Below are 144,179 nucleotides of genomic sequence, written 5' to 3' on the forward strand. Positions count from 1 at the left end.
CTAGGATCCTTCCTTGTGAGCATTTCTAGTTAAGAGGACAGAACTGACCAAAGGCAATTTAGAATATCAGTGACCATTAAGAAAAACTTTTGAAATCCTCAAACTTAATTTTTTAAAAACTGAATTGGATTACAATAACTCAAACATTCCCAGAACTGAATGAGATGCCTATTTCAATTGTTATTTTGAGGTTTCTTCAAGTTATCAGGAGTCTAAATTTGCCTCTCTGCAAAATAAGATTTTAAGATTACCTGAGGAAAACAAACTATTAAAGAAAGATAAAATGGCTCCTAAAGCCTCACACTATTATTCCTTGCCTTCTTTGTCTCAGGATCTGCCTCCAACATCATCTTGTGTCTCTCCCTTGGCTCCTTGGGGTCAGACTCTGCCTCCAGGACCACCTTCCTCCTCCCCTTCTTTACTATTTACACCTCTTCAATACCCTCAATTCCTCTATACTAATTCTCTCCAGGGACTTCCCACTTCCTTTTCCTCTAAATTTTTCACAACTTGACCCTTTAAAATTAAGCCTTCTGAGGATCCAGATGCTAAAGTGATAATTTATTATATTCCTGGACTAATGTTGAACTGCAAGTCATAGACAAAGATTTTCTCAAACTAACCAAAGATCCTCACATATTTGCTAAGGAATTTAATATAGTCATCAAAATATATCAGCCTGGTGTCTCTGACTTATATCAGCTAGTCCAAATGCACAGCCCCACTACTATAAAGCAGTCCCTCCCTCGGAATACTAAAAGAATTCAAATAGTGGGGATCTCTAATTAATCTCAAAAAGCTTCTGTCTCTGAACCTGCTCCCTTTTGCTTAGGTCCTTTAAGAGATACAAACCCAATTATCCTTAATTCCTCCACCCCTATCCATTTATTAGCTTGAGACTTCTTAGAGAAGTGTCATGCTGGAATTGCTTTTTCCATAAGGGGGAAATAACTCTAGAATTTGACAGTAGTCATCAAAGTAACCAACAAGATGAATTAAATGACCCTTTGATGTCTTTTACTTGTTTTATCTCTGAGGGTACTAAGAGTCGATTCTGGAAACACTGATAATTTGTCCCTAGTGAATCAGCTTTCACCTTTCTTATGGGAAAATCTCCAACTGACATTGGCAAAGTTCACAGCACATCTCCCATCAACATTCAGATAGATCCCTCAGAACTTCTTCCCATAATTAATCAATACCCTATAGGTAAAGAAGCCCTTCAAGGCATAAAGCTCATAAAAAGATTATAAAGGCTCAAGGTCTCATTATCCCTTATGCTAGTCTGTTAATACTTTTATTTTACTGGTGAGGAAATCTAAAGGTAGAGGGTAGAAGTTTGTCCAGCACATCTGAGCAATAAACATTGTTGTTATCCCTTGACATCTTGTTGTTCCTAACCCTCACATGCTACTAACATCAACCCCCACCAGAAGTAAATTCTTTACTGTAATTGATTTATGCAGTGTATTATGTAGATTTCCCATAGATAAAGCTAGCCAATACTCTTTTGCTTTCACTTGGTGAGAAAAACATTTCACCTGGAGAGTAATGTCTCAGAATTTTACTGAGTCCTTCTTCCATGCAAATCCTGAAAGCTGATCTGCATGATATAAAGTTTGCTAAAGGTTCTACCTTGTTGTAATATGCCGATGGTTTACTTCTTTGCTCTCCTTCTCAAGTCTCCACATAAGAAGACAGCATCAACTTGCTAAAACTTGTAGCTTTAAAGGGACATGAGGTCACCAAAGGAAAATTGCAGTTTGCCCAAACCCAAGTTCAATATTTAAGGCATCCAATAACAGAACAAGGTCTACAACTAAATTCAGATAAACTTCACAGTGTCTTAAGTTTCCCAGAACAAAAACTAAGTGCCAATTGCAGGTTTTTCTCAAGCTAGTTGGTTATTGTCAAAATTGAATTCCAACTTTCTCTCTTATGCCTAAATCTCTGTATGTTTTACTAAACAACAACAACAACCTCCATGCAATTTTATAGGAAGAACCATATGTCATGGTTTTTAAGGACTTAGAAGAGAACTTGATGAACTTACTTGCTCTTGGATATCCCAGTTTTCAAATTCCCTTTTTCTCTTTTTGTATATGAAAAAGAAGGGAAGCCCTCTGGGTTCCTACTCAAAAACATGGGGACCTCAATTGACCAAAACGGTATTACAGCTAGCAACTGGACCCAGTGGCATGGGGAAACACCCACTGCCTTAAAGCCATTACAGTCACTGCTCTTTTGGTTAAGACCACTCATAAAATTATTATGGGATAAACTTTAACCATTTTTGTAGAAGTCCTCTTGACTTCTCAACACACTCAACATTTTTATCATCAGCATCACCTCCTATGAAGTCTTTTTGTTAATGGCTCCTCCCATAATTCTTTTATACTGTAATAAACTTAACTCATCTATTTTCCCTGCCATTACCAATGAAGTTCCTCAAGATTGCTTAATGCTGACAGACTACTCCTCGTGATGATTTGCAAGAGACACTTCTATGTAATTGTAGACATCTCATGGTTCACTGATAGTTATTTAAAAGGTGACAATGGCAAATATTATGATTGGTATGCTATTACAACTCCTTTTGATGTTGTTGAGGCAGCCTTTTTAACTATGGCTATTTCAGCCCAACAGGATGAAATATATTATTTTACAAGGGTTTGCACTTTAGCCAAGGACAAAAGTGTCAATATTTATACTGATAGTAAATATACCTTTGGAGTAGCTCATAATTTTGAAATGTTGTGGTAACAAAGTGTATTCCTTACTTCCAGTGTAAATAAAATTAAAAATGGCCTCTATAGTCAGGAGTCATTGGATGCAATACTTTTACTTGTTGCTCTAACTATTGTTAAGATGCTGGGGTATTTCAAACTCGACTCTCTGGAATCTCAGGGAAATCACATTGTTGACATTTCCTCAATAAATGCTGCCCTTAAAGGGACCAATAGCAGACAAATTTGTCATGGTCCAAGGGGATATTTCCCCAAATGATAATTTAGAATCACTGGCTAGAGAAGCCCAACAATTGGCCTCGGAAAAGGAAAAACAAGATAGGAAATTCAACAAGTATTGTTTCAATAAAAAGAGAAAGCTCTGGTTTGGATAAAATAACAACCCAATTCTACCAGAGACTCTAAAATTCTCACTCCCCCTCACTGTACATGTCTACTGACAGAATGATACTGACCATTGGTTTACTGACAAAAAGGTAGCATTCATAAAACAATATTTGTGGAGAAACATTAACCAAGCCACAGAAAGTACCTACCTCACTTGTTCCACTTGTCTGAAGTGTAACCCACAGAAGCCAGTTTGTACTGCTCCTTGACATATTAAACTGTCTAATGAACAATTCAAGGTCTAGCAAATATATTTCATACAACTCCTCCCTCTAATGGATGTAAATATGTTTTAGTCATGGGGTGTGTTTTCACACTGGACTGAAACCTTCCCTTGGAGACTGTCTACTGCCTCTTCTATGGCTAAAGTCTTTTTGGGAAAGATTATCCATACCTGGGGAAATTCTCTCAAACTTCATAGTGATAAAGAAACCCATTCTACTGACCAAATGCTTCAACAAGTCTATGCTGTTTGGCCAATTTTAATTTCACTGTTTTTACCACCCTCAATCTTCTGGTTTAGTTGAACACACTAATGATATTATGAACATTCAACTGGCAAGATTTGTAGGTGCCTTCCAAATACCTTGGCCAAAAACATTGCTTTTGGTCCTTCTAGATCTCAGATGTACCCCTTTTAGAACTCACATATTCTCACCCTTTGAGACAGTCACAGGATACTCAATGTACTTGGCTCCTGCCGTTTTTGACCCACACCTAACAAAAGGAAAGCTATTCCATTATTTCAAAGACCTAATGGCTTCTATTAAAATAACCATGTTTTGACAGAGCAATATTTTAACAGTGCGCTCTCAGGAAATGAAAAACTTAAGCATCACACCTGGCGACTTGAAGATTTCATCTATTGGAAGAGACACCTCCAGAAGAACTCTTCGCCCTCACTGAAGAGGCCCCTATTAATCAGGTACAGCTAACCAACCATTATACTGCCAGACTCCAAGGAACAGACTCTTAGATTCATATGACACATCTAAAGAAAGTATGAAACTCTGACTAGACATGTGCGTCATTTGGTGACTTGAAAGTAAAGATTTCCTGTAATTGAATCAGACAACATCTGTTAAGACAGCTTTCCTAAGATATCTGGACTAGGTGTTGGAAGTTTGTCACCAAACCTTTGATGATTACATAACACTTCAGATAATCTCCAATGTCTATGATCTTGGTAATATACAGATGCTAGATAAAAAATGTCTGAGAGTTCTCCTTTCTATCCCTCCTTGTTACTCAAATGTGACCTCAATAGGTTTCTAATTTTTGCACTTTCCTTCAGATGTGAGACACCACACCCAGGGAAGGTTTTTTCCTGATATTAAGGGACAAAGAGTCACTGAAACTGGAAAACCTGACTCTTGCTCAGCAATGCTTTCAGAGAAAGCTCTTGATCAAAAAGGTAAAATATTAAAAACAAAACTAATAAACAGAAGCCTCAATTAAAGAGTTGGGAGACCAGAACAGGGAGCTCTCACGCCCTGCAATGACAGCAGAGCTCAATAAGAACATAAAAGACTCCTATACTTTCCTGGAAGACAGTGAAAACCATGGACATTTTGTTTACTGTAGCCCTGCCCCCCAACTTCCTCTTCCTTCTATTGAAGTATTCTCCTTTCCTTGCTGTGCAGAGACTTGCATATAGCTTGTTATGGTTGCAGACCCCAAATTTCAATTCCCTGCTCATTCCAAATAAACCTCCATGTTTACCAGAGAAATATCTGGCAGTCTATTTGTTTTAGGTCAGCATTTCAAGTCAGTCTTTTTTCTATACTAGAAATGATGATGAAAAAACATATAATGCAAGGGAGGTGGTTTCTGATCTCAATTGTAATTGGAGGAACCCTTAGCTACATAATTTTAGAAGTGAAGTGTGTGCGGTCACTGTGTTAGTCCTCAGCACAGTAATCAGGGGTCAAGGAATGGTATGGTATTCAGAATTCTCTGATAGTCAACAGATTCCTAATAATTAAAATGGAAACAACTAAACTAATTGACTTGTAAAACCAAAACAGTTCAGAATTGACAAAGTCTCATTTTTCATTTAATTCACAGTCAAAAAAAGTCAAAACCTCTATAAAAGTCACATAATTGACTTCATTTATCAGTGCTATAGTCCACCTACTGTCTACTTTGATTATAAGGGACACAGGATCCTTTTCAGGGAAGCCATATCTATGAAATGACATGTGCCTATTATTAATTCTCACATTTCCCACAGTATGCTAAAAATATATAAATATTTTGAGAGAATTAGCTTAATTCCAAGGTAACTAATTACTAGGAACCTGAAATATTATTGTGAGGTGCCAATTAGAGTTCGAATTTGTGAGAGGAGGACCCTTTGATCCTTTGACAGTAATCTTTGATCGCTTTTCCAGTTCCTGAAAATATGACACAAATAGATATTCCAACATTGGCTCCTTAGCCCATAAGTGATATTATAGTGTGAAGAAACAACTGGAAGTCAATGGACACACAGCCAAGTCATCATTATCATTATTGTCATCATTGTCATCATCATTCTTTAGGAAATACTAAAGATTATTTTAATCATCGAAAGTTTGAAAGTCACAGGTATAAAAACAATCTTCATTATTACTATCCAGTTCTCCAGATTGGGTAGTAACAAATTTGTACATTCCTAGACAATAATATAAGATGGTGACTAAAATATTACTTTTGTTACAAATATAACTAATTATCTGGTGTGGTAGACAATATAATGCTCCTTTAAGATATTCCCTGTGAATTTCAGAATCTATGAGTATATTATATTACAAGGTTGGCAGAACTTTGCAGATATAATTAAGTTTAACAATCTGGTTTGGATTTTCCCTATAACATTATGGAGGTTTCCTGGATTATCCAGGTCGGCCCAATCAGACCACCTGAATCCTTAAAAGTGGAGAATTTTCCCAACTTTGGTAAGAAAAGAGCTGAAAAAGTGGAAGCAAGGTCAGAGAGACACTATGTTGCTGGATTTGTAAGCATGGAAGAAAACACTGAGCTGAAGCATGTAAGTGGTCTCTAGGAGGTGAAAAAGGTAAGAAAGTGGATTCTCCTCTCAGACCTTCAGAAAGAAACATAACCATGCTGACACATTGATTTTTGCCCATGAGACTCATTTTGTAGGTTGACAAATGTAACTGGAGTATTATAAATTTATGTTGTTTTAAGTCATATATATATATATTTGTAATTTGTTACAGCAAAAAGTAGAAAATTATATTTGCTTAAATTAATATAGCATCTGATATTTGGAGTGTTATTATTAATGAGGATAACACATTACATATGGGGGAAAAAAACCCACAAAGCTATTGGAACCCATTTACTTTTCTTGCAGAAAAGGAAAAGCAGGTTTTACTCTATTGCCTCAATAATACATCAATTCTTATACTTTATGCCACAGTGTGGTTCAGTGTCCAAAACTCCTCACCATCTCAAAGAACATCATCCTGGTCCACCACCCTGATGCTATCATGCTCATAGGACCTAGAGAGCAATAAGGAGCAAGCAACTGATAATTTTTTCACTACCTATGTGTTAGAAGATAAGAAAGACATCTTATTTAAAAAGTTCTGTTATTTCAGTAAAGTTATTGGTGAATCAGTGACAATGTGACATAGGGTATATATGTTATACACATTGCTGCTTATTAATCCTCCCTACTTCTAAAGAAGAGGGTCAATGTTGAGGACTTTGGAAGCAGGCTATAAGATATTTCCTTATGGAACCCATTTTCTTAATAATTCAAATATCCAGCTTTTAAATACAGTCCAAAATAAGAGAAAGATTTGTACCATTCCATATTTCTGAGTGAAAGTATATGAAATTGTGGCCTTATGATCTGGTAGATCCTACAAAGTGAAAACAGTGGCATATTATAGAGTTAGAAAGTATCAAATAGGAGAATTATAAAAGAGAAACCAATGACTTTTTACCAAGATCATGTATAATTCAGCAAGAATATCTTCTACTATTGAAAATATCTCTGGAATTGCTTTGGGATTTTAGTAGACACTAAATATCTAAAAAAAATAGACTTAGATAATAATCTGAATTAATAATAATTACATTAATAATAAATGATTTAAATTTTATTTAGACATTAAATAATCATTCAGAAATCATGTGACCATATTACTTATGGGTCCCATCACAAAGTAATGCTAATTAATCTAATCAACATTGTCATAATGTCAGGTAAGTCCTATAACACTGGATCAAAAGTTATTAAAAGGATAAGCCTTGTACAAGGCTTGAAGATAGTAATAAGTTTCATGCATACAAATGTACTATCTGATATGTATACTCCCACAAAATTGTTGTTTCATGATAAACTTACATTGATGGCTTAAATCCACAATGAAGGATAAAATTGACAGGTCTTTTTTATTATGGCTGTATGAGCACACTGAACACTTATTCTAGATTTGATTTGCTTGCCTTCACAGGCATGATCTCACAGACTGATTGGATGTCACTCTAGGATGTGGTATCTGTCCTGTATTTTGTACTTTCTCTCCCATGGTAAGTGCATGTGTTGGTAGTTAGCACCCTTAGTGTCAGACAATAGAACACTGCAGCTATTTTAAGGATGAAAAGATTATTGCAGGTTTCAAAGTGTAGAAATAGTAAAATTAAAATTACCAAGTCAATAATTAGTATTTTGCATATAAAAATAGTTCAAGAACTGGGACCTTCCCAATTCAAAGACTGATATGAAGCTTAGGGGCATGAACTTAAGATAACTTATAAAGTGAAAATGAGGAAATGATTAACTTTTACAATGGTCAATTATTACAATGGCAATTGAATTGGTGATTTTTAAAAAAATCTGCAGTGAGTACCATTTTTAGAAAGATGACTTAAAGTCTTCTTTATGATTTTTAGAGGCATTTACAAGAAATTACCTGTTAAGTTTTAGTTATGTTCATGAATTAGGTCAGACTTAGTTCTGCTTACATGACTTACATAGTTTTGTCTGTTCAACACATTCTCCAGTCCAGTCTCCATTTTGTATTTAATTTTAACACAGGTTAACTAACAGGCAGTTTACAAAGTCATTTAAGAGCTGTAGAAGCCATATCCTTCCAGGAACAAGTACTAGAAACAATGCATAGTCAACTACCATTGTTACCACCAGACCCACATAGCCCTGCTATCACCCTCAGCAACAAAATTGATTTTTTGTCTCCTGAATGTTCTTCATGTAATTAACTTCCATGTGATGGTATTCTAGAGGTGAGATAGGCTTTGAAATGTAATTTTATTATTATTTTTATTATATGTTTGAAGAGCAGAATTTACACTGTGGTGAGCTATCAAAATATAAGAACCTGGTGTTCAGACTTAGTTTCCTAAATATCATTCTCCAATAAAAGGATTCAGGGTTTCTTGAAGAAATAGTTGATTCTAGGGCCAGAGTAAGGAAAATACAAGAGAGTCTGGAACATCTTGCAGTGCAAAACTTAAGGAAGTACAGAGCCAAAGGGAGGAAGAGGAAGAACCCGGGCACACAGAGATTACCTGAAAGAACTCTCAATGCCGAGGGCTGGAAATATTTGAACAACAGTTTAAATAATGTAGTATTGAATTATAACTCAAAAGATGTAATAAATATACATGAATCCAGCATGATACTGATTGAATAAATAAATGGATAAAAGGGAAAAATCTTTCTTAGAGAAAAATTACAAATATTATAAACAATTACTTTGTTCTTTCAAGGAGTGGAGCTTAATTCTCCTCCTCTTGGGTATAGGTTGAATTTAATGACTTCTTTCCAAATGATAGGGCATAGAAAAGGAAAAATAGGAAAGTGAAGAAAGCTGGCAAACACTACCTTAATCAAGTGATCGAGGTTAGCATCACCAGTAATGAGTCATATTGACAACTTGAGATTTCATGAGAAAAGCATCAGATAAACCCAATTCAGAAACATTTTACAAAATACCTGACCAGTATTCTTAAAAATTCTCAAGGTCATAAGAAACAAGTAAAGACTGAAAAATTGTTAAGTGCAAGATGGTATCCTGGATTGGATTATGAAACAGTAAAAAGATATGTAGAAATCTGGTGAAATCATGGTAAAGTATATAGCTTAGTTGGCAGTAATGTGATAATGTCTTAGTTTTGGAAGATGGTTATGATTATATAATATGCAACATTAGGGGAATCTGGTTGCAGGAAATCTCTACATCGTTCAACTTTTCTGTAAAACAAAAAAGCCTGTCAAAACAAATGATTTATTTAAAAACGTAGAGAAAGTCTTCCAAAGACTTTGTGCTGCCAGCATAGATCTTTAATATGAAAGATACAAAAGATAAGGAATACAGTTTGAAAGGAAAAGAAAAGTTCCCAGACACCCAAAAAAGCATACCAATGGTGAGACATACTAATGTTCAGCACTAGAAACGATCTACAAAATTTTGCTGTTGGGGTCTACACCTACCTATAATTCAAATCAAACCTCTATTTTTAGATTATATGAGGTGGGGTCTACAGTATGTTCTGTTGTATATTTCTATGATATCAAATTTCATTATTATCACATGTAGTCTAATAACCAAAACATTTACCATTAAATAAGCTATATATATCCATCAGTCAGAGACTAACAAGAACATACAGTCAACAGAGTTGGGTTTAGTACATGCTACAGCAAAAAGATCTCACAATATGGGGCACTCTGAGCATCTCAAAAAATAGCTTTAGGGAAGGAGTATTAATAAAATTTGAAGGATATAACTTGATCATGAAATGCTCTTATCAGAGATTGTAAGAATGTATAAACTAGAGAGTTTTGAGAGCAGTCAATGATCTAGTCTTTAGAGTACACGAGTCCACGAGAAGTCACTGTAACGTTTTCTTGAGATACATGTATCTAAGGAACTGGAAAGAATTTAAGCTTAGTCTGTGATGAACATCGTGTTTTGGTATGAAACAGTTCATCTGTTTTATAAATTATAATGAAATCCATTTTGAAAAGTTGTGGTTTCTGTTACATGTCTCAATTCCCCCTGACAGTCTAGCTGTCAGAAGGACCATTTTGCACTTTACCAAAGCCAACCAACAAAGCAGAAGATTAAATAATGAAGCAAAATGCAATTTTAAATGCTTTGAAACCAATCTGTTATGTATACCAGGTATTGTTCTATTCAGTAGTAATGTGGTTTTTAATCCGTGAAAATCCTTGTAATTGTATATTGCCATGATTTAGTATAGAATTAGCCCATAGCTGTGTTTATGGCAATAAAAGTTTATTTTGCTAAAATGCTTGCCTATTCCACAAGCCATACAAAATTGCCTTTTTTTAAGAGCCCTAGGAATTCTTCAAATATTTTTCCTCTAATAATGGAAAAATATGACTATACCATTTTCAATATGACTAAATAAATAATGTATAATCTATAGCAATCCTTTATTTACTTTAGTTTATGTTTTATGTCATCTTCACATGTCTTTTTACTAGAGCATTCACATTAGTAACTTTTATTTATATGTTTAGCATATTAAGGTTAACAACTTTCATTTTGCATTTTTATGATTACAAGCTGAAGGTCAGGATGTTTTATATTCATTCTGAAGCAGTGATTGACATCTACTTGATGATCAGTAAATATTGTTAAACGTGTGATTGTGTGATGAGTGAATGGAAGGGGTCAGGTGGAGAGAAATTTGAGGTGTACTCTCAAATGGTAAAGCATAGGGAGCAAAAGATAGAAATAATAAATGAATTTACTTAATGCTAACTGTTATGTTCTTACCCATTTTATTTTAAAAAAATTGGAAGTGAATATTGAAATAATTGTAGTCATAGACCATATGGCTATGGTCCATATGGACCATAACAAGTTACAAAAAAAAGAAAATAATGCCTTGTATTCAATTAATTTTTCTTTGGACCAAGGGGAAAATTATAACTAAGCCTTAGAACTATTGCTAAAACGTGTGTGAATAAATATTTGAATAATTAATCCTTTTTTCTATTGATTTTATTATACCTGTAGGAAAAATTAATTTAGAGCTCATAGTAGAAATAATAAGAATCCAATATTTCTTTAGAGGAAAATATGAGTTTTCAATGGGTTTTTGATTCCCTAAATTCCAGAAAATATGTAATGTACAATTTTTCCTGTTTTAATACTTTGCTTTACCCATGTTAATTGGTTCTCTGGAGAAGTCATAATTGACTCATATGTCTTTTTCTCAATTTTAAAATAATTATCTTATATCAATACTTGAATAACTATTAGCATGCAAGCAAATATCATCCTTAAATTGTATTAGAACACAGTAATCAAGCTCCATGTTTACTATTAAAAATTAGAATTTTCCATTATTTATCTTTTTGAAGTCACAAAAACTTGATAATTTTACATTTACCTTACAGATCATTGTAACATTCTCTTGTCAATAATGTCAACATGATTGTAACACATCTTAGAAACTTTGTTCCATCTGGAGTATAACCTATTTTCCACCCACACAGTGCAAAACTCATTAAGCAAAACTCTTGAACATTGCAATACTTTAACTTCTTGATTGTTTTCTCAAGCTCACCACCAAATCCAGATATATTTAGTAGCAGCTTATTTTCTTAGTTCAAATTAATTTTTTTTTTTTTTTTTTTTACGGTACGCAGGCCTCTCACTGCTGTGGCCTCTCCCGTTGTGCAGCACAGGCTCCAGACGCGCAGGCTCAGCGGCCATGGCTCACGGGCCCAGCCGCTCAGCGGCATGTGGGATCTTCCCAGACTGGGGCACGGACCCGTGTCCCCTCCATCAGCAGGCGGACTCTCAACCACTGCACCACCAGGGAAGCCCAGTTCAAATAAATTTAAAAATAATATGTTAAAATGTTATATTTTCAGTCCTTTTTCTTTCTTTGACCACTGAGAGGAAGTCTGTGGTTCTGACCCTGATGCCACTGGTCAACCTCCAGTGTTACTGAGTTTAATTCCCTGAGATATTATAATCTTCCTTCTTTATGATTTTCACCCACTACATGTTAATTTAGCTTGTGGAGTTATATGTTCCCCACCTTTGTAATACAATGCATGTAAGTGAGGTTTTATTGCTTAGATGCTAGACATAAGATCCAGAAAGATTATTGACTCCCTATCAGAAAACTAGATTAAGTCCTCCAGCCCTCGTTGTAGTAGTGAGACTTAGAGGGGACTCAAGCACTTTTTTTTTTTGAACTTTAAACCACAGAACTTTTATTCTATGTCATTTCACATCTCACAATTAATGAAAAAGATTCACATAAATTTTACTTATCACTATAGAATACACTGCATATTATTATAACTGTCATATTTCATAAACCCCTGAAAACATCATCATAGATTTTATCATATTATACAGAGTAAAATAATAACATTAATCTAGCACTCTTTATGTGTTAGACATTTATCTTTATTATCTTTTTTGTTGTTGTTGCCAACAACCGTATTTGGAAGTTATTCTCATTATCTTTATTTATATGCAAGGAAAATGATCTTTAGAGAGGTTAGCTAAGTTGTCCAGAATTAAATAGCCAATAAAAGGTAGAATCAGTATGTGGCTGTTAGCATTCTAGCCCTGGAATGTATGAATTAAACACTAACATTATGCACGGTGTCCACAGCTGAAAGGCATGTGGAACCTGTTGTTTGCCCTATTTTCTACTCACCAAGCCAGGGACTCTTGTGCAGGAAATGCATCAGCCTGGAAGATGGTAGCCATGAGCATTACACAAAGGTTAACAAATATGTTTCAAGAAGTCCCTTATTAATACAGTGTACAGCTTTCATGTTTTTCCTCTCAATGGTCAGCATCTAACACACTTTGAACTCCTCCTTAGCAGGAGTCCCATATTTAAATTTTTTTTAAAGAAAACGTGTTCTGTGTTCCCAGCACAGTGTCTCATGTTTGATATTTCTTAACTCATTCTACCAACTTTATTTTAACAAACCCACAAATGAGTCACAGGTAAAATGACTTACTGTTCTGGCCACATAACTAGCTCTGGGTGCCCTGACTTACCCATTTTGTGGCTTTTGCATCAGAGTAAGACAAACATCTGAGTTCCTAATCATTTATTAAAATATGAAGCAACAACATTAAAACTTCCTCTATTCCAAAATAGTAGTTATATTTTTTAAAAGATGGCTTTACAAACAATATGCAGGAAATGCAAAAATAATTTTTTTCTTCATTGAATATGAAGAAGTATTAAGCTAAACATTTTGAGTGTATAGTACTCAAGAAAACATTGATGATCTAATAATTAATTTGAATTAAAGAAAAACTATTTGAACAGCACTGCTATGAACTGAATTGCTCCCACCATTTGAATATTTATTTTACAACCCTTCCTGGGCCAAAACTGTTTCTAAAAAATGTAAAAAGATAATATAAAGTAAAAGCATGTGTCTATTATGAAACAGATATTTGTGAACTTAGATTGACTCTGTATTTTAAAAATATTTACTTGTTTACCCTATTTTCATAAGAAATAATTAATTGGTTTTTTATTTCAATAAAAATAAATCAGAAGGTATTAATACAGGTAAAAGAAAGTAATGTCATGCTTAAATTTTCTTTCTTTTTTTTTTTTTTTTCCCAGTATGCGGGTCTCTCACTGTTGTGGCCTCTCCCGTTGTGGAGCACAGGCTCCGGACGCGCAGGCTCAGCGGCCATGGCTCACAGGCCCAGCCGCTCCGCGGCATGTGGGATCTTCCCGGACCGGGGCACAAACCCGTGTCCCCTGCATCGGCAGGTGGACTCTCAACCACTGCGCCACCAGGGAAGCTAAATTTTCTTTTGAAATTTTAGGAAAAAATATCTTTGCTTATGTACTATGTTATATTAATTAGCACCCATTACTGCAAATTATTGTCTAATTATGCATATTACATAGTAGACACAAATTTCTCTATATAAATACATTTTTAAAGTGTTGAACCGGGTTTCCCTGGTGGCACAGTGGTTGCGAGTCTGTCTGTCGATGCAGGGGACACGGGTTCGTGCCCCAGTCCGGGAAGATCCCACATGCCGCGGAGCGGCTGGGCCTGTGAGCCATGGCCCCTGAGCCTGCGCACCCGGAGCCTGTGTTCCGCAACAGGAGAGGCCACAACAGTGAGAGGCCCACGTACCGAATAAAAGTGTGGAACCAATTTGTATGGTTTTAAATCAGTATTAACCACGGATCATCAGTTCAGAGAATTGGTACAAATTATTGAGCATGTACCATGGAACTGGCCGTATACTAGGTACTTTATATATGTATATGTGTGTGTATATATATACATATATATACAAAAAATCTTTCCTTCTTTGAATGTCAGTATCTTAATATGGCAACTTATTCTCTATTTATTTCATGTTTTTATAAATTATTTTTGAAGGTTTAAAAATTTTTGTCCCTGCAATATAAGTCTAGTTATCAAGAACATATAGCCCTTTCCTGATTTTTTAAAAAATAATTGTGTGTCTTGTATGCTCATACTGTGTTTCTTTGCAAACAGAAACAGAGGTAGTGGCAAATGTTTTGTTTCAAGGAATAAAATTTAATTATTTTGGAGAGAAACATCCTATGATAATTGAAATGCTTACATTCCCTTGACATAAATGAAATTCAATGTATAGCTCTTCATTTCATTAAACTATTGTAGACACAGCCAGGCTTGGGTGAAGAATTGGAAATAATACATTTTGGGAAATATTTTAAACAGGCACAACTTAATAAGTTGGCCTTATTCCAAGGTGCTGAAATATTTATGTGTTGTTTCTTTCTGCTGACAAGTAGCTTGTTACATGTGAATGTTATTTAGACATATAATCATTGACGTTAGGTTACTAAGTTGTCGTGCAAGTAAGGAAAGTTGAAATCTTTTACTTTATAATCAGTTGAAGTTGATGCACTTTGACTTTAAGATAATATTCCTACTGTGCTCCAATAAAAATAAGCTTTAACTGAGACTCTAGGGATCCACATAAATGTGATACACAAAAGGAACAGGGATGCTTGAGATGTCCTTTGCAGAGGATACTTTAGTTGCAGGCAGACTCAAAAGAGCTTATTGATATTATCCCATTTAAAAATGGGCAGTGAGAAAGAAAAGGAGAGAATTATTGTGGGAACAAGGGTCAAAGAAAAAGGCAAAAAATATAGGAGAAGGAATTTTACATTCACAGCATCTTTACTACTTCACTCAGCTTAAGAGATGAATTCAGTACAAAATTATAAAATAACAGTTTGAAGCAAGATCATTGCAATTATAATCATGATTATTATGATAAATTGCTTACCAGACAATGAGAAATGCTTGAATTTTAAAAGGTATGCAGTACTACAAGAACATCTATGTTGCCATTTATTCTTCTCAGACAAAAGTAGGCACATACTACAAAAAGTTAGATCTCTCCAGTTTAAGCTATTTCTAGAGAATATTACATACTCTAAATTTTAAAGTTAAGATTCTTAAATTTTTATTTTTCAGGAATAAAATAAATCATATTTTGATATTGTCTCTTTTGAGGAAAATAAAATCATCAGTTGTTCTTCCTTTTGTTTTTATTTTTTTGTTTTATTTAACAATGAATGTTAGTGATAAGTCCACAGCCTAACTATACATGGACAAAAACTCCACCTGGATTCAGTCATATTATTAGAGGAGAGATTTTTTTAAAATTTATGTATAATTTAACCTATGTGTCTAGGACATTATATCATTGTGGAGGACTATACATCAAAAAAAATAATGAATTAGTCATTTCATTCACAAAAGAACAAAACTCTGTTTCTATTTAACAACATTAAATGAATCACTGTATAATATATCAGGTTTATATTTAAATGTTCTAAGTATTATTTTTCTCATGTAAAAAGTTAAATTTTATTTTATTTTATTTAGATCAAGTTTGAATGTGTTTTATTTTAATATAAAGTTTCAGTGGTCAACATAATAACATAAAAGCTTTGTCCTAATTATCTAAAATAGTTTTGAACATATTAACATTTCAATTTCACACATTTTAGCTTTAAAAATTAACAGAGTAGTCTCTGTATGAGATTAATCATAGAACCTACATCATGAATATTTTGAAGTAGGGTCTCTTCGTTTTTTAACTTTCCTTTACAAATAAAAATACATTATCAATTGTTTTAAGGTATGTAAAAGTACCTTTCACATGATCATGATAACACAATGCAAAAGCAGAAGTTCTCTATTTCCTAAAATCTCTATTTTCCTGACTCATGTTTTTTTAAAAAATAAAAAGAAATTGTTGAAAAGCAGTTGATATACAATATTATGTTAATTTTAGGTGTTTTACATAGTGATTTGACATTTAGATACATTATGAAATGATCATCACAATAAGTCTAGAAACCATCTGTCCACATACAAAGATGTTAAAATATTATTGACCATTTTCAAATGAGTGTTTTTGGTTTTCTTGGCATAAACACCCAGAAATGAAACTGCTGGATCATATGGCAGTTCAATTTTTAATTCTTTTAGGAAACTGCATAATGTTTTTCATAGTGGCTGCACCACTTGACAGTCCCACAAACAGTGCATGATGGTTTCCTTTTCTTCACATTCCAGTCAACACTTGTTATTGCTTATCTTTTTGATGATAAGCATTCTGACAAGTGTGAGGTAGTAGTATTTCATTTTGATTTGCATTTCTCTGATGATTAGTGATGCTGAGTGTTTCTACATGTATCTGTTGATTATTTGTATGTCTTCATTGGAGAAATGTCTATTGTAGACATTTGCCCATTTTTTAATTGAGTTGTTTGATCTTTTTGATGTTGAGTTGTATGAGTTCTTTGTATATTTTAGATAGTAACCCCTTATTGGATATACTGTTTTCACATATCTTCTTCCATTTGGTAGGCTGCTTTTCCTTTTGGTTGATAGTTTCTTTGGCTGTGCAAAAGATTTTTAGTTTGATGTAGTCCCATTTGTTTATTTTTGCTTTGTTTCCCTTACCTGAGGAGACATATCCATATATATATATATATATAGCTAAGACCAATTTAAAAAAGCATACAAGCCAAAGTTTCTGTAAACAAAACAGCATGCATGTTATTAGCACAAATACAGACATATAGATCAATGGAAGAGAATGGAGATCCCAGAAATAAACCCATGCACCTATGGTCCTTTAATCTATACCAAAGAGGAAAGAATAGGCAATGGAGAAAAGAAAGTCTCCTCAATATGAGGTGTTGGGAAAGCTAGACAGCTACATATAAATCAATGAAATTAGAATATCTCCTCACACCATGTACAAAAATAAATGCAAAATGGTTTCAAGACCTAAATGTAAGACCTGACACCATAAAACTCTTAGAAGAGAACATAGGCAAAAGATTCTTTGACAAATTATAGGAATATTTTCTTAGGTAAGTCTCCCAAGGCAAAAGAAAAGCAAAAGTAAACAAATGTGATCTAATCAAACGTAAAAGCTTTTGCACAACAAAAGAATTATCAAGAAAACTTACAAAATGGGAGAAAGTATTTGGAAAAAATGCAACTGACAAGGGGTTAATAGCCAAATGTATAAACAACTCATACAACTCAATGTTGAAAAAACAAACAACTGAATTAAAAAATAGACAGAAGACCTAAATAGACATTTATCCAAAGAAGACATACAGATAGCCAAGAGGCACAAGAAAAAATGATCAACATCACTCATTACTAGAGAAATGTAAATCAAAACCACAGTGAGGTATCACCTCACACTGGTCAGAATGGCCACCGTCAAAAAGTCTACAAATAATAAATGCTGGAGTAGTGTGGAGAAAACAGAACCCACGTATGCTGTTGGGGAGAATGTAAATTGGTGCAGCCACTATGGAAAACAATATGAAGGTTCCTTAAAAAACTAAAAATAGAGCTACCATATGATTCAGCAATCCCACTTCTGGGTACATAACCAGAAAAAGCAAAAACTTTAATTCAAAAAGATACATTCACCCCAATATTCATAGCAGCATTTTTTACAATAGCCAAGACACAGAAGCAACCCAAGTGCCCATCAACACATGACTGGCTTAGAAAGATGTGAGATAGATATATATATATATTCCTCAATGATAAAGAAGAATGAAATATTGCCATTTGCAGCAACATGGATGGACCTAGAAAATATAATGCTTAGTGAAATAAATCAGATAGAGTAAGACAAACACTAAATGATATAATTTATATGTGGAATCTAAAATAACAATACTAATGAATCTACATACAAAACAGAAACAGAGTCACAGATGTAGAAAACAAACTTAGGGGAAGGGACAAATTAGTACTATGGGTTTAACAGATATAAACCATTATATATCGAATAGATAAGCAACAAGGGTTTACTGTATAGCATGGCATATTATACACAATATCTTGTAGTAACTTATAATGGAATATAATCTGCAAAAAAAATGAAAAATATGTGTACTGGCTATGTTTTCTTCTAGAAGTTTTATAGTCTTAGGTATTACATTTAAGTGTTTAATCCATTTTGAGTTTATTTTTGTATATGGTGTGAGAAAGTAGTCCACATTGGTTCTTTTGCATGTAGCTGTCCAGTATTCCCAACACCATTTATTAAAGAGGCTGTGTTTTCTCCATTGTATATTCTTGCCTCCTTTGTGGTAGATTAATGGACTATGTAAGTGTGGGTTTAATTCTGGGCTCTCTATACTGTTCCATTGAGCTATGTGTCCATTTTTGTTTCAGTGCCTAACTGTTTTGATTACTATAGCTTTGGACTATAGTTTGCAAACCCAGAGTGTGATATCTTCAGCTTGTTCTTCTTCTCAAGATTGTTTTGGCTATTCAGGGTTTTATGTGTTTCCATACAAATTTTAGGATTATTTATTATAGTTCTGTGAAAAATTCCATTGGTATTTTGAAAGGGATTGTATTGGATCTGTATCTTGCCTTGTGTAGTATGGTCATTTCAACAATATCAGCCCCTTCAATCCATGAACACAGTATATCTTTCTATTTGTTAGTGTGGTCTTCAGTTTCTTTCATCAATGTCTTATAGTTTTCTTAGCACGACTATCTTACCTCCTTGGTTGTATTTATTTTTAGGTATTTTATTCTTTAAAGTACAATTGTAAATTGGATTTCTTTCTCAAATTCTCTTTATCATAGTTTGTTGTTTGTATACAGAAATACAACAGATTTTTGTATATTAATTTTGTATCCAGCAACTTTATTGAATTCATGTATTAGTTCAAATAGTTTTTGGTGGTGTTCTTAAATTTTCCTCTGTATAGTATCATGTAATCTACAAACAGAGACAGTTTTACATTCTCCTCTCCAGTTTAGATTCCTTTTATCTCTTTTTGTCTTGTCTGATTTCTGTGACTCAGACTTCTATACTCTGTTAAATGAAAGTGATAAGAAAGGGCATCCTTATTGTGTTTCTGATCTTAGAGGAAATGCTTTCAGCTTTTCATCATTAAGTATGATGTGGTGTAGATTTGTCATACATAGCCTTTATTATGCTGAGATATGTTTCTTCTATAACAACATTTTTTATTGTTTTTATCAAGAATGGATGTTGAATTTTGTCCAAAGCTTTTCTGAATCTATTGAGATAGTCATAAAATATTTATTATTCAATTAGATAATGTGGTGCATCACAGTGATTGATTTGCAGATATTAAAACATCCATCCTTGCATCCCTGGGATAAATTCCAATTGATCATGGTGTATGATATTTTCAATGTATTGTTGAATTTGGTTTGCTCATATTTTGTTGAGGACTTTTTCATCTTTGTTCATCGGTGATATTGGCCTGTAATTTTCTTTTTTTTTAATTTTATCTTCATCTGGTTTTTTTATGAGGATGATGCTGGTCTTATAGAATGACTTTTGAAGCATTCCTTTCTCTGCAGTTATTTGGAAGAGTTTGAGAAGAAAGTGTGTTATCCCTTCTTTAAATGTTTAGTAATATTCACCTATGAAGCCATCTGGTCCTGGACTTTTGTTTGTTGGGAGTGTTTTTTAATACTAATTCCTAATTCAATTTTATTACTAGTATTGGAGTGTTCATGTTCTCTATTCCTTCTGGTTCAGTCTTGGGAAATTGTATGTTTCTAAAAATTTGTTCTTTTTTTTTTTCTAGGTTGTTCATTTTAGTGCTGTATAATTGTTTTAAGTAATTTCTTACAGTATTTTGTATTTCTGTGGTGTATGTTGTAACTTTTCCTTCAATTTTGATTTTATTTATTTGGGTTATCTCTCTTTTTTCTTGATGACTCTCACTAAAGTTTTTTTCAATTTTGTTTATGTTTTCAAGTAACCACCTCTTAGTTTCATTGATCTTTTCTATTGTTTTTTGGTATCAATTTATTTCTGCTCTGGTCTTAATAATTTCTTTCCTTCTATTAACTTTTGGTTTTGCTTGTTCTTTTTTGCTACTTGCTTTGGTATAAGATTAGATTGTTTTTCTGATATTTTTCTTATTTCCTGAAGGAAGCTTGTATTACTAAAAACTTCCCTCTTAGAGCTTAGAGCTGCTTTTGCTGTTTCCCATAGATTTTGTACGATTGTGTTTTCATTTTTATGTATTTCCATGTGTTTTAAAATTTTCCTCTCTACTTTATTCTGTAAATTATTGGTTGTTTAGTAGCATTTTGTTTACTCTCCACATGTTTGTGTTTTTTGCAGTTATTTTCTTATAGTTGATTTATAGTCTCATAGTGTTGTGGTTGGAAAAGATCCTTGATAAGATTTCAATATTCTCAAATTTGAGACTTATTGTATAGCATAGAATGTGATCTACCCTGGAGAATGTTTCATGTGCAATTGAAAATAATATGTATTCTGCTGCTTTTGGATAAAATGTTCTATATATAACTAATAAATCCATATAGTCTAATGTGTCATTTGAGGTCTTTGTTTTCTTATTAATTTTCTGTCTAGATGATCTGACCATTGATGACAGAGAACTGTTAAAGTCCTCTACTATTATTGTGTTACTGTCAGTTGCTCCCTTTATGTTTCTTAATATTTGCTTTATGCATTTATTTGCCTCATTGTAGGGTGCATATTTATTTCCAATTTTTTTATTTTCTTCTTTGAGTTTTCCCTTGTCATTATATAATGTCCTTCTTTGTCTCTTGTTACAATCTTTGTTTCATAGTGTATTTTGTCTGAAATAAGTATTGCTACCCCAACTTTCTTTTTGTTCTACTTATATGGAATACATATTTCCCTGCCCTCATTTTCAGACTGTGTGTGTCTTTAGATCTGAATTGAGTCTCTTGTAGTGTGCTTATAGAAGGGTCATGTTTTTTAGTCATTTAGCCACCCTGGGTCTCTAGATTGGAATATTTAGTTCATGTACAGTTAAAGTAATTATTTATTGGTATATACTTGTTTCCATTTTGTTATTTGTTTTCAGTTGTTTTTATAGTTCTTTTTTGTTTCCTTCTTCTTCTTTGCTCTCTCACCTTGTGAGTTAATATTTATCTTTATTTTTATGTTGGATTCCTTTCTCTTCTGTGTGTGTGTATTTGTTATAGATTTTTGGTTTCTGGTTACTATAAGTCATATATATATATATATATATATATATATATATATATAATGGTGATCTCAATTTCTAATGCACTAACCCATACACTAACACGTACACTAACTCTAAACTGTTGTGTTTTTTTTTTTTTTTACCTGTATCACATCTTCATTTCCTAAAGTACAAGCCCATTCATTTGTGCCTGTTGGGATAATATGAATTATTCCTTCATAGGAACACAGGACATTCTAATAAGAAGATAGCACTTTATTGGGTACATAAATAGAACTCTGATTAGATCCGTCCTCTTCCTTTTAACATCTGCATGACTCTGAGCAAGGAACTTGACTTCTCTAGTCCTTAATTTCTAAATGTGTAAATGGAGATAATAACACCTAGCCCAAAGGGGTTTTTCCAAGGTAAATGATGTGTCATAATTAAAGCATCAGACAGAGAGCACATCGATAGTGAGCATTTCATAAATATGAGTTCACTACCTCCTGCCTCCTACTACTGTATAGGAAGTTCTCCTGAGATAAAGCAGGAGCTCTGATTGTGAAAAACAAAACAAAAGCAAAACAACATAGTGATAATTTGGGAACATATTATTCTTTCATTTTATATTCAACATTGTGCATATAAAGATTTTTTGACAAGCCTTAGAAGTCAAACTAGTAAAATCATATATTTAAATTCAATAAGTGTATTTGTTCCCCTAGGAAATTTTGATATTATTTGACTCAGTACACTGGAATGAAACTACAAATTTAAGTATGATAATTTTCCATGAAGTCTTTGGAATGTGACCTCATAAGATACAGAATTCTAAAGTCTGCTTGTTATTTGACAGAATATTAGATATGTAGCCCTTTAAACAACAATTTCAAACTATTATTTAATTGACAAAGTATGTGGACTTTAATAAGTAAGCCAAATGGCCAAGAACACACAATTATTCATCTATGGTAAAGTAGGCTCTATTTGTATTAAACAGTATATTTATTATTAGTTAGTGTCTATTAGTAAATACTACACTAAATGGTTTGGAAACTCTCAAAATAATTCAGTGAGATAGACATTTTGAATTTTGTCAAATTAAATCAAATCCAGTCTTAAAGACTTTAATTAGAAAAACAAAATATGGCAATAAGGAGGCTGCTCCAAACACAGAAATCTGGGAGCATCTCAAATTCATATAGAATAAAGTTTTTTTGTTTTATTTTTTTATAGTAGTCCCCATTTATCCATGGTTGATACATTCCAACCACCCCCCCCCAGTGGATGCCTGAAACCATGGATAGTACTGAACCCTATATTTACCATGTTTTTCCCTATACATATATAACTATGATAAAGTTTAATTTATAAATTAGAAACAGTAGGAGATTAACAATTACCAATAATGATATTGGATGATTATAGCTACATGCTGTAATAAAAGTTATGTGATTGTATTCTCTCTCACTCTCTCTTAAAATATCTTATTGTACAAATTTAATGCCTTTTCCATCTTAACAAAGCACTATCACACACTGTGGTCCCAACTGTTCCAATTTGAGGTACAACAGCAAACGTAGCACAAATTTCTTTTTTCTTCCTCACAATTTCATGGATAGAAGATTCATTCTTTCCATAGATCTTAGCAACCTCAGCATAAAATTTTTCCCTTCCTTACTAAGATGAGAACTTTACTTTTGCATTTAAAAGAAGTATTTTACAGCTTCTCTTTGGCATATAAAAATTGTCAGCTGTAGTCTTGCACTTTGGGGTCATGATTAAGTAAAATAAACACTTGAACACAAGACTGCAATACTGGGACAATTGATCTGATAACCAAGATGGCTACTAAATAATTAATGGGAGGAATATGCTGGACAGAAGGGTGATTCATGTCCAGGTGGGATGAAGTGGTACAGTGTGAGATTTCATCATGCTATTTAGAACAGTGTACAGTTCAAATTACTTACTTCTTGATTTTTCCATTTAATATTTTCAGACCATGGTTGACCATGGGTAACTGAAACTGTGGACAATGATACTAAGGATAAGGGTGGACTACTGTATAGGGTGAGGCAGTGACCAGCAGAGATAAGCAAAATATTTGGCATGAAAACTGGAAATAACCACTGGGGTCTGATAAAAGGGTCTCCCTGTGGTCAGCTGATTCCCAAGAGGATCTGATAAGGGAGGCATTTCCACTTCTGTTGTGCTTGCTCAGGCTTAGGGGTAAACAGAGTCCAATGCAAGAGAGAAGCCTGATTAATGTTTGTCCAGGATAAAGCAGAGGGTAAGCAATGGCAATTGAGAACGTGTGTTTACTTTCTTTTATTTCTTTTAAGATATTGTTAGGACTGAATAGTATTCTCCTAAATTCATGATTTGAGGTCCTAACCCTCAATGTTAATATATTTTGAGATACAGCTATAAGACTGTGACTAAGGTTAAATGAGGTCAAAAGGATGGAGCCCTATTCTGATAGAATTTCTCTTCTTATAAGAACAGGGTCCAGTGTTGTTTTCCATGTATCACAGAGGAAAGACCACATGAGGACACAGCAAGAAGGCTGCCATCTGCAATCCAGAGGGTTCTTACATGGAACCGAACAAACTGACACCTTGATCATGAACTTTAAGCCTTCAGAACTGTGAGAAAATAAATTTCTGTTGTTTAAACTACTTAATCTGTGGTATTTTATGATAGTTATAGTGGACTAAAGCAGACATAGAAAATTGAAGCTCCAAAAATTTTAAAATTTCATTTCATTTTAGAATCTAACATGTGGGGAAAAAGAGATATCATGCTTAGACCTATCTGTTATTAATATCCACGACATACCACTTTGTCACATAACCTTAGCAGTTAGTGAATTACTAACTCATTTAAAACATTTTTTGTTTCTTAGTCCAGACCTTAAATTATTATATCACAGCTACTTTGAAATGATATAACAGTAAAGTTCCCTCCACCACAGTACTCTGCTCAAAATATTAAGTTGGCAGTCCTTGGAAAGAAGAGTATTGTCACCACCGGGATCTTACTCCATTCAGTGGAGGTTCCATACCTTTTATATAAGGGAGGTTGAAGGCTTCTTTCTCACTGGTAGGGCAGCAATAAGGATTGTAACAAGGCTGCTTATGCAGAACAAGTATCTGCTTTTATGTGATCTATTATTTTTTATGATAGGTTTAGGGACATTATTGGGAAAGACTAAAAACTTCCCTTTTTCATGCAATACATTGGTGCCTCCATAGATTCTCTTTATGTAATTTTTGTTAATATTTTGACTAAGAAGTAAAACTTTTTTTAAAAATTATATTAATATCTCAATATTATTCTTACTTTCCATTTTTCTTTTATCTTATGATTAATAGGATCTCCTTTTTTCCTTGCAGGTATAAGATGTTGCTTTATACAATTTCAATTGAATAATATTAACAGAGGATTAAAGAGTTTGTTTCTATTTTCCTGAGGATTTTTTACATATATTTGTTACTTTAAATTAGAAACATTTTTTTGTGAAAATGTGATTGAACAACACAAAAGATCATAATTTACAAAATTTGTTTTGATCAGCATTAGCCTAAGATCTTTGGTTCAGAATCTTACATACTTTGCCTCCCTTACTCCATGTGCATTTTAATATGTAGGTTTTCTTAAACAGGGAAATAAGTCATCAATAACTTCAATAGAAGTTTATTTTGCATAACAGAAACTGTATATCTAGACAGCATGACACTTACCAGGTCAAAGTAAGAAAAAAACAGCATAGAATAGAAACTTTCCACCTAGGACAAAAATTTTTAGTAGTTTTGAGATTCCTTTGCCAACTCAATAAAGCTATTTACCTTTCCCTAAAAAGTGCACATTGATGCATAATTCAACAGCATTATTATAATTGCAGTGAATTCATAGATCATAAAAGCCCTAAATCTGTAAGAAGTTACATGACTATTTCTTAATTCTGTGATTTAACGTCCTCCATGTTGGAAGGAATATGAGAGAAATTGGACAAAAAGTAAGTGTAAGATAATACTTATTACACATTATTTTGTCTGAGTGACAGTAAAATACAATCTCATTTGAAAATTAGTAATAAAAAATTAAGCCACCCCAGAAAGTAAAAAAATCAAAATAGCATTCAAAAAGTATTTTTTCATCAGTGGAACATGCTCTATAAAATAAAATAAATAATAATTAAAAAAAACATTAGAATAATTTACCTAACATTGTATGTATATATATATATATAATTATATATATAAAAACATTAAATATAACATTATTATATATTATATAAAATTATATATAATTCTATATATTACTACATTATATGTATCATTTTATATATATATATATATATATATATATATATATATATAGTTAGGTAATATAATATATATATTGGTCTCTGACCCTGGTTCATGTCACAGAGCTCTTAAAACTCTTGTAATTTCCAAAGTGATAAGAGCACTAAGAGTATTGAGTTTATTTTTCAACATCTTTATTGGAGTATAATTGCTCTACAACTGTGCATTAGCTTCTGCTATATAACAAAGTGAATCAGCCATATGTATACATATATCCCCATATCCTCTCCCTCTTCATCTTCCACCCACCCTCCCTATCCCACCCCTCTAGGTGTTCACAAGGCACAGACCTGATCTCCCTGTGCTATGCAGCTGCTTCCCACCAGCCATCCATTTTACATTTGGTAGTGTATATATGTCCATGCCACTCTCTCACCTCATCCCAGCCCACCCCTCCCCCTCACTGTGTCCTCAAGTCTACTCTCCACGTCTGCATCTTTATTCCTGTCGTGCCCTTAGGTTCTTCAGGACCATTTTTTTTTTTTTTTTTTAGATTCCATATATATGTGTTAGCATATGGTATTTGTTTTACTCTTTCTGACTTACTTTACTCTGTATGACAGACTCTATGCCCATCCACCTCACTACAAATAACTCAATTTCATTTCTTTTTATGGCTGACTAATATTCCATTGTATATATGTGTCACACCTGCCTTATCCATTCATCTGTCGATGGACACATAGGTTGCTTCCACGTCCTGGCTATTGTAAATAGAGCTGCAATGAACATTGTGATACATGACTCTTTTTGAATTATGGTTTTCTCAGAGTATATGCCTGGTAGTGGGATTGCTGGGTCATATGGTAGTTATATTTTTAGTTTTTAAAGGAACCTCCCTATGGTTCTCCATAGTGACTGTTCTCACCAACAGTGCAAGAGGGTTCCCTTTTCTCCACACGCTCTCCAGCATTTGTTGTTTGTAGATATTTTGATGATGGCCATTCTGACCAGTTTGAGGTGACACCTCATTGTAGTTTTGATTTGCATTTCTCTAATGATTAGTGATGTTGAGTTTGTGTTTGTTGGCAATCCGTACAACTTCTTTGGAGAAATTTCTATTTAGGTCTTCTGCCCATTTTTGGATTTGGTTGTTTGTTTTTTTGATATTGAGCTGCATGAGCTGCTTGTATATTTTGGAGATTAATCCTTTGTCAGTTGCTTCATTTGCAAACATTTTCTCCCATTCTGAAGGTTATCTTTTCATCTTGTTTATAGTTTCCTTTGAGGTGCAGAAACTTTCAAATTTCATTAGGTCCCATTTGTTTATTTTTGTTTTTATTTCCATTTCTCTTGGAGGTGGGTCAGAAAGGATCTTGCTGTGGTTTATGTCATATAGGTTGTTGTGCCAATGTTTTGCTCTAAGAGTTTTATAGTGTCTGGCCCTACATTTATGTATGTAATCCATTTTGAGTTTATTTTTGTGTATGGTGTTAGGAAGTGTTCTAATTTCATTCTTTTACATGTAGGTGTCCAGTTTTCCCACCACCACTTATCAAAGATGCTGTCTTTTCTCCATTGTATATTCTTGCCTCCTTTATCAAAGATAAGGTGACCATATGTGTGTGGGTTTATCTCTAGCCTTTCTATCCTGTTCCATTGATCTATATTTCTGTGTTTGTGCCATTACCATACTGTCTTGATTACTGTAGTTTTGTAGTATAGTCTGAAGTCATGGAGCCTGATTCCTCTAGCTTCATTTTTCTTTCTCAAGATTGCTTTGGCCATTGTGGATCTTTTTTGTTTCCATACAAATTGTGAATTTTTTTGTTCTAGTTCTGTGAAAAATGTCATTGGTAGTTTTGTAGGTATTGCATTGAATCTGTGGACTGTTTTGTATAGCATAGTCATTTTCACAATGTTGATTCTTCCAATCCAAGAACATGGTATATCTCTCCATCTGTTTGTACCATCTTTGATTTTTCTCACCAGTGTCTTATAGTTTTCTGCGTACAGGTCTTTTGTCTCCTTAGGTAAGTTTATTCCTAGGTATTTTATTGTTTTTGTTACAATGGTAAATGGGAGTGTGTCCCTCATTTCTCATTCAGATTTTTCATCATTAGTGTATAGGAATGCAAGAGATTTCTGTGCATTAATTTTATATCCTACTACTTTACCAAATTCATTGTTTAGCTCTTGTAGTTTTCTGGTAGCATCTTAGGATTCTTTATGTATAATATCATGTCATCTACAAACAGTGACAGGTTTAATTCTTCTTTTCTGATTTGGATTCCTTTTATTTCTTTTCTTCTCTGTTTGCTATGGCTAAGACTTCCAAAACTCTGTTGAATAATAGTGGTGAGAGTGGGCAGCCTTGTCTTGTTCTGATCTTAGTGGAAGTGCTTTCAGGTTATCACCATTGAGAACAATGTTGGCTGTGGGTTTTTCATATATGGCCTTTATTATGTTGAGGCAAGTTCCCTCTATGCCTACTTTCTGGAGGGTTTTTATCATAAATAAGTGTTGAATTTTGGCCAAAGTTTTTTCTGCATCTATTGAGATGATCACACAGTTTATGTCTTTCAGTTTGTTAATATGGTTTATCACACTGATTGATTTGGAGTATTGTTTTTATAATATTTGGTTTTGACCCTGGTTCCTTACACAGTGTTTCTAAATCCCTTGGGATTTCCTGGTGATGGCAGTGTCTTTTATTCTAATGAGATGACTTTCATTGGGCTCCTGAATGGGAGCTAGTTACTAGAGAGACCAAGCCATAATTAGAAGCTTAGAATTGTCAGCCCCATCTTTCATTCTCCAGAGAGGAGAGAGGGACTGAAAATGGAGTTAATGATCAAGCATGCCTATGCAATGAAGCTCCATAAAAATTTCAAAAGTATGGGGTTTAGAAAGCTTTCATGTTGGTGAATGCATGTTGGTGTTGGGGGACTGGCAGACCAGGAAATAACATGGAAGCTTCACACCCCTTCCCACGTAAACTGTCCTCTTCCATCTGGATGTTCATCTGTATCTTTATCATGTCCTTTGACAGTAAACTGGTAAATGGTAAGTAAACTCTTTTTCTGAGTTCTATAAGTCACTCTAGCAAATTAATTGAACCCAAGGAAGTGTTCATGGGAACCTCCAACTTATAGCTGATTGGTTAGAACAGGTGGCAACCTGGACTTGCAATTAGTGTCTGAAGTTGGGAAGAAGGAGTAGTCTTGTTGAACTGAGCCCTTAACCTGTGAGATTATGCTCTTCACACTCTCAGCATTAGCATCACTTGAGAACTTGCTGTATTACTAAGATGATAAATTATCAAGTAAGGCAACAGATGAGAAAAGCAAACTTTTAGAAATTAAGAGTTACATTTTAAATGAGTCAGCAACAATCTCTGAAGTTCAGATGTCTTAAAACACTTGTTTGGTAATAAACCAGAAGTATACATCTTTACAAATGTTTCCAGACTGAATAGCAGAATAAGCTTGTGGTTCTTTCACAGAATTAGCTTCTTAATCCAGAATAATATCTGCTTTTCTGAAGCTTTAGGAGCAAAGAAACATGATTTTTCACAAGTATCCAGAATAAGCACTGGAATTCACTTGGTTAGCACTGACCAAAAAAGAGTAGACTGGAGAAGCTTAAAACTTAAAATATGAGAAAAGGAAACAGTGAAAAAGGTGTTTTAACAAGTAGAATATGGGAGAAAGGATGTTCTGCCTCAGCAGGGCATGCATGCCATTCAAATTAACCTGGGAAGAAAAGTGAAGTTCAGGGCTAAGGGTGTGGCCTTGGAGTCAGCCCGGTTTGGGACAAAGCCCCACTCAGCCACTTGCTAGCTGTGACTTTAAGGAAGCCATTTAACCCTTTCAACTTGTTTGCTAATGTGTCAGATAGGAGGAGGATATCTATTCCTCAGAGTGTTTATAACGTGTGTAGCGTGGCATTCGACATGTGAGCCCTCAGTACCAGTCGGTTCTGTTGTTTACTGTGTTTACGCTGATTCCCTGGAGCTTCAGGCTGTGTATCTACTGCACTTCTCTTCCCTTCCCTTCACCCTGCATCATCCCCACCAGACTCAATTTACTCTGGTGGAACTTTGACTCTAATGGGTAAAAACTCAAAATTTCCCCATTTCCTCTCTCTTCTATCACAACTTTTCTGAGCAGCTTTTAATAAGCAACTCAAATCTGGCCCTCACTTTTCTATATGATTTTATTTTCCACCACTCCTCAGAGTGTTCTTTCCATGTCAGAAAGTATAATGATCTTACTGTGACTTCCAACACTTCATTCTCACTTACTTCCTGCTGTGCAAACCTTGCCCATCCTTAAGGATCAGCGCCAGTTTCAGCCTCTTCAGACTATCTCGGTTACTGCCATCCTTAGCCACTTGACATTTCTTAGGCACCTCCATGTGCCTGACTATGTGTAAGGTACCAGGGAAGCTAAAATGGGACATGGTCCCCACCTGCTGGTGATTCACACAGCCTCATGTGGGAGACAGGCAGGTAAGTGAGAAAGAGCTTCAGGTGCTCTGAGGGTTACCCTTCCCCTGGTTTCTTATTTGGCATTCTCCCAAGGATTGAATTATACTTTGTTTTCTTTGAACTTTAGTGGCTGAGTCTCATATCCCCAATAAGCTGTAGGCATAGGACTGAGTACACAACGAGCACTTTTGAACATATGCTGGCTTGACCTTTAACCTTGAGGTGCACAGGTAAAAGGAAGCATGGTTGTTTGGCCTGTTGTAATAGGCCTTGTAAACTTCAAAAGATAAATTTTTTAAAAAAATGATGATAATGTTAAGCTCCTGGACATCACCATAACCTCTTGTTGACTCACATGGTTTCTAGGCTTGTAGAATTTATGGAATGGTGCATTTTTTAGTTGGGAAGTTCTAAAATGAAAATAAAGACTTGTCCTTTGAATTGAATAAGTTAACTTTACGGAAAAGAAAAGAAACATAGAATTTTCAGGTCCACTCAATATCTATAGAATCAGAATCTGGGGTGGGGCCCAGAAATCTGTGTTTAACAATCTCTCCAGATGATTTTTGTACATGTTGGAACCTGAGAAGCCCTACCTTAGGTAAGAGCATCTAGACATATTGTTCTAAACAATTTATAGGCTGGCGACTCCAACATTTCATATCTTCAGCCCCATCTGCTCACTTGATGTCTTCAGTTTAGAACCTTTAACTTCCTAGTTAAAATTATAATTAGGATGACCTACAGGCTCCTCAAAATTATCCTGTCCAAAATTAGTTTCTGGACTCTTCCCTCAGCCTCCCAATCAGCTACTCTCAAAATGCTCCCAAATCAAATTTGTTGGTCTTCTTCCCCCTCAGGCCAAACCTTTTGGATTGATTATTGATTCATTCTTTTTCTGATACCATACAGCAAATCTATCAGCCAGTCTTCTGAGAAATACTTTCAAAATATATCTTGCCATTTAAACCATTACCATACTCTCCAATCTATGAAGGAATAAAAACACTGGACAATTAAGGAGATGATTAATTAAGGCCAACAAAATAAGGGGAATGTTCATTAGTGAGGAATATATCAAAGAAAAGAAAGGAGCTTGGGATTGTACAGAGGTGGTTAACAAGGGAGCTTTTGTTCAGTGCTTTGGGAGTTATGAGAAAGGCTTATGTGGGGCAGGGTAATCCTTTGCGGTTATCTATTTCCAAAAACAAAAACAAATAGGACTTCTTAACTGTTAGTACCTTTTAGGAGCACAAGTCTCAGATAAATTTTAAAATTTTCAAATCCATCATCATCTCTCTTTCAGGTTATTGCAGTAGTACAGATATTAACTCCATAATTTATTCTTTCTCCTCACTTTATTTATTATATATATATACACAGAAGCCAGAGTGATTGTTTGAAAACATAAGGAAACCATATTATTCTTCTCTTTACAATCCTCTAATGGCTTTCAAACTTCTCACCTACCCTAAAAGATTGCCTATTGCCAACCAGCCTTGACCTGACCTCCTAGTACTTTCTCCCTCAGTGATTATGCTTAACCATACAGAATTCTTCAGTTTTCTTTAAGGTCTCAAACACCTTACAATGAAGAATCTTTTCAAACACTTTACAATGAAGAATATTTTCCTTTTGTGTTTTATTTCCGGGAAAGTTTTAATCTACATAGCTGACCCACTTATTTTCTTAAGGTCTCTGCTCACATATCATCTTATTATATAGGTTGTCCTTAACCACCCTATAAATGAGCACCACTATATCCTCTACTCCCTGTACTGTCTATTTTCATATTCTCCTTTATACACCTTGTAGTACTTACATATATTATATAATAATATATTATATATAAATATATAATTGTATATTATATACAATATATAATAATATATATACTATACTATATTTATATTATATTTATATATTATATATACAATATACATAATATATTATGTATAATTTTAATATATTAATATATACTTATATATAATATATTTCATATTAATATACATACATTTTATATATTAAAATGTACTAATATATTAATATGCAATATATGTTCATTAATATATTAATATATATCATATAACATATTACATATGTTATATATAATGCATTAATATGTAATATTTAATACATATAATACAAATTATATATAATTTAATATAATGTATATTATATGTTATATGTACATTATATATAATGTATATATAATAAACATTATATACATTAAAATAAAAATTAAAATAAAATATATATTTAATATTATATAAATAATTTTTATATATTCTACCTTAGTATTTGATATATAATGATAAATAAATATATATGAATATATAAAACACAAATAGGACTTCTTAACTGGTACTCTTTTTTTTTTTGGCAGTACGTGGGCCTCTCACTGCTGTGGCCTCTCCCGTTGCGGAGCACAGGCTCAGGACACACAGGCTCAGTGGCCATGGCTCACAGGCCCAGCTGCTCCACAGCATGTGGGATCCTCCCGGACTGGGGCACGAACCCACATCCCTGCATCGGCAGGCGGACTCTCAACCACTGCACCACCAGGGAAGCCCTTAACTGCTACTTTTTAGGAGCACAGGTCACAGATAAAAGTCAACATTTTCAAATCCATCATCATCTCTCTATCAGGTTATAACTCTAGCATAGATATTGATATAATAAATATTATATAATATTATTTAATTATAAGTATATTAATAATAATAGTGTAATATATTGTATAATGTTAATATTCTTATATTAACATTATATTATATATAATATGAAATAATATGTGTTATATATTTTAATATTTAATATTTACATAATATATATAAAGATATAATATAAAACATATCAAGGTATTTAACAATATTATTTTATATAATATAATATATAAATATATAATATATAGAACATATTCTATATATACTTTATATATTATATATGTAATATACATTATATAAAATTAAATATATAATATATATTAGAACATATAAGTTATACTGTATATACTATATATTATATTAATATTATTATATTATATTATATATATTATACAATATCTAATGTAACATAAAATATATATATATGTATATATTATATTTGGGAGGAGGAGTTATCTATTTCTTGATCCCCTTCCTAATTTAACATCATTTCCTGAAGGCAGGAACCTTTGTTTTTTCATTACTTATCTCTAGAACATTGAATAATGCTTATCATATAGAAAAAGCTCAATAGTTATTTATTAAATAAATTAAATGAAGGAAGAATAGCTTATGTGAATTGACCAGTAAATTAGGTTAAGGCAGAAAAAAATCTATGATAATGTTAATCTTAGGAAAAAAGAAGTAGAAGTGGCAGGAAAAACTGAAAAGCAATTCTATGCTCACAACTATTTATATACAAATATATGGATTATATATGATAAAAAACATAATTGAAAACTAGAGTAGAAATAAAAGTATAATTTAACTTTAATCTAAACCTTTACTGTTAGCATTCCATATTCTGTGATTATTGATTTATATACAGCAAACATGAAAAGAGAAAATAGCTGAAGAGCAATAATGAGAAGAGTATAAAAAAATACACACAGACACACATGAAGAAGTTAAACATATTTCAGTGTCAATAATGGAACATATGTACATCTACTATATGCCAGTTTTTCCTTCAGAGAAATAAAAGTCTACTGGAAATGAGAATAAAAAGAATAATCAGAAAGTATGGAAATAGAAACAAAGAAAACAATAGCAATAATCAATAAAACTAAATGCTGGTTCTTTGAGAAGATAAACAAAATAGATAAACCTTTAGCCAGACTCATCAAGAAAAAGACAGGGAGGACTCAAATCAATAAAATTAGAAATGAAAAAGGAAAAGTTACAATCGACACCACAGAAATACAAAGCATCAGAAGAGACCCCTACAAACAACTCTCTGCCAATAAAATGGACAATCTGGAAGAAATGAATAAATTCTTAGAAACGTATAACCTTCCAAGACTGAACCAGGAAGAAATAGAAAATATGAACAGACTAGTCACAAGTAATGAAATTGAAACAGTGATTAAAAGTTTTCCAACAAATAAAAGTCCAAGAACAGATGGCTTAATTGGTGAATTCATCAAAAATTTAGAGAAGAGCTAACACCCATCCTTCTCAAACTCTTCCAAGAAATTGTGGAGGAAGGAACACTCCCAAACTCCTTCTATGAGGCCACCATCACCCTGATACCAAAACCAGACAAAGATACTACAAAAAAAGAAAATTACAGACCAATATCACTGATGAATATAGATGCAAAAATCCTCAACAAAATACTAGCAAACAGAATCCAACAACACATTAAAAGGATCATACACCATAATCAAGAGGGATTTATCCCAGGGATGCAAGGATTCTTCAATATATGCAAATCAGTCAATGTGATGCACCATGTTAAAAACCTGAAGAATAAAAACCATATGATCATCTCAATAGATGCAGAAAAAACTTTTGACAAAATTCAACACCCATTTATGATAAAACTCTCCAGAATGTGGTCACAGAGGGAACCTACCTCAGCATAATAAGGCCATATATGACAAACCCACAGAAAATATTCTCAATTGTGAAAAACTGAAAGCATTTCCTCTAAGATCAGGAATAAGACAAGGATGTCCACTCTTGCCACTATTGTTCAACATAGTTGTGGAAGTCCTAACTGCAACAATCAGAGAAGAAAAATAAATAAAAGGAATCCAAATTGGAAAAGAAGAACCAAAACTGTCACTGTTTGTAGATGACATGATACTATACATAGAAAATCCTAAAGATACCACCAGAAAACTACTAGAGCTAATCAATGAATTTGATAAAGTTGCAGGATACAAAATTAATACACAGAAATCTCTTGCATACCAACACTAACAACAAAAGATCAGAAAGAGAAATTAAGGAAATAATTCCATTCACCATTGTAACAAAAAGAATAAAATGCCTAGGAATAAACCTACCTAAGGAGGTAAAAGATCTGTACTCTGAAAATTATAAGAGACTGATGAAAGAAATCAAAGATGACACAAACAGATGGAGAGATATACCATGTTCTTGGATTGGAAGAATCAATATTGTGAAAATGACTATATTACCTAAAGCAATCTACAGATTCAATGCAATCCTTATCAAATTACCAGTGACATTTTTTTACAGAAATTGAATAAAAAATCTTAAAATTTGTATAGAGACACAAAAGACCCTAAATAGCAAAAGCAGTCTTGAGAGAAAAAAACAGAACTGTAGGAATCAAATTAACTGACTTCAGACTATACTACAAAGCTACAGTAATCAAGACAACATGGTACTGGCACAAAAACAGAAATATAGATCAATGGAACAGGATAGAAAGCCCAGAGATAAACCCACACACATATGGTCAACTAACCTATGGCAAAGGAGGCAAGGATATACAATGGAGAAAAGACAGTCTCTTCAATAAGTGGTGCTGGGAAAACTGGAAAGCTACATGTAGAAGTATGAAATTAGAACACTCATTAACACCATACACAAAAATAAACCCAAAATGGATTACAGACCTAAATGTAAGACTGGACACTACAAAACTCTTAGAGGAAAATATAGAAAGAACACTCTTTGACATAAATCACAGCAAGATGTTCTTTGACCCACCTCCTAGAGAAGTGGAAATAAGAACAAAAATAAACAAATGGGACCTAATGAAACTTAAAACTTTTACACAGCAAAGGAAACCATAAACAAGATGAAAAGATGATGGGAGAAAATGAAAACAAAGCAACTGACAAGGGACTAATCTCCAAAATATACAAGCAGCTCATGCAGCTCAATATCAAAAAAACAAATACCCCAATCTAAAAACGGGCAGAAGACCTAAACAGCCGTTTCTCCAAAGAAGACACACAGATGGCCAAAAACACACAAAAAGCTGCTCAACATCACTAATTATTAGAAAAATGCAAATCTAACCTACACACCAGTTAGAATGGGCATCATGAGAAAATCTGCAAACAACAAATGCTGGACAGGGTGTGGAGAAAAGTTAACCCTCTTGCACTGTTGGTGGGAATGTAAATTAATACAGCCACTATGGAGAACCGTATGGAGGTTCCTTAAAAATCTGCAAATAGAATTACCATATGACCCAGCAATCCCACTACTGGACATATACCCAGAGAAAACCATAATTCAAGAAGTCGCATGCACCCCAATGTTCATTGCAGCACAATTTACAATAGCCAGGTCATGGAAGCCACCTAAATGCCCATCAACAGATGAATGGATAAAGAAGATGTGGTACATATACACAATGGAATATTACTCAGCCATAGAGAGGAACGAAATTGGGTCATCTGTAGAGACATGGATGGATCTAGAGACTGTCATACAGAGTGAAGTAAGTCAGAAAGAGAAAAACAAATATCATATATTAATGCATATAGGTGGAACCTCGAAAAATGGCACAGATGAACTGGTTTGCAGAGAAGAAATAGAGACACAAATGTAGAGAAAAAATGTATGGACACCAAGGGGGAAAGTGGCAGTGGGGTTGGTGGTGGTGGGATGAATTGGGCGATTGGGATTGACATATATACACTAATATGTATAAAATTGCTAACTAGTAAGCACCTGCTGTATAAAAAGTAAATAAAGTAAAATTCAAAATTTCAAAAAAAAATTATGAAAAGTAACTATCCTAAGTGTCATTTGAAATTCATGATATATAAAGACATGTAACCAAAGAGCCCAGCTTTATTAGATTACTTTTAAGTTTCCAAGCTGAAATAAATTACATATCAAAGCACTCAAAGTGTATATCTGTTTCTAATGTCTTACATGGCAGAGATTATTAAATTTTTAAAAATTTTAGGTAAATATAATAGTTTTCAATCATATTTGAGGAAGCATAGAGAATAAAAGGTTTGTTGAAAGATTGGCAAATTCTGAACTGCACTTTAAATAGAAGGATTATCAACTTTTAGAAACAAAAATATTACTGGAAATGAACATATTTTTTACTGAGAATAACATTTGCAATAATCCATTTTTTCTTTGTAGTTATTAGACTGATAGCCTGGGGACCCCTGCTGTACACACACACACAGACACACAAACATACACACACACTCACACACTTATTCATTATAATTAACCCCTGTACTCTGAATAACCTAGAAAAGTGAGAAGGAATCTTACCTCTTTACTAGACAAAATTATAGAAACTTGAGTCATGCCAAGGATAAAACAAATATATAATATTCTATCAAGGTAATGGATGGATTCTGTACCTAAAGAGTATTGATTTAATATCAGATTGATTAAGTCTTAGGACATATACCACTGGATTTTATATTTATCAATTTTCTACTTTATACATTAAAAATCAATGTCACTTAATGGCTTTAAACAAACAAAAATGTAGCTAAAATAATATACAATATACACTTAAGCAGCATGCTGATGACATAAAGTGAACAAATACTTGCCATTGTGATAAGGTAGATTCAAGTTTTAAATTTATATCAGTCTGAGACAAATGACATAATTTTATCTTCTGGTTTTATTGAGATATAATTGACATACTGCACTGTATAATTTTAAGGTGTAGAGCATAATGCTTTGATTTATATACAAAATAAAATTATTACCACATTAAATTTACTAAACAGTCATCATCTCATATTGTACAAAATTAAAGAGATAGAAAAAAATAGGTGATGAGAATTCTTAGGATTTACCCTATTAACTACTTTCATAGATAACATAGAGCAGTGTTTGTTATATTCATCATGTTGTACATTACATTCCTAGTACTTATAACTGGACATTTGTACATTTTGACTATCTTCATCCAGTTCTCTCTCCTCTCACCCCCAATTTGTTAATGTGGTGTATCACATTGATTGATTTGTGGATATTGAACCATATTTTCATCTTTGAATAAATCCCACTTTATCATGTTATATGATATCTTTAATGACTCATTGAATTCAGTTTGCTTATACTTTGTTGAGGATTTTTGCATGTTTGTTCATCAGTAACCCTGGCCTGTAATTTTCCTTTTTGTGTTGTATCTTTTCCTACTTCTAGTATGAGGGTCATGCTGACTGTGTAGAATGAGTTTGGAAACATTCCTTACTCTGTAGTTATTTGGAATAGTCTGAGAAATATAGGTGTTAACTCTTCTTTAAATATTTGGTAGAACTCACCTGTGAAGTCATCTGATTCTGGACTCTTGTTTCTTGTGAATTTGTTTTTATTACTGATTCAATTTTTTTACTGGTAATTTGTATGTTCATATTTTTTATTCTTCCTGACTCAATCTGTAAGATTATATGTTTCTAAGAATCTGTCCAATTCTTCTAGATTGTCCATTTTATTGGCATATAATTGTTTTAGGCAATCTCTTATTATCCTTTATATTACTGTGGTGTCAACTGTAAATTTTTTCATGTCTGATTTTATTTATTCGGAACCTCTCTCTCTCTCTTCTTTTTTTGACGCATACTACTAAATGTTTGTCAATTTTGGTATCTCTTAAAAAAACAGCTCTTTCATTGATTTTTTAAATTAGTTTTTGGTCTCTCTTAAATTTATTTCTGTTGTGATGTTCATTATTTATTTTCTTCTACTAACATTGGGTTTTGTTTGCTCTTCCTTTTCTATATCCTTTAGGTGTAAGGTTGGTTGTTTATTTGAGATTTTTCTTATTTCCTCAGGTAGGCTTGTATTGCTATAAACTTCCCTCTTAGAACTGCTTTGCCTCCCTTCCATAGATTATTGGGTTACTGTGTATTTGATTTTACAGTGTCCCATTTGTTTTTTAGTAGCACGTTGTTTAGCCCCCATGTGTTTGTATTTTTTGCAATTATTTTCTTGTATTTGATTTCTAGTCTCATACTATTGTGGTTCAGAATGATGCTTGATATGTTTTCAGTATTATTAAATTTACCAAGACTTGTTTTGTAGCCTAGTATGTGATCTATCCTGGAGAATGTTCCATGTGCACTTGAAAAGGAATGTGTATTCTGCTGCTTTTGGTTGAAATGTTCTGTATATGTCTATTAAGTCCATCCTATATAAAATGTTGTTTAAAGCCTGTGTTTCCTTATGGATTTTTCATCTTGGTGATCTGTTCAGTGATGTAAGTGGGGTATGTGATATCACTTTTTATATACATAATATAAATTATGGTTTAGAACTATTTATTTTCTACAGTTCTGATGCAAAAATCCAGCATGTTTTAAGACACTACTAGATGAATAGTAGCTAAAGCTTCAAGGTATCTTCATTTTCTTTTTGACTCTTTCCAATCTCCTTTGACATATAGCATAATATTTTATACAGAACAGGTATTCTGTAATATTAATGGTACTTAATTTAAGACAAATATTACATTAAAAGATTTATATCACCCAGATAAAAACAACGTAAGTGTCTGCTAATGTCCAAGATAGGTAAGCACTAGGATGCTAAATTTAATAATGATGATATTAAAGTGTATGCAAAAAATGACTGAACATTGTGGAACTTTTGAAAACTATGTATTTTGAAAAATCATAGAAGGAAGTAGGAAACCTTAGACTAGAAATATATTTTGTGGAAGGATTGGTATAAATATTCAAATAAAATAGCTTGTCATATGGGAGATCAGATTTATTCCATTTACTTTCAAATGGCAAAATTAGAGTCATGTCTAACTTCAGACCATTAGAGTGACCCTAAACAGATTGTCTGCTCTTTATGGAGGAAGTGTCACATCAGTGAGAAAATTCAAAAGTAGACACAATTATTTTCTGTCATTGTGGAGAAGCTATTTTATAAGGTTGGAGACTGTGCTAGGTAACATGCAAAATTAATTTTAGTTCTATTATCTTATAATTATATTATTCTAAATTGTTAAGAAATGGGAGTACTAAGACACTGAGGAGAGAGACTCTTGAAGTTGTTTTCATCTTAGCAACTTCTACAGTGTATCATTTTTAATCTTGGTATTTTCACCTCTAACATAATTAACCCTGCTATTCTAATTCTACCACTTATCTTTTATTTCCTTTACAGCACTGAGGAACCTAGAAAAGTGGAAAGGGATATCTTTACTCATGTTCTTGGGAAAAGATTATAGAAGTTTGAATCATGTCAGTGATATAATAAGAAAAATTTTTAGTAATAATATATGTGTAGCACATTTTAAATTTTGAAATGCTTTCACTTAAAAGAAAAACATATATTGCAGTGTTAATACTGCTTTGCAGATTACTAACTTCACATATTAATTGTTCCTGGATTCATTTTTTACCTTTTTTTCTTTGCATAATGAACTATAATATATGCTCTCAGAGGGGCTAAAATCCTCCCACACATTCTTTGATGGGAATAGATGAGAAAAACTGCTAATTTGCTTTGAAGTTAATTTTTGTTTCACCCCTAGGTTCTAAAGCAAACTGCTAAGATATTTTGAAGATTTTCCAGGTTATGCTTTGAATATTTTACAAAGTAACAATTGAAAGTTCAAAATTAAAACATTATAGGAAGGAAAAGATCAGCAGTTTGACTTCAGTGAAACTGCTTAATATCACAATTGGCTATTTTAAAGATTTTTAATATAATTATTAATCTTTGCAAACAATAATGATTTCAAGATTACCTACCCTCTACTACAGGAAATATATTTATGTAGTAACTAAGTTCCTAGAATTGTTTATTTCTAGTATAGTAGTCATTTGTTATTTACTCAACTACTTTTTAGTGTCTGCTTTATCATTGTAATTGCTTTGGCATTGGGGGTAAAATTATGAAAAATATGTTGGAATAATAGAGCATGAAAAGATCCAAATGCAAAAGAAAGAATCGGACTTTTATAAAACCAGTTTGATTGGGACATGAAATATGGTTTGGAAGTAGCAGTTGGAAATGAGACTGGTGGGATAAGCAGGGTAAGATTATGAGAAATATAGCAGGCTATAGGTTAGATATAAAAGAGTTTTAATCAGCAATGTAAAATGATTTTCATGTTAGGAAGATCACTGTATAAAATAAATCAAAATTGGAAACGTGCATTGCTATGAAATAAAGAGTTTGATTATCTCAGCTCTATGAAGGAGAAAGTATAGAGAGGTGAGGGAAAAATACATTGATGGGGGGAGTGGTCAACACTGAAAGCAGAGAAAGATTAAGAGGCTAGAGTGGAAATACCAGAGTAAAGGTGATGCATCCTGCGTCAGGGAATTGAGAGAGGTAGTGGAGATAAGCAAATAATTTAGAACAGCACAATTCAATAGAAATATGTTGCAAAGTTTACATAATTTCACATTTTCTTGTGGCTACATTGGAAAAGGAAACAAGTAAAATTAATTTTAATAATAATAACATTATATTTAATCTAAAATATGATCTTTTCACAAGTTATAAATACAAAACAATTCTCAAGAATATTTTATATATATTTTTGTTACTAAGTATTCAAAACACATCTCAATTCAGACACTAAATATTTATCAGAAATACTATATCAATACATAGATTTCATAAAACTTATAGTTAAAAAATATATTCACATATCCTAGCTCTTCAAAACATACTTAAAATTTTCTAATAAATGAAATGAGTATTGTGATATTGTGATTTATAGTAAGAAATATGTATTCAGTATTTGTCCCTGTTTCTGGCATAGAGATTCAATAATGCTTGACATTTCCTAACTGAAAATTAGAGCATGATAAAAGTGTCTCTTGTTATGCTAATGAGGTAAATTTTGGATCACAGCTAAGGTAGATGGCTGGTATCCTGGAGAACTAACCATGTGATTAGATGCTTGGAACTTTCAGTCTCACCTCCCTGACCTCCATGGAGAGGAGAGGGGCTGTAGGTTGAATTGAAAGCCAATGGCCAATGGTGTAATGAATCAGGCTTATGTAATGAAGCCTCCACAAAACCCTAAAATAATGGGGTTCTGAGAGCTTCCCTGTTGGTGAACACATGGAGATTCAGGATAATAGCAGTCTAAGAGAAGATGGATGCTCCACACCCCTTCCCCATACCGTGTCTGTTCATACTGTGCTCTTTTCATCTGGCTGTAAATGAGTTATATCCTTTTATAATAAACTGGTAATCTAGTAAGTAAATGTTTTTCTGATCTCTGTAAGCTGTTCTAGCAAATTACTCAAATCCCAGGAGGAGGTCCAGGGAACCTTCATTCTATAGCTCATAGGTCAGAAGCACAAGTGACAATCTGGACTTGTTACTGGCATCTGAATTGGGGTAGGGGAAGTTGGGGGGTGGTGAAGGTAAGTCTTGTAAGAATGAGCCCTTGACCTGTGGGATCTGATGTAGTCTCCAGATAGTGTCAGAATTGAGTTGAATTGTTGGACAGAGTTAAAAAACAAAATTGAGTAAATTTTAAAGATCTTTTTGGTTTTATTCAATGATCCATGAATCAAGAAACATCAAATGTAGCAGATACAAAGGTACTCTGAGGAGCTGTACAAAGTGAAAGACTTTTATAAGCAGAAGGGAGTGGGAACAAGGGAGTATATGAAAAACAAGAAAGCAAGTTTGTTATTGCAAGGTTCTTTGCTTTAGGGCATAGGAGGGATCTATCAGTCAGGTTACTGAACTAGTGGTGATCAGGAAATTCCTGATTGATTGGTTTATGATTCTATTACTGGGAGAGCTGAAACTACATTGTTTTGGTTTGATGATGTGGGGCTTAGCATAAGCAACTGCATTTTGGGTCTTTGTCTTGTTTTTAACAACACCTAACTGCTGTAGGGAAAATTGCTAGTGGTATGGGGAAAATCCTCCTGACACGATGAAATTGAGTGACCAGAACTTTTAAGCATCCATTTAAACATTTAAATTTAAATGAAGAAAAAATATATAAAATTTAAAATTCAGTTCTTTAGTTTGCTTTGGCCTCATTTCAGGTGTCAATAGACACAAGCAACTTTTGGCTCTCATATAGTATATTGAAAATTTAGAAGATATATAGAAAGAAAAACTGGGAACACTTGGTGTAGAATTGTATTTCATAGAAAGGGAAATAGCATGGGGAAGTGTGTTCTAGATAGGGCACTTTAGGATGGTAGAATCTTTCAGTAAAGAAGGGAATGCAGCCTGAGGAGCATTTGGGTGAGGTCAAGTGAGACCAGAATTCTATTAAATCAAATATTAAACATCAATTGTGAACCAGGTTTTTCAGTATGTAAGTTTTTAAAAAAAATTTTTATCAGTATAATTGATTTACAATTTTGTGTTCATTTCAGGTATACAGCAAAATGATTCAGTTATACATATACATATATTCATTCTTTTTCAGATTATTTTCTCATATAGGTTAACATAGTAAATATTTTAATTTCATCTCAAATTAATAGTAGAGTGCACCCAAATTTTCTAGCACATGTCTGAAAATTTGGAATCAATAAAATGTTGTTTAACAAATAAAATAATATAGTTGCCACTGCATTGCTCCATTCTAAGACTAACAACTTCCATGCAGTACTATATTTAAAAATGTGAAATTGGTGATTTTTCCTTTTGTTGGCTTCCCAACTGCCTAATCATTCTTTCTACTCCTCATTCTAGAATATTTTCTTTCAGTTTTTTTCCAGTTTTATTTCATTAGAATAATAGTTTGTGATTCTAAATACTCAAGGGAATTTAGAAGATTAAAGAATCGTAGTGCTGTTATAGATATGTTGTATCTTTCATGAATAATTTATGAGAATCCACCTACTTTTTAGGATAGACTTAACAAAATAAACATACTACCAAATCAGTCATCTTAATTTGTAGGAAGATAAAAGTATCTTAAGAAGTTCATGAATCAACTTTTATGAGGGCTTTAGATTTCATTAGTTGCAATCACTTTTAATCAATAAAATAAAAAAAGCAAAGGTAATTAATGTTCACTGATGATTGTATATGCAGACACTTAAAAAGTTTATAATAGTAAATCCTTGCAACAAATGTATATATTATGACTCCCATTTCCAGCTAAAGAAAGTGAGGCTTAGCTTAAGAGATAGAACCCAGGTCTACATGACATCAAAGTTCATTTAGGGTTTTTTTTTTTTTTTTTTTTTTTTTTTCTTGTTTGGTTGGTTGGGTTTCCCCAATAAGCTTTTTATTTTAGAATAGTTTTAGATTTGAAGAAAATTTTCAAAGATAACGCATTTCCATACACATTAGTATACATACTATTTTATATTAGTACAGTATATTTGTCACAATTAATGAACCAATATTGATACATTATTATTAACTAAAGTCCATAGTTTATTAAGATTTTCTTAGTTTTTACCTAATGCCCATTATCCGTTTCAGGATTCCATCCAGGTTATCGTATTATATTTAATCATTGTTAAAGAAAAACCAGAGCTGGGCAGTAGTTAAATGACCAAAACAGGTTTTATTCAGGAACTATTGTCATAGGAGAAAAGAGACCCCAGTATAGAATTAGACTCGGTTCTAAATGCAGCATGTCAAGTGGGTATTTATAGCCAAGGAGCTAAGTAGGAGTTAGTGGATGAAAGATTCTTAAGAGGAAACATCAAGGAGAAGACGGATTCTGGTTAAACAGACCTTACAAAATTTTTGCTAAGGGAAGGCCAGGGTAATCAGATATCACCGTGATGGTTGGTAGAAGATGAGGAATTTGATCAGCTATTGAAGGTGGGGATTCCTTCTAGCTGACTCAAGATTATTTTTCTAACTGAGAGATGGAGGTCCAACAAGGATGGACACCAAGGTTGAGGCTTACAGGGCTTGGAGAAGCCTGACTAGAGTTAGATCAAGGAGAGTGTCTTATTATCATGTTTCCTTAGCCTGCTCTTGGCTAACAGTTTCTCAGGCTTTCCTAGTTTTTGATGACCTTGACAGTTTTAAGAAATACTGATCAGGCTCTTTATAAAATATCCCTAAATTTAGGTTTCTCTGATGTGTTCCTCATGATTAGATCAGGGTTATGTGTTTTTGTAAAATGTCATTTTCATCACAACATATCAAGTATGCACACTATCAACATGACATCACTATCAATGTTGAGCATAATCACTTGGCTTAGGTAGGGTTGGTGAGATTTCTCCACTGTAAAGTTGCTTTTCTTGTCCTTTCCATATTGTAATCTTTGAAAGGAAGTCACTATGCACAGGCCACAATTCAGTAGTTGGAGCTCTACCTCCTTAAGGTGGAGTAACTCCACAAATTATGTGACCTTGTTCTTCATGGGAGATTTCTCTATTCCCTTTATCTACTCAATCATTTAATTATCATGAGTATAGTCTCATGGATGTTAATTCATAGTTTGGCTTATAATCCATTACTACTTTAGTTTTTTGCTCAAATTCTTCCAGTTTTGACCACTGGGAGCTCTTTTAGTTGATTCCAGTGTTCCTTTGACAGACTCACATTATAGTGTGTTTGTGTGTGTGCGTTTGTTTGTGTGTGTGTGTGTGTTTAGGACTTCCTTACTTACTGGTGCAATAAGCCACTCCAAGTTCTTCTTGTATATTTCTTGCCCCACACCTAGAATCACCCATTTCTCTGAGGAGCTGTGGCTTCTGTCATTCTCCTGTCATTGGAGAATGCTGTTTAAAAAGACACATCTAGGTTCTAGGTGCGCTTATTACTACCACTAGGCCCTCTAAGCCGACAGAGCAAGAGAATATATATGTGTGTACTGACCAGTGTATATACACATATTTATAAATATTTCTACATGGAATAAAAATTTGTGGGTATGTTAGGATAAACATGAGTTCATATTCATGCGTCTAACTCTATTCCAACTCATGGATAATTCCAGCCTGTTCTCTTTACTTATTTCCCACTCTTACAGTGATAAATCCACTCCCACCATCTGCCATTCATTTACTTATTTTTTCAACTCCAGTGCACAGTCGACCCTTGAACAACATGGATGGTGGGGGCACTCCCTCCATGCAGTTGAAAATTTGAGTATAATTATATAGTCGGTCCTCTTTATCCATGGTTCTTCATCCACAGATTGTGTAGTACTGTACTATATATTTATTTTAAAAATCTACATATAAGTGCACTTGCGCAGTTCAAATCCCAATTTTGTTCAGGAGTCAACTGTACTTGTATAGTATTTTCAGAACTGTTAAGCTGTATCCCCACAGGACAAAGGTTTATCAATTTCCTTTGTGTACTGGTATCTCACTGTTGTTTTAACTTGCATTTCCCTGTTGACATATGATGTGAAGCATCTTTTCATATGTTTATTAGTCATCTATGTATCTTCCTTGGTGAGGTTTCTGTTAATATCTTTGGCCCATTTTTTAATCCAATATTTTGTTTGCTTATTGTTGAATTGTAAGTGTTCTTGGCATATTTTGGATAACAGTCCTTTATCAAATATGTCTTCTGCAAATATGCTCTCCTAGCCTGTGCTCTGTGTTTTCTTTCTCTTTATATTGTCTTTTACAGAGCAGAAGTTTTTAATTTTAACAAAGTCCAACTTATCCATCATTTCTTTCATAGACTGTGTCCTTGCTGTTTATCTAAAAAATGATTGCAATACACAAGGTCATCTGGGTATTTCCCTGTGTTACCTTCTACAAGTTTTAAAATTTTGTACTTTACATTTAGGTCATGATCTGTTTTGAGTTACTTTTTATGAAGGGTATAAAGTTTGTGTCCAGATTCATTTTTTTGCATATAGATGTCCAGTTGTTCTACTTTACTCTTCTTGCATGCATGGTTTCTATTAAATGTTCACTGTAATTCTTAACCTTTTTCCTTTATAGGTATTTTCACTTCTGGCTTTTTCAAGATTTCTTTGTGTATATTTGCTTTTCTGCAGTTTTAATATAATATAGCTGTTCTTTTTCTTATTGCTGTTTTTTTCTGGGGTATTTTGTATAGATATTTACCCTGCTTTGTGTTTCCTGAGCTTCCAGTGTCTGTGGTTCTTTGTCTGTTATTAATTTTGGAAAGTTCTCTGATATTGTTACTTAAATCATTTCTTCTGCTTTTTTTCTATTTCTTCTACTTCTGGCATTCCAATTATTCATGTTACACTTTTTGAATTTGTCCTATAGTTCTTGTATGTTCTATTTTTGTTTTCAGTTTTAAATATTTTTTCTCTTTGAGTTTCAGGTTAGGAAGTTTTTCCTGGTCTATTTTTCAGCTCACTGAATTTTTCTTGGCTGTATTCTTTACAACTGTTTCTCCCACACCCTGCCCTGAACTCCCACTTCTTTCCTTGTCTGTGGCCTTCCCAATCTATTTCCTTAAAGCCATGTCCTCAGCTGAGTTTTTTTTATTTTTATTTTATTTTTTTGCCCTTAAATGGGACAGCTAGGATAGAGGGGGCTGGATGGGAGAGGAAATGCACTTACATATCCCCAGTTAGGGTAAGGGTGTCACAAAATATTTTCCACTGAAGAGTACAGATCTTTATAGAGAAGGCTCTGAGTATATTTCACCATGATTACACTTCCCCTTCTCCTGCCAGAGCAATGAGGGGAAATTTATATCAATTTTTCTCTACTAAAACCTGATGGGACTCCAGGAGGAATCCATGAAAGTTTGGGGTTCCTACTAAGATTACATTACCCAATGGATTTCTAAATCTTATGCTGCCTAAACTTAGCCTCTAGCCTCATAAAAATTACCTTTTATGTGTTTCTACCAGTTGATGTCCCCAGTGGCTTCTGCTCCAGGTAAACAGATCTTGGCTGCATCTCTCCAGATTTCAGAGTAGACATTTGTCCTATGACCTCAGTTCTCTGATGAGTCTAAAATAAGTCATTTTTTTTTCAGTTTGTCCAGAGTTTTCTTGTTGTAATTACAGGAGTAACACATTCTAGACTCTTGACATGTTGGAGCTGAAACTAGTAATCCAGTTTGTTCAGTTTTTACTTGCCCTCAGTTTAATTCAGCAGTTTCCTGAGGTTGCTCCCCTTAACACTGTCATTTAGAGTTTCATCCAGCTGTAGGCTTCATATTTTCATATACATTTTCTGTTCAGTGCTTTTACTTTCTCTATAATATTTCTCTCAAAATTCCATATCTATTTCCAAAACGTGCACTCTCCAGAGCTTAGTATCCAATTTCCTTTTATTTTAACCAAGATATGCTGAGAAATCTGACCTTATTCCCAAATTTCTGTTGAAATTTCTTATTTTTTTCTACTTCATATCTCACTGTGTAGAAATGTAATCTTACCACTAACTTAAGCAAATACCTAATTTTTATCAAGTTATCATTTATTAAAGCTAAACTCAATTGGTTCAATAAGTTTACAATCATAAATACACATGTATTTGTTTATATATGTACACATAGATATGACTTTCAAGCAATATAGTGAATATAAGTATTCAAATTTTATTTTTGGTTACACAAATTCTAGTCTCTATACTCTAGAAAATATAAACAGAAATTTATTATGAATTTGCATACATTAGCTAAAAGAGAAGGGGAAATATTTTCTCTTTCAGTGTCTTGAAGATTAATATGACTATTTACGTCAATTCCCTACCTATAATTTAAGAAATATCTTGTAGTCTTATAGTATCTAAAAGGCATTGTTTGTTACCTACTTAATTTTTTATATAAAATCGTTTAGGATGAATTTTGCTGACCTTAATCCATGAACAGATATAAGCACAATGGCTAATAATTTGCTGCATCTTCGTATTCTACATTCTTCAAATAACTTCCTACATATCGTTAATGTTGGCGACTTCTGTGCCAGTGAGAGATGCTTCCTACCCCTCCTCTCACTAAATATGGTTGTATACTATGTGGGAGTAAGTCACAATTTCAATTTCACAGTTTATGTAAAACACCCTGTGTAGAGAGCTGACTTCACTGACATATTTATTCTAATTCCTTCTTAGTTTGGACATCTCAAGCAGCTGCCCAACTGACTCGCCTTGCTCTCAGTCAAAGTTCAACAAATCTATCTGGAATGCAAATTAATGAGCTCATCAGAATTAAAGCTCTTCATGAGAAAAATTAGAGCACAATTATTTCTTTCTTTTAATCATTGAGGAAAATTTACATTTTATTTTATACTATTTCAGTTTTTCAGATGTATGCAGTTGATGTGTTTCACTGATGATATACACTGGTTTTAAAATGTGTGGCCTCTCAGTTGTACAGAGGGAGCATTATTTTTCTACCTCCAATTTAAAAATAACTAAAAAAAATTTGTCCTCAAATCGCTATTTGAATTTCAAATTTTAAAATAAATTTATACCGCTATTTTTAATGTATTGATTTACTTTCATAAAAGCCGTTATATGACAACAAATGACTAAGCACAAGTAGGTATCAATACAGTTTCTTAAATAGCCCATATTCTACTAACTTTAAACTTACTTTGGTAAAATCAAAAGCACAAGACCTGCTTTCACTTTCAGTAAAAGAGTATTATCTATTTAAGTACATAGGCATCATTAAAATTAAGCAACAGATGGGCAGCCTATGGAAACATTTTGAGCTCTGGAACCCAGTAAGTCACCCTAGTGCTAGGTTATTGGCAGCGCAATCATGTCAAGAAAGTTAAATCCAACTTGCAGTTAAGCACCAAATGGCTGTTTATTTATAGTTTTACCTGCTTGCGCTGCTGCAACTAATAGGAAGGGTAGAAATCCTGCTTCTTTCATTAGAAACCATGAAAAATCAATTTGCATTTTAATATTGAAAAGTTTGCGTTGCATAATTTAGAATTTAAATGCAAACAATAAATGAATGTTCTGGATAAAGAAGACTAGTATTATTTTCTGACAAAATACTGAAAGAAAGGGCTTGAAATATTATGTGTCCAAATGCCTCATTGTTACAGAAGAGAGAACAGAGCAATAGAGATTAATAATGACTGTCCCAGATTCATTCAATTAGATATAAGCAGAATCTGATACCAAGGTGTCCTGAATCCTTATATATTTTTCCCACTATATCTCATCACCTCCTCATATTAAGCTACATTTTAAGTCAAATCTACCTTGAAATCAGAATAAATTAAAAATTGTCAACTGTTTAAAATTTATATTGTTTCCAAATGCAAATCTAGAGAATTATTCTGGAGGTCATTTTTTTTTCATTTCTCTTCTACAAATAATAAAAGATTATTAATGCCTTTTGATTTTTCCTTTGATATTAAGCATTTTTTTAATGAATGAGTAGTTACAATAAAAATTACATATGCACAGTTATGCACAGTGTCAAGTGGTTGACTGAAATTTCAAAATTTTTAAGGTAAGACAAATAAAAGGTTGTTGCTTATTACCCTTAAAATAGCTTAAACAATCTGACCTACTGAGACTGTCCAAACTAGTTGGGCAATGGTTGAGGAAAAAAAAAATGCACAGAATTTGAAATGATAATGTTGAATGCAACCTCACTTATTTAGTCTTCTTTAACTGTGCTTACTTAGCATATCCCTAGTTATAATCTTTCAAGTGATACCAAAGGACCATCAACAAAAATCAGTAGAGGATCAACTTTTTACAAAAAAATAGAGATAGAATCTGGGTCTGTAGATTGCCATACTAGCTGATTTTTTTTTAATTGGTCATTTTGTAACTTTTTCTTTATAGGATTAACAGACAATCCAACTGATAATTATTTCTTCAGTCAATCATCTGAATCTTTCAAAAACATTGTGTAAGGCTTCCCTGGTGGCGCAGTGGTTGAGAGCCCACCTGCCGGTGCAGGGGACACGGGTTCGTGCCCCGGTCCGGGAAGATCCCACATGCCATGGAACAGCTAGGCCCGTGAGCCATGGCCGCTGAGCCTGCGCGTCCGGAGCCTGTGCTCCACAGTGGGAGAGGCCACAACAGTGAGAGGCCCGCGTACCGCAAAAAAAAACCCAAAAAACAACAACAACAAAACATTGTGTAGTGCAAAGGGAGATAGATTTTCTCATCATTTCCTACTCCCACTTTCAGGTACAAACCTCACACTTAACCTGTGCTTCATCAATATTAGAAAGATGCCTTAATACCTGATATAGAGACTGGTGTTATAGTCCTTACCCTGACAATCACAGTCTATGTGATTGAATTATGTAGTTTAAGTTATTTGAATTTCAGATTTATTAACTCTAAACTAATCTCCCAAATATACTTAAAGTCTAATGCTTTAATATTCTATCAGCTTTCATTTCAATTTGTACTCATGAGGAAATTATTCTATTCATCACCAAAACTACATGCCACTTGCAGTATGACGTTTATAAAATGTGTGGTCAAGATTTTGTCTTTGATTAATGAAACTATCAAATATTGACATTATTTATGAAAATGAAAGGACATTAGGAATGAGTCTTGCAAAAGTTATTGGGGCCTAATAATGCCTAATAATGTAGACCTATTTGATTTTTCTTACCTCTGAGAAATAAGGGATTATTCAGTTTTTAGCTAAATTTTTGACAACTACAAATATTTAAGCAATTTAATCATGGGCACCTGGAAATAAAAGACAAAACATTCCTTTTCTGATTTTAATCACTTAAATTTGGCTATGATGCCTTTATTGTAATTTGGTTGTATGATTTAGTGCCTCAAAATGAATGAAGCATGTGGACTAAACTTTATATTTGGAATCTAAAAAAATGATACAAATGAACGTATTTACAAAACAGAAATAGAATATCACAGACATAGAAAACAAATTTACGGTTACCAAAGGGCAGGGGATAAATTAGAAGTCTGCAATTAAAATATACACACTACTAACTATATATAAAATAGATAAATAACAAGGACCTACTGTATAGCACAGGAAACTATAATCAATAACATGTAATAACCTATAATGGAAGAGAATGTAAAAAAAGAATATATATATATTCTATATATATGTATAACTGAATCACTTTGCTGTACACTTGAAACTAACACAACATTGTAAATTAACTGTACTTTGAAAAAAGCCCCCATAGTTATGACTTGTCAAAAATAAAGACACTTTTTTCTTTGTACCTAATGAAATAGGAGCTGAGATAAGTGAAAACAGCGTTGTATACAAATTTAGTGTAAATAAACACTCTTGTCTTACCCTTCAAAGTTTGAACCACTATCTTATTTATATAATTGGTTAAATGTCATGTGGCTTATGATGTCTAAAATTTACTATTTACATATATGTATTTAATGAAGCTTTTCTTTTATTGGTGTCTGCATTCTAGACTCAGATATATATTCTCACATATCCCCTACTATTCATTTTAAGGTACCTCTTATAATTTAGCTAATGCATTAAGTGAATAGAAATTATTTCCATTATTGTAGTCTGTAGACTATCCACAGAACCTCTGGTCATAAGATAACCTAGTAAGTTGTCATCTTTTGTAATAACTATTACAAGTCTTCTTTGCTCTAAAAACCAAGCAAATATAGTTATCAAAATGGAGGTGAGGATGGGAGTGTTACAATTTATATTAAACAATTTACATTAATATATTAAATAGTACAGGTATTGATTTAACTACCCAAAGGAGTTACTTTTAGACTTTTAAAATATTATTGACAGTCATACTTTCTTCATACTTATCAATGTATAATTTTTCATCGCTGATAGTCCCTAAATCATTTCAAAATGTAATTGTCAAGATGAGATTAAGCAAAAATTCTCTTTTAGTTACAGAAGAATAAATTGATGTAAGTGAAATAATTATAATGATTTGCAGCTCAAACTGAAGGGAGTAACACAGGCTAATCTACTCTATACTTTTTATAATAGTCATATACTTCCGCTGTGGAATAAAACTAAGGCCATCACTTTTGTTTCACTATCCATGCAGACTTAGAAAGGTATAAAATAAATAATGAAATGGAGGTTTTGTAAAAATATATCAAGCAGTTTCCACAGCAGCCTCAGAATCACATCATAAACAGTATTCCACTTTTTCGGTCTCCCAACTTTTCTCTTGAAAAATATCAGATGTTATAGCATAATTTGTGCCTATTTTTGACTGTACTTATACCATCTTATCAAATAGGCAAAGGTTTAGGAATTTGAATTGAGTAAAGACATTTTCAGTCTCTGGTTACTGCAATTTTTCATGAAATGTTGTTACTTTTAATTTCCAGTGACATGTTACAAGTCATTTGCTGAGCTTGCACATTTGAAGCAGCATCTCATTAGGTAAACTGCCAGTACTAATATTCTGTTTATTTGTTACAAATTTTTGCAAAAGTAGTAGATTGTAACTTATATTGATTTTTGTGTTTAAAGATTTGGCAGATGAAATAAAATGAATAGGGAAGGTATCAGATATAAAATTTAGTATTTATCCTAAATTCAGGAAGATCTTGAATAGCATGTTGGTGACTTTGAGTGTTTTATTAACTTGTAACAAAATTATGATATTGCACTTCATTTTCTTTCTTTCACAGTATAACTGTGATGTAATTGGAAGTTAAAAATAGTCTTTCTTTGAAATTTAAGTCGATCTGGAAGAAATCAAACATTTTCTGTGTACCCCTACATCCCATTACATTTGCACCATTTCTGTATCTTTTTAGTTAGAAGCTTTGTAGAAAACCCATCTAATTTAAAAAACAGTTGATAATCAACTCTTATTGCAAAATCATTTTTTTGTGGTATAGTGGTCATAGGTAGTTCAAATCTTGTCATTTCTTAGAAATGAAATAATGGGAAAAGTAGATAATGGGAAGACTTTCCTGAGTTCTTTTACATATTTTTAATGAATATGTTAGTCTAGTCCTGATGAAATTTTAAATATCTTTATTTTAGTATCCACAAAGGAAAGAGATAGTATTCAACTTATTATTAAAGATTATCATTTTTTGTATCAAAAATGTAATTCAAAGGTCTATGGAAATTGAAGAAAGCATTCAGTGTTCTTTAAAATGATTGTACTGATTTTTTTAAAAAATTAATTAATTAATTATGAAAGTGCATACTGGTATGAAAGGGATTTACATGTCATCATAATTGAATCAAATCTAGAAAATATTACTTTTCAAGTTTACATTCTATGAAGTAACATTGACTTAGATACATGGCTATGTGTGTCTAACAATATTAGTAGACCTGTGGACTTGCACTAGAAGATCATGTGTTTTAGAACAAATTTTTAATTCTGAACTAAAAAGAAATAATATTTCACTGTTTTCAGTAGATAGAAAGCATTTCAAAAATATTTTAGTTGCATAATTGAAAGACAGTAAAAATGCATTGACCTTATTAAAAAACAAAAACACAAATATTATTATCTTGAAATTACCTTTAGCTCATCCTATTCTGTTTCTTCTCACAGGAAACCTTCTTTTCAAACAGTTCATATAGCATCCCCTTGCTTTTTTCTTTCTTCTTTTTAATGACTTTATCCTTCCAGTTTTATTGAGATATAATTGACACACATCATTGTTTAAGTTGTGCAGCATAATAATTTGACTTATAAACATCATAAAATATTATCACAATAAGTTTAGTGCACATCCATATCTCTGTAAATACAAAAGTAAAGAAATAGAAAAAATAACTTTTCCTTGTAATGAGAGCTGTTAGGATTTACTCTCTTAACAACTTTCACATGTAACATGCAGCAGTGTTAATTATGTTTACCATGTGCATTGCATCCCTAGTACTTATTTATCATATAACTGGAAGCTTGTACCTTTTTATTGCCTTCATTCAATTCTCCCTTGCCCCACCACCAACCTCTGGTAACCACAGATCTTATCTCTTTTCTTATGAGTTTGTGTTTTTTGAAGTATAATTGACCTGCAACACTATGTTAGTTTCTGTTACACAACATAGTGATTTTTATACATTTCAACATAATCACCATGATAAGTCTAGATATGATACATCACCATATAAAGATATTTTATAGTTATTGACTATATAATTCACACTATACATTTCATACTCATAACGCATTTATTCCACAGCTGGAAGTTTGTACTCTTAATCTCCTTCACCTATTTCTTTTTTACCCCTACCCCCTTCCACTGTGGCAACGATCTGTTTGTTCTCTATATGTATAACTCTGTTTCTGTTTGTTATGTTTTTTCATTTTTTTAATATTCTACATACAAGTGAAATCATACAGTATTTTTCTTTCTCTGTCTGACTTATTCCACTTAGCAAATGATAGAATTTCATTCTTTTTTATGTCTGAGTAATATTGTGTGTGTGTGTGTGTGTGTGTGTGTGTGTGTGTGTATCACATCTTCTTCATCCATTCATCTTTACATGGACACTTACATTATTTCTGTATCTTGGCTATTGTAAATGATGTTGCAATGAACATAGGGTCCCCTACATTTTCTAATTTTTTTTATTTGAATAAATACTCAGAAGTGGAATTGCTGGATCATACGTAGTTGTATTATTATTTTTTAAAGAAATCTCCATACTGTTTTCAATAGTGGCTGAACCAATTTACATTCCCACCAACAGTGCAGATGGTTCCCTTTTCTCCATACCCTCACCAACACTTGCAATCATTTTGATAAAAGCTATTCTGATAGATGTGTGGTGATAGCTTTGACTTTGTATTTCCCTGACAGTTAATGATGTTGAGCATCTTTTCATGTCCCTGTTGGCCATTTATACAGCTTCTTTGGAAAATGTCTATTCAGATCCTCTATCCATTTTTAATTGGGTTGTTTGTTTTTTTGATGTTGAGTTGCATGAGTTCATTCTATATTTAGATATTAACCCCTTATCAGATATATCCCTTGCAAAAATCTTCTCCATTTCAATAGGCAGCATTTTTCTTTTGTACATAGGTTCCTTCTATGTGCAAAATCATTTTAGTTTTATGTAGTCCCATTTATTTATTTTTGCTCTAGTTTTCCTTGCCTGATATGACATTTCCCCCAAAAAATTACTAAGACTGATATCAAAGAGTTTACTGCCTATGTTTTCTTCTAGAAGTTTTATGGTTTTAGGTCTTACATTTAAGTCTTTAATCCATTTTGAGCTTATTTTTGTATATGGTATGAGAAAGTAGTAGAGTTTGATTCTTTTGCATGTAGCTGTCCAGTTTTCCCAGCACTATTTATTGGAGAGGTTGTCTTCTCCCTGTTGTGTTTTCTTGCCTTCTTTGTCATAGATTAATTGCCCACACATGTATGTGTTCATTTCTGGGCTCTCTATCCTGTTCCATTAATCTATGTGTTTGTTTTTGTGCAACTACCATATTCTTTTGATTACTGTAGCTTTGTAGTACAGTTTGAAATTAAGGAGTGTGATGCCTCCAGCTTTGTTCTTTCTCAAGATTGTCTTGGCTATTTGGGGTCTTTTGTGTTTCCATATAAATTTTAGAATTATTTGTTCTAGTGCTGTGAAAAATTCCATTGGTATTTTGATAGGGATTGCACTGAATCTGTGGATACTATGGTCATTTTAACAATATCTATTCTTCCATTCTGTGAACTTAGTATAACTTTTCATCTGTGTCGTCTTCAATTTCTTTCATCAGTGTCTTATAATTTTCTGAGTACAGGTCTTTTACTTTCTTAGTTGGAGTTATTTAGTTTTTGATTCTTTTTGATGCAATTGTAAATAGGATTGTTTTCTTAATTTCTCTTTATGACAGTTCATTGTAATTGTATAGAAATGCAACAGATTTCTAACTATTAATTTTGTCTCCTTCAGCTTTACTGATAGTATTTCTACCCTGTTTTTTTTTTCATTTCCAGTTACATGAAATATTTTTTTTTCATCCCCTCACTTTCAGTCTGTATCTTTAGAGCTGAATTGACTCTCTTGTAGGCAGCATATATATGGGTCTTGTTTTTATATCTATTCAGTCACTCTATGACTTTTGATTGGAGAATTTAGTAGATTTACATTTAAAGTAATTATTGATATTTATGTACTACTTACCATTTTGTTCCTCTTTCCTTCATCTAATTTATTCCCTGTGATTTGCTGACTCTCTTTAGCATTATGTTTGGATTATTTGTCTTTTGTGTGTGTGTATCTATTGTAAATTTTTGATTTGTGGCTATCATGAGGATTATGTATGGCAATCTCAATATATACTTGATTATTTTAAGTTGCTGATCTTTTTTATTTGTGGTATGCAGGCCTCTCACTGTTGTGGCCTCTCCCGTTGTGGAGCACAGGCTCTGGACACGCAGGCTCAGCAGCCATGGCTCACCGGCCTAGCCGCTCCACGGCATGTGGGATCTTCCCGGACCGGGGCACGAACCCATGTCCCCTGCATCGGCAGGCGGACTCTCAACCACTGCACCACCAGGGAAGTCCAAGTTGCTGATCTTTTAAGTTCAAAGGCATTTTAACAACTCTGCCTTTTTTAATTTTCCTACAAATATTTACTGTTTTGACATCATATTGACAACTTTTTGTTTTGTGTATCCCTTAACTACTTATTGTGGATACAGATAATTTTACTACTTTGTCTTTTAACATTCCTACTAGCTTTGTACCTGGTTGATTTACTGTTTTTACTATATAATTACCTTTACCAATGAGATTTCTCCTTTTGTAATTTTCATATTTCTAGTTGTGGCTTTTTTTGTTTCACTGAGAGAAGTCCCTTTAACATTTCTTACAAAGCTGGTTTGATGGTGTTGAGCTCTTTTAGCTTTTGCCTGTCTGCAAAACTTTTGATATTTCTTTCCAATCTGAATGAAAGCTTTGTTGTAGGTTTTTCATTTCCATCACTTTAAATATATTGTTTAACTCCCTTCTGACCTGCAGAATTTCTTCTAAAAAGTCAGCTGATAACATTATGGGAGCTCCCTTGTATATAACTATTGCTTTTCCCTGGTCGCTTTGAACATTCTATCTTTATCAAAATTTTTGCAATTCTAATTACAGTGTGTTTTGGTAGGTCCTCTTTGGTTGATCCTATTTGGGGCTCTCTGTGCTTCCTGGACTTAGGTGTTAGGGAACTTTTCAGCCATTGGGTCTTCAAAAATGTTCTCTCTCTCTTCTCCTTCTGGAACCACTATAGGGCAAATGTTAGTATACATTTGGAGAAGTGGCCTTAGGTAGGAAACATCTTATGGGAACAAGCAGCATACTTACCTCTGATCACCAGAGCTGTATGCTCTAAGAATGCCTTCTATATGGGCTGCATGGATCCTTCTGTCACGGTGGACTGACTACCGTGGATGTACAGGTAGGAGTGTCTATCCGTGGTCTGGTTGATTGCTATGCCCTGTGTTATGTGGAGGCTGCCAGACCCTGGTGGATGGGGTTGGGTCATAGCATGGCTTACTTCATGACTGGAGGAGTACCTGTCCTTATGTCAGCCAACTGGTTGCTGGGGCTGGGTCATGAGACCTGGGAGGTCTTGGGACTGGTGCTAGCCCACTGGTAGGTGGGATTTGGTCTTGGAGTGCCTGGCTGGTGGGCTGGGGCCCTGGAGTTAGTATCAACTTATTGATGGGTGTGATTTGTTCCTGACTCAGCTGGCCATGATGTTCAGGATGTCTCAGAGTTGGTAATGACCTGCTGGTTGGTGGTGCTGAATCCCAGATTCCTGGCTGAGGGGTCACAGGTGTCCTATGGTTGGTTTTGGTTTACTGTTGGGCAGGGCTATGACCCAATGTGAGCAGGTGCTGGTGTCTACCCACTGGTGCATGAGGCTAGGCCCAGCGGATAGTACTGGCCCACTGGTGGGTGAAGCCAGGTCCTAGAATCTCTGGTCATAGGGCCTGGGGTCTTGTAGCTGATATTGGCCAGCTGGTGGGTAGGGCTAGGGCCCCAGAGCTGGTGTCCATTGGTGTCCATATAGCTAGCCCCTGGTTGTCAAGTCCTGTCTTGTGTGGAGGCCACTGGCCACTGGTGGCTGAAGCCAATTCCTAACATGGGTGGCTGCAGAGTTCAGAGTGTCCTGAAGCTATTGTTAGCATGCTGATGGGTGGGGCTGGATCCCAAGGTGGCTAGCTGAGGGCTGCATGGGGGCCCATATCTCTTACTGACCTGTTGGTATGCAGGTCTGAGGCCCAGGGGTTCCCAGGACTGGTTCCAGCTCACTGCTGGGTGGAGCTGGGTTCCAGGGTCGATTTTCAGTTTATTTGGATTTGCTCTTTTGGGAACCACCAGCCTGCTTGAGTGATTTCAGGGTACTCAAATAGTGTGAATTCAGGCTAGAAACACTGATTTGATTAGCTGTGAAGTTAACATATTAGGAAAAGTGGTAAACTATACCATGTAATCATCTGCTGATTAAATGATAAAATGTATCTCGAGAGTCTTGGACTTTATAAATTTTGGCCATCAAAGGTGTTTAGCCAAAACTTATCCTTAGATATACTGACACTTGTTTGAATAAAATTTAATTTGCTTTTGGATCTACACAAAGTGAAATGAAGAACCTGTCTATTATCAAAGTGCAGACTAAGTCCTCAAAATTGCTTTGGCGCACAAACTCTGTTTTAAGTAATAATTAATATGCACACAAAAATCACAAAATATCTACACTGATAGCTTCTACAAATGACCTTTTATTATTATATAGGCACGAATAGAGGGAGGGGTTCCACTGCTTTATGTGATCAAACCTTAAGAAAGTTTGTCCTGGTTCCATGTGAATGACATTTCTCTTGTCACATAATGAGAAAAATATTGAAATCCATCTTTTATTTACTTATTATTATTTTTTTTGCAGTACGTGGGCCTCTCACTGCTGTGGCCTCTCCCGTTGCGCAGCACACGCTCCAGACGCGCAAGCTCAGGGGCCATGGCTCACGGGCTCAGCCGCTCCGCAGCATGTGGGATCTTCCCAGACCGGAGCACGAACCCGTGTCCCCTGCATCGGCAGGTGGACTCTCAACCACTGCGCCACAATGGAAGCCCTGAAATCCATCTTTTAATGTCTTAGTGTGGTAGATGAGAAAATATAAACATTATTATGGCTTACAGAATTGGATCTATGCCAGAAATGGCATTGCGTGTTATTTTTTTCTGTTTTATATTCTGCATTATTGCCATTCCTTTACTATATGACCTCAAGTTTCTCTAGTTTTTGTTTCTGCTATTTTTCTTCAGACACCATACACAGAGACAATTTCAATGTAAAACACTCTTTAAAAGAATTCAGGAAATATATTAGCAGTCACTATGTCAGCACTTAATATAAGATTTTGAAGGTAATTATTAACCTTTTCATCTTTTAAGTTGTAACTTGTGTTATTAAAAATACTTTCTCTCTTCTTCCTCCATTAACATTTTTGTTTATATTAAAAATAAGAAAATATAGCAAACAATCCAGATATCCCCATTCTGCCCATTCAGTATGTGACAAAGAAAGTGATATTATCACAAATAGTGACTGCTTATGTTCATTTATTATGCAAAATGACCCATATGATCAGTTTCTTGTTGAAAATTGTAGAAGGAGAAAAGGTTCCAAGTGTCATAAAATCAAAAAGAAAAAGTATTTTCATGAATTCATTGACCTTTCCATTAATATCATAACAGAACATAATCACTAAGGCTTTTAAATTAGCAAGGTAGCTCAATACAGAAGGATGGCTTGAGAAATCTCAAGGGCTTATGTTACCAGAACAAGATCCTGACACTAAAAGTAAAAGGGTAAATGAGAATCATGTTTAGTGATGACCTTTAGGTCCCACAGCTGCTTATCACATATCTTTTCACCTTACTGTTGCACTTTAGCTTATTAAAATTAATTGTGTTCTCTTTTGGATGTTAAGAATTTTTACTTTCTAACCTTCTTTGTCAAATGAACAGTATTTTTTTTTCTTTTGTTGTAGTATAATAATAATTCCAGTTATGTGATTTAAATAAATATACTAAGTAAACAGATCTTGTAATTCTTAGTAGAAAATAAAAAATAAAAATTAAATAATAAGAATAGAAAAATTTGCAAAACAAGTTCCTATAAGGAACACATTTTTGAGAAACAAAAAGACAATAAAATAAACTAGAGTTATACAACAAACATACAATGGAAATTTAAATTAGTTTCTGTACATCTGAACAAATTTTTTTCTATTGATATATACTATATACCCAGAGAAAAACATTTGCCTATTCTGATTGACAATATTATTGGGAATACTTTAGTAGTTTATCTCCTGGTGTTTCTACCCCTAAACAAGTAGGTAATCATTGAGATGCATATTACTGAAACACCAGTGTAAATGAACAATGTGCTTCATCCTTTTGTAAAGGAAATGATTAGCAACTAATCATCTGTCTTGTTAGATGAAGTTTTGTTTTTTAACATGTATATTTATGTATTTCCACAAACTTTGTATTAAATGGACTCATGAAGAGAATTTTTTAAAAAGTATAATTTGTCAATAATATATGGCAACTATTGGTCTAAGTTCTTTGACCTTCATATAGTGTGTATGTGTGTATGTGTGTGTGTGTGTGTACAGGAAATACACACACAAATTATATACTCTTCATGACCAGGTGCCATATGATGCCTACACATAAGCAGAACAAAAGAGTATGCATTCAGCCTGAAACAGGGAAGGATTTTCCCACACATAGACATATGCACTTCGCAGGTGGTGAGGGCTTTTTATCTCTAAATAAAGAAGTGTTCCAGGCCCAAGGCTCTGATTGGGCAAGACTGAGGAAGGGCAACAGGTCACACCATAGTTCATCTCCCCAAATGTTCTGTTCTGTTTGTGTTTCTTTTTTAACCTAAAGACTAGCACTTTTTGAGGGTTTATGATTTGCCAGAAACTGTGCTCAATGCAGGGTCTGCATCTTTGAACAAGCAAACTATGTCTTCAAATAATTGAATTTGCATTGTTTTAGAGAGGAAATACAATGAGTAACTTTCAAAAATGAGCCCCAAAGAAACAGAGAATATGATATTATGATGTAGAATAACATAGGTGTTTAATTTTAAGATATAAGAACCAGGGAAAACAACTCAAAATGTGACATTAAAGCTGAGGGTAGAAAAATGGGGATTACACAATGAAATATATCAATAAAATAATGATCTGGGCAAAGGAATAGCAGGTGCAAAGATCCTGAGATGAAAAAGAAGTTGGTGTGCTCAAGAACCTGAAAGATAGAGTGACTGAAACCAAGTAAGTTAGGAAGATAGAGTGTGAGTTGAGTTTGGGAACCAAGGCAAATACTTTAAGAACATGACAAGTGATCTGATTTAACAGCTTGAATTTTGGAAAATTTTTTAATGGTTTTAATCCTTTCATTAGAAATATGTGTTGAACAATTTGCTATGGCTCAGGTACTGTGCTTAAATTATGTGAAGGGTTAAAAACGCTGGTAAGGGGAGAGAGTAAGATTTTTAAATAGCGGTCAGGATAGCCCTCATTGGGATGATGAGATTTGAATAAAGACTTGAAGCTGGGTTGGGAGAAAGTCAAAAGAATATTGAGTTGGCATGGAGAGAGCATTCCAGACAGTAGGAAAAGCCAGTGCAAAAGCTTTCAGATGTGGGATATAAGTTGTGCTCTGGAAAAAGCAAAGGAGCCTGTAATTCTCGAGCAGAATAGGATGGGGTAGTAACATAATATGAGCTCAGAAGTTAATGAGACAAGGAAGGAAGAGGAAGAGCAGACCATGTATTTGTAAGGACTTAGAAAGGCTTAGGTTTTTACTTTGATTGACATGGAGATCTATTAGCAAGGTTAAAAGAGGGAAGTAAAATGATTTGATTTACATTTTTAAAAGGTTACACTGACTGCTGGGAAAGGGAGCAGGTAGAGCAGGCAGACCAGTTAGGAAACTATTGTAGCAAACCACTTGAGAATTTGATTTCAATGAAAGAGGTTAGGAGCTGTCCAATTTTTAATGGGACTTGAAAATTGACTCAACAGTATTTTGTATAAATTAGGTGTAGAGTATGAAAGAAACAAGTCTCGGTTTTTAAGTTGAAAATGGAAAGAACAGTGTTTCCATTAATGTATGTGCATTAGACTGTGTGAAGAAGGTTTGGCAGTATGTATGAGATCAGGAATTCAGGTCTGAGCATGTTAATTTTGAGATATCCCAGGAAATGTTAATTATGAGTTATCTACTAATATCTCAGGCAGGTGGATATATAAATTCAAGTGCTTGCTTGTGATAGGTATGAAAATCTGAGTTGATGGTATTGAAAGCTATACAACAAATGAAATATATCTCTAACAGAGTTATTTTAGATATAAAATAAAGGAAGATCCTGGGCCCTCCAGAATGAAGAAGAGAGCAGCAAAGGAAATTGGAAGGGGTGACCAATGACTTGAGAAGGAAACCAAAGGTAAGTAGAATTATAGAAGAAACATGGGGAATTCCCTGGCAGTCCAGTGGTTAGGACCTGACACTTTCACTGCTGGGGCCTGGGTTTGATTCCTCGTCAGGGAATAAAGATCCCACAAGCCCTGCAGCATGGCCAAATTAAAAAACAAAATGTAAAAAAGAAGTGTGAAGAAAATGTATCTCCTATGATGTAAAAAGCAGATTCAAAGATCAAACAAATTGAAGATTGGGAATAGACCATCAGATTTAGTAGCATGGAGTATCTTGGTGGTTACAAGAGCCAGCCTGATGAAGTAGTTGGAGTGAAAGTCTGATTGGAATGCTTTTTAAATAATGGAAGGAGAAAAATTTAAAATAGCACTGTGAATAAGTATACTATCTTCAAAGAGTTTCCTTCAAAGAGATACAGAAAATAAATGGGAAGGTAGCAGATGGGAAAAGATGAATCGATAAAAATGTTTGTTTTGTTTTCTTTTGTAAAGACGGGGAGATAATAACAAGTTTGTATGATAATAATTAAAAGCTCTAACAGAAAAATTTGATATTAGGAAAGAGAGGCACATTTTTGGAACAAAGTTTTAGAGTAGGGAAAGGAGGTGGGATTCAGTGACAATGTTGTGAGCCTGACTGGATTTGGGGCAGATGATATGGGTACACGTTCTGGTAGCTGGGTAGATCTGATAGTGAGAGTTGGGGAAATTCTTCCAGCTACCTGCAGTTTTCACAGAGAAGAAAGGTCTTTAATAACGAGTTTATGGAAAAGTGATTTGAGGCTTACAGGGAAATGAGAAGATGTGAAATTAACACTTAGGACATTGGGAGAGTGAAAGGCATAGGAATTAAGGTATGACTCTGAACAGCAGTCTTCAGACTCAGCTTGATATCTATAATCATGACTACGAAATAAGACCAGTCAGAATTGTTGTGCGTTTTTCTCCATATACATTCAGTTTCCTTGGGACAAACATGGAATAAGTGGAAAGATGGATTTAATTGGTTAGTGACTGTGCCAAGAGAGTACAAAAAAAGCAAGGGAGGAGTAAAAAAGTAGAGCATATATAAAAGAGAGTGATTCTAATGATTGATTGTGGAACATGATGTTGTTAAGCAGGAAAGAAAGAATCTGGAGGGAATGAGGGAAAATAAAAAAGTTTCTATAGGATTGAAATTATTGAAATATTTGGTGCAATGAGCTAGAAAGATAGAGTATAGTGATCAGAGAACAGGACAAATCAAATTAAGATTATGAAGGGTCTGATATTATAGGTAATGACAAATTCTACAATATACTTCTGGAAGTGAGTGAGGTAAAGAGAAGGAAGAGTTGAATAGAGGAGAATAATTCAAGAAACTGAATGCCCAGGTGTCAGAAAGAGAAACTACAGTTAAATCATTGAGAAAATCACCAGAGTAGTGTTGAAGAGCCCATGAGTCAAAAGTTTAAAAGTTTAAAAGATGGGAGAGTCTATTGAAGGATTGGTAGTAGACTAGAATGAGAGTAGTCACGGAGAGACTCAGATGACATGGATTTAAAGCTAATTTGTAGGGAGAAAGGAGGGAGAGCTGTCTGGAAATGGAATTGAGGAATAAGGAGGACGCCAACCTAGTGGATTAAGTCTGTGCGGAAGAGAAAAAAAAATCAATTGAGAAAGTTTCAGGTAAAGTAGTGTCTTCTGTAAGAGCAAGAAGGCTTTAGGGAAAAGACTCAGGATCTAGGAGATTTTTCTCCAGAGAACATAGGGGAAGTGTCTCAAGAGTGATAGAAGAGGGGCAATACGAAGTAGAGAAGGGATGAGATTCTAGGAGATGTAGGATGACTCCCAAGCCAGCAGTTTCATTTGTGGACAAATTAAAAAATAAGTCTTAGTGAACTCAAGGCAGATAAAGGTGGCAAGACTAAGTGTCAGAAAATATGAAAAGTCTGAGGTTCTCTCCTGATTTATGTCAGTGGAGGTGAGAATCCTGAAGATGCATGGTTTTAGTCTCAGTGCTTGGGGTTCTCTTTGGACACTCATGGGAGGAGGGGTGGTCTTACCCTAATGTGTATGAACTTTTGACCCCTCTTGGTGGAAATGAGGAATGTGGGAAGAAGTTTTGTGCTATGCCAATTTTGTGGGACATCATAAGGACATGGGAAGTGAAGGGAATTATGAAGAGGGGCATGGTTTTAGTCTCAGTGTTATAAATGTGGTATCAACTGATTTATTTTGGTCAAAGCTCAATCTGGATACCCTGTGGAGGAGGGGTTGGAACTGAGAAAGGAAGGAGTGTGTGGAGATCTTTAGAATTATCAAATTGAGAGTTGATGATGGCTTAGATTAGGGTGATAAAACAAAAATGGAAAATAATATATGTTGCATTCCTTGCTTTGCATAGAAGTGCAGGACCCCAAAAGTGGTCATGCAAGTTGAAACTGTACTAAGTAATCTTAATAATCAATGAGAGGGCTTCCCTGGTGGCACAGTGGTTGAGAGCCTGCCTGCCAATGCAGGGGACACGGGTTCGTGCCCCGGTCCGGGAGGATCCCACGTGCTACGGAGCGGCTAGGCCTGTGAGCCATGGCCGCTGAGCCTGTGTGTCCAGAGCCTCTGCTCCACAACGGGAGAGGCCACAACAGTGAGAGGCCCGTGTACCGCAAATAATAATAATAATCAATGGGAAAAAATATTATTCTCTCATGACATTTACAAACGTCAGAAAAAACCCTCTCATGCTGTCAGTTACAAATGTATTCGGAAATTTCAAAATAGCAAAATTAATGTATGCCTAGCAATTTAAAACATTAGACCTCTGGGACAACATTAAACACACCAACATTCACATTATAGGGGTCCCAGAAGGAGAAGAGAGACAGAAAGGGCCTGAGAAACATTGAAAATTAATGTCGTACAACTCAATATCAAAAAACAAAACATCCCAATTAAAAAATGGGTAGAAGAATTGAATAGAGATTTTTCCAAAGAGGAAATGCAGATGGCCAATAGGCACATGAAAAGATGCTCAATATTGCTAATTGCCAGGAAAATGCGTACCAAACTCACCATGAGATATCACCTCACACCTGCCAGAATGGCTATCATCAAAAAGAACACAAATAACAAATGTTGGCAAGGATGTGGAGAAAAGGGGAACCTTATACACTGTTGTCGGGAATGTAAAGTGGTGCAGCCACTGTGGAAAACAGTATAGATGTTTCTCAAAAAACTGAAAATAGAACTGCCATATGACCCAGCAATTCCACTCCTGGGTATATATCTGAAAAAAACAAAAACACTAATTTGAAATGATACATGCACCCCAGTGTTCATAGCAACATTATTTATAATTGCCATGATATGGAAGCAACCTAAGTGTCCATCAACAGATGAATGGATAAAGAAGATGTGACACACACACACACACACACCACTCTCTCTCACACTCTGCACACACACACACACACACACACACACACACACAATGGAATACTATTCAGCCATAGAAAAGAATGAAATTTTGCCATTTGCATCAATATGTATGGGCTTAGAAGGTATTATGCTAAGTGAAATAAGACAGAGAATGAAAAGTAATGTATGATATCACTTGCATGTGATGTCTAAAAAAATACAACAAACTAGTGAATATAAGAACAAGAAGCAGACTCACAGATATAGACAACAAACTAGTGATTAGCAGTGGGGAGAGGGTGTGAGGGACAATATAGGGGTGGAGAAGTGGAAGACAAAAACTACTGGGTGTAAGATAGGCTCAAGGATGTATTGTACAACACAGGAAATATAGCCAACATTTTGCAATAACTGTAAATGGAAAGTAAGTTTTAAAATTGTATAAAAAATAAAAAACAGAGCAGAGAGAAATGAAACAATCCTATGGAATCTCAAATATTATTTGATTTAAAAAATTTGTTAAAGGAAACTGAATAATAGTTTGATTAGTGCTTTCTTTCTTCTCATTGTATAACTTATGACACTTAATAAGCATCTTTTTTATGTATTGTTAAATTATCATACTCCCTTCAACGTTTGGATGGACATCTACCATTTTATCCTTTTCCACTTACATTGTCATGAATTATCTCCAAGAATGTCTCTAATATCATGTTTGTTTGATAGCATCTAAGTTCTTCTGGGACATTTTCATCTGTTTCATCACAATTTCTTTCCTCATTTCTGTCAGTAATCTCACCTTCACTAACTTCCTCTGACTGCACATCTGGAGTCTCTCAAACAGTGGTAATGCCAACATCTCTACGGTCAGCTAACTCTTCCGTAATTTCAATTACATTATATTCAAATATCGCTTTCAGTGTGGGCATTTTTCATTTAGCAATATCCTCTTTCCATCATCTGATTTTTAAAATAATAACAAATGGGTTTATCAGTAGGAGACAAGGAGGGTACACAATTACCTGCTTTGCTGCCTGTGTGTGAACTGAATAACAAATGTGAAGTGACCACCCGCTGTCAGACTTTGACAAGGATTACATGATTTGTCACTGGTCATGACGCCTTTCTGTTATTTATATAGCAATTTGTGTTGGGTTCCCCTGCTGGTGCAGTGGATAAGAATCTGCCTGCCAATGCAGGGGACACAGGTTCAATTCCTGGTCTGGGAAGATCCCACATGCAGCAGAGCAACTAAGCTCGTGCACCACAACTACTGAGCCTGCAATCTAGAGCCCATGAGTCACAACTACTGAAGCCCGTGCACCTAGAGCCCGTGCTCCACAGCAAGAGAAGCCACTGCAATGAGAAGCCCACGCACCACCAAGAAGAGTAGCCCCCACTAGCCAGAACTAGAGAAAGCCCGTGCACATCAACGAATACCCAATGCAGCCAAAAAAAAAAAAAAAAAAAAAACTATTATAACAATTTGTGGACTAAACTAGCAGCAAAATTTGTACTTTACAAACTTACTCAGAGTTAGTATAACATGATAACTGAAATTCATACATTTCAGAATCATGCAGTAAGGAGAATGAATGCATGCGTGTGCATGTGTCTTTAGTTGTCATTAAAGCCAGCAGTATAACTGAAATAGAGAAGCCTGGATGATGTTTAGGTTCAAATATCAAAATTGTTTGGGGTTTGTGAAAACTGAGATACCTATTAAATATAGATAGTGATCATAATAGATTCATAATGTCTGGGAATATGTTGAATTTTAATGATTAAATTTAATGCTGATTACAATTTAAATCAAGTTTCCTGGGAAGAGAGTAGAAATAGAAAAGATTACCAGAAATGAGTAAAAGGAACTAAAAATATTAGTTTGATTCAAGGAGCATAGGTTAACAACGAGGTTGTGAGGCATTAGTTAGGGAAGCTGAAGAATAAATAGGAGAAAAAACAAATTTTGACACACAAAATGCTGTATATATTTACTGTATACAACTTAATGTGTTTGAAGATAAGTATACACCCATGAAATAAGCCCTACAATCTATGCCATAAATCTACCCATCACCTAAAAATGTTTCTTCTCGTCCTCTTATACGATGATGATGATTACGACATGTACCCTTAGCATAATATCTACCCTATTAGCATGTTTTTAAGTAAACAATACAGTATTGTTAGCTATAGGCAAATATTATACCATAAATCTCTAGGACTTATTTGTCTCATATAATGGAAACTTTATTCCCTTTGACTAATATCTCTTTATTTCCCCCTCTCCTCAGTCCCTGGTATCTGCCACTCCACTCTCTGCTTCTATGAGTTTTACTATTTTAGATTCATCATATAATTGGTATCATGTAGTATTTGTCTCCTGTATCTGGCTTATTTCACTTAGCACAATGATTTCCAGGTTCATCCATATCACAAATGACAAGACTTCCTTCATTTTAAAGGCTGAATAATATTCCATTGTATGTGTATACCATATTTTCCTCATCCACTCATTCATTGATGGACATTTAGTTTGCTTCCATATTTTGGTTATTGTGAATAATCCTGCAATGAACATAGGAGGTCAGATATCTCTTGGAAAACCTAATTTCAATTCCTTTGCATATATACCTAGAAGTAAGATTGCTGAATCATATGGTAGTTCTCTTTTTAGTTTTCTGAGAAAGCTTCATACTGTTTTCCATAGGGGCTGCATCAATTTACATTCCCACCACCTGTGTACTAGGATTCCCTTTTCTCCATATCCTTGCCAACACTTGTTATCTATTTTTCTTTGTAATACCCAACCTAACAGTTTTGAGGTGATGTCTGATTGTGGTTTTGATTTGTATTTCTTTAATGATTAGTGGTGATGAGCAACTTCATATGTACCTATTGTCCATTTGTATGTCTTCTTTGGAGAAATGTTTATTCAGTTCCTTTGTCTGTTTTTTATTTGGTTATTAATATTTTTGTTACTAAGTTGTAGAAGTTCCTTAAATATTTTGTATATTAATCCATTATCAGATATGAGATTGCAAATATATCATTTCATTCCATAGCTTATCTTTTCATTTTTTTGATTGTCTCCTTTGCTGTGTAGAAGTTTTTAGTTTGATATAATGCCGCTTCCTATTTCTGCTTTCGTTGCTTGTACTTTTTATATCATATCCAATAAATTATTGCCAAAACCAATGTGAAGGGTGTTTTCCCTATATTTCTCCTAGGAGTTTTATAGTTTTAAGTCTTAAATTTAGGTCTTTAATCCATTTTAATTTGATTTTTGTGTATGGTGTGAGACAAAAGTCCAATTTCATTATTTTACATGTGGATATCTACTTTTTCCAATACCATTTATTGAAGAGACTATTCTTTCCTCACTGTATTCTTGGTGCCCTTGTCATAGATTGACTGTATATTGTGTGCATTTATTTCTGGGCTCTCTTTCCTATTCCATTGATTTCTATGTCTGTTATTTTTAAGCAGTCACAAAAATAAATGAGCAGAGGTTCTTACCTTGAGGTGCCCTAGTGGGTATGAAACACACACACACACACACACACACACACACACACACACAATTTCATGTGATTTAGTAACACATGATTATATTCTGTTTAACTATCAGCCTATGATAAACTAGCACAATTGAATTATTGTGTCTTTTAATCAAGGATTAACAGATATTTATCTTTGATATTTTCACCAAAACGATACTCCCTTATAAGAAATTGCCTAAATAAACTAAACACTACTAAAATATGTTTAAAGTGATTAAATAACATTTTTATATTGTTTTACAGATCAAAAAAGCCTACCAAAGCTATATCCACAGGCAAAAAGAACCCCAGCATTTTCTTGCTTACTATCACCAGATAAGCCTCATAAAGCATAATTATTCATGCTAGCTCCAGTTTCTTTACTATGAATGGGGAAAAGAAAGTATTGAACCACATATCTGGAAGTCCAAAGGTATTGTGGGCATCATAATTGATTAAACTGATTAAAAATTTTGATGATTAAAAATCATCAAAATTGATTAAACTGATTAAAAATATAATTATATTTCTCCAATTCCATTGCCTTGCAGTTTTCTTGGTTTGGCATTCTCTGTGTGATGGCTTCATCAGTTCTAGGCTCCATTGCTGCACATGAAAAGTCCGGAGGAAGAGAAAGCCTTGAAACCTCCCCTCCATGTCTGTGGGTCCTATGTGCATTCTTTATTATCAGGAAAAAGCTATGCAGTGATTGGCTTTGGTCAGCGATCCTGATTCATTCACTGGCAAGGGTGATGAAATTTGTATTTAAAAAGATTTCTGTCTGGAGAAGAGCCATGATCCCAGATGCCGGGTTGCTTCAGCATGTGAGAGAGGTGTAATGTTAATATCCCATCCACCACATTCTCTGTGATCAAACTTATGGCTCCATTTCCAGACATATCATTTATTACCACATGATAGAATACTCTATTAAATTGGTTCTTTAATGTTTAGTGTTCTTATCCCTAAAAAGGTTGTGTATCTCTGAATCTTCTTTCTTTACTCTTCTTGATCCAAATGATTTTTAGCTCCATATGCAATAGGCTTTGTCAGTTCTTCCAACTTTAACGTGTGCATGACTTCACATATGCTGTCATTCCATCTGTCTGGAGAACATATTTTTCTATTCTTTAAAAATCTCAATTTAAGTGTCATCTCAAAACAATCTCTCAGATACCACCCGCAGACTAATTAGGTTCTTCTCTTAAAACAATTTGCACTTCTCGTTCAAATAAGTTATTAGTAGCAATTAACTAATTAGTTGCTTAGTTTTTTTTTTATTCAATATTTGTGTAATCCAGTTTATTTTAAACCTTATAAGGGCAGAGTTGTGTCTCTGTGTTCACTGCTACATGCCCATTTCTAGCAGAGAAAGGTGAGCACTTACTTAGATATTTATGTAAGGGGAGGAGGATACATAAAAAAAAATGATGGAGAAAAAAGGAGAAGAGGAAGAAAGGAATGAATAATAAAAGGAAGCATTTACCATCTTACTGCTTTCAGGAATGGTGGGAGATCATGCTGAAGAATTTAAGTGGGCATGCATTAAAAATAATAAGTTGGATTGTTTTGCCATATGGTCCCATAGCACCCCTTTTTTATTGCTTTCATTAACAATCATTATATTTGAAATTAATTGTTTGTTGTTCATTTTCTTCAGTGGACTTTAGTTCGTGTAGAAGGGGAAAAGCTCAATCTCCTTTCCAAATTTATTCCCAGGGCCTAGCACCATGTCTGCCAAAAAATTGTGACTGGAATTGAATTATTAATAAAGCTTAATTTAGAATCATTTGTCAACTAGGTGATTAAATTGTCTACTCAGAAATTAAATTCTTAGTTAAATATTATTCTTTGGCTTCTTAATCAAAATGGGCTCCTGTGTTTTATGAGTTAATTTAATAAATGATATTTTATTGTATATTCATACATTATAACTGTCCAGGTCATCAAACATAGCCCTTTACCCCACTATTTATTTGCCTTTCTAACCTTCAGAAAGGAGTATATCTAGGACAGCTTAATCAAGTTTTAGCACAAGAAAATGGAGACTAAATTTGGCATCTTTGTGCATATAAACAAGTAGTTTCTTTTAATCTACTATCTCTTCATCTGCCATATAAACTTTGATAAATGGAACAGTAATTTTCAGACATTGTAACATTCATTATACTTTTTGCTTATCTTCAATAGCAGTTTTTTTTTTTCCTTTTTCAAGAGCTATTTTCCTTTTGGCAAGGCTGTTTATTTCTCACAGAATTCTTTTAAAGTAAATGTCATGTGTGGATATTGTCAGGTAACCTTCAAGCAAGGCTTTTTTACCACAACTTTATTTTGTGGAGTGCCTTTTGTGGAAAAGACATCACAAAACACTGTCAAAATTGGAAACAAAAGTCACAGTCAGAAAAATCAATGATCTTTCAAATAATCTAAGATTAAATCAAATCAAACTAGCTTTAAGCTTAAACTTTAAAGCCAGTCAAAATTTGGCTCACCTGAGAGGGCCAGTAAACATTACATTCTAGCCACTTGTGTTGCAGTAGGAGCCATCCTCTGGGTAATAATTGATTTATCCAGCATCTGAATGAAAATTTAGAATCAGCTCATAAAACATAAATAATGAAAAAAAAGTCATACCAAACTAACAATTCATCTTAGAACTATGAATTTTTACTAATCAATTTAAATAAAAACTTTGCTTTTAAATTTTGCTTCACATCTAACAGCAATTGCCTTAATTGTAAAGGGCCAGCCAGAGAGTCTCTGTTTTCTTCACTCAAGAGCAGAATTGTTTTACATGGCATGTAAAAGGACAGAAATGAAAAACATTACTGGAGATTGCGGACTTGTTCATATGGTCTAGACAATTCTGGAACTGATAAGCTGGAGTTTCTAAATACCCTCTCTTTTTCAAACTAAAAGTATTTTAACAGAATTAAGTGAAATTAAAAAAAAATGTGTGTTGGCAATATGCCTAGAATAGTTTTTATTGTTCATATCTGGTCAACTAATTTGATCTGCTTTAAGCAATATAGGGCATTGGTAATTTAATTCCACACAACAATATATTATAAAGAACATATTGTAATTGAGAAGTACTTTGTTTGGTAAAACAATATTTTCTGCAACATGGTATACCACCCTACAACTTGTTTTGTATATATTAACATAATATCAAAAGATACTCATGAATATATGTATGAGAAATATTTTCATAATAGTCAAATGCCAGCATCTATAATTCTATTACTTTTCTCTTCATAAAACTGACTTTATTCATATTTTTCTTCAGTTATTCTCTTCAATTAGGAAATAAACTTGTAGACCAAAAGCTGATTTAGAACTAAATGACACCTTCATAGAGTAAGTTTTGTAGAAAGGGACTTACTGTCAAGAAGGACATTAGCAGACAGAATAATGGCTCCCCAAAGATGTCCTCATCTTAAACCTTGTGAATATGCTGATTTACTCAGTAAAAGTGATTAAGAATCTTAGGTGGGGAGAGCATTCTGGGTTATCCAGTTGGGCCCGATTAAATCACAAGAGTCCTTGTCATGGTAGGGCAGGAGTGTCAGAGTCTGAGAAAGAAATGTGAAGGTGTTACACTGCTGGTTTTAATGATGGAGGAAGGGGTCATGAATCAAGGAATACAGGTGGCTGACCTCTAGAAGCTGGAAAATTCAAGGAAACAAGATTCTTCCCAATTCCCTCAGAAAGAATGCAGCCCTACTGACAGTTTGATTTGAACTCAGTGAAATCTATTTTAGACTTCTAACCTCCTGTAAGATAACAAATTTGTGTTGTTTTTAAGCCACTAAGTTTGTGGTAATTTGTTACAGCACCAATAGAAAACTAATAAAATTGTCTAATAGAATAAAAGTAATAACAATACAAGCTGCATGCTTGCCATATGGTAGGCACTATATTAGGAGATTTCCAGGAAATATCTTACTTCATCTACACAACAATGCTATGAGATACTTATTCTTACTAATTATTATTTCCATTTTACAGATGAGGAAATGTGTCTTATGAGGGAAAAGGCGTATCTAAAGCCTGCAAAACTAAAAAGTGGAACAGGTGGGGTTTGAACACATAATCATCTAATTCTTCTCTGTCAAATAGTATAGTTTGAGAATAAAAGAAAATTAATAATGGTCTCCTTTAATCCTAAATAAATTTGTCTCTTATATTATTTTTTTTTTCTTAAAATATCTCAAGTACTAAAAATGTCCCGCCAGGAGAAATACATGAGTCACTAAAGGAGAACCAAATATGACCTTCTTTTTATACATTCAACATATACACACAGAGAAATGTAGGTCACTGTCGGTATTTCCGAACAGCCGTCCCTTCCCTGCCCTTTGGGCAGGCGCCATGCTGCACCCATCTGATGCTGCACCCCTGGCTGCAGTTGGTTTGTCCAGAACTGGGCAGCTGTATCACATTTATTCATTCCCCTTCCTGGGAATTCAAGTCGGTATTGCAAAAGACGTACTTCATCTCTCCTGGGCTGAATGCTCCTGTTACATGGATAATCAAGACGACTCAGCAGCAGTATGTTTCATCACAAAAACTACAGAGATAAAGAAAGCTGTTCTGCAAAGAGAAAATAATTAGTTATAAATGTAGATAAACAGTGTTAACAGATACAGAGAGAACATTGAAATTTTGTCAGGCCCTGGTTCTAGTATATTATTAAATGCAAAGTAATACTAAATATTTTCCGTCCCCTTAGGTTCGTTGAGGTGCCCTCATGGCCTTATGACAAATTTTTACTTAAGTTAGCCTCAGTGGACTTATATTTCTTGCAAGATGGTCAGGTTTGTATCAAATATTGTGACAGACCCTAGACATAATGGTCCACCATCCCTTTCTTTGAAGAACTTATGTTCCGAAGCAGTTGTGGCATGTATCAGTATATGTTAGGCCACCAGTAATAAACCCTGAAATTATCGAAAAAAATCAACATTTAGTTCTTAGCTATTGTCATTTTTCTGTCTTACCTTCTTGAAGGCTGCCATTCAGGATAAGATTCTAATACTAAACATATTAAAACCTCCTATTCTGTGCCTTAACTTATTCCCCATGTAATATAGTCAATCATACTCACTCATTAGTTTTCCAATTATGTTTCCCATATTTGATTAATTTCCTCATTAATGTAATAATTGGTGATTATAAAAATTCATTTTCTTCCCTTGTTACTGTGACATGTAATTCCTGCTGCTTCCATACCATTATCATCTTCGTGTTCAACCTCTAATCAATTTACCTTGAAAATAGGTGGCCTAGAAGTACTGACTTCATATACTTTTAAAAAGCCACAGATGTTATCAATTTGTTCCATTTTAGATGATTGTGTTATGGTCAACATGACACCTCAGTGTTTCCTCCTCTAGCTTCATGTTTTAGATGTAACCTACCCACCAAGAAGAGGGTTACATTTTGAAACAGATTTCCAAATTTACTCTTAGAAATATTTTTAAAGCTCACAACATTCTTCTTACTCAAACCCAAGATTTCTTCCCCCGTAGACTATTGATGAAATTCTCTCCTTTAGATTGTCACTTTCCACTGTCCATGACATGGTTTCTATCAGCATTTCACACACTTTCTTGCAAAGTTTCTGTAAACATGTTTAAAAACTGTTGAGTGGCGTCCTCCTACCTCTAGGTGTTACTTGTTACCTCCTATCCTTCTGCACCCGTTGCACCTTATCCTTCTTTTTTAAAGTGCATCCCTTGCTGTTTTGTGTCCAAGCCATTTACTGCAATGTCTTTTTCCCCAAATGATTTTGTGATTTTGGCCAGCAGATGTTGCTTTAATTTGTTAATAAAATCTACCATTACACAATCTTTAAAGTAGTAGGTGAGTAATAATTATTCTAACAGTACTTTTTTTTTTTTTCCTAAGGCTCTGCCACTTTTCCAGTTTACTCCATCTTTCTACCTTTCATTTTATCTGGTCTTATCCTTCCTCTCCCTCTCATCTGCTTTTACATCACCTTGCTAGCTACTTACCAATGTAGCTATATAAAACATTATATGCCTATAGAAGTTACTCTATAGTAACTCATATTTCTCTTTTTAAAAAACAAGCACAAGCTGAATCTCTTCTGGGGCTCAGTTATAGAAATATGTCCTGGGTACAAGTAAATAATCTCATTTTTAAAAGAACACTTCATTATAATTTACAAGAAAGCAATATGGTCTCCATTTTCTCAGTCGTTTTAAGTTCAACAATATTTCATGTTTGTTTCTCTGCACAATTTATTTCCTAATATACATTGGAATATTATTAAACATCTGGTTTCATATTTATTATATCTGTATAAATAGCATGTTTTTGGTGTAGTGGCAGATTAGGCAGGGAGAGATTTAATTTATCCCATTTGGGGTCCATTTAACATTGTAAACTGCATTTTATAAAATGGACCAGTCAGAAGATTAGTTTTGTGTAGGCTAAGTAGTCCCTTGGGAGATAATTCAACATACAGAAATTGTTACTTCATTTAACAAGGAAAGGAGAGGTAGAGAGTTATGTGTTTGCCAGTATTGATCTCCTGGCCATTTTCTGTCCAAACTCTAACTATATCCATTTCCACAAATTAAGCTTAAACCTGAAGCAAAAGGTCAAATTAATGTGACCATAAGTATACCTCATGATGTGGCAATTCACACCTAAGTATACTTTCAACAGAAACACATTCATATGGCAACTAAAAAAAAAGTACTAAATGTTCATAGGAGCACTATTCAGAGTAGCCTTAACCTTAAAACTACATAAATATCAATTGAAAGTAAAAATGATGAATAAATTATAGAGTGAAATACTATACAACAATGAGAATAAACCAATCACTTTCTATACTTAATAATATGTATCAATTTCAAATCAAGTGCTGAGTGAAAGAAGCCACACACAAGAATATATATATCTTGTCTGATTTCCTTTATATCAAGTGAAAAAATAAATATGAAACCAACCTATGCTAGAATTCTGGATAACAATACCCTTGGGGAACTGCGTGATGACTTGAAGGTATAATGGGAAGGACTTCTGATGTGTTTCAGAAATGCTGATGATTTTCTGTTTCTTGATCTGTAACAAGCACATTTGCTTGTTACACAGTGTGCTCAGGTAGTGAAAATTTATCAAGCTGTAGAATGATGACATATGCATATTTGTATATGGATATTTTATTTCAATAAAAAGTTTTTTTAAATATTAGCTAATATTGAGTATCTAAAGATTATATCCAAATGAAATCTTCATGTGGGCTTGTTTTGATTACATGTAATTAAACTATACAACATCTTAAGCTTGTTTCTCTATTTTCAACTCATGCCAAACTTTATAACTATTATCTGTGTCATATCACTGATTTCATGTAATTCTTATAGGTTCCAAGAAAGCCATATGTGTATTTTTTTCAAGAAGATTAAGTAAAATGCCACTATATGCCAAGAGGACTAACTTTTTCCTCTGCCTAAAAAGGTCTTACTCATCTTTGAAGACCTAGCTCAGTTGTCACCTCCTCTGTGAAATCTTATCATTTGCACCACAGGAGAGAAGCTGCTCCATACTTTGTGAGCCACATACAGTGTTATTAACTCTGACAGCTTTTAAGATATTGTGTTGGGATGACCTCTTCACTGATCCGACTTCTCTACTAGATTGTGAGTTTCTCAAGGGCAAGAACATCCCTTTATGCATTCTAGTTTCACTGGCACTTAAAAAATACACATAAAATATCTAGAAGTAACTTCAACCAAAAATGTTGGAAACAGCGTGGAAAAGAGGACAAAAGTACTCTGAATTAAGTTATATCAGCCAGGAACTAAATACTTGAACCACATGTTGTGTGGTTCTTTTAGAATTACTTTTATTGATTTTTCCATTGTCATCCTATCTAGGAAGTAGTTTTAAGAAACCTGTTGCTGTGCTTTGGAAATAAAAAATACTCTGGCCTCAGCCATAGCAATACTTAGGTTTTCTCTGAAACCTGATATATTTCAATCTTCTGAACATTTTAAATCAAGTTCCTTATAGTTTTCTCTATGCATTTTCAAGTAAAAAGTGTAAATTATAATCCTTCTCCAGAAAATGTATGAGACTTTACTGTACTAGTTTTATCCAAAGGATAGTCCCTTGACTGAGTCAGGACATAAAAGCCTATTCTGAAGTTAGCTTCACTTCACTCCGGGGGTAAAGAGCTTTATAATTATCAAATGGCATTAAGGATGGAAGAGATAGGGGCTCCTATTCCTGTAGAAAATTCAGAGATCAAGGGAAATAGACAAATAAACCAATAATAATATTAATAGCCAAACCCTATTGATTGTTCCTTCTCTATCATTTTACATTATTGATTTCATTTAGTCTTCATTATAAGACTTAAGATGCCTTAATAACAGGCTAATGACCTTTATTATTCCCATGTAACAAATTAGAAAAAGCCTGATGGAATTTAAATATTTTGCTAAAAATTATGAACAGTGAGTAGTAGGGGTGGGTTTAAATTCACCTGAATAACCTAGGGCCTGATTCTTTAATGACCCTACTCTATGGCCTTGTTAAAAATGTTCATAAAGACATGTGAAGCATTGTACATTTGGTTTCTTAGACTGAAACATAACTTTTTAATTCCTACTTTTAATGTATTTTATTTCATCCTTGTTGAAAGTATTTATGTAAGATATTTCAGATAATTTCAAGAACTGGAATGGATGTCATGCATGGATAAAATATGCAATATACACACTAGGAGCAAGCAACCACAAATATGTAGACACTTCTAGGCATGCAAATATAATCTTTGATGAATGATAACTTGAATAAGTGGGTATCATAATAAATATATCTATTATTTCTAAACTCATTTTTAAGCTCAATGTAATTGCAATTAAATTTTTAATAAAAGTTTTGTGTGAGAAGATCTGGAAAGAACAGTCTAAAGTCTGTATAGAAAATATGCCAAAAATGTTTATTAGTTTTATTATTTGTAATTACAGAAAATTAAAATAAAATAGTAGAGAAAGCATTGTTTCAAATAGCACATTACCAATGATTTTTAAAATGTTAAAGTTTGACAAGTACAAATTGCAGAAAATTTTCTAAATACAAATTTAGTAATATGTAACATACTTCACACACAACACTCTCATAATTCTCTATTTAATATTAAAAAAAGGAAAAGAATAATTGAACAAAGTTTTCTTCACAGAAATGTACTTCATTACCTATGTGTTATAAAATGAAAAATTGGTATTAGGGTTTCAATATATGAATTCTGAATTTTGGTAGGACACAAACATTCAGTCCACAACAGATGGGAAAATGGTCAAAGTTGTTAGAATGAAAAGATCTATTTAGTGGAGCTCTGGACATTGGGAAGAAATGAAAACAAGATACAGTCCGGTCAGGCCAGATTATGGAGGGGCTATGAAACCAAAGAGTGAAAAGTCCCCACGTGGTTCTCAAGGTCTGAGTGGGCTACCTCTTACATGGGAGAGTATCCATAAGCTTTAGATTTTTCTAGTAGGATCAGTGGTGGTCCCTGAGAGGGAAGGGTTAGAGTCAAGTGATTTGACTAGAAAATCTAGAGGCAAAAACTGGGGCAAAAGCCCCAGTCAGGTATATTTGATCACTTGCCAACATGGGCCACCTTCTTAAACATTATTGAGTTACATAAATCTTTTCTATTTTAGGTCAAATTATACTTTGGATAGTTAATATGTATTTATTCACCAGGCACTGAACCCAGCCTATGCATTATTAGTTTTTTTTACTTTGTATTTTTTAAATCTTTATGTTCTTTTATAGGAGCAAGATTCCTGACCAGTATACAGTGGTGTATTTACTACAGAGACCTGTGCAGAAATTACATACTATCCATCTTGACAGGTTTTCATTACACTTTGCTTATTGATGGAATAGTTTCATTTATAAAGTTTTTATACATCAAAAATCTTTGAATTTAACCAGGTTGTCCATTAATTAATCTCTGAAAAAGTTAAGTGGCATTTAATTTTCGCTACTATATTTTTACAACATTAAAAATTGTACACATTAGGTAGCTTCTCAAAATGTTACTTATGCACAATGGCATTTAGCAAATAGAGCAGAGTCCATCATCTCATCCAGATCCACACAGACAGGTCTCATTTGAGAGCTATATGCTAAAGATCTGGTATTTTGAGACAAAAGTACACCTAACCTGAGTTTCTTAACCGCCAATACGGACTTCTTACTCTGAAAGCCTGTCTTCTTGGCCACCTCGACCACATCTAACAATTGCCCTGTTGTGTGTTGACTCAACAGTGGAGCACCATGTCTGTCTGATGGTGGTGACAGGCACTATTATTATATCCAGATAAATAAAAGCCCATATTTTGAAATGCCAATTTGAGATACAAATCAAAGGTACAACATATTCAGAACGGAGTTTTCAGCAATCTGGAATCCTGAATGATGTGAAAAATTTCAGAAACTGATGGCAAATTGTACCCATGATGGGTTCCCAGCTATGGAAACATTAATACATTGATTCAAATTCCTTTACTCAATCAACATAGCCTGGGGTCATCCTGCAATTGTGTATCAAAAAATACTAAGTTAGGATGACAAAGTTTTACAATAATTTTATACAAGTCAAATTTGGAAAGTCATGTTAAGAATATCCATTCTGAGAGAAAAACATCAAATCCTTTGTGTACACATTTAGTTTGACTGTAACAAAGCAATGTGTACAATTTTAACATCTAAAACTGAGCATCGTCTTTCTTTCCAGTGAAATGAAAAGAAAAATTTAAAATAAACAGGAACAAAATTACAATAAAGAATGTCAATTGCAACTGAGATCCTATGGGTTCTACTGATTCTCTCATCGAGTGGCAGGGCTCAAGTCACCATTAGGAGATAATTTGATTTTAAATGTGTCATATTAAACTGCAAGGATGTCTGTTAAATATCACAATTAAAACATGCCAAAGGATAAGCCATATTGTCAAAATGCCCACTTAACCCACCCAAGCATCTCAAACCCACCCTTTGCTGACCTTCTATAACCCCATTTTTTTAAGTTTTTTTTTTTTCCTTTTTTTAAACAAGAGAAAGTAAACAGATACATGTTGGTAAATGCTAACTGTCCATATTCACATAGAGACACAGTGTAATCTCTGAGCCCAATATACAGAGAATGGAGGAAAAAAGCTAGACTTCTATGCACTACTTCACAGGGGCCTAGCACCCTCCAGCTTCCAGCAGAGCTAAGGGTGTAGAAGGTTTTTTCACACGGAGCATGGTGGTGTTGATTCCATAAAGTTTTGCTGAGACAGGAAGGGATAAAAATGAATTTGGAACAGAAAAGTGTAGAGATTCTTCTCTACTGAGTTCTGCTCAAGGTATTTCCCCCCAAAATAAGTTGAGAACCATGGTATAAAGGAGAAAAGAGACCTCAAAACAGGATGACTAAAAACAAGAAGACAAAAGAAAAAAAAAGATTGCAATTTGCTCCCAGGGACTGGAGAAAATTTAAAAAGGAAGGTTGGAATCCATCAGTGTTCCATTAGTCATCTTCTCCTTCATCTTCCTCTCCTTTCTCCTCCTCATAATCTTCATCTTCTTCACCTTTATCCTCATCCCTTTCTTCATCAATATCTTCCAGTCCTTCTTCTTCTTAACATCATCATCATCTTCTTCTTCCCCTTCCTCATCATCCACGTCAGGAACCAAGTAGTACTGTAATGGATTTGGACAAATGTCATCTTTGATGACCTCTCCTAACTCATCTGAAGCTGCATCAGAATGATCAGGAAACCAGGTGAAGAAGCTCTCTGGTTCCTCATGCTGTGTCTTCCTGCTGGCTTTATTCTGCGTTTGGCTTGAACTTTTCATCAGATCCTTTCTGGATTTCCATTTGATTTCAGTGTACTTTGAAGATGAATCACCACTCTCATTCAGATGAAGTTCTTTGGAAAGAACTTTATTTTCAAAGTAAGGGTTTTCATTAAAACAAAAATCTATTCTATAACCTGATTTAATATTTTCAAATTCTGTTACTTCAACTCTTATCAAATAATGCAGTGTCTCTTCACCCTCCTGCACAAGCAGTACAGACAATTGTGGATGGTTGACAAATGTTACACCAAAATTTCAGATTTTGGCAGTCAATTCTGACCTCTTCTGAAAAAATGGTTGGCGGAGTTTGTTATTTTTCTGTTCTACTTTCAAACTCTTCTCGCTGGCTTGTTCATTACATCTGTTCTGTCTATTTCATTTTGTACTTCATCAATATGTTCAATTTCTTCTTGCTATTCTTTTTCTTCCTTCTGCAAGTTTGGAGAAGCAGATGTTTTCTCTGCCCTGGAGGTGGGAGTCAGTCTCACTTTCTTTGGTTTCTTCACTTGAGGTGGAAGTGAAGACTGGTGTTTGGGAGCCATGAAAACTCACCTTATTTCATTTTAATTCTCATAGTCATACTTTGAAGCAGCCACACATTTTTCTCCCCATGTTAATTAACAGACAGGCAGGTAATGTTTAGAGACCCTGAAGAACTCAACCACATCTCACAGAGTCAAAACCAAGCTGTCAATTCAAGTCTGTCTGGCTCCAAAATCCACCACAGGCATGTCTGCTTGATCCACAAAAGAAATTAGGACACAGGTGAAGTTTGAGTGAAGCCAAAACAATGAAACTACTTAAAGGCCTTCATCAGAGAATTATGATAATAAAATTATTATTTTAGGAAAATTAATCTGATAAGAGCCAGTCAAACAGATTAAAATGGAGTGACAGATTAGAGCGAAGAAGAGCAACTATAAAATAACTACAAGATTTCAAGTGTGACATAATGAAAATCTGAATTAAGCTGGCAATGGCAAAAAAGGGACAAATTTGTAACAATAATTAACAGAATAAATAACTGATTAGATGTGAGGAACAAAAGATAAGAGAAAGTTAATGATGATTGATATATGAAAAGTACTATTTTGGCATATGTTATATATTTTCAAAGTCAGAAATATTCCTTGACCTGTTTTAATACCAATATTGTCTAAGGTCAACATATTTCATTATTTTTACATGTATAGCCTTATTAGACCTTATTGCAGTCTTGAAAATTTAGTGGAAAAAATATATGCCATGTGTGTTTAAAATTGGACAAGGCTGGGTGAGCTTTTGATATGAGCAAACATACATAAGATAGAGGTCAGCAGTCAATGCATTCCTAATGTAGTCTATACTATAGTTATCCAAATGTATTTTTGAGTTCCCCATACTTGTATGGAGTTAGTTTTGGTATTAACATATGCTGAAATGTACTTTTAGTTAATTCAGTGTGAATTTTTATTTCTGAATAAAGTAGATATAATTTGATCTTATAAGATTCTAAGAAATAAGTGGATCTTTGAAAATATTTTTCTTAATTATCACTATTCTACCAGGCAACTAGCTGTACATTGCCAAGAAAGTATCATTTTGTTTATTTTGAGGATTATGTCACATCTTCTGCTCTTTCTCAGAAAAGAAATCATTTGGTCCTTTGAATTTATGCCAGCCAACACAAATGCTTAATTCAAATTGAGATAGAAACCAATTATATTAGGGGAGAATCATTGACAATTGTAACATTCCAGGAATTTTGGCCCGGGCAGGGAGGAGTATGAGGTAAAGAATAGCATTAGGAGGCCCATGAAGGGGTCTTTATTTCAATAATTCAATTATTAGCTGAATTTGGAGACATTCTTAACTCTCTGAAATAAGTGAATTCAATACAAACACAAGGTATGTTATTTTCTTTCTAGATAGCTTAACAACATCACTAAAGCATGTAAATATTAAATTTCCCATAAAACACTAGGAAGCATAAACTAAGTCCCTGTAATCCCGCTGCTCCTAGTAAGCTAAAATGTATTACATATTTACAATAAGCATTGTGTAATCTAACTTTTAACTATTTTTTCATTCAATTCTCACAACATCAGGTACCATTTATACCCTTTATGTGTTTACAAACACATAAAGTGAGAGGAAAAGAGTTTTATGTTTGCCTTGGTCACCCATTTATTTTTCTTTTTACCTCCAAAATTGCTTCTTAACAAAGCGGAAAGGTTCTTAGCTGGTAGGCCCTATGATTTATCACAATCAATCATGAGTTGCCCATTCAAACAAGATACTTACATAAGCAAATATCTCATTCCACCTTGTCTAAACAAATAAGTTGCTTTGACCCAACCACAAACACATATATTTCCAAAAAGCATTTTGGAAAGCAGAATCTCCAGAGATTTATAAGATATTGTAACTATCAGAATCAGAATGATCTTTTATTTTATTTTATTGCTTTCAACCGTCACCTTGCACACATTAACATTCATTGACTGAGCTGGTAGGGATCTGCATGTGCACTTCACCTTAATATCAATTGACTTGGTGTTAACTGAAGTGCTCTGGCATCCTTGGCCACAGAATTTTGAATTGGATTTTGGTTGGGGAAATAACAGAAGAAACAAAAACAACAAAAAACTCCATGAACAACAAACCTATAAACTACCTTATGTAGTATGGGAATGAATTGTTTAGTATAGAAACTAAAGGCTAACAGGAAGAGTTGGGATTGCAAAAGTCATGGACAACATTAAGTCATTGCCAAGAGTCAAAAAAACTGCCACAGAAGGTCAAGGAAGTGTACACAGCAGAACTCAGCCTGCACAGCATTCAGGTGGATTCTCCTCACAGACATGCAGGAAAGAGGTGAAATCTCAGAATTTCATCTGTTTCATTCTCATCATTTGTTTTATTCCAAAAGTCACGTGGTAGATGGTTCTTGGGTGCTTACTGGGAAACCATAATGAATCTGACATCTCTCCAGGAATCTTTTTGCAAATGACTTTAGAAGAAAATGATTTCTCCCCTTCAACCTTCACTATTTTAAACAAGTACCTCAAAGTCTATTCTAGAACTATACAGAAAAATGCATTCTGGGAAATGTAGTCTCCAGCTTCTCCTCAGCAATGTGCAAAGCCAGGCTTAGAAGGAAGCAGTGGTGATGGCAAGTTGCCAACAGGTAATCCAAATGAGGAGACACAAAACCACTTAAGCCATTGTGTCTCTCTCCTTTGATTTTTCAAATCTGTTATAGCTCAGTCACAACATCCTTTTGATATCTTCTAATTTAAATACTGAAATTAGAATTAAATACTGAGTTACCCATTATTAGCATACCTTATGCTAGGTTATTGGGGACTGGAAGAAAATAAAAATAATTGTTTAAAACATTATATATATATATATATATATATATATATATATATACATATCAAAATATATATACAAATATATACATATCAAAGCAAAGAAGAAAAAGTGCATTATTTCTACAGTCTTCATTTCTTTATTATGTGACCAGAGTTGTTATTTATAACTTCCTTTCTCCCTATCTTTCTATATACTCTTTGTTCTCATCCAGAACTTCAACTGGCCATGGTTATTTATCTGAAGTGAGAGGGGAGGTGGCCCAGATCATTATTTCTGAAGAGTCTGTGCCATTAACAATCTTGCTTGTATGTGATTGCTGCTGCAGTTTCATATTTACATTTACCAGCGGATTTGGGAGTACTAGGAAACACCACTGGTTCCAGACATATTCATCTTTGACCTCATTTTATATTGGCAGGCCTATCTCCTGGATCATCAGGACCTATCATATCAACCAGTACATAAACCCTTTATGTGTCTATTGTTTATAAAGTAGCCAATGGGCAACCTCCTTTCAATTCAATGGAAGTTTTTTTGGGTTCTCTTGATGGAACATTCCTCCCCTGGGAATCAGAAAGGCATATATTTGCAGGTATGGGAAGCAAGCATTTTGCACTGAATTATTTTAGTAATAGTGACCAAAGTCACTCTCATTTCCACACCTTGGCTCCTAGACTTATGTATTCTGGCTACAGGAGAAAGAATACCATATACTGATCGCTAATTCAGAACATATTGCAGCTTGAACACTCAACTTAACAGATGTTGTCACAAAGCCAGCACTATAATTGCATTTCTAATAGCCATTTCATTGTTCTATTAAGTCAGCTGTAGGATAACAGATTTATAACAACAAGAGTGAGTTTGATGGACACAAGCACATTGCCAAAATTCACTCACTTTCAGTGAATTCCCTGATCAGAGAATACGTTGCATGTGTTCTGTGATGTTAAAGATGTCACTCTATAAATCCACTGATGGTCTATTGGAAGAAGCACTGAAGATTGTGAAGAGAAAATAAATGTCTCCCAGGAAAGGGAAACCATTACTCCTGCCATGAAAGATTCAGTCCACTGTAAACATCCTCTCTTGTGGCTGGCATATCCTCCAGGAGAGTGTGTAATTCCTTCACTCAGCAATTTTGTAGTTCAGCCCTAGTGAGTGAACCCCAAGCTGGATAGTTCATTCCCATGGAGTTTCTGGGCAAACAATCTAGCTGACATCCAAAGAATAGCCATTTTGTCCAACAAATTATTGAGAACTTTCTCTATAGAACTTTCTCTATAGAACTTTCTCTATAGTGGGTGCCATTTGGTGAGCATTCTTAGTGAAAACGAATATTTTGATACCCTGTTACAATTCTGAGAGGTGTATCTACTTAATTTTTCATCAGATTCTCTTATCATTCAATTTAAATCTTGTTTTTTTCAAGTTATTAACCACTATTCTTCAGGTTCCCCCTGAGAGGTGCTGTGATATTGTACTGCCATTTTCAGAAAGTGCCAGTGAATTGTGAAGAAATATTTGTTATCCAGGTTTCATTTTTCTTTTGTTTTTTCCTCTCCACTCCCCCATCAACAGTTTACAGGGAGATCTCTTTGAGATTGTAGCTGAGGGTTGAGAGAGTGGGCAATGTAGGGGAGCTACAAGTCATGGGAGTCTAAGTCACTTGCTCTTACAATTTAGATGTGCTTTCAGCACTGATCTTATATATCACTTCCACTTGATGATAATTTCTCTGCACTTCCAATGCCATGGCTTGAAGGGTGACATAACACTAAGTTCATTGTGAGTAACTCAGTTTGCATGGTAATGTAGTGTTCCTGATTAAATATTAAATCTCTACCAGGGCTCAGTAGTACCAGGAACTATTTTACAAAATGATAAAAAATGTCTCTAGAAAATATCATGAATTTGACCCAGATCCTAAGGTTCTGCACTTGACCTTGTGTTCTGCAATCTTATTAAACTCAGTCATTAATTTTAGTAGATTGTTGGTAGACTTTTTGAGATTTTCTATGTAGATAATAATTTTCCTCTTAAATAGCTTACTTATTTTATAGAACATAAAAGGAAAATTACTCTTTTATATAAACTCACCTATTTACCATTTTTGTTGCTCCTCTTTTGTTCCTGAAGAACCTTGTTTCCCTCTGTTGTCATTTCCCTCCAACTTGAAGAACTTCCTTCCTGTGACATCTTTAACTTCAAAGAACACATGCAACATTTTCTCTGATCAGGGAATTCACTGAAAGTGAGTGAATTTTGGCAATGTTCTTGTGTCCATCAAACTCACTCTTGTTGTTATAAATCTGTTATCCTACAGCTGACCTAATAGAACAATGAAATGGCTATTAGAATTCTTTTGGAGCAGGTTTTCTAACAACAAATTATTTAATTTAATTTTATTAATAATGAATTTATTTCCCTTAATTCTTAAAAGAGTGATACAGATATAGATGATACAGATATATGTATATAGAGATATAGATAAAAATAGATATAGATAAAGATAATATAGATATATTTACATAGATAGATAAAAATAGATATGGATATAGATACAGATGATAGAGATAGATACGGGTACAGAACTCTAGCTTGGCACATATTTTATTTTTTAAGTAGTTTAAGTATTTCATTCAACTGTTTCCTAGTCTCTGATATGTAGTCTATTTCTCTCTAGCTGCTTTCAAATATTTTTCTTTATTTTTGTTTTTCAGAAATTTTATTATGATGTGTCCAGACATGATTTTCTTTGAATTTATCTTGTTTGAGTTTCCTTCTTGAATTGAAATCCTTAAATCTTTAAATTGATGTCTTTTGCCACATTTGGGAAGTTTTTCATCATTATTTCTACAAATATATCTTTTTGTTCCAGTCTCTTTCTCCTCTCTTTCTAGAACTCCAATGACACAAACTTTAAACATTGTAAAATTTTCTTATATGTACCCAAGGCTCTATTCACAGTTTTTTAATCTTTTTTGTTCTCTTTATTCAGTTAGATATTTTCTTTTGATCTATCTGAAATTTCACTGTTTCTTTCTTTGTGGTCTCCATTCATAATCTAGTGAAATTTGTATTTGAGTTATTTTATTTTAATAATTCTTCCAATAAGTTATATTTTTTAATTATGGTAAGAGCACTTAACATGAGACCTAACTCTTAATAAATATATGCACAACACAATATTATTAAATATTAAAAACACTATGCTGTATAGCAGATCTCTAGAACTTATTAGGTAAGTGAGAATATTTTTGGTGTTTGCATTTTCTACCTCAAAGAAAATCAGCAACTTCTGATTTTCTCTTCTCCCAGAACCTGGCAACTATCATTTTACTGTCTGTGTCTATGAGTTTGATTATTTTAGAGACCTCATATAAGTGAAATCATGTCATATTTGTCCTTCTCTACTGGCTTATTTCATTTAGTATAATGTCCTCCAGGTTCATCCATGTTGTTGCATATGGCAGAATTTCCTTTTTTAAAGCTGAATAATATTCAATTATGTGTATATAACGTATTTTCTTTATCCATTCGTCTGTTCATGGACTTTTGAGTTGTTTTTGTATCTTAGCTATTGTGAATAATGCTGCAGTAAACATGGAATGCAGATATCTTCAGATCCTGACTTTAATTCTTTTGGATATATACCAAGAAGTGGGACTGCTGGATCATATGATAGTTCTGTTTTTAGCTTCTTGAGGAAATTTCATACAGTTTTTCTTATACTTCCTATATCTCTAGTGAGAATATATTTTTTTATAAACTTAATTTGTATCTATCTTTATTTCATGTGGCACAGGTATAATATCTGCTTTAAATCTTTTTGTGATAATTCCAACTTTGGGATCACCTGAGAATTTGCATTTGTTGATTGTATTTTCCTTTCAGAACTGGTCACATTTTCCTGTTTTTATATGTGTCAAGAAATTTTGAATTACACCCTTAAATTTCAAATATTAAGTTGTGAAGGATCTGCCATAATTTTATTAAAAATGTTGATTTCTCTTTATTTTTGATTCTTCACCTGTTTTAATAATCAATCAATTTATTTACCTTCAGATCACAAAGACTTTCTTATGCTGCTTTGGTTCTGTCCAATGCATGCTCCACTCAGAAATATATAGAAGCTTTTGTACAGCAAAGGAAACCATAAACAAGTGAAAAGACAACCCTCAGAATGGGAGAAAATATTTGCAGATGAAGCAACTGACAAGGGATTAATCTCTAAAATATACAAACAGCTCATACAGCTCAGTATCAAAAACCCACAAAAAACAATCAAAATATGGGCAGAAGACCTAAATAGACATTTCTCCAAAGAAGACACACAGATGGCAAGAGGCACATGAAAAGATGCTCAACATCGCTAATTATTAGAGAAATGCAAATCAAAACTGCAATGAGATATTACCTCACACCAGTCAGAATGGCCATCATCAAAAAATCTAGAAACAATAAATACTGGAGAGGGTGTGGAGAAAATGGAACCCTTCTACACTGTTGGTGGGAATGTAAATTGGTGCGGCCACTATTGAGGACAGTACGGAGGTTTCTTAAGAAGCTAAAAATAGAGTTAACATATGATCCAGCAATCCCACTCCTGGCATACCTTCGGAGAAAAATGGTTTGAAAGGATGCATACACCCAGATGTTCACTGCAACACTGTTTACAATAGCCAAGATGAGGAAGCAACCTAAATGTCCATCGAGAGATGAATGGATAAAGAAGATGTGGTACATATATACAATGGAATATTACTCAGCCATTAAAAAGAATGAAATAATGCCATTTGCAGCAACATGGATAGACCTGGAGATTATCATACTAAGTGAAGTAAGTCAGACCGAGAAAGACAAATATATGTTATTGCTTACATGTGGAATCTAAAAAATAATGATACAAATGAACTTATTTACAAAACAGAAACAGACTCACAGACTCAGAGAACCAACTTATGGTTACCAGGGGAGAAGGGTGGGAGGGAGGGATAGACTGGGAGTTTGGGATTGACATGTACACACTGCTGTATTTAAAATAGATAACCAACAAAGACCTACTGTATAGCATAGGGAGCACTGCTCAATATTCTGTAATAACTTAAATGGGAAAAGAATTTGAAAAAGAATACTTACATGTATAACTGAATCACTTTGCTGTACAATTGAAAATAACACAATATTGTTAATCAACTATGCTCCAATGCAAAATACAAATTAAAAAAAAAAAACAGAAATGTATGGAAGACATGGATAGTGGTTAAGTCTTAGTTCAGTTCTAAAGGCTTTCTCTCTATGTCTCTGGGTCTGTCCCTCACATACACAGCTCAGAGGCCAGTCTGAGATTTGTTTGAGAACATACATGAAACCGGGAAATCTCCTTCTTCTTCCTGTCTCTTCTTGGAGATTTCCCCCATGTTCTCTGTTCCACCAGGCCTACATTTACTTGTACTCTGGCCAGAAAGATCAGATTCTTTTAAAATTTTAGCTGTCCATACCATTGTTCTGTCATGTAGCCCCATGACTGTGTGCTCAGGCCAAATCTGTGAAAGAAATGAGAAAAAAAAAAAAAAAGATATTTGTCCTCTTGTATCATATCATTTCTCCAAATTTTGACATTCTCTCCATCTGCACATACCTCCTGATTTTGTTAACCTTTCAGAAAGGAGAAATGAATTCTGTCAATTACTTTGGGTAAGAAATTAATAAAAAGACAGAGAATAGACTAGTGGAATTGTAAAGCTGAAGGTTTGGTGATCCCAACAAGAATGATCTTACTGGAATGGTGGAGATGAAAAATTGTCAGTTCAGTTCAATTTTTTTTTATATAAAATATAATATTTTAAAATAGGACAATTTGATTTTCCTCATATCATTTCAATATATAGTGCATTGTTAAATTTTCATTTTCTTTAAAAATTCAAATTCATCATAATGCTTATTCACAAATTCCTTACTTTTATTGCTGGGTGACCTTTTGAGATTCTGAGCCTGTGACCTAAGACACTTCCTTTGGAAAGCCTTAACTGTGACAAAAGCTTTTAGTATATATATATTTTCATGTACCTCTACCATTTAAAAATGTTCCACAGAATAAGGACATTTTATATATTTTTTAAAAAGTATGCTTTTCCTAAAGCTGTTTACAGTGTATAATAAAAATAGTGTAAAGAACAATTTCAATTAAAAATTGATAAAAGGAAAGCAATGATAAAAACTTTCATACTAATATTTTCAAACTGCAACATAATTAGAAAATTAAAAGTGACTAAAAGGTTATTTTTTAAAAAATCATTTGTACCCTCGCATTGTCACACTGATTCCAATGAAGATAACTGAGTGTTTCTAGTACAAAACTAAGAGGTGAGAAACTTCTTAAACAAATGTGTCCATTGAGAAATCTATATCAATCCTTTGGAAATCTATTGATAAAGCTCACCTCTGTAATAAGTATGTGTCTCCATTGTAGAGTCATCAACCAGCATATTGAAATTGCTCCTTCCATGCCGAATAACAGTTTTTGCCAAGAAAGGAAGCCCCATGAAGTCACTGTTCTCTCCCCTGAAGTCCTCACCTGGTGTGAGTATGGCTCAGAGCAGCTGCCTGTTCTTCCTGAACTCCTGTCTATCAAACGATTCCTGGCATCGAATCCACCTGCCCACTTGCTGCACTGACAGTCACAATAGTTATAGGATAATGTTGACTATCTGCTAAAAACAAGTAAAGACATAATTTTTCTCTAGGAAAAAATGTGATTGGGACACAAGTGATTTTTTTTTCTCTGGAAGCTCTCTACCTTTCCTCTCCACAGTAGTCCTTCCAGCCTGCCTTTTAATAAACCAGCATTTTGTTGTTAAGAGTAGGAGAAAGAACATAAAGTCCTTCACTGAAGAAGCACTATGTTCATTTTTGATTTGCCACAATCCGATAGGAAATCTAAGGAATGTTCTGGGACAGAGTGTGACTAGAACAAGAGAGTTCAATTTGATTCACTTGATATCCACTTCCTGAAATTACCTGATAGATCAGAGTGATGTAGTAAAATGATATTTTATTTCTTTGTTCCTCTTTGGCAGTGTTTAAGAAATTTATTTTATTCTATCTTACAATTCTTTCTGGAAACATCTATCAACAACGAAAAATCCGATTTAGACATCTGGGGAAGTGAAATAGATATGGATTTCCTGCAAATGAAAGATATAATGCCGAAATTGAGAATTTGATTGAAAAATGTCTCTCTATTCTCCTATAAGATTGAAGTTATATAAAATATGCTAATGTCAACAATCTGAGGTATATGAAACAAATACTTCTTTAATTTTAAATTATCAAAAAGACTTTTTTTAATTAAAATGTACCAAAATAATGAAAACTCACTATGTAAACTTTAAGTAATATCCAAGTGTAAAGAATAGTAATTGAAATCTCACTTCAGCTTGTATATATATCTATATATATATGGATTTCTAGTACAATCTTAATCCAATATATAATATAATCATATGTATACACCCACATATATATGTGGGTATATATATAAGATTACTTTATATAGAAAGGATATATATTATATACAAATGATATATATGTATATCATTGGGTATATATATAAATATATATATACCCAATTTTATCACTAGAGGCAAACAGTACAGCAGTGAAAGTATCTTCTCATACTTTTTATCTGCATCATTAAGAACCTATGTATAATCAAGGGCTAATACTGTAAATTTGTTTTGTGACTTGTTTTTATATGTAACAGAACATTGTGTGGTGGTTTTCAATAGATAAATATACATATCTAATTCTACTTACCACTACTGTGTTTCATTATATATTTATGTATTTAACTACTTCCATAGTAGTTACTATGTTACTAAGTTACTTCCAGAGTAATGCAAAATATTCAATAACATAAATAATATTTACAACTATGTATACAATCATAATATACATGTGTGCATAACTTTGATCATATGTTGATTATTTTGTATAATAGGATATTAAAAGTGAAAGTGGAAATCAATTGGTGTGTCAATTTAAATATTAAAAGATATTAGTAAATTGCTCTTTGGATATCTGTTATAATTTATACAACTACCTGCACTCTTTGAGAGTGTTTTTTGCCAAACATTTTCATGTATTTAAAATGTTTTAATATTTCTTTGTTGTAATTACATCTTCTCATAGATTGTTTTAAGGTATCATAATTCTCTGAACTATTTTTATTTCTCTGTGAATTTCCTGCTCAGACTTTTGCTTATTATTATTATTATCATCATCATTATTATTAGAACTATTATCATTATACTGGTTTGTAGAAGTATTTTATTATTATGTATTCATATTTCTATGTATGTCAAAAATATATATTTATTACAAAACTGATGTCTATTATTTTCTAACATTGTTAATGTTAAAAGTTTCAAATCATAGATATATAACATACAAAAGAATCAAATAATATTAGTATATTTCTTTCTAGATCTAATTTGGTAAAGAAAGTCTTCTTCACCCCAAGAGTATACAGATATTCTTTGATATTTTGTTTGGTAATTAATAGTTCCAGGTTTAAAATTTAGAATTTTAAATTATCTGGAATTTGTTTATTCACATAGTATGAGAATTATTGATATTTTTAGTATAAACTTTAAATAGCTAAACAATTATAACAGTATAATAGTTAATAGTCAATTATTTTTCCCTCTGACTTGAAATGACACAATTTTAATATATAAAGATTTCCATTAATGCATAGAGGAATATTTGAATTCTGTTTCCTCCATTAATTCATTTCCTACTTCCACTTTCGATAGTACTGTATTTGTATGCGTATGTGTATAATGAGACATGGTGTTGAATTCTCCCTTCATTGTTCTTCCAATAGATCCCTATTATAAATAGGTTATTAATTATTTTCTAATTTTTACTAGTTTATTGCAGAAATACAGGAAGCCACATGATATTTCAAATTCAATGTTTAAATACTCTAAAAATTTTTATTTACACTGTCTTTAGAATTCAATTATAAGTGACCAAGTGTTTAAACATAATAGTATATTTCTAGTTAGGTAAGTGAGAATATTTTTGGTGTTTGCATTTTCTACTTCAAAGAAGGATTGTTTCTTTTTCCCAGTTTCTATATTAGTATAGGACTCGAGCATTAATCTCTTTTTGAATGGTATTTCTGTATTTACTTAATTTCAAAGTAGTAAACAAGATTCTTTCATAGTAAATAGCAGGCTTTCCATTTAAACAAGCAATTCCTAAACTAGTTCCCTACAGTTTTTTAAAAGGACACAAGATATGAGAAGTTTTGTCAAAATGACTTCCACGGTCATGGATTTGGGAAATCCTGCAAAATACATTCCTTCTAAGACTGGAAACATAAATTAACATATTAAAACTTTGCTTTTACCTGCAAGAAAACAAATATCTCTTTTTCACTTACCAAACTTATGTAAGCACTGATATTTCTTCTTTTCTTTTCTTTCTTTTTCTTTTCTCTTTTCTCTTTCTTCCTTCCTTCCTTCCTCCCTCCCTCCCTCCCTCCTTTCTTTCTTTCTTTCTTTCTTTCTTTCTTTCTTTCTTTCTTTCTTTCTTTCTTTCTTTCTTTCTTTCTTTCTTTCTTTCTTTCTTTCTTCTTTCTTTCTCTTTCTTATTAGGATCTTTTTGAACTAGAATCACAATAAATGTTCTTTAGGAAATAGTTTCTGAAGCTCAAGCAAAAGTTAATGTTCTCTAACTCTTTGATTACCTACATGAAAAAAATATTATATTACCATCTCTTCAGAATAACTACATTGTATTAATTATCATTGCATTACCATTATTTATAAAATCACTGCACAAAAATCAACTTCTCAGAGAACATTTCCTGTTTTGCTCTTCACTTAATCCCAAACACAATACAAGCCTTAACATTTAAGAAACGGTGAGGAGGAGACCTTCAAGATGACAGAGGAGTAAGACCTGGAGATCACCTTCCTCACCACAAATACATCAGAAATACATCTACATATGGAACAACTACTATAGAACACCTACTGAATGTTGGCAGAAGACCTCAGACTTCCCAAAAGGAAAGAAAGAAACTCCCCATGTACTGGGGTAGGGCAAAAAAAAAAAAAAAAAAAGAAAAAACAGAGGCAAAAGAATAGGGACTGGACTGGCATCTCTAGAAGGGAGGTGTGAAGGAGGAAAAGTATACACACACTAGGAAGCCCCTTCACTGGCAGAGACAGGGTGGCGGAGGGAAGCTTCAGAGCTACAGAGGAGAGCACAGCAATAGGGGTGCAGAGGGCAAATCGGAGAGCTTCCCACACAAAGGATTGGTGCCAACCAGCACTCACCAGCCTGAGAGGCTTGTGTGCTCACCTGCCGGTGTGGGTGGGGGCTGAGAACTGAGGCTCAAGCTTTGAAGGTCAGATCCCAGGGAAAGGACTTGGGTTGGCTGTGTACACACAGACTGAAATGGGCTAGTGTGCCACCGCTAGCAAAAGGGAGTCCAGGAAAAAGTCTGGGACTGCCTGAGAGGCAAGACAACATTGTTTTTGGGTGCACGAGGAGGGGAGATTCAGAGCACTGCCTAAACGAGCTTCAGAGAAGGGTGTGAGCCATGGCTCTCAGTGTGGGCACCAGAGACAGACTGCTGCTACAGCTACCAAGAACTCTGTGTGCAAGCACAGGTCACTGTCCATGCCTCCCCGCCTGGGAGCCTGTGCAGCCCAAAAGCCAGAGTCCTGTGATCCAGGGACAACTTCCCGGGGAGAACACACAGAGCACCTCAGGCTGTTGCAACGTCACACCAGCCTCTGCCACTGCAGACTAGCCCTGCAATCCATATCCCTCCCGCCTCCCAGCCTGAGTGAGCCAGAACACCCTGATCAGCTGTTCCTTTAACCCTGTCCTATCTGAGCAAAGAAGAGATTCCCTCAGGCAACCTACATGCAGAGGCAGGGCCAAATCCAAAGCTGAACCCCAGGGCCTGAGAGAAAAAGAAAAGAACGGGAAATTTCTCCCAGCAGCCTCAGGAACAGTGGATTAAATCTCCACAATCAAATTGATGTACCCTGAATCTCTGGTATACCTGAGTACACAACGAATCATCCCAAAATTGAAGCAGTGGACTTTGGGAGCAACAGTAGATTTGGAGTTTGCTCTCTGCATCTAATTTGTTTCTGGTTTTATGTTTATCTTAGTTTAGTATTTAGAGCTTATTATCATTGGTAGATTTGTTCATTGATTTGGTTGCTCTCTTCCTTTTTCAAAAAAATTATATATATATATATATATTTTTTTTTCCTTTTTCTCTTTTTGTGAGTGTGTATGTTTATTCTTCTTTGTGTGATTTTGTCTGTATACCATTGCTTTTACCATTTGTCCTAGGGCTCTACCTGTCAGGTTTTCTTGTTTTTTGGGGGGGGTTTAGTATAATTTTTAACATTTGTTATCATTGGTGGATTTATGTTTTGGTTTGGTTGCTCTCTTCTTACTTTCTTTCTTACTTCCTTTTTTTATTACTTTTTTTAAAGAATTTTTAATTTTAGTAACTTTCTTTTCTTTTCCTTGTTTCTTTCTCTCTTTCTCTCTTTCTTTCTTTCTTTCTTTCTTTCTTTCTTTCTTTCTTTCTTTCTTTCTTTCTTTCTTTCCTTTTATCTGCCTTTTCTTCTGAGAAGTGTGGCTGACACAGTTTTGGTGCACCTGCTGGGTGTCAGGCCTGTGTCTCTGAGGTGGGAGAGCTGAGTTCAGGACATTGGTCCACCAGGACCTCCTGGCTCAATGTAATGTCAAACGGTGAAAGGTCTTCCAGAGAACTCCAACTCAACACAAAGACCTAGCTCCACTCAAGGACCAGTAAGCTACACTGCTGGACACCCTATGCCAAAAAACTAGCAAGACAGGAACACAACCCCACCCATTAGCAGAGAGGCTGCCTAAAATCATGATAAGGTCACAGACTCCAAAAAACACAGCAGCAGACGTGGTACTGCCCACCAGAAGGACAAGATCCAGCCTCATCCACAAGAACACAGGCACCAGTTTCTTCCACTAGCAAGCCTACACAACCCACTGAGCCAACCTTAGCCACAGGGGACAGACAACAAAAACAATGGGAAGTACAAACCTGCCGCCTGAGAAAAAGACACCCCAAATACTGTAAGTTAAGCAAAATGAGAAGACAAAGAAACACACAGCAGGTGAAAGAGCAAGGTAAAAACCCACCAGACCAAACAAATGAAGAGGAAATAGGCAGTCTACCTGAAAAATAGTTCACAGTAATGATAGTAAAGATGATCCAAAATCTTGGAAATAGAGTGGAGAAAATACAAGAAAGTTTAACAAGGACCTACAAGAACTAAAGAGCAAACAATGATGAACAACAAAATAAATGAAATTAAAAATTCTGTAGAAAGAATCAACACCACAGTAACTGAGGCAGAAGAACGGATAAGTGACCTAGAAGATAAAATAGTGGAAATAACTATTGCAGAGCACTATAAAGAAAAAAGAATGAAAAGAATTTAGGACAGTCTCAGAGACCACTGGGACAACATTAAATGCACCAACATTTGAATTATAGGGGTCCCAGGAGAAGAAGAGAAAAAACAAGGAATTGAGAAAATATTTGAAGAGGTTAGTGTTGAAAATTTCCCTAATATGGGAAAGTAGATAGTCAGTCAAGTCCAGGAAGGGCAGAGAGTGCCATACAGGAAAAATACAAGGAGAAACATGCCAAGACATATATTAATCAAACTATCAAAAATTAAACAAAGAAAAAATATTAAAAGCAGCAAGGGGAAAAGCAGCAAATAACACACAAGGGAATCCCCATAAGGTTAACAGCTGATATTTCAGCAGAAACTCTACAAGCCAGAAGGGAGGGACAGGATATACTTAAAGTGATGAAAGGGAAATACCTACAACCAAGATTACTCTGTCCAGCAAGGATCTCATTCAGATTTGACAGAGAAATTAAAACATTTACAGACAAGCAAAAGCTAAGAGAATTCAGCACCACCAAACCAGCTTTACAACAAATGCTAAAGGAACTTCTCTAGGCAGGAAACACAAGAGAAGGAAAAGACCTACAATAACAACCCAAAACAATTAACAAAATGGTAATGGGAACGTACATATTGATAACTACCTTAAATGTAAATTCATTAAATGCTCCCACCAAAAGACATAGACTGTCTGAATGGTTACAAAAACAAGACCTGTATATCTGCTATCAACAAGAGACCCACTTCAGACCTAGGGACACATACAGACTGAAAGTGAGGAGATGGAAAAAGATATTCCATGCAAATGGCAATCGAAAGAAAGTTGAGGTAGCAATTCTCATATCAGACAAAATAGACTTTAAAATAAAGACTATTATAAGAGACAAAGAAGGACACTACATAATGATCAAGGGATCAATTCAAGAAGAAGATATAACAATTGTAAATATTTATGCACCTAATATAGCAGCACCTCAATACATGAGGAAAATGCTAACAGCCATAAAATGGGAAATAGACTGTAACACGATCAGATTAGGGGACTTTAACACCCCACCTTCACCAATGGATGGATCATCCAAAATGAAAATAAATAAGGAAACACAAGCTTTAACTGATACATTAAACAAGATGGACTTAATTGAAAATTATAGGACATTCCATCCAAACAGAGCAGAATACACTTTCTTCTCAAGTGCTCATGGAACATTCTCCAGGATAGATCATATGTTGGGTCACAAATCAAGCCTTGGTAAGTTTAAGAAAATTGAAATCATATCAAGTGTCTTTTCCAACTACAGCGCTAAGAGACCTGATATCAATTAAAGGAAAAAATCTGTTAAAAAACAAACATATACAGGCTAAACAATATGCTACTAAATAACCAAGAGATCACTGAAGAAATCAAAGAGGAAATCTAGAAACACCTAGAAACAAAGGACAATGAAAACACGATGATACAAAATCTATAGGATGCAGCAAAAGCAGTTCTAAAGAAGGAAGTTAATAGCAAAACAATCCTACCTAAAGAAACAAGAAAAACCTCAAATAAACAATCTAACCTTATACCTATGGGAATTAGAGAAAGAAGAAGCAAAAAAATAAAAAAACTCAAAGTTAGCAGAAGGAAAGAAATGATAAAGATCAGATCAGAAATAAATGAAAAAGAAATGAAGGAAAAAATAGCAAAGATCAATAAAACTAAAATGTGACTCTTTGAGAAGATAAACAAAATTGATAAATCATAGCCAGATTCATCAAGTAAAAAAGGGAGAAGACTCAAATCAATAGAATTAGAAATGAAAAATGAGAAGTAACAACTGACACTGCAGAAATAGAAAGGCTCATAAGAGATTACTACAAGCAACTATATGCCAATAAAATGGACAACTGGAAGAAATGGACAAATTCTAGGAAAGCATAACTATCTGAGACTGAACCTGTAAGAAATACAAAATATAAACAGACAAATCACAAGCACTGAAATTGAAACTGTGATTAAAAATCTTCCAACAAACAAAAGCCCAGGATCAAATGGCTTCACAGGTGACTTCTATCAAACATTTAGAGAAGAGCTAACACCTATCCTTCTCAAACTTCTCCAAAATATAGCAGAAGGAGGAACACTCCAAAACTCATTCTACAAGGCCACCATCACCCTAATGCCAGAAACAGGCAAAGATCTCACAAAGAAAGAAAACTACAGGCCAATATCACTGATGAGCATAGATGCAGATATCCTCAACAAAATACTAGCAAACAGAATCCAGTAACATATCCAAAGGATCATACACCATTATCAAATGGGGTTTACCCCAGGAATGCGTGGATTCTTCAATATATGCAAATAAATCAATGTGATAAATCATATTAACAAATTGAAGGACAAAGCCATAGGATGATCTCAATATATGCAGAAAAAGCTTTTGACAAAATTCACACCTATTTATGATAAAAACTCTTCAGAACGTAGGCATAGAGGGAACTTACCTCAACATAATGAAGGCCATATATGACAAACCCACAGCTAAAATCATTCTCAATGGTGAAAAACTGAAAACATTTCCTCTAAGATCAGGAACAAGACAAGACTGTCCCCTCTCATCATTATTATTCAACATAATTTTGGAAATTTTAGCCACAGCAATCAGACAAGAAACAGAAGTAAAAGAATCTAAATTGGAAAAGAAGTAAAGCTCTCACTGTTTGCAGGTGACATGATACTATACATAGAGAATACTAAAGATGTTACCAGAAAACTACTAGAGCTAATCAATGAATTTGGTGAAGCAGTAGGATACAAATTTAAGGCACAGAAATCTCTTGCATTCCTATATGCTAAAGATGAAAAATCTGAATGAGAAAGTAAGAAAACACTCCCATTTACCATTGCAACAAAAAGAATAAAATACCTAGGAATAAACCTACCTTCGGAGACAAAAGACCTGTATGCAGAAAACTATAAGACACTGATGGAAGAAATTAAAGATGATACCAACAGACGGAGAGATATACCATGTTCTTGGACTGGAAGAATCAACATTGTCAAAATGACTATACTACCAAAAGCAATCTACAGATTCAATACAATCCTTGTCAAAATATCACAGGCATTTTTCACAGATCTAGAACAAAATATTTCACAATTTGTATGGAAGCACAAAAGACCCCAAATAGCCAAAGGAATCTTGAGAAAGAAAAACGGAGCTGGAGGAATCAGACTCCCTGACTTCAGACTATACTACAAAGCTACAGTAATCAAGACAGTATGGTACTGGCCCAAATACAGAAATATAGACCAATACAACTGGATAGAAAGCCAAGAGATAATCCCACACACATATGGTCACCTTATTTTTGATAAAGGAGACTGGAATATATGATGTAGAGAAGACAGCCTCTTAAATAAGTGGTACTGGGAAAACTGGGCAGCTACATGTAAAAGAATGAAATTAGAACACTCCCTAACACCATACAGAAAATAAACTCAAAATACATTAAAAACCTAAATGTAAGGCCAGACACTATAAAAATCTTAGAGGAAAACATAGGCAGAACACTCTATGACATAAATCACAGCAAGATGCTTTTTGACCCACCTCCTAGAGAAATGGAAATAAAGACAAAAATAAACAAATGGTACCTAATAAAACTTAAAAGCTTTTGCACAACAAAGGAAACCATAAACAAGACGAAAAGACAACCCTTAGAGTGGGAGAGAATATTTGCAAATGAAGCAACTGACAAAGCATTAATCTCATTTACAAGTAGCTCATGCAGCTCAATATCAAAAAAACAAACAACCCAATCCAAAAATGGGCAGAAGGCTTAAATAGACATTTTTCCAAAGAATATATACAGATTGCCAACAAACACATGAAAGGATGCTCAACATCACTGATCGTTAGAGAAATGCAAATAAAACCTACAATGACGTATTACCTCACTTCCGTCAGAATGGCCAACATCAAAAAATCTACAAACAATAAATGCTGGAGAGGGTGTGGAGAAAAGGGAACCCTCTTGCCCTATTGGTGGGAATGTAACCTAATACAGTCACTATGGAAAACAGTCGGTAGGTTCCTTAAAAAACTAAAAACAGATATACCATATGACCCAGCTATCCCACTACTGGGATATATATACCCTGAGAAAACCATAATTCAAAAAGAGTCATGTACCACAATGTTCATTGCAGCACTATTTACAATAGCTAGGACATGGAACCAACCTAAATGTCCATTGGCCGATGAATAGGTAAAGAAGATGTGACACATATACACAATGGAATATTATTCAGCCATAAAAAGAAACGAAATTGAGTTATTTGTAATGAGGTGGATGGGCGTAGAATCTGTCAAACAGAGTAAAGTAAGTTAGAAAGAGAAAAACAAATACTGTATGTTATCACATATATATGGAATTAAAAAAAATGGTTCTGATAAACCTAGGGGAAGACAGGAATAAAGATGCAGTCATAGAGAATGTACTTGAGGACACATAGAGTGTGAAGGGTAAGCTGGGCCAAAGTAAGAGAGGGGCATGGACATATATACGCTACCAAATGTAAAATAGATAGCTAGTGGGATGCAGCCACATAGCACAGGTAGATCAGCTCGGTGCTTTGTGACCACCTAGAGGTGTTAGATAGGGAGTGTGGGAGGGAAACGCAAGAGGGAGGAGATATGGGGATATATGTATATGCATAGCTGATTCACTTTGTTATAAAGCAGAAACTAACACACCATTGTAAAGCAATTATACTCCATTAAAGATGTTAAAAAAAAAAAGAAATGGTCAGTAAAATATGGCAAATTGAGTAAAAGAATAACTAAATTAATTAGAGTGAATAATTCTTAGAAAGATAGAATTGTAAGTTTTGAAAGAGTATGTAGGAAAATTATATTTAGCAGTATTTGGTGAAAAAATTGAACCAAAATTTTAAAAACATGTTGATCAATAGCTCCTAGTCTTGAGTAGGTAGTCACTTGGAGTATTCTGTTCATTTTTCAATAACAACTGCTAACATTTTAGGATATCTCTTCTACTCTTTTTTCTTAAAACATACATTTTGATATCCTAATGTACATTATATGTGGTAAACTGTTTTTAACTTAACAATGTTGTTATATGGTCTGAATATTTGTGTGCCCCAAAAATTAATATATTCAAATCTTAATGAGGATTGAGATGTATTAGGAGATGAGGCCCTCATGAATGTGATTAGTGGTACTATAAAAAAGATCTCAGAGAGTTTATTAGCTCCTTTCACCATGTGAGGCTAAAACCTAGAGTCTGTCATGCAGAGTGAGTAAGTCAGAAAGAGAAAAAAAAATACTGTATGCTAATGCACATATATGAAGTCTAAAAAAAATAAAAAAACGGTACTGATGAAGCTAGTGACAGGGCAGGAATAAAGATGCCGATGTAGAGAACGGACTCTAGGACACAGAGGGGGAAGGAGAAACTGGGATGAAGTGAGACAGTAACACTGACATATATATACTACCAAATGTAAAATGGATGGCTAGTAGGAAACTGCTGCATAGCGCAGGGAAATCAGCTTGATGCTTTGTTACCACCTAGAGGCGTGGGGTAGGGAAGGTGGGAGGGAGGCTCAAGAGGGAGAGGATATGGGGATATATGTATACATATAGATGATTCACTTTGTTGTACAACAGAAACGAACACAACATTATAAAGCAATTATACTCCAAAAAATATATTAAAAAATAAAAGAAAGAGTCTGTGACTGGGAGCAGGACCTTACCAGACCATTCTGACACCCTCTAGAACTGTGAGAAATAATTTTTTGTCAAAATACCACCCAATCTGTGGTATTTTGTTATACCAAAAGACAAATGTGCTGTAAATGTTTTCTGAGTAATTAAATAATCATATACATCATTTTGCATAGCTGAAGTATATTCAAACTGTGTTTATAATAATTTAAATGGTCTTCAATTATTGAACAGATAGGTTCTTTCCAATTTTTTTATCATAATAAATAATGCTCTAGTGAATATCTTGTTCATAAAGAGTATATATAAACCTAATATTATTTTCTTAAGGTAAAATTTATAAATGAGATTGCTATTCAGATTGTATGAATACTTGAAAAGTTGTTGTTACATGCTGCCAACTTGTCTCCAGGATTGTGAATCAACTTATATCATCATTAACAAAATCTGAAACAGTTTCACTGAACTGATATCTACAAAAGATGGGATTGATTTTATTCTCTCTCATATTGATAGAAAAATTTGGCATTTGCTACTAGTTTAATTTAGTTTCCTTTACTTACTAATGTACAAAAAAAGAGTCTTTCTATGTATATTTAAAAGTTTTATGTATTACTAGTATTCCTGACTTTTTCATACATCAAAAAATATACTTTCTGGTATACGAAATTGCATGATTTATGAAGTCAAATTTCCTCATGTCTTCTTTTGTGTTTTTTTTCCTTGTTGTTACATTTAAAAAAGACAAATATCTGGTTGACCTAATTTTTTTTAATTATGAGTTCTTATGTTACATTGTTTCTTTTTAATCCATCAAAATTTAATTTTGGTTGATATTATTAAATAATGTTATTACTCAGTTATATTTCTATAGAAAAATTTTTATTCAGAATTATTATTCAATAATTCATCTTTAACCACTAACCTATAATATAATTTTTATTTTTATATTTGTGAACCTGATTATGCATATTTCTAAATATATGTGTGTATATATATATATATATATATATGCATTCTGGGTCTGTTTTCAATTCTTGCATTCTGTTGATCTGTTTTTATACACGTATAACACCATTTTATAGTAAGTTTATATCTGTATGTCTTTGTGCATTCCAAATTCCTCTTCACTACTTTAAATATTAGTTCTTACATATTTATTATTTCATGTATTTGGATCAGCATAATTCAGTACAAAAAAAGTCATTTTTAAATCACATATACAATAATGTGGACTTCTCTTAATTTCTTTGAAATAAGCTTATATGTGAAGATAGAAAGTTTTCATTATATTATCTGCAATTTCATTGCTTTCTTGCTTATTGTTAATATTTTTAAATTGTCTTGGTATGTTGTTTCAGAACTGTGAACATTTCTTAGCAAATTATATTATATAATTAAAAGGGTAGATGGAAAAAATTCTAAAATATAAAACTCTAATTCTGGTTATTTACTTTCTTCCATTTCACACTTTTCAGTTTCCTATCCTGGATGCTGCAGTATTTTCCTGGATTTCAATGCTCAGTGATTATATTAAAAATAGTAAAGACTCAGGTCCTATGTTGGCTAATGAGCAAGCTATACTCGCTCATCTTTCACATTAATCAGATTCCACCAACCTCTGAGTATTCTTTCAAATTATGACTCAGGATATACCATCTGCTCTAATCCAGTCAATCTGGTCATTTTACCACCCACAAAAGTATACACCTCAACCACCATCAACAAAAGCTCTTTATGCTTTTGCCTCTTTAGTGTTCTTATCCTCTTTTTAATTATAATTTCCAAGCAAAAACTTGTGAGCCCCAGGCTATGTTCATTTCTTGTGGTCTTTCAATCTGGGATTTATTCTCCATGTTTAACTAGTCCAACACTTACTGTGAGGTTATATCTTATTCTTGTGCACTAATCTTCCATAGCAAAATTGCCCCAGAATATGTTCTTAAATTCTTGAGATTTATGATTTTCTTATTTTTGTAAAAACACAAAAAAATAATGTTCTGTCATTAAATGACAGCTTCAGCTAATAAATTTCTTAATTGAGAAAATCCCACAATTTATTAATTCATCTACTCCACAATGTCAGAGACAATACAATATATTGAACCCTGTCGTTTTTAATATAATTCTTCTCTTAAAAAATAGTTATTAAATAAGTACATATTTATCAGAAATTTCATTATTGGACTTAAAGAATAATGCAACTTCCAAAAATGTTAACACAGTTCCAGTGTATAGCTTACACACTGCGAACATTCTTCTTCATTTCTCTGATGATGTTAGTAGATAATAAAGCAGGAAAACTTCCATCAAAATATAACACTGTGTCCTTGAATATAATGAAAACAACAACAACAAAAGAAAACTATCATTTTTCAAAATGGTAAATTGGCTTTTAAATATATTTTTAAAAGTTACTGAAGTCTCTAAAATAGACAGGAATAAGATAAACAATGACCTGTAGGGGAAAATCAAAGACTGACAGACACCGCTGCTCCTAATAGGGGCCGCTGCTGTTAACAAACCTCCTAGATCCATCAAAAGTTGATTCAAAAAGATTGAAGAAGAGGTCTCAACCCTGATTGAAATGAAATGTCAGCAAGGATAAGAGAAGAAAGATGGAGATTGTATTAAAAGAGAAACTATGTTCAGAAATAAGCTTTGGGACATACACGAATCTAAAATGGCATCTATATCCAGCAGAGCAAATTCATGGGGTCCAGAAAACTAGGTTAGTTTGTCTTTTTGAAGCACTTGTTGAATTCAGAGTTAAATCTGAACATAAATGGATTTAAAAGAGAATCCTTTTTATTGATTTCCAAGGTAAGATGACATATGAGGCAGAGATGTAGAAAGGAATAAAAATTGCTAAGGCTATAAAAGCTTGCTATTTTTCTTCTTTCTTAAAGTTTTCAGTATAAGTACAAATTATGTGCATTTATCTACTGTAAGAAATTGTTTACAGTATGCCATGCTGAGAAAATTGGCCATTAGTTTCCTTTATTTTCTTCATATCAGCCCCTGCCTTATCCCACACACCAGAGATTATAAAATGACTAGGAGTCCAGACTCCCACTGACATGCCAATTTGAAGACAAGGACAAGAGATTTAGTTTTTCAAGGAGGCAGTTGGATGTGGTGGAAAGAATATTGCATTAGTCCTGAAAGTCTAGGGGTTTAATTTCAGTTCTGACAATTCAAGCAGTGGGTTCTGGAAGTCTCACTCGCTATGAACCTCACTGTTTCCAGACTTAAACTGAGGAGAATAATCCCTAATCTTTCCTTGACTAATTCCAAATACAGGATTCAAGTTTTAAATTATGTGGAAATGTGAAGAAATGTACAAATGTAGCATTTTACTATTTCTACACAAACAATTTTAAAAGTCTATCAACTCACTATCTCTCATGTAATCAACCTTTCCTCTATCTCACCTTGTTAAACCATCCCCAGATGTCACTTCCTGGTATATAATCATACCGACCTCAGCCTTCAGCTTGACTCCAAATAAAACTCATGGCAATTTTTCTCCTTTCTGTCATCATCTTTGCAGTTCTCTCACAATGATATATCTTCCCTTAAATTTTCCTAGGTAGCTATGTCCCTTTTTTGAATTAACTGATACTGCTTTTTTTTTAATGTCCAAACCAAATTCCTCAAAGTATTGTTCAATTGAATTCATTCTCTTTTACACTCACTCATTCACAGCCTATATTTCCCATCATAAAAATACCACAGAAGAGACAAGAAAATGAGGATAAAATAAAACACTCCACTGTATAAGCCAAAATAAAATCTTTTCTATCAGTTCTATGCCCAAAACTAGTCAAAGGAGCATTATAAAGCATAATCATGGAATTTATCTATATGAGTTCAAAACAAATTTGCACTAAATGAAGGTAACACAAGAATGATACAATTAGTTCAAAGAATAAAAAACTAATAACCCACTGATTAATATCTAATAGCACACTTTGTTAAACCACAATTTTTCAGGCATACAATTTTTCCTTCTGATGCTTAAGTTTAGAATGAAATTGTGTTTGCCAAAAGACAAAGTAAAATAAATATAATATTACATTTTGGAATCTTACTGGAAAATTAAAACACTGTCCAGGACTTATATGCAAGACACTTAGAACAAAGTGAGGCAATTTAGTACATAAATTCAATTTTATTTGTTAAAAAAATAGTTATATTTTCAAAGTGCTATATATAATGTTATTGTTTAGATAAAGAAAAGGTATGAATACAAACATACCATTAAAATGATAACAGCTAACATTTATTGCATATTATCATGTCCCAGAAACCGTTCTACTTTCCTTTATGTGTATTATCTTATTTAAGTCTTATAAAGTTCCCTAAACTTTATTATTATCATTATTTATATTCAAGCTGGCCAACAAATATATATGTATGCATGTGTATATATAAATTGGTTGAAAGAATATATAACTTACATTATTTTAAAAATTGGTGATAATCAAATTTTTCCTGCTAAAAGATATCAACAATATTTCATTGTCCAGAAAATTTTTCTAGATGCCCTTGTTTCATCACTGGCAATAATATGACTATAGAGCCTCAAAGTAATTTTCAAGATTTGAGATAGCCCCAACAGTAGATAAAAATTATCTCCACATTCTGTGGAGAGGAACTATGCCCACAGAGATTAGGCATGTGCTCGGTTGTATAGAGATGAACAATAACTCCTTATGGGAAAACAGTGTATAGAGCTAAAGAAAATAATGTAGCAAACCTAAGACAATGAGGACACAATCAAATACAATACTGAACATACTAAAACGTTAGCTCTTCTTATCAGTTCCATATGAGGAGACAGACAAAATGTAATAAAGGGTAACAATGTCAAGTTAAAGCAATGTGTGTTCATAGGAATGTAACATAACTCTACCATATTATGTTTAGTTACCCAGGTAGAAAATGGGCTGGGCAATGCAGTGATTTGTAGAAAAATGATGAGATCAGGAAGCTGTCACTACCCCAAGAGCTGAATATAGTAGAGAAATGCAACACTTTTTTTAATGTAAACACAAAATCATAAAACATAAATATTCAGTATTATTTCTACTAGAGCATTCTTTTGGTAAACTTGATTCCCTCTTCTAATACAAATCTTCAAAGATTCCTAGAAGTTCATGCCTGCTATAAAAGACAGTCTTTTATTTTACTCTTTCCTCAACGTTATTAAACAGTATTAATTATTATTAAACCATAATAAATACAGATCATCAAAAACAACTTGAACATTTGGTTGGCATTTCCATACAGACTTTAAGAGAAAACATCCACAGATTATTTTTACTTTCCAAAGAAGACGAAACCAGTATTTAAAAAGAAGCTGGGTAGGGTTTCCCTGGTAGCGCAGTGGTTGAGAGTTTGCCTGCTGATGCAGGGGACACGAGTTCGTGCCCCAGTCCAGGAAGATCCCACATGCCACGGAGCAGCTGGGCCCGTGAGCCATGTCCGCTGAGCCTGTGCGTCAGAGCCTGTGCCTTGAAAAGGGAGGGGCCCCAAAAATAGGGGGCCCGGGTAATGAAAAAAAAAAAAAAAAAAAGGTGGGTTAAGTTGATATTATTTCAGGAAATATGTGATTAAATTGACAATTTTTGTGACCATCATCCAACATTTATCAAGCACCCACATTATGATGTGTGCTACATAAATACACACCCACTACCTCTCGCATTGCTCTTCTTTGTATTGACGAGTTCTGTGTGTGTGTGTTTCTATAGGCAAGTTAAAAAAGAAATCAATAATACTTTTCAAACTATGTACAAAAAACGAAAAAGGTACATGAATATTCTCTAGCAAAGACTATAGTATTTTGAGAGAATGACCCTTAATCTCAAAATTCACCTAAATCTCTCTTCTAGATTTGTGACCTCCAAAGAGGGGTGAACGTACAAGAGAACATTTGTATATAATCAAGTGGGAAACAGGAAAATAGTAAAACTGCTGTTTACAATCATTTTTGCCAAAGGAAGGAAATTAAACTTTTGTTAATATTCAGCACATGGACCATAATTGGTCCATAAAAAACAATTTTTTTTTGTTTTATACATCAGGTGGCCACATGTTATAGGACAGATTATGTACTCAGAGAAAAAGTTTAGTTTTACGATAGACAAGCAATTAGAACCTCACCATTTAGTTTCATTTTATGACAATTTATTGTAGATTTTGTGTTCCCAGTTAAGCAGTTTGCAAATTATTCTATTTAGCTTTAACCAAACTAGCCCTCACAAAACTGATAAACAGTTTAAAAACTTCCTACCACCCTTCCTAAAATTCAGATAGGCAAACAACAAGAAAATGACAGCATTGACAGTCATTTAAATTTCCAGGTGAAAATAATCACAACTTAATCAGATATAAAGTGGAGTTGCTCAAAAAATTCAGGAAACTATTATCTAGAACACTATTTGAAATATGTATTTATGTCTCCTATATTTAATGAGAATATTAGATTTGAAATTCATTTATTTCATTAGTCATAGATCAGTTAATACTCAAAGAAGTTTTTGCAAGAATTTGCATGTGTCATTGATGTTCCTAATTGTATAAAGTTAGCACTTTTAAAATTCAGTTAAATCCTTACAGTAAATTGCTAAAAGGTAAGGATCGACGAAGAAACATTTTTTTTTCCACATAGACATTTGCAGTTATCGACAGGGAAGAGTAAATAAGTTATAGAATTTCAAGGTGATTACACTTTTTTCTTTATACAAAATGTTGCCCTATCATTACCGTCTGATAGACACTAATAAGGTAGTATATTTTCAACAGTAAAACAGAAAAAAAAAACACATTTAATTTGTACATCTAAGAAAAATGGAACATTTTAACATTTAGAATCAGAAGGTAAATACTCTTGGAAAGAAATGTGTGCTAGGTAATATTTGTTTAGAAAATAGATATTTGGAAATGTTTCCTTTGGTATACTATTTAGTTGTTGGAAATGGCATATGTGCACCACCCATTAAAGAAACCTGTATCTGCACACTTAAAAAACAAACAGATGAAAACTTGGAGGCAGAAGTTCCTAAGATTAAAAAATCTTCAAAAACCTATCAGTCAGTTACAAAACCATCTGTAAAAAATATAAAAATGGAAAGCATTGTGATTAGTTTGAAAGAACAACTGATTTGTAGCAATAAATATGTAAATTTTTGATGAAATTAAAATTAAAAATGGATTCTTGTGCAATTTCAAAGATAATAAATCTTAAATGGTGAATATGATCTGACACTGGCGATCAAGATAAAATATAAACCGTTGCTGATAGGATTCTTCCATTTAGATACATATATATTTGAGTTATCTTTTCCAGCATTGAGAAATATTCAAATTAAGTATTTAAAGAAACTGGAATGAGAATCAGACTTCAATTTAACCAAGGGTTAAGCAAAGATTTTTTAAAATAATGAAGCCTGGGCTTCCCTGGTGGTGCAGTGGTTGGGAGTCTGCCTGCCGATACAGGGGACACGGGTTCATGCCCCGGTCCGGGACGATCCCGCGTGCCGCAGAGCGGCTGGGCCTGTGAGCCATGGCCGCTGAGCCTGCGCGTCCGGAGCCTGTGCTCCGCGGCGGGAAAGGCCGCGGTGATGAGAGGCCTGCATACCGCAAAAAAAATAAATAAATAAAATAATAATGAAGCCTACTATTTAAAGTAATTCACTCATTCATTTTATAAATAAATAAATACACATGTACTGGGGATACATGCTCTATTTAAAAAGTCCCTGATCAGTGAAAGGCAAACTAAACTTTATTATACTGAGGTTATTAGACAGGGTTTTTAAAAGAAAGAGTGAGTAGGATGGTGGGTTAAGAAAAAGACTAATTTTAGTAGAAGGGTCAAAGAGGTCAGTGATTTAAGTAAAATAAATGAAACACACTGGTTAGAACCAGAAACTGAATAGAAGAAAGTTTCACAAAAAAAGGGATGATAATGTTAACTAAAGCATTGTTTCATTTAATTCTAATGACTCAATAGCCATGTGGCCTAATAGCATTATCTCCATTTTTCATCTAAGGAAATAGAAGTTTATAGAGCATATTAAATTGTAAAAAAACACTAGAAAAAAAATGGAAATAATTGGAAAAATGATGCCCCATATGTGGACATTTTTGCTTTAAAGTCATTAACAACATAAATTTTAGATTCAACCACTCTAAATAAGTAGAAATACACAAAATGCATCACCCAGAAAGCACTAAATGTTAAATGAATGGTATTAAGTTATAAAAATAAATATAATAGTCTACAAGGATGTATTGTAAAATATGGGGAATATAGCCAATATTTAGTAATAACTGTAAATGGAACATAACCTTTAAAAATTGTATACAAATAAATAAATTTTTAAATAAATAAATATAATGCATACTAAATGAGACTGGATATAACTAAAATAAGATGAAAAGATAATTATAAAAGACAAAGTATTAAATAATCTATTCTGATTTTTTGATATAGTTATAAAATTTGTTTTCAAAGATTTTTTTGAAATGTCTACTAATAACTTCTGTATACATACATTACTGAAAATCACTTCAGAGTGAAAATGACATGCCCCCTTTTAGTGCCATGTTTATTAGTTTATTTTTATAAAGAAAGACAAGTACAGAAGATTTCTACCTTTGGAAAGTCATAGTGAATTACATTTTATTAATAATTGGTTTCCATATAAGACCAAAGAAGCCTAGATCATTGATTTATTTTAAATTAAAAGGCAAATTGACTGAACTTTGAAAATACACTTAAATCTGATTTTCGATTAGTGAAATCTTTCACATCAATAATGTAACTACTAAATTGATAAATACCCAAAGCATTGCTTTAAAAACCTCATTAGCATAGCATTCCTACAATCTTCTTTCCCTGTAACTCCTGTTTAATTACAACAAAGTCTTTATTCAGACACAACCCCAGAGAAAATTTTTAAAAAGTGGTTCCCTAGCAGAGATGAGATCAAACTAAAGGTCACATGCAATTGTACAGGAAGCCTAGGGGATACTAGTGGTGGCTTAACACAGCTATTGTCCTTGGGGAAGTCATCCTTCCCAGATCTCTGAATACACAAAATATGTCATGCTGGTTAAACTTGCATATACTTTCTTTTTCAGGAAATAATTTTGAGATTAACTGCAAATCAACTAATGCCTTATTTTTTCTCATTTTCTCTGTCAAATTATGATTTTAATTGCTTTTTATAATTCATTATATGAACTTGTTTATCGTATGTAGTCATATTAATTTTTTTTCCTAAGGATTATCATTTTTATTAAAACTTTGATACACCTACTGGTATCTAGTAAGGAAAACTTAAAGAAAATAAAAAACCTTGTAAATTCAATTCTTCAGCATTTTTTAGAAAACAGCACTAAATATCAAACATTTATCTGGCATGTCTTGGGTCTTCCTGTCATTGTCCTCTGCCTTCAAACTTCCGTGTATCTTAGTTTCCTCTTCTTCTCTAAAAAGTAATAGCCTGTTGCCTGATCAGTGAATGCAGTCACCTTTTATGCCTAGATTTGTTACTCGTTGAGTTGCTGGGTTGAATATAATCAGCTCAGATTCCTTTATATCAGCTTGACTAGCCCAGAAACTCTAATGTCATTTGTCAGACCACTCCTAAATCCAGCCCCTGGGACCCAATGTCACACTGCAACAGAACTCTTGATCATTTTCAGAAATAAAATGATTCAGTCTTGGCATTAACCATATATTTTCTTCATTAACTTAACCCTTTTCCTCAAGTCCTCTTGAAAAGTGTTTATATATGTTTACATGTAACATTCTGAAATCCATAACTTCTACAAACATTCATTCACATTTATCCTGTAATTTTTATCTATTTTCCCAAAGAGTAATCAAGGAATAAGGATTTCCTTTTAGAAATGGGATTTTCCATCTCCTATGGTATTTGTTTTACCAATGTAACAGTTATCATTTAATGACTTCAATATGGTTGCAAGAAAACTTTGATCCAAATTCACAACTATATATTAAAGCTGCTTCCAATACCAGTATATTTTTTAAATGAAATAAAATAAAATAAGACTTAAAAAGTCCAGAGTGCTTGCTTTGCAGCTGAAATAATTACCAAAGGAGGTAAAGTCATATCAACTAGTATAAACTTAACATAAAGATGTAAATATTTCAAATATAAAATTCCCACATGTAATCACTTTTAAATAAAATTGTGTTTCTTCTATTTAAGCTAAGCTAATTATCAACAGATATAATCTCCCTACAGGGAACTCCCATATTTCCTTCTGTTGTCTATACTTGGAACAGATTATTTACCACCTCAGTTTCTTCAATTCATACATTGATAGCAAATGCTCTCATATTATAGGTCTCATATTTATTGCAAGCTTAACCAAAAATGTTAGGAGAAAAGAGAACCATACTACATTTTCTCTGCTAGTTTGGTTTTATGTATATCAAGGGATATATTTTAGGAAATGCAGTAGCTTTAAGAATCTATGGTGGGTTATCATACCTGCAGAAGCAGACATTCTTTGCTTACTTTTCCAATCCCCCACACTGATGAATCTACTCATCTCTATTGATTATCTGCCTCTTTCTATTGCTCCCTAACTCTCTGTCATAGTTAAAATATATATATATATATATATATATATATATATATATATATATATATATATATATAACTGGTTTAGTTAATCACATTTTTATCTATTCAATATGCATTTCCCCTGTCAGGCAGATTTCTTATCTCAGGTTACTAGATAAACCAGTTTTTAAGTTCCAATATATATACTGTGGCCTTTGGAAGGAACCAAATTCTTGTTTAGGCAGCTGTAAAGGAATCATGAAACATATAGCATGACAATATGTATGAAAAAATATTGACTGTTTTCCTTTGTAGCATGATGTGGGGAATGGCATGGCACATCAAGTTTCATGTGTTGTCTAACAAAACATACTTACAACCTCTCTGTTTCTCTTCTCTTATGGAATTACAATTTAAGATTGAATTAATAATTATTAGCCACTTAAATTTTTTTCAGCCATCAAAATGGTTCACCTAAATAAAATCCTCTTTAATTGGCCATAACTCATTCAATTGGGAGTGTAATGTTTAAAACAAAGGCAGATATAGTGACAATTGTCCAGCTGCCCAATTCTCCATTCTAGGTTTCAGGATAAAACGTTCCTTGGTCTGAGTATGCTTACCTTGGGTGTAAGCATACTCAGACCAAGGAGTATGCTTTAAATCATGAGCAATAGTCCTTTTGAGAACTTGGCTCATCATAAGGGCCCTCATTTTTCCCCATTATTTCCAGGCTGAGGAAAGCAAGAAGGATGAAACTGTATCTCAAGACATCAATAAGATGGTATGAATTTCATGTCAACAACAGTAGCACCAGTCTATGTACAAGGTTCAGATTATTTAGTTCTCTCTTGAATTTTCTCTGTAGGAACATAATATTAACACCCACCTTTCTTCTTCAAGACACCAGAAATCAAGTTCTAAGTCAACTGGCTTTCTTTTTTCTCATAATATCAATGACTGAACAGGGGATCTAACTAATATTGGTTCAACAGATTTACTTGGGAAGACGATTTTTTAAAAATTGAAAATTTCTTCTGTCTTGGTACTGCTGCTGAAGCATTCTGATCTTTTGATCCGTGGTTGTGAGATCAAACTACATAAGGGGAGAAAAAATATCAATAGTGAAAACTTGCTTGAATCTTTCTGAACTTTTTTCACCTTAAATGTCAAAATTATTAATCACACGCAGAACTGTAAGAATTATACACAAACATTCCTTGATGACGTTTTCTTCTTTTAAAATATTGATGTGAGAAGAATGATTTTTATAGTAGTTACTGATTTAGTCAAAGTTAACCTCTGATTATTCCTTGTAGTCTTTCCAGTCGGCAATGTAAGAAATTATATGTGGTTTTTAGGTTTGACCATCTAAAGTGATTCTTAGAGAAGCACAGTAAAGGTGTTTATAGTGTCACCATATATAGCCTGCTTGTTTTAATTTAGGTGTTACTGCTGCTTTAAGTAAAAGACAAAATAATTATTGTGTATAAAAAATATTTTATACACTGTAACTGCACAAAATTAAAACCTCTTTTGTGTTTTCCTTTCTTAGGTGAGTGCTAATTATTAATGTTGTAAATGTGTTTGCATGATAGGGAAACCTAACTGGCATGAAGAATCACTCTCTGACCTCTGGCTATTTAGAGAGGATGAAGATTTCCATCTGGCATGGAAGTAACAGGAGAATAATTGAGAGTATAAAATGAAATCAGACTCTTTGAACGTGAGTGAATGCCATATGGAAAAGAAAGAAATCTGACCTACGGTAGTTAATCTCTCCTTTTCTCATTTTGTAATATTTCAGTTAATTCTATCTTTTATTTTGCTTTTAATGTTTAATTTGTAATGGGAGATAGAAAGGGAAAGGACAAATTGATGGATATAAATACAGTGTGTGATGCAATCAGGTGAAGTTTCCACCCTACACAAACCCTGTTTACACCTGACTGTGTATACCCTCTATGCTGCTACTTGCTGGAAACATGTGATCCTAAACTTAGTTAGATGGGAAAGACAGACAGCTTAAGTTGAAAATTCCTCATTCAGTTAATGTGGGGGAGAATCACATACAAATTACTACTACAGAAATGTGTAATATATCAAAATGACCCATGGGGAATGACTGGAACATTGGTTATTTCTTGATTGCCAGATGTGTATTATAAAATCATGAAGAATAATAATAGTTAGTAATCATAATAATAAAGGTATTACCATCACCATTGTCTACCATCATTGTAATCATCATTATCATCATCATCATAGTAAAATTTCCTCCCGCTCATTGACAAATGAGGTAACAAATAACTGTTTATCCAACTGACATTGTCTAGTTACCATGGTCCTCAAATGGTAAAGAAAAAAAAATCACACAAAATAATCGTACAATGAAAAATAATTTAGAAAATGGATGGGAGGAGAATAAGAAAATGTGGTTCTCTGACAATCTCTAATAACTAGATTTTATGCTAAAAGGTGAAGGTTTTAGGTCATCAACACTTATTTTATATATAAAATGCCAGAACATTTTCAATTGACTTTGTAGGTTTTTTTGTTGTTTGTTTAACTTAACTGACAGATTGTGCCATATTTTTTTTCCTGTCATTTGAATACATTTGTAAAGTAGTTCTAAATTGTTGAGTGCTTGCCTTGTTGAATTTTTGTTCACTCTTACAAAATGGTGCAGTAGTGACAGTCTGGTCATAATTATACTGTTGAATAAATCTTAGAATATGTGTATTCAATACTAACTCAGCTTTAAAAAATAGTAAGCACTTAAACTCCAATCAGTCTTTATATTAAATTCCTATCAGAGATCTTTAACTAAATAACATATAAAATTTATTTCCACACTATTTCTGAAAGTATATATATTGGTTATTATACCACAGTTTCTTTACAATATGCCATGATCTGAATATGAAAATCATTTACTAAAATAAATGAAAATATCAAACTACAGGAACTTATTGAATATTCCTCAAAGTTTACATTGCAATACTACCTAATAGCCTTACGTTTATGACAGAAAATACTTGAGGAACAGCAAATAGAATCATAAGTAGGAGTTGGTACTGCAGTTAAATCCTTATAAAAGTATTCATTAAACTAAAACTTTATGTTATGGTATTTACTTCTGTAGTGTGTAAAGATGGGTGATTTATACATATGCACATACAATGAAAAAATCCTTCTGATTTAATACCTATAAACTTTGCTTAGTAAGGTTTCAATCACTATGCACTAGTTTTTAAATTAAAATTGTCACTTCAAAAATGTTCAGCAAAAATTCCCTTGGGTTTAAAACATTTTATCTTTAATAATACACATATCAGTTCTATAGTTGTAGTTTTAAATATAGAGATCCTTTGTCTAAGGATAAAATTGATTCAGTTTGTTACTAAATAAAAACATGAAATTTAAGTTCCCAAAGAGCACACAATGCATTTCTGTTTGAAACAGACAATTGTTTTGTATAGACATATAAGTTAAGTCCTATGGCACTTTCTTCAAATTCTCTCAAAACACCCACCAACATCAGGTAGCTTTGTGCATGCAAAACTATGGTAAGAAGAATTTTACTAAAAGGGTTAGCTGCCTTTATGGAATAATACATTTTCTCTAATGTACAGACAATAATGCAAGACATGTTCTGATATGATCTCCTAAAAGAGAAAGAAATTCTATTCTAGACTTTAAGACACTTAAGTTTGTGTCATGCAGTACCTGATGATTTCAGAAAGAGAACACAGTTTCAAAGTCTGTTTGGAACTGTGTGTGAACAGGTGTCTTGGGTTCTGATTGTACCTATCTCTTCCTAGGACTCCAGTCTAAGCCCACAAAAGTTTCTTTATTGAGTTTCTCTGACAGGCTTGTCAATGTCACCCCAAAATACACCCCGCCTTCAATAACTGTCAGTGGGATCATTCACTAAAACTCAACTTTTCTTCTTCTCTTGTTCAACATATGCCTTGAGTTTCCTAATCAGCTAATTTGTGTATATTTTGCATTTCTTTTGACTTTTTTAAAAGAATACTGCTAACATGTCTGTATTCTAAGTTTTTTATTATCCTTAGAGAACATCCATGAAAAAGGTATTGGATGATTATTTGTTTATTATTGGAGCAAGTGATAGGTAATCTAGCTTTTGGGTTTTATTTAGGGGCTGATGTATAAAATGTAAATTTTGTACACACAGCCTTTTATTGAAATAATACTTTAAGCAACTTTACAAAATATCTATCTTTCTTTCTGGTATCTTTTCTACTGCTTTTGTAGTTTCTGCTGTTGTTAAAAAATTCCAAGATTTCCTTGCCCTATGCCTTTCTGTTATTTATCCTTATACAAATTTAATTGTTGCATATTTTTAAATTAAATTTCAGTAAATTCTTTAATATTTCCTTGTAACATTTCTCTTTTGTTTTTAAGAATACAGATACCAAAGTAATAGTTGTATTTTAAAATACAACTAAGCTTAATGATAAAATTGATTTTATAATTTTGTTATGTTTTATATTTGTTATCACCTTTTACTAAATAAAATCTCTATTTTGCATCATTAAGCTGAGTTTAGTGCTCAATGATCTATATTTGTGGGATTCATTTAAATCAACATTAATACTTGCTGTTAAGAATTTATTAGTGTACATAAATGTGAAAGCTAAATTATTCATATCTCTGTAGAGAACACAGATTTCTCCATATCAAAGTTTGAGAATTTTTTTAGTTTACTTGTGTTACTTGAATAATAAAAAAGTAATAAGACCATCCAATTATTTTTAAATTCATGGTATTCCATTGTGAAGTTTAATTTATTTCAATATGGAAGTGTATGCTTTATATTACTTTCTAATATAGTTACCTTTTATTGCATCTTTGAATGTAAAAAGTATGTGTATGTGAGAGGTGAATGGGGGCAGAGTATGTATGTCACATTTAAGGGACAGAAACTGGCAAGTAGTTTTCAATTAATACCTCAGACAGTCTCTTTGGTGGTCAGCTGTGGCAATGCTTAAAAACCTTAACATCTCTGGTAATACTTGCACAAGTAACTCTAGAAGGACCAAAATCTCTGGTCTTGTGACTCAAGAGGAAAAGTGCTCACATTGCCTTGCACTCCCTCCCAAGTGCGCTGCGTTTTGGAGGAGGAAGCAGAATCAATTGTATTGTTTGTTTTAAATGACAGTTTACCTGAATAATAATCTTCATGACTTTCAAATCCCCCAGCAGGAAGTCATAAGTTTTTCTTTCTTCTTCTTTTTTTAAACATTTTCCTCTGTGGAATAGATTTACTTTGAAAACTGAAATATTCCAACTTTATAAATGTAAGCACTTTATATAAACTGTCTTCTGGTGAACAGCAAACCTAGAACTCTGCAAGGGGAGAAGAGAAAAATGTATCTGAATGTTGCTATCCTCCTTCATCTCTTGAAACCATATTCTTTGTCTGACATAGTATGAAGTCTAAGTCAGATATGACAGCAAAACCCAATAAATTGCAGGGAGAATTGGGATGACTTGTCATAGTATCAGTTCTGGCAGTGTTACCATTGCCTTTCAGTTTTAACATCTGCGCAAAGAAGAAAATCAGAAAATTTTGAAAAATGATGGTAATAATATTGTACCTGAAAATTGTACCTTATGTGTGCCAATCCTAGGAACAAGACTACTATCTTTCTTTCACTGCATTCTTATAATCTACTAAGTAAACTGTTTTATTAACAAATTATAGGTGAGATGGATAAACTGTTATAACTACATACTAGTGAATGCTTTATCATACCCAAACCATCACATATTTGTATTTTAATAGTTTGTATAATTGAATCACTCCTAGCTTACCTAAAATTAAAGTAAACTAATTATTGAATATATGTTATTATCACATTTTAAGCATTGTGTCAGAAGAAAACTAATATTACCATTTTACTAACTTTGAAAACATTTATAAAGATAGGAGTTACTAACATTCTCATTTTTTGTATTCATTTATCAAATATTTACCAAACACTAACTAAACACTACTATAAGGAAGTAGCCTGGATCTAAAGAGTGATAATTATGACAAACAGACTGCAGTGCAAAGGATTCATGAATAATCAGGCAAAAAGAGTGGACATTACTCATCTATGCCTTCCTTATTCCTGAAGGAAGCCTGCTGAGATATTGAAGCCTTTTTCAATATCTCACATAGAGTGAGATACAGACAGGTCTGAGTTGCCAAGAAACTATGGGTTTTCTTCATTTTATACTAGGTGTCAGCAAATCTGGCCCACCACCTCTTTTTGTAAATAAAGTTTTATTGGAATGCAGCCATGCCTACTCATCTACATATTGTCTATGGCTGCTTTCACTTTGCAACAGCACAACTCAGTAGTTGTGACAGTGACTCCATGGTCCACAAAGCCTAAGTTATTTATTACCTCGTCCTTTAAATGAAAAGATTGCTGACACCTGCTTTATGTCATGAAACTAAGGAAGGGTCTATGTTAGTGCTTAATTGTCTACATAATACCATCTAAGGCAAGCACTTGCTGTGTTACAGTTACATTATTCTATTTCCATTCTCTGTCTTCAGGCCCAGAGTGTGTTGGATCATGGCCCACTAAAATCATTACTTTGGATGGGGACATGGGTATTCATGTTTCATTCCTCACCAAACTTTAACTCTTACTGATACATAGAGATATCACTTTTTTTTTTAACATAGCAACAGCATATCCAAAGAAACTACAAGATAAAAGCAGGTAATATTAATTATCATGGCAACCTCAGTTGGAAAACCCAGCAAACCCAATTTAGTTTTGCAGCTCTTGATGCAGTTGGAGGGCTTAACTGGTCATTAATAAATTTTCAGGCTAAAACTGTGTGACGTTGGCCTGCCAGGATTTCTTTCAGATTTAATGTCAAACTTCCTTTGAATAGGTTCAACAAACATGATGATTCATATGGATAGGTAGGGTGGGAGGGAGATGCAAGAGGGAGGAGATAATGGGGTGATATCCTTTCACCCAAGTGAAAGGTGATATCCTTTCACCCAAGTGAAAAGGATATAGTGAGTATCAAGGCTACGATAGTCTATGATCAAGAACACCACCCTCAGGCAATAGGTTCAGCACCAGATTGACCAGTGTGAATCTTCTCTCTTAATTGCTTGTCTTCTAAGGATATATCTATTGATGTTCCTGAAGAATTTTTATTTCTTTGCAGCAAGTTTGTCATGAGGTGGAACAACAATGTTTCATCGCTATCTGAATCTTCTCACAATCCATACACTTGAAAAGGGAACTTTCAGGCTCTTTGAAGTTGTTTGGACCATGTGACATCTCTGGCAAAGGGACTATGGGGTGAAGTGACCTAAGTCACTTTCAGGTCAAAGCATTGAAGGCTGACACATTATCTTCTAGCTTTTTTTCCTCTTCCTCAAGTGGAGATGAAAGCCAAAGATTGCATAAATTTAAGCAGCCTGAATCACAACCTGTTGTATAGAGTTCAGTTGTCATAAATGGTTGTCCACACCCTTAAAAATTGAGTGTGAACAAGAATTAAATTTTATTGCATAAAACCACTGGGAATAGAGTTTGTATATTGGTATGCTGTTACCTTATCCAGATGACTTCTCAGCCTTTCTGTAATTTCAAAAAAGATCTCTACTCTTCCTCTTTAAACTTGGAAGTAGAGGATATGAAGAACTGAACTATTCTATTCACTTTTTTTTTTTAACATCTTTACTGGAGTATAATTGTTTTACAATGGTGTGTTAGTGTCTGTTTTATAACAAAGTGAATCAGCTATACATATACATATATCCCCATATTTCCTCCCTCTTGCGTCTCCCTCCCACTCTCCCTATCCCACCCCTCTAGATGGTCACAAAGCACCGAGCTGATCTCCCTGTGCTATGAGGCTGCTTCCCACGAGCTATCTATTTTACATTTGGTAGAGTATATATGTCCATGCCACTCTCTCACTTCGTCCCAGGTTAACAATCTACCTCCCTGTGTCTTCAAGTCCATTCTCTATATCTGCATCTTTATCCCTGTCCTGCCCCTAGGTTGTTCAGAACCTCTTTTTTTTTTTTTTTTTAGAGTCCCTATATATGTGTATTTGCTTTTCTCTTTCTGACTTACTTCACTCTGTATGAAAGACTCTAGGTCCATCCACCTCACTACAAATAACACATTTTGTTTCTTTTTATGGCTGACTAATATTCCATTGTATATATGTGCCATATCTTCTTTATCCATTCATCTGTCGATGGACACTAAGGTTGTTTCCATGTCCTGGCTATTGTAAATAGAGTTGCATTGAACATTGCAGTACATGACTCTTTTTGAATTCTGGTTTTCTCAGGGTATATGCCCAGTACTGGGATTGCTGAATCATATGATAGTTCTATTTTTAGTTTTTAAAGTAACCTCCATACTTTTCTCCATAGTGGCCATATCAATTTATATTCCCACCAACAGGACAAGAGCGTTCACTTTTCTCCACACTTTCCTCCACACTGTCTCCATCATTTATTTTTTGTAGATTTTTTGATGATGGGCACTCTGACAAGTGTGACATGATACCTCATGGTAGCTTTGATTTGCATTTCTTTAATGATCAGTGATGTTGAGCATCTTTTCATGTGTTTGTTAGCAATCTTTCTTTGGAGAAATGTCTATTTAGGTCTTCCGCCATTTTTGGAGTGGGTTGTTTATTTTTTTGATAGTGAGCTGCATGAACTGCTTGTAAAGTGTGGAGATTAATCCTTTGTCAGTTGCTTCATTGGCAAATATTTTCTCCCATTCTGAGGGTTGTCTTTTCATCTTGTTTATGTTTTCCTTTGCTGTGCAAAATCTTTTAATTTTTATTAGGTCCCATTTGTTTATTTTTGTTTTATTTCCAGTTCTCTAGGAGGTGGGTCAAAAAGGATCTTGCTGTGATTTATGTCATAGACTGCTCTGCCTATGTTTTCCTCTAAGAGTTTTAATTAGAGTGTCTGGCCTTACATTTAGGTCTTTAATCCATGTTGAGTTTGTTTTTCTGTATGGTGTTAGGGAGTGTTCTAATTCCATTCTTTTACATGTAGCTGTCCAGTTTTCCCAGCACCACTTATTGAAGAGGCTCTCTTTTCTCCATTGTATATTCTTGACTCTTTTATCAAAAATAAGGTGACAATATGTGCGTCAGTTTATCTCTGGGCTTTCTATCCTGTTCCATTGACCTATATTTCTGGGTTTATGCCACTATCACAATGTCTTGATTACTATAGCTTTGCAGTATAGTCTGAAATGTGGGAGCCTGATTCCTCTAGCTCCATTTTTCTTTCTCAAGATTGCTTTGGCTATTCGGGGTCTTTTGTGTTTCCATACAAATTGTGAAATTTTTATTCTAGTTCTGTGAAAAATACCATTGGTAATTTGATAGGGATTGCATTGAATCAGTAGATTGCTTTAGGTAGTATAATCATTTTCACAATGTTGATTCTTCCCATCCAAGAATGTGGTATATCTCTCCATGTCTTTGGATCAACTTTAATTTCTTTCAGTGTCTTATAGTTTTCTGTATACAGGTCTTTTGTCTCCTAAGGTAGGATTATTCCCAGGTATTTTATTCTTTTTGTTGCAATGGTAAAAAGGAGTGTTTCCTTAATTTCTCTTTCACATTTTTCATCATTAGTGTATAGGAATGCAAGAGATTTATGTGCCTTAATTTTGTACCCTGCTACTTTACCAAATTCATTGATAAGCTCTAGATGTTTTCTGGTAGCACCTTTAGGATTCTCTATGTATAGTATCATGTCATCTGCAAATAGTGACAATTTTACTTCTTCTTTTCCAGTTTGGATTCATTTTATTTCTTTCTCTTTTCTGATAGCTGTGGTTATAATTTCCAAAACTATATTGAATAATTGTGGTGAGAGTGGGCAACCTTGTCTTGTTCCTGATTTTAGAAGAAATGGTTTCAGTTTTTCACCATTGAGACTGATGTTGGCTGTGGGCTTGCCATATTGGACCTTTATTATGTTGAGGTAAGTTCCCTCTATGCCTACTTTCTGCAGGGTTTTTGTCATAGATATGTGCTAAATTTTGTCAAATGCTTCTTCTGCATCTATTGAGATGATATTTGGTTTTTCTCCTTCAATTTGTTAATATGGTTTATCACATTGATTGTTTTGTGTATATTTAAGAATCCTTGCATTCCTGGGATAAAACTCACTTGATCATGGTGTATGATCCTTTGAATATGCTCTGGATTCTGTTTGCTAGTATTTTGTTGAGGATATTTGCATCTCTGCTCATCAGTGATATTGGCCTGTAGTTTTCTTTCTTTGTGAGATATTTGCCTGTTTTTGGCATTAGGGTGACAGTGGCCTTGTAGAATGAGTTTTGGAGTGTTCCTCCTTCTGCTATATTTTGGAAAAGTTTGAAAAGGATAGGTGTTAGCTCTTCTCAGTGTTTGATAGAATTTGTCTGTGAACCCATCTGGTCCTGGGCTTTTGTTTTTTGGAAGATTTTTAATTACAGTCTCAATTTCAGTGCTTGTGATTGGTCTGTTTATATTTTCTATTTCTTCCAGGTTCAGTCTCAGAAGGTTGTGCTTTTCTAAGAATTTGTCCATTTCTTCCAGGTTGTCCATTTTATTGGCATATAGTTGCTTGTAGTAATCTCTCATGACCCTTTGTATTTCTGCAGTGTCATTTGTTACTTCTCCTTTTTCATTTCTAATTCTATTGATTTGAGTCTCCTCCCTTTTCTTCTTGAGTCTAGCTGATGGTTTATCAATTTTATTTATCTTCTCAAAGAAACAGCTTTCAGTTTTGCTGATCTTTGCTGTGGTTTCCTTCATTTCTTTTTCATTTATTGTGTTTTTTTAGTAAACTTATTTTAGCTGCGTTGTTATTTTAACATTTTTATTGGAGTATAATTGCTTTACAATGGTGTCTTAGTTTCTGCTTCATAACAAAGTGAATCAGTTTTACATATACATATATTCCTATATCTCTTCCCTCTTGTGTCTCCCACCTTCCCACCCTCCCTATCCCACCCTTCTAGCTGGTCACAAGGAACTGAGCTTATCTCCCTGTGCTATGCGACTGCTTCCCACTAGCTATCTATTTTAAATTTGGTAGTGTATATATGTTTATATATACACTACCACTCTCTCACTTTGTCCCAGCTTACCGTTCCCCCTCCCTGTGTCCTCAAGACCATTCTCTAGTAGGTCTGCATCTTTATTCCTGCCTTGCCTCTAGGTTCTTCATGATCATTTTTTTTTTTTTTAGATTCCATATATATGTGTTAGCATACAGTATTTGTTTTTCTCTTTCTGACTTACTTCACTCTGTATGACAGACTCTAATTCCACCCACCTCACTACAAATAACTCAATTTCATTTTTTATGCCTGAATAATATTCCATTGTATATATGTGCCAAATCCTCTTTATCCATGCATTTTTGATGGACACTTAGGTTGCTTCCAAGTCTTGGCTATTGTAAATGGAGCTGCAATGAACATTGTGGTACATGACATTTTTGAATTATGGTTTTCTCAGGGTATAAGCCCAGTAGTGGGATTTCTAGGTCATGTGGTAGTTCTCGTTTTAGTTTTCTAAGGAACCTACAGATAGTTTTACATAGTGACTGTATCTGGCTACGTTCCCATGAACAGGGCAAGAGGGTTCCCTTTTCTCCACACCCTCTCCAGCATTTATTGTTTGTAGATTTTTTGATGATGGCCATTCTGGCTGGTGTGAGGTAATACCTCATTGTAGGTTTGATTTGCTCTTCTCTAATGATTAGTGATGTTGACAATTATTTTATGTGTTTGTTGGCAGTCTGTATATCTTCTTTGGAGAAATGTCTATTTAGGTCTTCTGCCATTTTTGGAGTGGGTTGTTTATTTTTTTAATATTGAGCTGCATGAGCTACTTGTAAATCTTGGTGATTAATCCTTTGTCAGTTGCTTCATTTGCAAATATTTTCTCCCATTCTGAGGGTTGTCTTTTTGACTTATTTATGGTTTCCTTTGCTGTGCAAAAGCTTTTAAGTCTCATTAGGTCCCATTTGTTTATTTGTATTTCTATTTCTCTAGGAAGTTGGTCAAAAAGGATCTTGCTGTGATTTATGTCATAGAATGTTCGGTCTATGTTTTCCTCTAAGAGTTTGATAGTGTCTGGCCTTACATTTAGGTCTTTAATCCATTTTGAGCTTATTTTTGTGTATGGTGTTAGGGGGTATTCTAATTTCATTCTTTAACATGTAACTGTCCTGTTTTCCCAGCACCACTTACTGAAGAGGCTGTCCTTTCTCCATTATATATTCTTTCCTCCTTTATCAAAGACAAAGTGATCATATGTACATGGGTTTATCTCTGGGCTTTCTATCCTGTTCCATTGATCTATATTTCTGTGTTTGTGCCACTATCACAATGTCTTGATTACTATAGCTTTGTAATATAGTCTGAAATGTGGGAGCCTGATTCCTCTAGCTCCATTTTTCTTTCTCAAAATTTCTTTGGCTATTCAGGGTCTTTTGTGTTTCCACACAAATTGTGAAATTTATTGTTCTAGTTCTGTGAAAGATGCCATTCATAGTTTAATAGGGATTGCATTGAATCTGTAGATTGCTTTGGGTAGTATAGTGACTTTCACAATGTTGATTTTCCAATCCAAGAAAATGGTATATCTCTCCATCTATTTCTATCATCTTTAATTTCTTTCATCAGTATCTTATAATTTTCTGCAAACATGTATTTTGTCTCCTTAGGTAAGTTTATTCCTAGGTATGTTATTCTTTTTTTTTTTTGCATTGGTCAATGGGAGTGTTTTCTTAATTTCACTTTCAGATTTTTCATCATTAGTGTATAGGAATGCAAGAGATTTCTGTGCATTATTTTGTATCCCACTACTTTACAAAATTAATTGATTAGCTCTAGTAGTTTACTGGTAACATCTTTAGGATTCTCTATTATTTATAGTATCATGTCATCTGCAAACAGTGACAGCTTTGTTTCTTCTTTCCCGATTTGGATTCCTTTTATTTATTTTTCTTCTGTGATTGCTGTGACCAAAACTTCTAGAACTATGTTGAACAATAGTGTTGAGAGTGGGCAACCTTGTCTTTTTCCTGATCTTAGTGGAAATGGTTTCAGTTTTTCACCATTGAGGACAATGTTGGCTGTGGGTTTGTCAAATATGGTCTTTATTATGTTGTAGTAAGTTCCCCCTATGTCTACTTCCTGGAGGGTTTTTATCATAAATGGGTGTTGAATTTTGTCAAAAGCTTTCTCTGCATCTATTGAGGTGATCATATGGTTTTTCTCCCTCAGTTTATTCATATGGTGTACTACATTGTTTGTTTTGCATATATTGAAGAATCCTTGCATTCCTGGGTTAAACCCCCCTTGATCATGGTGCATTATATTTTTAGTGTGCTGTTGGATTCTCATAAAGTTCAGATCATAAATAAATGAAAAAGAAATGAAGGAAAAAATAGCGAAGATCAATAAAACTAAAAGCTGGTTCTTTGAGAATTGATAAACCATTAGACAGACTAATCAAGATAAAAAGCGAGAAGATTCAAATCAGCAGAATTAGAAATGAGAAAGGGGAAGTAACAACTGACACTGCAGAAATACAAAGGATAATGAGAGATTATTACAAGCAACTATATGCCACTAAAAGGGACAACCTGGAAGAAATAGAACAAATTGTTAGAAAAGCACAACCTTCTAAGACTGAACCAGGAAGGAAAAGAAAATATAAACAGACCAATCACAATCACTGAAGTTGAGACTGTGATTAAAAATCTTCCAACAAACAAAAGCCCAGGACCAGATGGCTCCACAGGTGAATTCTATCAAACATTTATAGAAGAGCTAACACCTATCTTTCTCAAACCCTTCCAAGATATACCAGAGGGAGGAACACTCCTAAACTCATTCTACGGGGCCACCATCACCCTGATACCAAAACCAGACAAAAATGTCACAAAAAAAGAAAACTACAGGCCAATATCACTGATGAACATAGTTGCAAAAATTCTCAACAAAATACTAGCAGACAGAATCCAACAGCACATTTCATTTATTTCTGATCTGATCTTTATGATTTTTTTCCTTCTGCTAGCTTTGGTTTTTTTTTTGTTGTTGTTGTTCTTCTTCTTCTTCTTTCTCTAATTCCTTTAGGTGTATGGTTACTTTGTTTATTTGAGATATTTCTTGAGGTAGGATTGTATTACTATAAACTTCCCTGTTAGAACTGCTTTTCTTGCATCCCATAGGTTTTGGGTCATTGTGTTTTCATTGTCAGTTGTTTCTATATAGTTTTTGATTTCCCCTTTGATTTCTTCAGTGATATCTTGGTTATTTAGGAGTGTATTTTTTAGCCTTCATGTGTTTGTATTTTATACAGATTTTTTACATTAATTGATATCAGGTCTCATAGCATTGTGGTTGGAAAAGACACTTGATATGATTTCAATTTTCTTAAATTTACCAAGGCTTGATTTGTGACCCAACATATGATCTATCCTGGAGAATGTTCTATGAGCACTTGAGAAGGAAATGTATTCTGTTTGGATGATCTATCTCTTTGTGAAAGTAGGGTGTTAAAATCCCCTTCTATGTTTGTGTTCCTGTCGATTTCCCATTTTATGGCTGTTAGCATTTGCCTTATGTACTGACGTGCTCCTATGTTAGGTGCATAAATATTTACAATTGTTATATCTTCTTCTTGGATTGATCCCTTCATCATTATGTAGTGTCCTTCTTTGTCACTTGTAATAGGGTTTATTTTAAAGACTATTTTTTCTGATATGAGAATTGCTACTCCAGCTTTCTTCTGATTGCCATTTGCATGGAATATCTTTCTCCATCTCCTCACTTTCAGTCTGTATGTGTCCCTAGGTCTGAAATGTGTCTCTTGTTGATAGCATATATATGGGTCTTGTTTTTGTATCCATTCAGTGAGTCTGTGTCTTTTGTTTGGAGTATTTAGTCCATTTTCACTTAAGGTAAATATTGATATGTATGTTCCTATTACCATTTTCTTAATTGTTTTGGGTTTGTTATTGTAGGTCTTTTCCTTCTCTTGTGTTTCCTGCCTAGAGAAGTTCCTTTAACATTTGTTGTACAGCTGCTTTGATGGTGCTGAATTCTCTTAGCTTTTGCTTGTCTGTAAAGATTTTAATTTCTCTGTCGAATCTGAATGAAATCCCTACTCGGTAGAGTAATCTTGGTTGTAGGTTTTTCTCCTTCATCACTTTAAATATGTCCTGCCACTCCCTTCTGGCTTGCAGAGTTTCTGCTGAAAGATCAGCTGTTAACCTTATGGGGATTCCCTTGTATGTTATTTGTTGTTTTTCCCTTGCTTCTTTTAATACTCTTTCAGTTTCTTTCAGTTTTCTGAGAGAGTTATAGTCAGTGTCATCCCTAGGCCAGTTATGCTCACAGGCATGTCTACATTCCTAGCCCAGGTCTTACACTTGAAGTCCTTCTTATCAGGGACCTTGGCTGAGATACTTCCCAGCCACCTCTACCAAGAGGGCTTTGGCTTATCAGAGGCTTTGGATAAGTACTTTTCTCTGTACTTTTCCAATCCTCCCATCCCTCTAGCCCATGTGTACATAATGAGACAGGAGTCTTTTGTTTGGGGCTCCTCAGCAGTGAGACAGGTGCCCTGTTCATGCCCTGTCCATGCTGCATCATATGATGATTGACTTTCACCATTCTGGAGCATTCTATCTTACATGCATTGCCATAGTAAGTGAATAAGGCCTGATTGCTACTTTCAGTTTAGTTTATTCTCCTAACTGACTCACTTGACTCCTGATTGTTTGACATGGTACCCCACCTTTGCAGATAACCATTTCCAGGCTGGCATCTCAGCCGCTTCTTTAACAAACCATTCCATTCTCTCTACTATGGGTGACTTGTAGGTGGTACACACTTGACTTTGTGACTACTACCACATCTCTTTACTATAAGGTAGGTCCCCTCTTATGCAGTGACGTTACATGCAGTTTCATGTCAGTGAACCAAATCTTCTATAGCACTTTTGATAGTGGTGCTGACCAAGGACCTAGGGCAAATACATATCTAAAATACATATGTTGATTCAAGTCAAATTTAACCATTTCCCCTTTTGGAGTCAGAGAAATACTACTATTTACTAATTTCATAATCTAGAATTCACTAAAGAATGGACCAGCTGTTGTTTATCTAGCCTGGCCTTCTATCTCAGCAGCAGACTCTGCATAGTATAGTTGTTGATCTAGGTAATGGTAATTAGGGATCTATTAGGAAAGGAGAACTGGAATAAAGAAATGAGGATGCTGTGAAATACCATGGGGTAATTTCATCCAGTGGCAGCTGCAGAGGCACAGAAGAGGCTTCCCTGAAGGAAAAAGCCTGCACTCCTGGCCACCTAACGTAGTGTTACATGTTGGAATCAAGTGGTCTAACCTGTCACTAACCAAGCCTCTCATCTAAAAGTTCTCATCAAAGTTACTGTTGAGGAGTGTTGTTAGTACCTGTTTTCATCATGAAGATATGGTTTCTATTGCTGGGCCAGGCCCTGGTAATTCAGTGAGCCCGCATTCCTAAAGGAGTTAAAGGAGTACACTGGTGTTATGTTCCACTGACTGGGTGGCTTAGAGCTACCATTCCTCACATGGGGAGAAACATGATGTGTTTCCCACCTTGAGTGGTGATGAGTAAGCTGCAGCTGGGATGACTCAGAAGGTTCTACAGTTTCCTGAGGTGCTGAAGTGTACCTATCCATTGCACAGAGACCACGTGTCTTAGCTCAGACTGCTATAACTTATTACCATAGACTGAGTGGCTTAAATAACAACCCACTCACAGTTCTAAGATCTAGGAAGTCCGAGATCTAGGTACCAGCAGATCCTGTGTCTGGTGAGGAAACACTTCCTGGTTTGCAGATGACTCTCTTCTCAATGTATCCTCACATGCCAGGCAAAAGAGAGAGAAAGGGAGAGGGAGGCAGAGAGAGAGAGAGTTCTTATGTCTCTTCATATATGGGCACTAATTCTATTCATGTGGGCTAGCTCTCATGACCTAGCTCCCTTCCAAAGGCCAAAGATTTTTAACACTTAACGCAAATATTCAGTCCATACACCATGTAAACCATATGGCACATTATGATGCCCAATTTACTAAGTAGCTACATCCCTTCCTTCTATGGGGGGAGCTGGACAATATAAACCAAACTCATACCCAAATTGACGTAGCAGATCTTAGGCTTGAATGTTAAAGATGAGCAAGGGTTAAAACAAGTGAGTGACTATACTACCAGATTTGGAGCCACTTTCAGTCCTGCTTGTGATAGTAAAAACTTAAAGCATTTTATTCCTAAATTTCTATTTCCTCTGTGAACTCTAGAATAGAGGATCTGAAGCTTAAGTTGTGGGTCTTAAACTTGATATTGGTTAATGTCAGCAGAATACACTAGGCAGTTAAAACCTGATGCAATGCCAGAGGCTTATCAAGCATCTTTAACTGGCAGTAGGAAGTATTAAATAAAGTTGGTATCACCATTAAAGAGGGGATATGATGAAGTATTATTGACCAACTACCACTTCACTTTCATTCTTTGGAAGCTTCTATTGGATTTCAGGAGATAGAAATTTCTATCTTACCTGAGTTGTATTCTGGACATATTTCAAGCATCTTTCTTGATTTTAAAATCATTTACTATCCAGGATGATTTGGAGTAAATCTTTTCATATTTCATTTTTTTCTTGGATGGGCATGATAGCAGTGGTATTGGAAAGAGTTATTGGGATTATGATGGAATGTTATAAAAGAGAATAGAAAGATAGACCTTCAAGATGGCAGAGGAGTAAGATGTGGAGATCACCTTCTTCCCTACAAATACATCAGAAATACATCTACATGTGGAACAACTTCTACAAAACACTTACTGAATGCTGGCAGAAGACCTCAGACTTCTCAAAAGGAAAGAGACTCCCCACGTACCTGGGTAAGGCAAAAGAAAAAAGGAAAAAACAGAGACAAAAGAATAGGGACAGGACCTGCACCTCTGGGAGGGAGCTGTGTAGGAGGAAAATTTTCCACACACTAGGAAGCCCCTTCACGGGTAGAGACAAGGGATGGCAGGGAGGAAGCTTTGGAGCCATGGAGGAGAGCGCAGCAATAGGGGTGCAGAGGGCAAAGCAGAGAGATTCTCACAGAGAGGAACAGTACCGACAAGCACTCACCAGCCTGAGAGGCTTGTCTGCTCACCTGCCATGTGGGTGAGGGCTGGGAGCTGAGGTTCGGGCTTCAGAGGTCAGATCCCAGGGAGAGGACTGGGGTTGGCTGTGTGAACACAGTCTAAAGGGGGCTAATGCACCACAGCTAGCTGGGAGGGAGTCCAGGAAAAAATCTGGACCTGCCTAAGAGTCAAGAGACCATTGTTTCAGGATGCACGAGGAGAGGGGATTCAGAGCACAGCTTAAATTAGCTCCAGAGATGCAAGCCGTGGCTATCAACGTGGACACCAGAGAAGGGCATGAAACTCTAAGGATGTTGCTGCAGCCACCAAGAAGCCTGTGTGCAAGCAAAGGTCACTATCCATACTTCCCCCTCCAAGAGGCTGTGCAGCCCGCCACTGCCAGGGTCCCGTGATCCAGGGACAAATTGCCTGGGAGAACACATGGCACACCTCAGGCTGGTGCAACATCACGTCAGTCTCTGCCACCGCAGACTTGTCCCGCATTCTGTATCCCTCCCTCCCCCCAGCCTGAGTGAGCCATAGCACCCGAATCAGCTGCTACTTTAACCCTGTCCTGTCTGAGCAAAGAACAGCCTCCCTCAAGTGACCTACATGCAGAGGCAGGGCCAAATCCAAAGCTGAACCCCAGGAGCTGTGCGAACAAAGGAGAGAAAGGGAAATTTCTCCCAGCAGCCTTAGGAGCAGTGGATTATCTCCACAATCACATTGATGTACCCTGCATCTGTGATGAATCATCCCATAATTGAGGCAGTAGACTTTGGGAGCAACTGTAGACTTGGGGTTTGCTTTCTGCATCTAATTCCTTTCTGGTTTTATGTTTATCTTAGTTTAGTATTTGGAGCTTATTATCACTTGTAGATTTGTTTATTGATTTGGTTGCTCTCTGCCTTTATATATATATATATAATTTTCCTTTTTCTCTTTTTGTGAGTGTGTATGTGTATGCTTTGTGTAACTTTTTCTGTATAGCTTTGCTTTTACCATTTCTCCTGGGTTCTGCCTGTTCTTTTTTTTTTTTTTTTTTAGTATAGATTTGAGTACTTGTTATCATTGGTGGATTTGTTTTTTGGTTCCGTGGCTCTCTTTTTTCTTTCTTTTTCCTTTTATTGCATTTTTATTTTTAATAATTTTTCATTTGTTTATTTTAATAACTGTATTTTATTTTATTATTATCTTTTCTTTTTTTCTTTCTTTCATTTTTTTCTGGCTTTTCTTCTGAGATGTGTGGCTGAAAGGGACTTTGTGCTCCAGCTGTGTGTTAGGTGGGAGAGCTGAGTTCAGGACATTGTTCCACCAGAGACCTCCCAGCTCCATGTAACATCAAATGGTGAGAGCTTTCCCAAAGGTCTCCATATCAATGCTAAGACCCAGCTGTACTCAATGACCAGCAAGCTACAGTGCTGGACACCCTATGCAAAACAACTAGCAAGACAGGAACACAACCCCACCCATTAGCAGAGAGGCTGCCTAAAGTCATAATAAGGCCACAGACACCCCAAAACACACCACCAGACGTGGTCCTGCCCACTAGAAAGACAAGATCAAGCCTCATCCACCAGAACACAGTCACCAGTCCCCTCCACCAGGAAGCCCACACAAACCAAGCAACCAACTTTAGCTACAGGGGGCAGATACCAAAAACAACAGGAACTACAAACCTGAAGCTTGTGAAAAGGAGACCCCAAACACAGTAAGTTAAGCAAAATGAGAAGAAAGAAACACACAGCAGATGAAGGAGCAAGGTAAAAACACACCAAAACAAACAAATGAAGAGGAAATAGGAAGTCTACCTGAAAAATAATTCAGAGTAATGATAATAAAGATGATCCAAAATCTTGGGAAAAAATGGAGAAAATACAAGAAACACTTAACAAGGACCTAGAAGAACTAAAGAGCAAACAAACAATGATGAACAACACAATAAATGAAATTAAAAATTCTCTAGAAGGAATCAATAGCAGAATACCTGAAGCAGAAGAATGGATAAGTGACCTTGAAGATAAAATAGTAGAAATAACTACCACAGAGCAGAATAAAGATAAAAGAATGAAAAGAACTGAATATACTCTCCAGACCTCTGGGACAACATTAAATGTACCAACATTCAAACTATAAGGGTCCCAGAAGAAGAAGAGAAAAAGAAAGGAACTGAGAAAATATTTGAAGAGATTATACTTGAAAACTTCCCTAATATGGGAAAGGAAATAGTCAGTCAAGTCCTGGAAGGGCAGAGTCCCATACAGGATAAATCCAAGGAGAAACTGTACCACTGTACCACTACACCAAAGTGGCCATGGAAGAATATATTTGTAACTTGGGTTTCCACCTGGCTATCTTTTATTGTCCTTGTGCCCAGTTTCAGTAGTAAATAGATCAAACTGGCAGGCATAGCTTGACAATAAGACATGGTAACAGGGACTCAGGTATCTCGGTATTGAGCGTTTGGGTTATCCTACCAGAGAAGTCATATAAATCAGCAAATATGTTCATCATTGGTGAGAGGAGTATGGATTGATGATACAGGAAAATGATGAGGAGTATCACGTGTCCTTGAGATCAAATTCACATCAGGGCTGTGGTCTCACTAAACCTTCTAAATTTCCCAGGATACAAGACCAAAAATATTCCTGGAGATTTATTCCTAGATGGGACACATTTACAATAAGAGTCATATAGGTCTGAGCTACATTCACTATAGTGGATACTATCATGCTGTATAATAACCTCTCTTTATGGATAATTAACCCATCCCCCACTTGCTAAGAGTAACAGTGCAGCTCACAGCTGTACCCATCATTGGGATGTGCCTTTGATCTCAAGGAATTACATGATCCACCATAGTTATGCCTCTTCCTGGGACGATACCAAAAGTACATGCCAACTCCAAAGTTTCCCACAGGATTGATTAAGTTGTTATTTGCAACTCCACAGAATTTCCCACTACCAAATTGTGTCTTCATCACTTTCTTACAGCTGTATCTCCGAAGCACACATCCTAGTAATCTTCCTGCAATAACTCGGCATCTCAAAGTTGTTTTACAGGGAACCAAACAAGTAGGGATGCTTCAAATTTATATTTCTCCCATTACTCTTGACTTAAATCACAAGACCATGCTTTCTAATTCCAAAGGAACACTGCAGACGTCAGAGATCTTGCCCAAGAATGACAACTTAGATTTGGCTGAATTTTTTTTTTTTTTTTTTTTGCTGCTGTTGTTATTGTTGCTTGTTTTTGTTTTTTTTTTTTTTTGATGTTGTTGAGATGAGTTTTGTGTGTGTGTGTGTAACTTTTAACTTCCAAATGCCAAACAGGGAGTGTAAACTCTGCACAAGTAAGAATACAAGTAAGTGCATGGTTTCCTGAATATCCCGTTGAAACTTACCTGCAGTGTTTGAAGTCAATACAACCTACTTGCAGTGAGCAACCCACCTGGTCAGGAGAACAATGGAAGATGTAAGTTCACTTTGTACTTTTCAATTCGACTGAGGGAGGAATATGTCATCACTCACAATTCTCCCTAAGGAATATTATAAGGATTTTGTAATTCACACAAGAAGAAGGATAAAGACCATTCTCTGGGTATGGTCATGTTTTACTTCCAACACCCTCCATAGACATAAATTCATTATCTGACCCTTAATAGATCACACCTTCCAAATCTGATTTTATCTAATCTTTAAATATAGAAGAGGTGGCAATTCCTACTTTCCTATTTCATTTCTGATCCAGTAATAATTGACCCACTTACAAGTCTGAAGTGTATTGTCAGTCAGTTTATTCTTGGTCTTCTTTTTGAAGCAAGAAATCTAGAGCAAGTCAAATTTATCTTTGAATATAAGGAATATCACATGGTATTTAAAAATGAAAGCTCTAAAGCCAAATGATCTGTATTTGAACTCAAAAATTACTTAACAACTTTGTTCCTCAACTCTCTTATCTGTAAAGTGAAGTAAGCTCCTGCATAGGGTTGTGGTAAAGAGAACAGAGATGAGTGTCAAGCAATTTACAGAGCCCAGTACACATGCATCCCCTTTAAGTCCCATAGATTAAATGAGATCATTCTTGTGAAGCACATGGTTGGTGCTGCCACACAGTAAGCATCCGATACATGTTTTGTTCTATAATTAATGCCAATAATAAGAGTAATTATAATCTGTCTATGACCATAACAATATTTATCTTACAAGATGTTCTCAAGGTTAGTGATGTTATATGAAGCAATCATTACAGCGTTTGGTCCATTGTAGGTGCTCAATAATTGGCCACCGTTATCAGAATTCTGGTCTCTCTTGCTTCTTAATTCTTTTGTTCATAAATCAGTATAGTCCCTGTTCACAAAAACACACACTGCCTTCTCGAGTCTTGTTTTGGAATCATAAAAATGAAAAAATATATATATATAGAACCCAATGCAGAATCTTGTCTTAACTTCAACTGAGGTTTTATTCTTGTTTTAAAATTATTTTATTAAGTTCCAGGACTTACTTCTTACAATGGTAATGATGATAATGCTCAGATGATTTGTTTACCCCACACTTTAATTCATGTCATTAATTATAAGGAGATGGCATCTTTTTAAAATGGGTGATTTTTAGAGCATTTTTAGGTTTACAGCAAAGTTGAAATTTACAGAGATTTCCCCATATACCCCTGCCTCATATGTAAACAGCTTTTTTTTTTTTTTTGTGGTACGCGGGCCTCTCACTGTTGTGGCCTCTCCCGTTATGGAGCACAGGCTCCAGACGCACAGGCTCAGCGGCCATGGCTCACGGGCCCAGCCGCTCCTTGGCATGTGGGATCTTCCCGGACCGGGGCACAAACCCGCGCCCCCTGAATTGGCAGGCGGACTCTCAATCACTGCGCCACCAGGGATGCCCAACAGCTTTTTTTTTTACATTACTAAAAGATCAAGTTTGACTAACATGAGCTCCCCAATATACATCTTTATCATCCAAAATATTTGTCTTTATAATATTCTCTTTTATTTTATTCTCAGATACATTGATATACTGCTATCTTTTAAGATAAAGTATCCTCAACTCCATTTTCTTCTTCATCCTCTGGGGACCCCTCCTTCAATTATCCTTGAACACAATACCTCTCAATTCATCTCTGACCTTTTACTGTCCAATGTCTAAAGCTTTGCAATATCTTCATATGACACTTTGGTTTCCTTCTCTTTTTGTTTCATTTCCACTTCCAGATTTTTTAAACAAGTGGTATATATTGACTGTCTCTATTTATAATCACCAACTCACAACGTCTCAAGAAACATTTGAAACGTTATGGTTTCTAAGGAAGCTCCCATTACCTCTTCATCCTCAAACTCCTGTTCTCTCAATTCTTCCTCTCATTATAACTTTTAACATTTGGCCACTCCTTGAAGCAGTCAGAAATTGCTTAAGAAAAGGCATGAAAGCAAGGAAGCAACTATGTGTTCTGGGAACACATCCAAATTTAGTCCCAGAAGTTACAGGAACCATGAAAAAAATAAAAAAGACATGTAGGGAGGAAAAACAAACACTCACAAAATCAGAGTTAGAAAAGAAGTTTCTACCATGAGACGTCACTGTCTAAATACTTATTGTGTACAAGACAAGGGATCAAGTTTCCCTTTAACCTGGTTATGTGTATATGTGTGAAATTGGCATAATTAGCTCAACTCAATGAAGAGTCTACAGTCATTAATAAGCTGGCTCTTTTTCCTCTTTGTGACTTCAATATTATTGATTAAAATAACAAATTAAAATGAATGTGAAGAGGCCTGTGAAAGAGGCTCAACACAGCTGGAAGTGTGACAGTAGTGAGTCATCAAGAGAACAAAACCCTTAACTACTCTTCTTGGAAAGATGAATGCTTCAAATTATCCTGGCAGTAATTGATTATCAGAAATTGATAATTGTTAATATCATATGTAATCATCCAACTTAGTGCTTGATTTTGAAATTTTGTGTCAGGTTTAAATAGAACTAGAATAGTATGAATAGAGATGGATTTGGGTAATATAAGCAGAAATTTCTGAGCAAAAAGATGAGCCTATTGCATCAGAAATCAATCTTCATGTACTAAACATAAATAGGGCCTTTTCCTCAGGCAGAAGAACCTGGAAAAAATGTGCCCTATAAATTCTTACAAAGCAGTAGTTACACAAAGTTATTTTTTAAACAAGGAATTTTGAATCCATCTTTAGGAACTTTACAACATAAGCTAAATAATGGTATTTGGTGCCCTTGAGAGATAACACTTCAGGAAAATAAGCATTAGTTTTAGAACAATTTAATGCCTTTACTTTTTCAAAAGATTGATGGGAAATTCATTCCAGGCATTTAAAGAAGCACAAAATATGCAAAATTTACTATCTAGGCAACATTAAACCTTTAGTATAAGGATTATATGCATTTGAATCAGTGACTATAATTAAGATAATTTTCATTTTTTGAAAAAAGAGTGAAATCAAATGAAAATGAGTCATTCAGAAATTGGATAACAGAAGTGCAAAGTATTATGAATTTTATTTTGCATCATCTTCACGATTGTTGTCTAATTTGTATTCTAGCTCATTAATACTAATTTTACCTGATATTATAAAATTAGGCCTTGAGTGCTTTTTGCCTATTTTAATATGAAGCAAAAATTCACATAAAGTTAGGGTTTTGATATACAGTTATACTTTTTCTAATACATATTAAAGAAACATATCTAACTATGAATTTTTAAAGTAGGTCTACATAACGCCTAAAATCATCTTGTAACTAGTTTTGAGGGGAGAGGGAAACAATTCAATTCTTTAGATATTGTCTTAGTCAGCTTGGGCTGCTATAAAAAAATACAGGACTGGGTGGCTTAAACAACAGACATTTATTTCCAAAATTTCTAGAGGCTGGGAAGTCCAAGATCAAGCTGCCAGCAGATTCAGTTACTGGTAAGAACCCTCTTCTTGGCTTGCAGATGGCCACATTCTCACTGGGGGCTCATGTGGAGAGAATGCTTGTGTCTCTTCTTAGAAGAACACTAATTCCATCATGAGGGGGTGCACCCTTGGGACCTCATCTAAATTTCAATTTGAAGAAATAATCAGTTAGCAATTTAACTGCAATAAAAACTAGTGTTTTCCCATTTTAACATAAAAGATGTTGTATCATATTCTAATTTAAAAATTTATGCCCATAACCAAAAGTATTTCATTGTGACATTTTATTCCTAAAAGTAAACTTATTTTAATATAATTGGCATACAACAAATTTAACCCATTTTAAGTACAAGTTTGTAAGTTTGGACAAATGTACACACCCATGTAACTGCAAGGCAATCAAGAAACAACTTTTTAAATTAAATTTTAAAATTATTATCAAAAGTGTTTTCTCATTCCTTCATAGTCAAACCTCTTACCTATTACTCTATATTACTTTTTTCCTATCCTAGAATTTCATATAAATTGAATTACATAGAATGTACACCTTTATGTCTGGCTTCCTATTTTCAGCATAATAATTTTGGGATTCATCCACAGTGCTTTAATATCAACTGTTCATTTTTAAATTGATAATTAGGATTGCTTTTTATAAACATATCATAATGCTTAAGAATTTGCTTTTTGATAGACATTTTGGATTTTTCTAGTTTTAAGCTATTAGAAGAAATCTATTCTGGAGTAATGCACTCAAGATTTTTTGAGACAAAAAGTTTTTATTTTTCTTGGGTAAATACCTAGAGTGGGATTACTGGGCCATATGATGGTTATGTTAAACTTTGTAAGAAATTGCCTAACAATTTTTCCAAAATGTTTGTACCATGTTATACCCCTATCAACAATGTACTAGAAGTCTGGTTATATCACAACCTCACTAGCACTTTTATTCTCAGTCTTTTCAAGTTTTACCCATTGCAGTGAATGTGTAGTAGTATCTCACTGTCATATTAATTTACATTTCCTTGATGCCTAATAGTGTTGAGCAGTTTTCGAAGAGTTTCTTTTATTATGTTTCTTTAATGTCCTTTGCACATCTTTTTAAATTTTTATTGGATTGTAAGAGGTTTTTTTTATTTTTTTTAATATATTCTGTATGCAAGTCGTTTTTAAAAGATATATGAATTGCAGATATTTTCTGCCAATCTGTGTTTTGTATTTTCATTTTGTTAACGAAATGGTGAGTTTTGAAGAGTAAAATATTTTAATTTTGATGAAATTTACCAACAATTATGTCTTTTAAATTTTGTGGTTTTCGTGTACTATTTAAGCCATTTTTGCCTGTTCCAAGCATTTTCTTCTATGTTTTCTTCAAGAAGTTTTACAGTTTTAGCTTTGACATCTGGGTTTATAGAGATTGGGTATATATGTAGCTCTAAAGTCATATCATATTGTTTTAAAATTATTTCTTGAAATGGCTATTCTTTCCCTATTTAATTACCTTGGCGCCTTTTTTTTTTTTTTTTTTTTTTTTTTTTTTTTTTTTGCTGTACTCGGGCCTCCCACTGCTGTGGCCTCCCCCATTGCACAGGCTCCGGACGCGCAGGCTCAACGGCCATGGCCCACGGGCCTAGCCGCTCCACGGCATGTGGGATCTTCCCGGACCAGGGCACGAAGCCATGTCCCCTGCCCTGGCAGGCGGACCCCCAACCACCGCGCCAGCAGGGAAGCTCCCCCTTGGCGCCTTTTTAAAAATCATTTCACCATATATGTGTGGATGTATTTCTCTAATCTCCATCTTTATGCCTATATTATTGCCTATACCATAATTCTTGTTTATTTTGACTTTATGATGAGTCTTAAAATAAGAATGTTTAAATTCTCCAATTTGGTCCTTTGCATTTGAAATTCTGTTTGCTGTACTATTTCATTTCCAAATGCTTATAGATTTTAGAAGCAGCTTTTAAATTTCTACCAAAACCCACACCAGGATTTCTATTGGGATTGCATCAAATCTGTAGATCAATTTGGGAATAATTATCATGTTTACAACATTAACCTTCTCAATTTGTGAATATGCTACATGTCTCACTGTGACAGTTAAATTTATGTATCAACTGGCTAGGCTACCCAGTTGTTTAGTTAAACTTCAATCTAGATGTTGCTGTGAAAGTATTTTTTAATGTGATTAATGTAATCAGTAGACTTGAGCAGAGCAAATTATCCTCCATAATGTGGGTGTACCACATCCCATCAATTGAAGGCTTCAAGAAAAAAGACTGAGGTCCCCCAGAGAGGAAGGACTCAAGACTGCCTTCAGACTCCAGGCTGCAACATCAACTCCTGTTAGAAATTCCAGCATGCTGGCCTGCCCTGCAAATTTTAGCTTCTACAACTGTGGGAGCCAATCTCTTAAAATGAATCTTCTCCTTATTTGTATATATGCTATTGGTTCTGTTTCTCTGGAGGAAATTGACCCTAGTAAATTTCTTAATTTTTAGAACTTTTAAAATGTCTTTCAGAAAAGTTTCTTTAAATTTTCACTGTAAAAATATTGTACATAGTATTTAAAACTAATCTGAAAACATTATATGTTTTTGATGTTATTGTAAACTTTGATGCTATTATGTTTGTTGCTGGTATAAAGAGATTCAACTAATTTATTTTATTTTCAATTTGAATTATTTAGCTTTTTGAAATTCACTTGTTTGTCTAGTTCATTTTAGTAAAGATACCCTAGGATTATTTATGTATATGAATATTTTTTCTGCAGAAAGAATACATATTACTTCTTTATTCCCAATTTCTGTACTTTTTATTGCTTTTTCTTTCCTCATCCAGAAAGAAAAGCAAAACCTTAGGAGAAATTATCAGTTTCATTTCGTGTTGTGAGAAATGACTTATAGAAATAAAAACAAGATTGTTACTGAGAGGAGAGAGAATAGTATTAAAGAAAAACTATGGACATATTTGATTCTATAAACATTTCAGAACTTTTCATATAATTTTTCATACCTAAAATAAAATCAATAGGCAAATTCAATATAATACTTCTGCAATAATTTCAAACAACCTGACTATATTTTTACACCTGTTATTTATTTATTTATTTATTTTTGGCTGCACTGGGTCTTCGTTGCTGCGCATGGGCTTTCTCTGGCTGCGGAGGGCGGGGGCTACTCTTCATTGCTGTGTGCAGCCTTCTCACTGCGGTGGCTGCGATCTTAGCTGCTCTGCGGCATGTGGGATCTTCCTGGGCCAGGGCTCGAACCCGTGTCCCCTGCATTGGCAGGCGAATTCTTAACCACTGCGCCACCAGGGAAGCCCATATTTTTACACATCTTTTAAAGATGTGTTTTTATCTAATTGGAAATAGAATATTTGCCAAATATAGACAAGTGTTCAAAAAGAATGTGTGCACTTTCAACTTCTGAGAACTTTCAGAACTGAGAATATATCAGTTTGATAAAAGACTGTGAGGAAGAAAGCAGAATCTTTTCAGGTGTGATTTATTTTCAAAGATGATTAGTAATCATCATGCATGCAAAAAGGCAGAATACGGTGACACAAAGGGGTCAAGATTAAAAAAAAAAAAAAGCAGAAGGAAATAGTGACTGCTTGTACAGCATAGTATATTCTGTTCCTGCTCCTGGGTGTTGTGTCTCTTGGCATTGGGCAGGATAGCATAATATCACGAATCCTGGAGCCAAATAACCTGAGTTCACATTCTGTCTTTCTCACTGTGTGATTACGCTGTCATCTTGGGAGATATTTTTAATCTTTCTGTGCTTCATATGTAAAATTCAGGTAATTATTGTAGCAAACTAATAAGGTTATTATGACGATTAAATGTTATTATTCAGAATGATTTAGAAGAGTTCCAGACACATATTGAGCTGTGTGTGTGTGTGTGTGTGTGTGTGTGTGTGTTAAATACAATTTTAAATGAATTCTACTTTGGAAAGAAGACATATTACTCATATGCCTCAAGGCAAAAGTATAATAGTCACAAGAATTATTCCCATGATTCGTTCAAGAAGTTACATGTTTAATTACACAAAGATTACAGATTTTACTATACAGAAAATATTCTTAGTCCATTTTATAGGGTATTATCATAAAAGAAAAAGATGCTACTAAAATTTTTCATGCATTCATGAAGAATTAAGATTCTCCATCAGCACTCTGTGTTCTTTCTTCCTTTCTCTATTCATTACATCACAATTTCTTGGTCTTCAAATGGCAGTGTGAATCAGAAGTCTCT

General features: G+C 34.1%; 1 pseudogene; it reads right to left on the reverse strand.

Moving 5' to 3' along the window:
- Positions 1-82,119: 82,119 nt before the first annotated feature.
- On the reverse strand, positions 82,120-83,071 carry LOC113612414 (protein SET-like; annotated as a pseudogene).
- Between the last annotated feature and the right edge of the window lie 61,108 nt (positions 83,072-144,179).

This window comes from Aethalodelphis obliquidens, unplaced genomic scaffold (assembly GCF_003676395.1).
Source record: "Aethalodelphis obliquidens isolate GAN/ISIS:26980383/991018 unplaced genomic scaffold, ASM367639v1 scaffold76, whole genome shotgun sequence".
In the NCBI taxonomy this organism is placed as follows: domain Eukaryota; kingdom Metazoa; phylum Chordata; class Mammalia; order Artiodactyla; family Delphinidae; genus Aethalodelphis; species Aethalodelphis obliquidens.